At 44.1% G+C, this 114,561-nt stretch overlaps 2 protein-coding genes across 3 annotated transcripts; both read right to left on the bottom strand.

Annotated features, from left to right (window-relative positions):
* Nucleotides 1-8,065: 8,065 nt before the first annotated feature.
* Nucleotides 8,066-62,467, bottom strand: LOC143832035 (inter-alpha-trypsin inhibitor heavy chain H4-like). Its single transcript, XM_077325772.1, has 17 exons — nucleotides 61,960-62,467; nucleotides 53,332-53,574; nucleotides 49,754-49,851; nucleotides 46,179-46,307; nucleotides 36,719-36,879; nucleotides 35,163-35,222; nucleotides 32,630-32,792; nucleotides 32,416-32,526; nucleotides 32,184-32,312; nucleotides 31,594-31,710; nucleotides 29,507-29,675; nucleotides 26,218-26,343; nucleotides 22,554-22,735; nucleotides 17,600-17,782; nucleotides 15,006-15,145; nucleotides 12,539-12,679; nucleotides 8,066-9,735 (listed from the first exon to the last, which is right to left on the bottom strand). The coding sequence occupies exons 1-16, from the start codon at nucleotides 62,351-62,353 to the stop codon at nucleotides 12,553-12,555; spliced, it is 2,532 nt and encodes an 843-aa protein (XP_077181887.1). The 5' UTR covers nucleotides 62,354-62,467; the 3' UTR covers nucleotides 8,066-9,735; nucleotides 12,539-12,552.
* Nucleotides 62,468-73,407: 10,940 nt separating this feature from the next.
* Nucleotides 73,408-113,768, bottom strand: LOC143832034 (inter-alpha-trypsin inhibitor heavy chain H4-like). Of its 2 annotated transcripts, XM_077325770.1 has the most exons (23): nucleotides 113,646-113,768; nucleotides 108,127-108,287; nucleotides 107,258-107,362; nucleotides 105,755-105,917; nucleotides 105,541-105,651; nucleotides 105,309-105,437; nucleotides 103,916-104,032; nucleotides 102,504-102,672; nucleotides 99,734-99,859; nucleotides 97,050-97,231; nucleotides 96,734-96,916; nucleotides 93,391-93,530; nucleotides 91,987-92,132; nucleotides 90,733-90,759; nucleotides 90,608-90,643; nucleotides 90,162-90,188; nucleotides 90,024-90,071; nucleotides 89,146-89,166; nucleotides 83,558-83,674; nucleotides 80,396-80,567; nucleotides 80,122-80,276; nucleotides 75,366-75,453; nucleotides 73,408-73,677 (listed from the first exon to the last, which is right to left on the bottom strand). In XM_077325770.1, the coding sequence occupies exons 1-23, from the start codon at nucleotides 113,718-113,720 to the stop codon at nucleotides 73,602-73,604; spliced, it is 2,574 nt and encodes an 857-aa protein (XP_077181885.1). In that variant the 5' UTR covers nucleotides 113,721-113,768; the 3' UTR covers nucleotides 73,408-73,601. The 2 variants fall into 2 exon arrangements, with proteins under 2 accessions (XP_077181885.1, XP_077181886.1); XM_077325771.1 differs by lacking the exon at nucleotides 90,608-90,643.
* Nucleotides 113,769-114,561: the final 793 nt, after the last annotated feature.

The following is a 114,561-nucleotide window of genomic DNA, read 5'->3' as shown; positions in this document are numbered from 1 at the left end:
GAGAGTTCCCACTCAAACCAGTCCAACGCATATCCATGATTTACATCTCATCCTAGATAATGATATTTTGTCATAAATCTTGGGTGGAAGGCAACTCCTTGCTTATGGATACTTTCCCAACTAAAACATCTTCTAATCAACAGCACTGGACTAAAAGAGACAGAAACCTAGGATCCAGTTTCGGCAAGATACGAAATTTGTTTCTATATATATACATTACCAACACTATTTCAGAACCTATCGTAAAGGTAAAGGTATCCCCTGTGCAAGCACCAGGTCATACTCATCTTCTAATGTGATATTCTACATCACTTGCCACAATAGGCTTGGTGTTGGACAAAAATCTTAGCTGGACATATATCGGACATTACTGACAATATAATCTTCAGAAGCCACTGGAAAATATTTTAATCTTCCAGGACATTCTGCTATCCGCCTGCAGAAAAACTTTGAAAGGAGAATCCATTATAAAACTGCTGAATTAGGATTCAGTTCAGCAAATTCAGAAAATTAATACTATCTCTTCTCCAGGGTTGAACAAAGACTTGAGAATTCCTCCACTCAAGATGGAGAGGCAAGAGGACAAATATATAGAGCAAGGGAGTGAAACGGGCTATGATTACACATTAGCACAGGGTGGGAAGGCAGGAAACAGCTCGGCCATCCCAGTTGCAAGAGGAAGGGAGCAGCGCATGTGGAACCCTTTAAAGGCTTGTGCGTGCCCTGCATCCCAGGCACATCGCAAGCTGCATGGCGACGACCCACTCGTCGCTCTTCCAGCTTCCCCCCGCGCCATCAATGGCAGCTGCAGTGAGTACCCGGCTACTATTTACATTAATGGCACACTGATTAATCACAGAACACCGATTAAGCAACTGAATGATCAATAATAAATTACCTAATAAAATAGCTAAGGAGAAAATAATTCCCACTGCCCTATGGAAATAATTGATTGTACGTAGCCCTTCCAATTCTCCTTTTATATTTAAAACCTGACTCTATTAAAGAAAAATGAATTTTTAAAAGACCTAGTAATGAGTGAATTTCAACAAAGGGCAATTAATCCTTCCATGGTGCTGATGGAGATGCACATGGAAAAATACAAATAAAGAAGGTGAGTAGAGAAAAGGGAATTGTTGTGAGCCATCCGGGCTCAGTAAGAAAGGTGAATTATCAATAATGTGTGTGTGTGAGAGTCTGTGTGTATGCATATGTGTAAGTTCCTATGTGTACAAGTATACAAAGTTATATAAAGTCATTAAGTCTCCAAAACAAATTTCGCTCCCTTGCTCTATAAGAATACTCCTGGATCAAACTAATTCAGCAACCACATCAGCATCGTCTTTCATTCAGCGCCCAACCCATTGCCTCAGAAGGCTGCTTTCCTTTGATGTTGCCTCCTAGCAGTGATTTTGACACTTATTGTTATTCGGTGCAGTGAATCCCTTTAGTCACTGTGGCTCATAGTCACTGATGGTCCCCATACATGAGTTTATGAACCTCTGACATATCTACCTTTAAGCTTCCTTTTTTGTACTGTAAAGACTCTATTCTTTAGGGTTTCTTCATTGGGAATGTGTTCCTAACTCTTCATCACCTTAGTTGCCGTATCCTGTACTTTTTCTGGCTCTGCAGTATGGTTTGAGAAATGGTAACCCAAACTGTTTGCAGTGTTTCCACTGTCACTAGTTTCTACAGCAAAAACATAAATAATGGATTATTTTCTAGATGCGACTATTCATGAAAATGTAAGAAACATGTGGCACAATCAGATCAGGAAGCTGGGACAATTTTATACAAAAAATGGTGTGATTTATGGCTCTTTTAAAGCCAGTCCATTAGTAGGTGGCTGTAGATCTTGATTTTTTTTTATGTAACTGACTAATACAGAGAAAATCAGACAGCACATTGTTGAGCATTTCTCTGAACGACAAGATAGACCATCTGCAATGGGAGGAAGGGAGTGGGTGGCATATAGAGTTATGAACTCGGGGTTGAGATCTGGGTGATGGGGTGAGGAGGATGGGGTTTGTGGAGGGGAGGGGCCTTGGCAGTCCACCCTCCAAAGCATCCATTTTCTCCAGAAGAACTGATCTTTTTTGTCTGAAAACGAGATGTAATTCTGAGAGATCTCCAGTTGGGCAAAAATGTGCCCTTCTAAATACAATTGTCTTCATGCAAGCAAGTTAAAAAACGTTGGATTAAGCTATCATTTAGAGTCACAAACACAGCTGCTGCTGAGCAGAGGCCCGCTGATTGTGGCAGGTACAGGGACTGTGGGGCCAGAAGGAAGATATGTGGCGTTAGAACCAGCCATGGCAGTGATTTCTACACTGGCTTCCTGCCGGGGCCTACCATGGAGACTAGGCAGCCAACAGAGGGTTTCCCACTGAAGGAACAAGAGTCCACGGTCCCAATTGGTCTTAGGCAGTGGGGCTGGCATGGGAGGGGGGCTTGCCCCTTTAAAAGAGCTGCAGCATGTGCAGTTGCCCTCTTTCCTGCTTCAGTGGCTCCAACAGCAGTAAATCAACATGTGACTAGCCAGAGACTGTTTGAAAAGTGCAGATATTGGAAGAAGGTTCATGGCAGATAATGTCCCAACTACAACTGTATATCCTGAAGGTCCACTGATTTAACTGGTAGATTAGATCAGAGATAACTATTCACATGAAAGATCATAAGAGTTGGAAGGGGCCGTATAGGCTATCCTAGCCAATCCCCCGCTCAATACAGGATCAACCTAAAGCATCCTCAATAAGTATTTGTCCAGTTTCAACTTAAAGACTGCCAGTGAAGGGGAGTTCATCAACTCCTTAGACAGCTGATTCCACTGCTGAACTACTCTGTGAAATCCCCCCCATATCTAGCCGATACTGTTCTACATGTAGTTCAACTCTATTACTGCTATCCCTGCTGCCAACAAGAACTGTTCCCTGTCCTTCTCTAAATGACAACCTTTCAAATACTTAAAGATAGCAATCATATCCCCTCTCAACCTCTTGTCCAGGCTGAACATTCTCAAGTCCCTCACTCTTTCCCCCTTGGGCTTGGTCCCCAGGCCCTTGATCATCCTTTTTGCTCTCCTCTGAACCCTCTCAGTTTTGTCCTGACTGCATTCACCTTCTTTACTGCGACATCACTGTCTGCTCATATTTAGCTTATAGTTCATAAGTACCCCACAATCTCACACATACTGCTACCCAGAAGTGTATCCTTCATCTAGTATGCATACTTATTTTTGTTACCAAGATGTAGAACTCTGCATTTATCTTTGGTGAACTGCACCTTGTTCTCATTTGCCCACTTTTCCAGAACGTTCCGATCTCGTTGAATTCTTTCTCTGTCTCCCGGGGTGTTTGGTACTCCTCCCAATTTGGTGTCATCTGCAAATTTAATGAGGAGTCCCTCCATCCCTTCATCCAGATCACTAATAAAAATGTTGAAAAGTACTGGACTCAGTACTGAGCCCTGTGGTATCCCACTGCTCACCTCCCTCCAATCTGATGTAATACTATTGACAACTACTCTTTGGGTGAGGTTTTCTAACTAGTTCCCTTTCCATCTGAAAATCCAGTCAGCAGTCCTCCAGTTTACCCATCAGAACATCATGGTGAGCCTTGTCAAAAGCTTTACTGAAATCCAGATAAACAACATCAACTAGAGGGGTGTGTGGCTAAAGATGTCGTCCGGAGGGGATTGCAGTGCAATCACTGGAGTCTGACAGGGGCCAGTTGTGGAAGCAATTGGCAGAAAAGAGGAGGGGTACACAAAACCCACCTCACTTTTTCTACCCAGGAAGTCCTAGTGAACTCTTGGGGCCATCTCCAATCCTTTAGGGAGTTTATCTCCCCGGATTACAGGCTGTCAGCGTTTCAGGTCAAGAGGATGACCGCCATATTCTATTTTGGACTATTTTTCTTTCTTTCTCACTTAAAAGAAACTGCTTTAACCCTCCTCTACGATTTATTTACTGCAAGTGAACGCGCTGGACTGGGTGGAGGACAGCATCTGGCAGCCTCAACGAAAGCCATTAATCAACGCTTCAATAAATAACAGCAAGTAATCTCTCCATCCGAGTCGCTTTTCGCCTCTCTATTTCCCTCCCCCCCGCTCTGCCTGAGTAGCCACCTCGATTAGGGGCAGGCTAATTTTCTTAAGTAGAAGAAGAGGACTTAGATTAACTAGAATAGCTTTTACAGCAAATAAGAGCCGTGATTGGGCACAAGAACTCTGCTCCAGGACGAGTCTATTGGCTTCACTGACTTCAAAACGTCATCTACTAGTGCCAGGAAATCTTGATGTGCGACCAGCTCTTAAAGGACACCTTTTTTGGCTATACTAAATTCAACTTGCTGAAAGTGCTTTAGTTCTGAATTGCCCTGTTTTTAATTCCCGTGCTGTTTTTCTTCTGTTGTTTCTTTTTTTTGTTTTTTTCATCCTACACTGAAGAATGTCAGAGGACTAAACGGACTTTCGCTTTTGCCTAGGACTGTATAGGACCTCTTCTGGCTATTTGTAAAATTGTCTGAGATTGGTTGCTGACATAAGCCTAAAACATGTCTATGTTAAAAAGAATGGCCCATCTAATAGAGAAACAAACCCAAGATTTAAAAGCATTTACAGAAGGTTTGCTTAAGAATATTTTCAAGGAGATCCAAGACGGCAAGGAAGAAGTTTCTAACAGGAATGATGGATCAATAAGAGTGGTTGATGACAGCACTAAACAAGGTGGGAAATCATCAGCAGAAGAGAAATCTGAAATTTTGGAGATGGAAAAGGGGATGTCAGAGCCTCGCAGCCCAGATAAGGGCACCCTTCTTTAAAAGGCATACAGCCATTTCAAAACAACAGTACACAAGAATCAACCAAAAGATACATGGAGCTGTTTTGAAAGTAATTGATTTAAAGGAGCTTCTCAGGAAAAAAATTGTACTGATATCGGAGTCCAGGAGGTGCAACTGCCTCAAGATTCATCGGTGAATATTCCGCGGAAAAGAGTACAACTGCACTTTCTACGCCAAAGTCTAACTGGACAGAATATAAGTCTACGGGAACAAGATGCAGCAAGCCTCGATATGAGATCCCCTTAAGAAGACTGGGGAAAGGAAAGGAGAAGCAATGTTTGAAATCTTTTCTTGATTCTTCTTCTATACACTTTTAAGGCAATATAATTGTAAGTGCTGGAAATGTCATGATAAAATGAGGTTTTTTCCCCTTCCTTTCTTCTTTATTAGTGTATTGTTATAGGGCCAAAGTTCATACTGTTCTACAAAAAATGTTCAATGTTAAGCATTTAATTCAGACTTGAAAATATGGTGTTGAATATCTGTCAGGAAGGCTTTTTGTGTCAAGTATAAAATGTTTTATAGGTGGCATGTGGAAATGTGGAAAAGCTTATAAGTTTTGGGCAAAAGTTCATACCATTGTGTAGTTAATGTGGGGTTTTAGATTTCCTATATAAGCTAAATATGTATTATTAAGTATATCTCCACTAGACATGATCTACTAAACCTGTCAAAGAAGGAAAGCAGGTTGATCTGGCAGGACCTATTGGAGACAAATCCATGCTGACTTCCTTAGATCAACAAATAGTCCTTCAGACAACCAGTTTCCATATTATTAAAAAGGATATATTGTCTAGCCAGTTCTGATTGCATAGTATCATCTCTTTCTCTTTTTTTGCCTTAAACTCTTTGTGATATTCAAGACAAGAGACATCCAGAAGTGTTTTGCAATTGCCTGCCTCTGTCCCTGAGAACAGGGACCTTCCTAGAGTGGACTGAAAGAGGCCCAGCATATCTAAGGGACCACCTATCTGAGTATGTTTCCTGAAGGGCTTTACTCTTGGCCAATGCCAATAGGCTGGTGATCTTCTTCCCCAAAGAAATGTGTCTTGCTTTTACCAGGACCACAGACCTTTTGGTCTTGGCCCCAGCTTGCTGGAATGAGTTCTCAAGTTAGATCAGGGCTCTTTCAGAACTCCAGCAGTTCTGCAGGACCTGTAAAATGGAGCTCTTCCACTTTGTGCCTGGGTTTTAATGAAAAATGACTATTTCCTATCAACAAATAGAATTGAAAATATTTAGAATTTTCAAAATTTGAAAAATGGCTGATCCAAAGGGCCACAATTCTAATTGTTGATGCTAGTGCACCCATACAATGGAGGCTCAGGTCACAAGAGTAGCCCAAACTGTGTTTTTCCATCTATGCCAGGCAAGGCTACTAGTATCATATCTGTCCTTAGAACACCTGATCACAGTGATCCATGTGGTCATCTCTAGACTGGATATATGTAACTCGCCCTACATGGACCTTTCCTTGGCTTTGACCTGTAAGCTTCAGCTGGTGCAAAATTCAGCTGCTAGGGTCCTCACAAGAAGACAGCCCACATCCAGCTGGTGCTACAGCAGCTGCATTGATTACCAGTTGATTACTGTATCAGATATTAATCTTTAAGGGGCTGGTATACTTGAGGGACTGTCTGTCTTCCTATGCCCCCTGCAGCGGTCCACAACCTCTGGTCTGCAGACCGGTACCAGTCCGATCAGTTGGTACCGGGCCGTGGCTCCTCCTCATCCTCCTCCCTGGCTGCTGCCTCAGGGGCTGCCCTGCCACTCTGCTGCCAGCTCACCTTTGGTGCTCTCCATTGGCTGCCATGGCTGGGGCTCCCCCTTAGCGTGGCACTGCGCTGCTTCTGGCAGAGCCCCCAGCAGGTGGCGGGAAGTCAGGAGTGCCGGTGGGAAACCAAGTGGAGCAGGGGCTCAGGTGGCGGCAGCGACATCCCTCGGCAAAAGACTACCCCCCCCCAGGCCTCAGTAAAATTGTCAAGCGTTGACCAGTCCCCGGTGATAAAAAGGTTGGGGACCACTACAGGACTCTTCGCTCTATGGGTACAAATAGGTTGGTGATCATTAGTCCATGAGAAGTTCACCTGGCCATGGTCCCTGCCTGGTGGAATGAGCTCTCAGAAGAGCTGAGGGCCCTGCTGGAACTAACTCAGTTTCACGGGGTCTACAAGATGGAGCCAGGCTGATGAAAGATCTTGCCCCTCCCCCTCTGGTTCTCATTGTGACACCACCCCTGGGAGATTTGGGACTGGGACTTAGTACTGACTTGGTGGGTTGGGTATGGGATGAGGCTAGGATTCTGGGGTGTACAGACTGTATTTGTATATGATTGTATTGTATGTTTTATTGTTGTTGGCCACTGTCAGACAGCAGCATAAAACTACAACAAATAATAGCAAACATCATTAATAAATAGCTTAAATTAAATAATAGTGGCTATAACCCAGTTCAACAGTCAATCTGAATGCATGGTCCAAACTATCCAAAAGATGTTCAACTAATTTAATAGATGGTCCAGATCTTGAATTTGGCTTTATTCAGTCTGAGAAACCCTCCTAATACAAGTGGTGAATAGGCCCCTGGTATGCACAACATCCTGATGGGAAGATTTTTATACAGTGCAGCCAGTCACAGCAATAACACTGAAACCCAGATTACTGACTGATATTTGTTGGAAATTAAGAACCTCCAGTGTTGACAATGCTGTGCCTTTGCCCACTTCCAAGAGGGAGCGCATATGCAAATACAGTCCCTGTATCACTAACAGGGGCAACAGCTGAATCATATTCTTATACAGTGGGAACACCAAGCAGAAACTGAAAATCACAGAAATAATGGGCATCTGAGAAGACATGGTTCCCCAGGACCTGCAGAACTAGTTGCTCTGAATTCCCAGCTTTCATTTTATAGAAGTAAGTCTCTAAGGATCATTTTATGTGTAGATGTATTGCAGGGGAGAGGGACCGATTCCTTACTTTTTTTTAAAAAACGAAAGCTTGGGATTCAGAGACCCTGATGCATATTTTATGTATAAATATAATGCTACGCAGGATCTTTGTTGTCACTGTGCTGAATTACTAACTGCCAGAGCAACAGGAAAATGACACTTCGTGCTTGGAAGATACCATGTAAGAGTTAGGAGAAAAATTGCCTTCCTGTTGCAGCATTCTGAAACTATAGTGTAGCAAAGTTTATAATAGCAAATGAGACACATTGGATCCCAATCCAAATACTCTTTATTATGGTACTAGAGCAGTAATCAAATTACAAAATCCATAAAAGAATCATTGATAATTAAAATAGTATAAAATTTGAAACATTCCAGCTATAAGAATCAAATTATAATTTTAAAACTCAAAAGCATTCTCAAGCAATTTAGACTATCTCTACCTATGTTGCTTCATATCCACCTGGGTTCTTCCTTGCAGCCCCGCTCCTTTCCCCAGGACGAAGCCACGGCCTCAGCTGGAAGGGGGGCGGGAAAGGCTTCATTCTGGGGAAAGGAGCACGCCTTCTGTGTCTCTGCTCCTTTCTCCAGGACAAAGCTGCAGCTTCGGGGGAGGGGGGTGGGGGGGAAAGGCTTCCTGGGAGGAACCCTGGCCCTCAGGGGGGAGGGGGTGGGGGGCCCTCCCACCCCCAGCCGCCTGCCCACTAGCGCCCGCTGTATTGGGCCTACAGTGGGCCTCAAATCTAGTCATTAGATAAAGCAAACCTTTTGTGGAAAAAAGCAGTTTTAACCAGTACATTGATGTACACATCCATATTCTTGTCTGGACAGAGTACATTCCTGTTTCCACCTGGATTGCAGCGTTGGAAATGCTGGGTTGGTACTTGGAGCAGGGATCTTAAGAATCTAACCTGAATCTTTTCTAGGCTGGAAATATTGGCATTTATACACAGTGGGGCCCCATACATCATCTGTGCTAAAGGTTTTGCCTTAAACGGCTTAAGGGCTGCAGAAACATTATGCCCACCTTTGTGCCAGAAGAATTTCTGAATGGCACCTGAGCTCCTCTGGGCATTCAAGGAAATATATCATATATAGGAGTTTCTATGGCCATTAGATTGGAATGGTACTCCCAGATATTTTTTAAATCTGACCTGTTCTATGGGTGATGAGTTGAGATGCCATATATATGTTTTAGGCTTGTTTGTCCTTCTTCGGGTAGACACATTGGATGTAAATTCATCTTAACAAGGTTAGAGCATCGAAGCAGGTGAAATAAGAAGTCCTGGGAGCAAAAACACCTGCTGGTTGGACAACTTATTCACATGGATATACAGTCACTAGAACTTCCTCCTACAGAGAACCAAGATGATTCAGCTTCTAAGTCAAATGAATAGAAAGCAATGAAACATGATGGCAATCCAAGCAATCAAATGACCAAAGACAAGGATAATGATTGGTCTTCTAAAAAAATTGCCATATTTCTGATTTGTATTATTTGTTTATTAAGATATGCATAACCTGAACAAGAATAGAATGGTTAGAATGCTTTAAATCTATGTATTGAGATATATAAATTAACATTTAAATCAAATTAAATTAACATTTAAATTAAGCTATTTAAATTAACAACTAACTTTTGTAAAAACCACCTTATATTGTGTTTATATCACTTTTATTGCCCAATGTTTTCAAATTAATTCATCTAATTAAATTTTTAAATATTGTACTCTGAATTCTTCATGATATAGCATTAACATTTCAGTTATTAAAATATATTTATATATTTTAAAAAATTAGAGAGTGCTCCAGGTAATACATATGGGGATGTATGTTAAATAGGAACATTTGCTGGAAAATGTTATTCAGGGAGCTTATATCCAGCACCCAGCAGGTACAGTATCTTTGGATGCCTCAACCCTGTAATTTTTATTTTGTTGCCTAAAAGAAAAAGAAAAAGAAAATTAATCCAAAAAGCCAAATTCTACATTTCCAGTCTCTCTCTGCTTGTGTACATATATGCGATGAAGTCGCAAGTGACTTATGATAACCCCTGCAAGGGACCTTGAAAGGAAGTGAGGAGCAGGCATGGTTTCTCATTGTCTTCTGCTGCAGAACCTTCCTTGGTGATCTCCCATCCTAATATTGACCCTACCTATGGGATTCTCAGGCCTTCACTGGGATTGAGGAATTCCCCACAGAAGGCATTCCCCACCTCTCAGATGGCTGAGGGAATCGTACCAAAATGGAGGGGTTTGTCAGTAGCATAGCATCCTGATGTGTGGATGTCACTTCCAGTATGCAAAGCCAGCTTGGTGTAGTGGTTAGGAGGGTGGATTTCTAATCTGTTGAGCCAGGTTTGATTCCCTGCTCCTCCGCATGCAGCCAGCTGGGTGACCTTAGGCTTGCCTCAGCTCTGATAAAGCTGTTCTGGCCGAGCAGGAATAGCAGGGCTCTCTCAGCCTCACCCACCTCACAGGGTGTCTGTTGTGGGGAGAGGAAAGGGAAGGGGATTGTAAGCCACTTTGAGACTTCTTCAGGTAGAGAAAAACGGTATACAAGAACCAACTGTTCTTCTTCAAAAGAAATTATGTCAGCACATCTAACCTTTCCTCCCCCCGTCTCCCTCTGGAGGATTGAATGCTTCAGCAGCATCTAAGGCATCATAACTTAATGTACTCAGGTAAATATAATTATCAGAATGGGGAACGTTAAGATTACTAGGTGTCAGGCAGAAAGAGGGAAGTAAGATGAGGAGGAATACAAGAGTTGGTTCTCCAGTGAAAATGAAAGTTATAGTGGAAATGGATGAGAGCAAGTATTAATACAATAACACACACACAGTCATTTGAAAAGAAAATATAAAATCAGAAGGGAAGATATAAACATCTTCAGAAATAAAAATAAATACAAGTAATATCTGTTTGGGGAAGAAGTTCATATAGCTTGTTCTCCAGTACAGCTGAAAAATGTTTCAGAGTTGCATATATCCAAGGTGGATATATGCATCATTACACATTCAATATATTTCTACCCATTTATGTTCTATATATTTCTACCCAGTTCCTAACACATGGGAAAAAACTAATGGCAAGTTATTCACCATTCATCAAGAATGCTCATTTACATGGCAATGAAGCTGAGTATTAGTCCATTGTATTAACTGACTCTTCATGATATATTGTGTGAAACAGGATTTACTCTGAAGGAGGTGCATTAGGGATGGGCACAAACCAGGAAAAGCCAATTTGGATTGAGGGAGCCTCAAAAATTCAAACCTGAACTGAGTTTTTGCTTTGCTGAGCTGGTTCAGTAACCTCGGGATGCTGGGGATTGTCCCCCAGGGTCCCAGAGACTGCAGAATATTAGGGCATTTCCAGGAAACTGCTTTTCAGGGAGATGTAAGACAGGGGTCCAGGAGTCCACAGAATGGAACCTGGGTGAGCCAGAGGCTTCAAAGTCACCACAAACCTCCCTGGGATATCCCCCAATCTGCCTACAAGGTACGTGCGATTGGACACCAGACAAGGTGCTCCCATGAAACTGCTTTTGTGGAGATGTCAGCTGCAGTTTCAGGAGTGTACAGAACAGACTTTGCATGAGCTAGAGATGCCTCTCCGGAATGCCCACCCAAAATGCTTACATGAAGGTGTGAACTGAAGGGGCTTGGATTGGGACTCCATGACTGGCCCAAGTGACAGAGAAGTGGTGATGGGATAAGGAGGGCGCAGCAGAAGTAGCATGACACCCCAAGGCACCACAGGCAGACCTGGTCTTGCTCTTTAGTCACCTTGTCAGCTAACAGAGGAAGCTGACATGATGGCTCTGGATGGGAGTCCCCCAGAAACACTGACCATTGCCAGCCAGCTCCAAAACACTCCCCCACCTCTGGTCCAGTGAGCAGAACACATATAGTGAGGTGAGATATTGGTTGACTTTGCTTGTGTATGTACCAGTCGGTCACCTGGACCACGGTAGGCTCTCCCCCCTGGAGGATTTGACACTGCACGGCTTTTATGTTGCCAGCAGACAGCTGGGAAGGCCCTGGCAGCTTTGGAAGGGAGGCACATTTGGTACTCAACCTTATGGCAATGCACAGGTTTGTACCAAAACAGCAAACTCTGAAAGTAGCCAAGATGCAGTTGCTTGTCCATAAGCAGTCACCTTGACAGTGGGGTGTTTAGAAATGTAGCCCCCCCCCCATCACCACCACCACCATGACACTCAGAAAATGCTTCTTGGATGCTTTAGGATGGTTAGGGCTGATCCTGCGTTGAGCAGGGGGTTGGACTAGATGGCCTGTGTGGCCCCTTCCAACTCTATGATTCTATGATTCTATGAAAAGGACTTCTTATGGCTTGCTGCAAAAAAGGGCTTTTACCCTCCACCAAACTAATATGAAGATGAGAAGACATTTTGTGAGTTCTAATTAACCCTGGATGAAGATATATGAGTGGAGGGCAGGCCTGCTGCGAAATGGAGTCCAGACACACTCCGCCCACCATGGCTCTGCGCAAATCTATATGAGCCACTAAGTGTTAAGAATATGCAATGTAATTTACCTTCAACCAGTGTAGTTAATATAATTCTTATTTCTCATGAGAACTTTAACCTGCTCTGCCTTCCAACAATGTTATTTATTCTAGTCCTATTACCTGAACAAAATTCTGGAAAAAAATGTGTCTATCTCGAGTTCTTTACATTTTGATTACATTTGGCACTGAGACATTTTGTGCTAATTTACCTTCTTCGGTGGGTTTATTTGCCACCAGCTTCAGGCTTGGTGACCACCATGGAGGTGAGAGGGGTGACAAAGCTGAACTTCAAGGAAAGGTCCAAAGCTTGGTCTTTCAGCATTTTCTGCTGCTCTCCCTCAGCTGAAACACTTCAGTAGAGAAGGGGAAAATCATTACTGTTTACTTTTCCAGTGGTTCAGAGAAACAAAGTACACAATTCCAGATTCCATGACAGGTGTTTCTACTTCCCCTCATGGAAACAACTGTAAAGCAAAATGCAAACCAGAATGGTGTCTACATGAAAGAGCATGCTAGGGAAGTCAATACATCAAAAACTTCAGGGAGGATTGTGTGATTTTTCTTGTTTCATTATTTGAGCAACCTGTCTCCTGAAACCTGCCAACCTAAATGAAATGAAACAGAATTAATACTTCATTTAAAAGGAAAAGTAACTGGTATACTTTTAAGAAGCATACAGTATAGTTCAATCTGCTTCTAGGCTATATAACATATCAATGTTTTGCTCTAAAAAGTATAAGGTGCTCATAAAAATATTGTGTGTGGGTTCATTAATGAGATAGTCATAAATAACTAGGGAGATGACGGGGTCTCCAAATGGCAGATTATCACCAGTCTGCTGGTAGCAACTAACCCCCCAACAAGGGTTTTCTTCATTTGTTAAAAAACTTTGGCAGTTCACTATTGTTATATTGATATAATATGATTGGAATATGTGTAAAAGGTTTCATTCTTTTAAAGTATCTAGCCCCATGCGTTGCAGAGATATGCTATATGAAAATTGTCACAGATTAACTTTTAAAAGAATTAACATAGAAATTCAGAGAACCTGAATTTTATCTTTATACATAAAAACCCTATCATCCTTCTTATGATGTGTGCCTCTGATTGGCCCTCACTGGGGAAGCATTCCTCTCTCCCCCACTGAGGGCCAATCAGAGGCTTTTCCCCACTCCTGCCCTCTTCCTCCTCCATGCCACTTCCCGGCACTTACCAGGAGGTGGAAGAGCCAACACCAGATAAGCCAGGGAGCTGTGGGCAGCCATCCAAGCACCCTCTGCCCCACTCCACCCCAGGCATGCCATTCTTCCTGGCCTCCTGGCTGCCAGAACAGGAACAGAGCTGTGCGGCTGTGCTCTGCAGTGACCTCCCACTCTTTCCACCCTCTTGCTAGCAAGAGTGGGGAGATAGCTAAGCGGGCACACTCCGTATTGTCCCCACCACTCTCCTCACCCTCCTGCCAGTGAGAGCAGGGGCAGAGCGGAGGGGCTGCATATACAGCCCTGCACGATTGTTAGAGGAATTGAGCAAGAATGATTGAGCCAAAATTAATGAAACATGGAAAGCAGATTGTCTACATTTTGAAAGCTAGGACATCAGGCAGAAGACTAAATAAGCATTCCACATTTCAGGAATTCAAGACACAGGGATTCTTGAAATATTTAGGGCCATTCCGCACTCATCCAAAATACCACAATGGTTACAAATTGAAATCGCTACTGTTTTGCTGTTATGCACAATGTCGTTGACAATCTGCAACACTCCTGAAACCGATCCGCAAAAAGCGCTTCGTTGTAGCGCTTTCAGGGAAATCCCAAAAAGTGGATTCACCCTCTGGAAAGCGCTACACTCTTGCAACCAATCTGCAACACTAGCAGGAAAGTTCTCTGTGTTACCATTGTTGCGGTTTCTGCAAAGTCCCTCCCCTTAGCTCTCTTCTCTGATCTTCTGGCGAAGCGATCACCATTTTTTTTTCTCCGAGCGAGCGGAGATCAACGCACCGGCGAGCCTTCGTTTACCCAGCGAGGCTTCCCTGGCTGCAGAGCTGTTTTAAGTCACCAAGCACGAAACAACAAACAGCCCCGTTTGCTGGTTTATTTTCCCTTTATTTTTTACTGTATTTTCGGCCAAAAATCGCGCCCGTGCGGGGAGGAGGGGGGTTATTTTTTTTTTCACTCGGGGGGAGCGTGGCAATGATGAAACGGCAGCTCAAACACCACCTGCTAGCTAGATGGGTCTCTCTGTTGCAACGAATCAACACAGATTTGTTGCAACGTGTGTGTTTAAAAAAAAAAAAACCTTCCTTAAAGGGAAAGGGGATTTTTGGGATCATGATAACGGTCGTCCATTGGCTGCTTGACGGCCAGGGGCGGGAACGAAGCTCGGCAATATCGCTTCCTGGCATGCAATTTTTGCCGAGACCGGAAACCTGTGGGAAACGATAGAAACGCAACTGGATTCCACTACGAAGCCAGGTATGCATAACGACGAATTTAAAATGGCGTTTTTTCATCCCGCAACCAATTTGCCACTTAGATCCTGGTGCGGAATGGCCCTTAGAAAGAACACTGCTACATATGCGGATTCTACTATGTGCCTTCTGCATGTTTGGGATCACCTGTAAGTCTCTTTATTATTAGGTTATAACTTAGCAAATTCTTCGGTGTATTAGCTTACAATTTTTCTAGCAGTTGCTGGATACTTAAATTGGCCCATAATCTCTTGATGAAGTTTCCAAAAACGTATTTCTCATTCCGAAATATTTCTTCTTTTTCTTTTACTTTTACATTCTCTATAAGAGTCAAGTTGCTCCTTTGCTAAAAAGGTAAAAAGGTTTCAGTTATTTGAAATATGAATAAACTAGTAAGCAAGCCTGCTGTATGAGTAATACAGCGGGCGCTAGGCACTTACTGTTTTGTTGGGCTCCCTCAGGCGGCAGGGCCTCCCCCGGGCGGCGGTCTTTTGTTGGCGGCTCTGTCAGGCGGCGGCCTGACGCGGCAAGAGGCGCTTCGCACCTCTCACCACGTCAGCCGCCGGGCAGGGAGCCCCCGGCAGCCGCGCTCTGCTTCTCGCTGCGTCAAGCCGCCAGGCAGGGAGCCCCCGGCAGCCGCGCTCTGCACGGCTGCCTGGGGCTCCCTTACGGGCGGCCTGACGCATCGGAGGCGCTTTGTGCCTCTGACGCGTAAGGCCGGTGGCAAGGGGGCAACTGCGAGCCGCGCTGTGCGCGGCTCGCAGTTGCTGGGGCTGGGAATCAGAGGGACCAATTGGCAGGTTCTGCGCGCCTGCCGATTGGTCCCTCCGATTGTCTATCCGGAGGAAGGGTCCAATCCGGACCCTTCCTCATCACGGACACATCCCACCCTAGAACCCCTTAGCCTTTTATTTAGTCCGTGGCGTCCGCGGTGCCACGGGCGGTGTTAAGATGGAGTATATATTTTTATCCACAAACAAATCTTAAAGAATAGGACACTTTGAAAAAGTCTTGCAACATGTCATACTAATTTATTTTCTGTCTTTGCCATGAAACCAAAATATTTATCATAAACTGCAGTGAGTTCAGCAAGCTCTTGATATTTATCTATTTATCTTATCCATTTTCCAGATGATGTTAGGCAAGTAAGTGCAGGGGTGAAGTAATCAGAGCACCAAGTATATTAGACAAGACCCCACCTCTTCAATGACTTTGGCAACAAAAGGTGTTTACACAGAAATTCCATTTGTAATCAAACATTAAGGCAATAGAACAACTGCAAAAATGCAATCCAGACAGTTCTCCTGAGTCACACTTGTGATTCTTAACCATGAGATCTTTCAGGTTTAAAATATTCTTATATTCCAAACTAAATGGCCCATTTCAAGATGTTTCCAGTGTGGCCTCCAGTGGTGTATCTATAGTATGGTGGCCATGGCTCTTGCTCTGGAGGCCACTGTGCCCTGTCAAGCCCTCACAAGTGGTGGGAGCCATGAGTATCAGCCAGCCCCTACCTCTGACACCCACCATGGTGGGCAGCTGATGACTTGGCAGCATATGTGCCAGCCATGAGCAGCCTTTCCCCTGAATGCTGAACAGTATGGCTACTCATAGTGGTGCAATGACAATGGCTGTCTGGCACAAACTGCCGTGGCCTTTCCTCTGGTGCAGGCATAGGTATGGGCTGGTCCCAATGGCCATTGTTCCCCCATCCCTTCTTGCCAATCGTGAGGATAACCTGAGGGACTCACAGCCCAAGGTGGCCAGACCCTCTGCCATCATCCTTTATTGGATCCTTTATTGGACATCGGGGGCCAGGGCAGACCTAGGTTGCAGACAGGCATTTCTCTTCAGAGCCCCACCCCTGCTTGCATCAATGCCCACCCGATTGCTCCAGGAGCAAAATAAGGTATGTACACCTCTGGGGGCCTCTGACAAGGGCATTCAACTCATTCAGCTTTAGCCTCTGAAGTTCAGCTTTCCAAGAACTTCTTCACATTCCTCTAGTTCTCTAATTACTTTTTCTCCCTCTGCATTTCCATATTATATTGGCCTGGAGACCAGAAACTTTCTGTCCATCAAAAATCTTTAAATCACCTTCCTGCCCTTTTCCCTGAACTTCCTGGCCATTCCGAAAGGAGGTTCACAGGTATTGTTCTGATGCTACCCTGGCCTTTTAAAAGTAATTTCCTAGGAGAAATTGAACAAGCCTGTCAACTCTCCTCTGAAAGTTACTTATAAATAAAGCAAATAAAAAACATCAACTCCCAGCTATAACATTTTACAACACTGTAAATTTACATTTTAAGGATCTACCACACAAGCTGAACTTCTTGTGTGGAAAATGTTTAGAATGTCAATCAACTACGCTTCAAAGCATGTTGCTGATTTGTACAAAATTCATGTACAAAATTACTGGGGGGAAAAAGGGGGGGGGGACACAACATTCATTTTAAAGGGAAACATTGTTCTTCTCCAGCATTTCATGCCACAATGGTTCTTCAACTGATTTTTCAGTCAACAACCTATTGTAATAGTTTTCCTTTTAACAGAATCTGGAATCTAAGAGAATAATTTCTTTTCAAAATTTTCTGTAACACCTTATTTGTTTGAAACTGACTTTGTAACAAAATTCACATGCTAGTGGAGTGTCATTAGCATAAGAATTTAGACATCTTCAAAGGAGAAGTACAATTATTTGTGATTTTAAAAGCCTAATCCAAATCAGATGAAATAACTGTTGTTATTCAATAAAGGGCAGCACTTCATACAAAAGAGGTCATAATCCTTAAATACTTACAGTTTGAGCTTTAATTTCTACAGGGAAAACATCAAGGTTATTGCGGATCTTCCCAGCTACTACAATCTCAGATTTGTCAAAGAGCATTTTGAAATCATTCTGAGTGATTTCCTCTACTGTGTTGTCAGGATGGTTAATTTCAATATCCTTCAGGATCGGAGTAGATATCTCACGATAAAAGTTCTTCAATCAGACAGAGAGAAGAGGTTATTATGGCATTAAATCTCATTTACCAGTCAGGCTGAACCACTGTAGGTAGATCTGAATATATCCTGATGGCTTTACCCTGATTGTTTCTACACTATTGACATCATTAGGATTTGCATCTTTGGTCTGTTTCTGCATTGAAATCCGTTTCTTCAGGCACAGACTCAAATTGCCCCCTCCTTGCCCGTCAGCAAAACGATTTCATCTTTTTGGAGCTGTTTAGTGTAGAAATGCATGCATTCAGGCTTGTACCCATCCATATGAGTTGCTTGGGCACATCCCAAGGAGGAGTGATTAAGAAAGTGGGAAGAAGATGGAGGAGAAAGAAAAATAGATGGGAGAAAGAGGAATGAGAGGGGAATAATTCCCATGGAGATGGGGGGGGGGAACCTGGTTGGGAATTACCTGGAAATTGGGATGTGGGAGGGCAGAGTTTAGGAGAGAGACTTAAATGGATTTGGAGGTAGAGCCTGGGGAAAATAGGGAGTTCATTGAAGTACAGCACTATAGAGTTCACCCTCAAAAGCATCAATTTTCTCCAGGAGAACTGATGTCAGTAGGTGGAAGATGAGCTGTGATTCCAAGGGATCCCCAGGTCCTACCTGGAGGCTGGCATTCCTAGTTGTGGGTATAAACTTCTCATGAGGCTTCCTGGAAAACTGGCTGCATTTTCTAAATGCTGTAGAAGGAAAGTGGAGGGGTTCCCCAATGGCAACTTCACTCAAAGAGGGGGAAGGGGAGATACCCAGCCATTTGCATTTTCCCCACAAGCCATGATGTTTTCGCATAGACCTTATGTGAGAATCTAATCCTCAGAACTTCTTAAAAAGGGATAATCGTGTTACAATGCTGTTTCTAAGTTTTAAAAAAAGCTGTCTAGCACAGCAATATTATCTGTAACAGCAGGAGCTGTTACATATATTTCGCTAAGAGCTAAGTGGGCAGAGAGTGGGCGTGGCCTGTCAGAGGCAGGGCCCATCCACTCAGGACTTTGGCCCAATCACTGGGCCAAAGTTCGGACAGGGCCCACCCACCAAACACAGCCAGGGGCAATCTGTAGACATCACTGCCAGTCTGTTCCTGACCACCGCAGGTAGAGGAGGTCAGTAGGGCTTCCAAGGGGGATGAGGCTGCGCCAGCCCTTTTCGCCCCAAGGATGTCCTAATAGTCATGTCGAACTGTAACTTACCTCACTTTGCCTTAGAACAGTGGTCCCCAACCTTTCTGAGGTTGGGGACCGGCAGGGCATTGGGGCGCGGCCCGCGGCCCGCGCGGGCCACGCCCACGCATCGTGCCGCGCCCGCGAGCCGCGCCCGCACAAGCTTGCGGCCAGGGAAGTTTTTTACTGCGGGGGGGGGGGGGCGGGGAGAGGGAGAGGGAGCTGCGGCCCGGCGCCATGGCCTTCGCGGCCCGGCACCGGGCCGCAGCCTGCAGGTTGGGGGCCACTGCCTTAGAACACTGACAGAGCTGGCAGGAGGCTGCTGTGAAGGAGCCTCTGACAGTCCTGATGGAGGGGAGGGAGGAGTTTCCAAGAGCAACGCAGGGGAGTTTGAGGGCCTTCCTTTTGAGGGCGGGGAACTTTCCCCTTCTGCCAAATAGTTGGCTGACAGGGAGGCCACAGAAAAGCCCCTTCTCATTTAAAATACTGCTCTGGACGGCCATGCTGCTGGAGGGAAGAAACAGCTAAGCAAATCTCTGCAGATTTGAGACATACCACACAGGGTCGGTGTGCAGGTGAAACTGGAAGCTGTTGCAGAGGTTCTTTTGCCTCCTATTTCATCTGCACAACAAACCTGTGCAGTAGGCCTCAAGTGTTTCAACTCCACAACAACCTGCTTGGGAGGCCTTAAATGTTTCTTCTCCTCAACCCTGTCCAAACTCCATAGCAGCCCTTTTTGCCTGGGCAGCTGATCTTTATACTCTGCAGATGAGCTGTAATTCCAGGAGCTCTCCAGGCCCCACCTGGAGGTTGGCTACCCCTGGGTTGGAGATATTCCTGGAGGTTTGGAGGAGGGCCTTAAAATCGTACAATGCCACAGAGTCCAGTCTCCAAAGTAGCCATTTTTGCCTGCAGAACTGATCATTATAATCTAGAGATGAGCAGCGATCTACGCTGGATGGTAGAAGCTCATAGACTGTGGTTGGAGTGGAGAGGTTGCAGGTGTGTCCCTCCTGGCCTATGGGCTTTGGCCAGCCCTTACCAGCAACTGTTGTATTTTGGGGTGCAGAGAGACAGACAGACCAATATCAATCCTGTGAGTCTGGAAAGTTCAGGAAGATCTAAATAAAGAATATTTACAGCCTGAACTGTAAATAGTGAACAAGTAAATGGCTGGAGAGACATGGGAATTGAAGTGACTTTTTTCAGGCTTGTCCTGTCATGTGGACTGTCACTCCTCCATCGCAGGCTGGCACACCCGTTTCAACCCTTCCTGACACTCCTGCACAGCCCCTGGCACCAGAGAGAAGAAAGCCAGGTCAAGCCTTGCAAACCATAATGGGAGAGTAACTAAAATCCACTTCTTTCTCTCAAGCAGGACTTGGAGTTAGGCTTCCCCCAACCCACTTGCCTGCAAACCAAAGTGGAGTTTGTCAGCACACCTGGCAAGTACAGAGAGACAAAGGCATCCCAACCAAAACTCCCCTCCAGCCAGCCAAGCACATTGTCTTGTAAAGGGAACTGGCCACTCTCTTTCAACACCAAATCTAATCCAAGATTTGGTCTTTATCTTTTCCCTTACCACTATCCCCAGGCACAAGCAATCATCCAGGATTTTCCAGAAATGGGCCATCAGCCCTTCTAGACAGGAAATATTTCTTCATATTCCCAGCAGCTAGTTTCTTTGTCTCAGCAACCCAGCTAGTTCTTTGTCTCAGCAACCCAGTTCTTTACAGACACACATTTGGCGTAATAGTCCTGGTAAATAAAAACTCCTATAAACTCAAAGGCATAAGTGGCTGAGAATTTCAAGTGTAGTTAGATTTACAGGAAAGTAGACAGTGAGACTTTGGGGAAAACTAGGTGATCCACTTTTATAAGGCAATGACGGCCTTGCAGACAACAATACGGACTGCAGTTGCCAGAAGTAGGCCTCAGGCTTCAGAAGAGCAGACATCACCAGCCAAGCAACCAAGTGGATTCTGGGGCCATGTGCATTCCTTTTGAAGGGATTCATGTGAAGGGAGAGAGCTTTCTCTTCAGTCTAACTGCCTAGAGATGAGCTGTACTTCCAGGGGATTCTCAGACCCCACCTGGAGGCTGCATCCCTAAACCTAAGGGGGATACAGTGCTACACAGTCACCCCTCCAAAATAGCCATTTTTGCCTGTGGAGCAGGTCTGTATAGTCTGGAGATGAGCAGCAATTCCAGGCCCCACCTGGAGGTTGGCTGTCCCTGGTCTGAACATATTCCTTGAAGTCTGAAAGTGGGGCTTCAAAAGTGTGTAATGCCCCCGCAGCTACCTAGCACCCCCTGACCTATTTCAGGTCAAGAAGACATTGCAGAGAGGTAGTAAGGTTTCCAGATTGGTGTAGGTTCATCTTCTGAAATTCCACACTAACTAGGTGTGCATAAACCTGACTAAAGTCCAGACTGCTGTGCACAGAGGGACCTCCTCTTAGGGTTGCCATCTTACAAGTGAGGCTCTCTACCTCATGGGGAGTCTGCTATGGGGAGAGGAGGGTGATTGGAAACTGCTTTGAGACACCTGAGGCCTGCTGGGTGACTGCGGCCCATTCCCAGTTCTCTCAGACCTCTCACAGCCCCACATCCCTCACAGGTTGTTTATTGTGGGGAGACGAAGGGAAAAGGTGTTTGTAAACCACTTTGAGACTCTTTTGGGTAGTAAACAGCAGGGTACAAAAATCCAGCTCTTCTTCTTCTAAGGAGCAACCGTGAAAGAAGTATTTGGGTACATAACATTTTATCAACAGTAATAAAATGGAGACAGAAGAAGCAGGGTGGACACCTGTGTACTGTGACTACCCCATGTGTATTAGGGCAGGGTGACAAGTAGGGGAATGATGTTGAATGCAGAACTGGGAGGAATTGGTTGCCATGTAATTTCCCCCTAAGAAGAGTCTCCAGTCTGATTTTCCCTTCACATATCTTCACATGGCTCTGGAAAGCTCACCTGTAACCACTATGTCACAATTCCCAAAGGTCAGTCCTCTCCCACACTCAATGAACATTCCACACCACAGGTTCTTAACACCCGTCTCTCCACAGCCATGCCCTCATTTGTCTCCATGCCACCACAACCTCCCACACAACACACACATTCAATCTCATGCCCTTACAGACTGGACAACTCCTCCCCTTCCTCTTCCCACTGCCAAGCTCTAGTGCTCGATGTATTCCTGGATATAACGGGCTTTGCTCCTAGTAACATTATAACCCAGTTTTTTGGGTTTTTAAAAAAAATTACATTCAGGACACTTTGGGAGGAAGAGATGGAGGTGACCAAGGGCCAGAATGGTGATATTAAGGGGTACAATGAAAACTAAAGTGCAAGCAGGCGTCATTTTGCAAAACTGCAGTTTTTTAAAAGGGGGAAGGGATCAAACCATGATGGGAGGCTGCCTCGTCAGAATCCATGCGGAAAGCATATCACAAACTTTAGCCTGAGAAATGAGGGGAGGAAAGCCCAAATGCAGAAAGGCTAGAGTCAACTTGCAGCATCCAAAGGAAATCCAAAGCGAGGCTAAAACAAAGTATGTCTCTTAATGCAGAACTGGTCCCTGATACCTGGAGCTGGAGGGCTGCATCTGCATCCTCATATATACGCCGAGCAATTCCTCCATTGTCCAAAGCCATCTTCTCCAGAAATGTGTAGTTGACATCAGGACCAAAGCCAAGACAGTAGAGGAAGTATTTCTCACTATTAGCCTGCTTTATGTTTTTTTGAATGGTGTGGACATCTGTAACACCTGTCAAACAAAAAAGGCAAACATGCCCATGTTGTTGGACATGTTAACTACTGTATTTAAGTTTGCTGGATTTTTCAATGAATGAGAAGACCACACATTAATGCATAGGAACACTCACTGAAAAATGAAAAGTGTTACATTTTGATTTTGCAAGTCTTGATTATTTATAATCAGCCTTTTTAATTGAAACTGAAAGTGACTAACACAGTATATATTAATATGATGAACAAAATGGAACATCTAAGAAACAATGCCGTCAGGCTGCAGAAATCTGAAACAGAGCTAAAGCAAAGCATAAGAATTTAAACATGACAAAGTAAACAATGAAGAAATCACACAGGAACATGCTTACAGCAAAAAACAATATACGCGAAAGATGCTACTATAGTCAACTGTCCCTATGATGGAGTGACCATTTGAATTTATGACTTTTTATAATATTTCTTTTTCCAACTTTTGTATTTTTCTATCCTTTTGAATCTTTCCATTAAGCTTATAAGCACTATTCTATGCAATTATAAGTACATAAGCCATAAACCATTTGAAAAACCATTAATGTTAAGATTCTATAAGATTTCACAGTATTATTCTTTAAGACTTTACATTTCAGTATTTTCCTATATCAGTATGTATTTAGTCTAGCAGCTCAGTGTTCCAGGATTTCATAGACAGCCTGAAGACACCTATCTGTGGAAATCCTGCCTCTGATAAGGCCATCTTGACATAATGCTCAGACTCGTTACCACCGACTACCTTTACCCTACTCCCTCTCTCAACCCCAGAGTGGCACAATGGAAAATTTCCACCTGAACTGGACTAGTGTTCACTGGAAGATGTTATCAGTGATTGTGCCAGAACAGACAATTAAGATGTGACTTAATAGTGACTTAATTGGGTTGGGATTTCAAAGCTGTATAAAATTTTACGTATTGGAATTGATGGCACACACTAATTTGGGAAAGGCCCTGGTGTTAATTGGCAAAATGAAGTTGCGGGTTTAATCAATTCTTCTTGAAAGATTCTCTGCCTGGTCTGTGGGAATTCCAGTCCCTTCCATAGAGGGGCAAGATGATTAGCTATTCCTTTACTATTGCCTTTAGACCACATTCACAGATAAACCCTGGTTCAATAAGATTTTCTCTCGTTTTCCTATACTTTTTTCAGGTGTCTCCACTATGGCCTATTATGCACGGCCGCTGAAACAGCAGTTGGCGGTCGCGTGGAAAACGCGGAGGAAGAGGAAGCGAAACAAACCGCAAACGCACGGGACGGAACGCAACAGTGGCAAAACCCAGAGCAGCTGCTGGCTGCAGCCGACGAGGCGGCGATGCAGAGCAAACAGGAAGGGAAGTGAGCACAGTGCTGACCGAGGCTGGGCCGCCAAGCAGGACGCCCACAGCACGCGCAGGCGCAGGCCCTGCCTGCCGAACCGAAGGTCACGGAAGACGAGAGAGCAAGCACACCCAGAAGCCCTGTACCCCATGGACCTCCTCGATTATGCACGTGGCCACTCCGGAGCCACTTCTGGTTGCGCCCTGGTCGCCCGGGAAGCTCCACTTTCTTCTGCGTTTTGCTAATGCTGCTTTTTCGGTGGCATACATCGACTTTGCCCCCGGCTGCCACCTGCGGTGTGCATTATTGGTGATTTTAGCCGCCACCATCCCACCTCGAATGTGGACCTTCCCCTCCGTGTATAATAGGCCTATGAATGATCTATAAACTGAAGAGAGAAATTCAGGATATCTTCTTATGTGGTACTTGTACAATATATCCCAAGCATCTAGAATTGTATCCAAGATTGTAGGCTACATTTCCCCTATTTGGAATTTGAGGAAAAACCAGACTTAGATTAGAAGAACAACTTCAGTTCCCAAAGGACTGGAACTATCACAGTCAGCTTTTCCCACAATCCAAGAAAGGAAATAATTGACTTTGAAGCCCAAACTAGCAGATAGGTCAATTTAATTGGATCCCAAGAACACGACACATACATTGGAGGTTTCTCTCCCCTACTGGACCTTCACTCCAGCACAATGATAACAGGATTAGGCAAAGTATGTTTGTTCTCCACACTCTTTCCCTCCTCTCTCTGCCATCACTCCAGCATAAAAATCTCCAAATAACTCTGAAAATACCATTCCACAGAAGGAAACTACCCATTCCTATTTTATGCTGTCTGCCATCCCACTGAGCATAAGAGAGTTTCTGCTCCATACTTCCTCCCTGTTTGCCTTCAGGTGAAGAACAGTTAGGCTGCTAAGACTCTCTCCCCCATCGCTCTTTACAAAGTTGTTTCTCTTCTTAATAAAAAAAATAATTCTATTCTTTAAGCAGCCAGTGCTTTGGTACTCCTTTGCCTATATAAACTCTACCAACAAGCTGTTTGGTGACAATCGTCCAAGTATTTGTAGTTGTAAATGCCACATGTAAGTGGCCTCAGTTTCAGCTATGACTGAGGAGTGGCGGGGGGTGGGCAAGTGTATGTGCGTTGAGGTAACCACTTCCTCCTGTGTCATTTTCTTGACCTCAAACAACACTACGGAGGTATGATTTGCTCCATTGGATGAGACAGCCAGGCAACAAACAGGCAAACAGCAGCTTTACACAATGTTTGAGGTTGTACAAATGAGTTGAAGAGAAGATGACCAGAGCTCATCCAGAGTCTCACTTGTAAACCAGATGTATAGCACAGAGTCAAAGTTACAGGGCTTTGAACACTGTAAACATAGGACTGCACTGCATGGGTAGATGGTCAAACAATAGAATCAATGGACAGCAAATGAAAATCATGGGGACATGCTGAGAAAGGAAAAGATTTTAGTGCAGAGCATGTGTTATCCCCTACCTCTTAGTCACCTTTCCTTCTCAACTCCCCCTTTGATTTCCTGCTTTTTAATGGTCTTTTTTCTCATATGTATGGTGACTGAGTGTGTAGAAAACTTGTAAAAATGGTTTTAGGTACAGAATCTGAAATTACATGAACTGTGCACAGAAAGAGGAACAGGCATATGATAAGTTCTTTAAAACTGTATTGACTGACATGTAAAGGTAAAGGTAAAGGTAAAGGTAAAGGTAAAGGTAAAGGTAAAGGTAAAGGTAAAGGTAAAGGTAAAGGTATCCCCTGTGCAAGCACCAAGTCATGTCTGACCCTTGGGGTGATGCCCTCTAGCGTTTTCTTGGCAGACTCAATACAAGGTGGTTTGCCATTTCCTTCCCCAGTCATTACTGTTTTACACTCCCAGCAAGCTGGGTACTCATTTTACCGACCTCAGAAGGATGGAAGGCTGAGTCAACCTTGAGCCGGCTGCTGGGATCGAACTCCCAGCCTCATGATCAGAGCTTCATACAGCATGTTGGCTGCCTTACCACCCTGCGCCACAAGAGGCTCTTTTTGACTGACATGACTATATAATAAAAACCATAAGTATAAATAACCCCCTTCCACACGCACACCCTCTGTTGTCTTCCTGGTGTTAACTTACCAGTAGTGGGTTGACCGTCTGTCAGCAAAACTATCATTGAAATGCTTTGCTCTGGCAGTAACTCAGCAGCGGTGGCCTGATCCAGTGTATGTATGGCAGTCAGGACTGCATCATTGATATCTGTCGCTGTAACAGCAAGGAAGACCTGATGATACATTTGATATCACAGACCACAGAACTGGTTTCATTCCTCTGAGATTGTTCAAGGGAGGAGTCTTCAAATACATGGGGCAAGGTGGACAAATACATGGGAAGAGCTGACAGACTTTGTCAGCAGAAAGTCCATTCTAGCCATATGCAGAAACAAAACAAAAATCATGTAAACCAGGGCTGATTCCCCATGGAATTTCATTTCAGCAACTCCATTCATGTGCATATCTTTTCTTTTGGTTTCCATTTGATGTTATGCTCCATTCTTGCACAAATTGGGAACAGCCTGTTTTCTGCTATGCACTCAACATTAATCAAACCCAGAAAAAAAAGATCTTTCTTGGCATGGCATTATTGGGATGATGTTTTGAACAAAGGTTAATTGCTTTGCTGCCATTACTCACACCAACAAAATTGAGCAAATTTCTGCACATCAGTAAAAAATAGCATTACACCAGCTAAATGCTGTAGTGCTGAATCATATTGCGCCTCCCAACCCCTCCTCACCTTTTTCCTGTCCTGCTTTTGTCTGCCACCTTTTCGCAATTCTAACCTCCACAAATGCTGCTGGTAATGGCGGAAGAGAACAGTGAACTTTATACATGGCTCTCTTCTGCCTATCAATCAATCCAGGCAACCAGTCATCTTTCTCTATGTTTTAAAGGTCCTGTGATGTACTGGTTCAACATGTACTGGCTCAACTTTGGGGGGGGGGGGAAATCTTTTATTTCTAGCATTGCCTGCACTCTTGTCCACCTATTTGTTGCTCCATAATGTTAGCCATTTTAGAAAAGACATTCCCATCCTGGGAACAAGGGAGTGGGAGGCGGGTGTTAGGACGGGATAAGGCAGGTGCTTTTAGCATGCATGTGCCTCCATACCTTCCCACTACTGGTAGCTTGCTGGTTGCTCTCCTGTAGCCCATGCTAAATAGGTTGGGGAAATCCACTTTATGCAATTCTCCAACTAATGCTTTAAAATGGAGGATGTAGCAAGCAGTTTGCTGCCTAGATGCTGAATGTTGGTGATTTCATATGGAGGGGCTAGAATATAATGACTAAGTAAGGTAAGCATTTCACTACATTTAACAGATGCGGAAATGCCCTGAGATTTGAGGGAGTGAGCAAGAAGCAAGTGTTTTTGTCTGCTCTCCTGATTAGCATTTGGAAATGCCTGGAAGTGCTCTCTCCCCTCCCCCGAACCGGTGGGACGCCCATTAAATGAGGGATCAGCTGGGCTTTTTCTTCTGATCTCCTGCTGGGGAAATTTTATCTCACACTAAGGAAAGGATTTTGGAAGAGCAGAATCAGAAGCCAATTCCCAGGGGATCACTGGGTGAAACCCAGAACTCGGGAACTTCTGATCTCCCACTCTGAAAACTTTGAAGTGCTCCAGACTTTCTGAGATGCAGCAAAGTAACTGATCTATTTTGGTTTTGAATGGGGAGATCAGAAGTATTGCTTCTGTACTCACCCACTCCTACCCTATGTAGAAAGACGGAAGAGGCATTGTGTCTTTCTCCTGGTTCCTTCTAATGATGTCACTCACCTTGAGCCATCGGGGGGAGGTGAGTAATCATCATCATCATCATCATCATCATCATCATCATCTGTAAACCACTCCACGGTATTAAATAAAAGGCTAAGGGCTAAGGTCTAAGAGGGAGGAGAGTGGGCAGGTGCTGCCCGGGATAAAAACTCAGAGGAGTGAATCAGGAGCCGCAAAGCGGCTCCTGATTCGCTCCTCTGAGTGGCACTCCAGGGCCAAGTGGCACTCCAGGGCCAAGCGTGCCTCCCCATTGGCTACTTGGCCCGTCCTACGAACTCACCACTCCTCCCAGGCAGCCATCCTCAATGCTCGGTTCTCCAGACCGCAAGTCCTCTTTGTGGGGAAAAGAGCAGGGCCGCTGCGTCTTCGCTACTGCGGCCCTGCTCTTTTCCCACCGGCCTATGATGAGCTTCGCCCAAGCACGGGGATGGCCACGTGGGAGGAAGGTCGCCCCACGCCGCTGCATGCAGGAAAAGCAGCACAGTCACCGCTGCTTTCCCTCCGCCCAGCGACAGCCTTTGCCCCCCAAGGTACCACGCCGCTACCCCCTCTGCGCCTCCCCAGCCACCTCTCCGCTCACCGCGCCCGCGTGCTTCCCACCCTCAACGCACCCGTCCCGTCGGGAGGACCCTGAAGTGATCTCCAAGCCCCTACTTACCTTTCCCTGCTTTTCCTGCCTTCCTGGCCATTCCCTCCTTTCGCCGCCACAGCCACACCCAGGCCGCAAGAGCTGCGAGAGGCTCCTAGGCTGCAACAGCCTCCCACGCATGCACGTCGTTCTACCCCCACTTCGCCTCGCCACCCCCCCAGCCCCCAGCTCTGGCCGCACCGCTCTCCGTGGGCAGAGGACGCACCCACCAAACACGCCAAGCCCCAGAGCCGCCAGCGCCGACCCCAGAACACCAGGCCTGCATCCCTGCCGCCGAAACAGCAGGCCTACCACGCAGGTGCAGAGTTCTGCGCCTGTGTGGTTGCGCGCACTGTCCTGCTGCCGCTCCGCCACGGCCCCACCCCAAACCTACACCACCCCTCCAAGCGACGCCCGCTGCTGCTACAGCGGCTGAGCCAGCCCGCCGCCAGCACCGCTCGCGGACTTCTGCGACGGCCTGCTTGCACCCGACATGGCCTACCGCCTGCGCGGCCCCCTGAACCCTAGCCGCGCCACTGCTGACACCCGGAGACAACGCCGAAAACAGCCAGCAAGCGTGCCCCACGTAAGTACGACCGTCTACACAGGGCCAGGCCCCCAGAGGTATCAGCCCCGTCCATTCCCATGTTCCACCCATTTTTATAAATGGGCTTTACATCTAGTAATAATAATAATAATACTTTGGGAGATCTGAAATTCATTCCTACTTGCTTCTGACCTCCAACTATGCCTATTTTTCTGAGGGGTAGTGGTGGAATAGAACCCAGCTCAGAACTGATCACCCAAACAACTATGAGTCAACTTCTTCCCAACAGGCACCTCCCAACTTATTCAATAGTTGTTGAAATTGCTCCATGGAAGCCTGATCATGAGTGTTGTTGAACAGGAAATGTCAAGTGCTGAAGAGGTTTGCTGTGAGATGGAAGCATCCTTAAGTTTTACCTCCGTCAACTTCAATGGTCCTAACATATTGTTTAGCCAGCTCCACAATCCCTTTTGTAGCTGGCAACAAAGATGGTTTCCATGCAGCAACATTGCTACTAAAGATTATTAAATTAAAGTGGTCTTCAGGATTCAGATCTTCTAAGATTTTTTGTAAAGCCTCTCGGGTCTGTAAAAGAAATTTATGTGAAATAATATTCATGCACATAATATCCAAGCATATATTCAGAGTCAGTACACTAAGCCTAAAATAAAATGTACAACACTCATGCCTAACATGTAATATATGGAGTGTATCCAACAATTTATCAGTGGAAGGAGTAAAGATTTTTGCTGCATTCCATTTTCTCTCGGCGAATGGATCTCTGTTGTCAGGAGCTTAACTAATTTTGTGAGATCTACAGGTAGCCCTGTGCTTGAAGCAGGCTTATGGGTGACCAACTTTTTACATGATAGGTCCCAGAACATAATATGAACAGCTTCTGCAGTGTGAATCTCACGGTGGGTGAAATTCATGGCTCAGTACTATGATACAATTTTGTTCTGAGATAATTAACTGTTGTCCCTCCTGAAATATCTTTTCTGAAGTCCATTAAAAGAATTATGACAAATTATATTAACCCTCTATCCTACAATAAGCATACGCTCTGTCCATCAAATGACGAATGGAATACAGATGTGATATTTACTGCCAGTATTGAGGCGGAAATATGAGTTTTTCAGCTCAAGCAACTTTAACAAAAGATATTTAGGCAGAGTTCTAGTGTGTACCTACTGTCCCTATTGAAATGGTTCCCCCACTACCAGAATTACAACAGTGAGGACAATGTAGCCACCTTGAGCCATGAGGAATGGCAGGATGTAAATGCTTGAATTAATACATAAATGTAATCCTAGTGTTTCATGCCTGTCTGCCGCCATCACCTCCCACCCCGGGCAGGGCAAGGGGAGAGATAGCATACCTTTTTTTTGCCTCATGCATACAACATCTCATAGAATCATAGAGTTGGAAGGGACCTCATGGGTCATCTAGTCAAACCCACCTGCACTATGCAGGGCACTCACATCCCAATCATTCATCCACTGTAACCTGCCACCCCTTTGCCTTCACAGAATCAGCCTCTCCGTCAGATGGCTATCTAGCCTCTGTTTAAAAATTTCCAAAGATGGAGAACCCACCACCTCCCAAGGAAGCCTGTTCCACTGAGAAACCGCTCTAACTGTCAGGAACTTCTTCCGGATGTTTAGATGGAATTTCTTTTGAATTAATTTCATCCCATTCATTCTGATCTGTCCCTCTGGGGCAAGAGAGAACAATTCTGCTCCATCCTCCATATGGCACCCTTTTAAATATTTGAAGATGGTTATCAGATCCCCTCTCAGTCGTCTCCTCTCTAGGCTAAACAGATCAAGATCCCCCAACCTTTCTTCATAAGTCTTGGTCTCCAAATCCCTCACTATCTTTTTGCTGTCCTCTGGACACGCTCTAGTTTGTCAACATCCCTCTTCAACTGGGCTGCCCAAAACTGAACACAGTACTCCAAGTGAGGCCAAACTAGAGCAGAGTAAAATCTGACAAGCTTTTATTTAATAACAGTAATTAATAATGATATGAGCCTCTTGTGGCACAGAGTGGTAAGGCAGCCGTCTGAAAGCTTTGCCCATGAGGCCTGGAGTTCGATCCCAGCAGCCGGCTCAAGCAGGACAGATCCCAGCAGCCGGCTCTGATAACCATCTTCAAACTCAGCCTTCCATCCTTCCGAGGTCGGTAAAATGAGTACCCAGCTTGCTGGGGGGTAAACGGTAATGACTGGGGAAGGCACTGGCAAACCACCCCGTACTGAGTCTACCATGAAAACGCTAGAGGGCGTCACCCCAAGGGTCAGACATGACTCGGTGCTTGCACAGGGGATACCTTTACCTTTACCTTTACCTTAATTAATAATGTCCCTCTAAATTAATAATGCCCCCTAAATTAATAATGCCCCTCTGAACTGTGGAGTTCAAACTTCACTCTACAATTTTAAAATAATAATATTAATGCAGGGAATGAATTCCAGGAAATTGTCTACTTTGAGAAAAATTACCTGCTGAATTTTCCGGTCAAACATAGAAAAACTGTTATCTATGACAAAAACAATATTTTTTGGAAACACGAGTTTTTCATTGGGTGCAAAATAATGCACAAAATATCCATTAACAATCTGAAACAAAAAAGAGTTTTTTGTTATATGTACATGTACGTGTTTCAGCACAAGATTGAATTAAATAACTTAACCAAAATGATCTAAGAAGCATAATCCAGGGCACAGTTTTCAAGCCTGTTGGTAAACTGCTAGGCTGGCATGATTTAGAGAGAGGAACACATGAAGCCGCCTTAGGCTGAATCAGACCATTGGTCTTTCAAGGTCAGACCGGCAGCGGCAGAGGTCTTTCAGATCACCCACTACCTGGTCCTTCCAACTGGACATGCTGGTGAATGAACCTGCAATTCAACAAAATCGCTAAAAGAAAATCATGCAGTTATAACCTTTTCCAAAGGAGAAAAGCCCATTTTCACTAGTTGGCTAGACCCTTCAGTATGCTGAGTCTGGAATATTTGACAATACTGCATAAAACTGCCTTCTCTGCACTTAGCCAAAAGATGCCCATCACTCTGGGATTGTTCATGTTCTACCTGTATATCTCCTGCAGTGACGCTCCTTTTAACATCATAACAAATGAGAAAATCTCCATCTAGCAGAGTTTCTTCCAGGTCTGGACGTTTTCTTTGTTGTGCTATTGTTGGTTTAAATGTGATATGAGCCTGATAATCAGACAGAGAAACAAAAGTCTCAGTCAAGCTTACACAAAGGCCCACGGCTTCTGTATCATGGCAGTTTTCCAGCATTTTGGTCCATGCTGTATACCTTGGTCTCCCCCTGGACTTCTGTGAGGGCTTCATTTAGTTCATTGGTTAGAAAGGTGCTGTCAGTTTCCAGGAAACTTATGCCTTGGGGTTCAAAGATGTGGGTGTCAATCTGAGGAGAAGAAGAAAAGAAAACACGAGGGATACCATTCAGTGGCAACATAGTGCCAGAAGGTGGATTCCATTGGCGACAGAAGCATCTGCCAAGAACTGACCTGGAAGTGTTTCACAAGCTGTTTGGGATTAACCTTAATCAGCAGTTCGTATTTCCCTAGCTTCCGTTTTAGTAACTCTTCATAGACCAGCTCAAAGGTAACTTTCGCAGCTGCCGCAACATTGACTGAAACATGAAACTGATCTAGCTTCCTTCCAGTCGACCTGGAAACAAGAAAAATATCAATGGAAACCAAATATCCCAAAGTAAAGGAAATTGGGTAAGCAGGTTGCCTGGGCTTTTCCAGTCTAAGGGCTGAACCCACAACTCTTTTCTTCCATAACAAAAACTTCTGATTTTCAGCTCTCCCTTTTAGGCAACTTCTAGTCACTTCAAATACAAGGTTGTGTTATTGTTTTAAAAAATCTTACACAATAAATGGGAGAATGGGGGGTGGGGGGTGGAATTGAGCCAATTTGTGACTTCTTTTGGGTTTTGTCTATAGCACAAATTGTTATCCTATATATTATCTCTGTGTGTGTATATGCACATGAACATTTATTGGATCTGCCATTGATCTGATCAGGTGCAGTTGCAGGAAAGTTCTGTAGTTTAGATCTTCATTAAATAAGAATATGGTGTGTAGGAGGAGGGAACACCTTAGATGTTCTAGGGCCTGCCATTCTAATTCCTGAACTTTTAGAAGAGCTACAAAAGCCACTATTGTTCCCTGTTACTCAGATGATATTATATGATCCATTCCAGATTTAGGGTATACAATTAAGAGGGATTTTTAATCTGCCACTATTTGAATCAAAAATCTTGGAGCAAATCTATATTTTGAAATGTTTGACTTCTCTTTTTGATATAATTGTGGGATCCATTTGTTATCTGTGTTTTAATCTAGAATACCTTCCTGGTAATCTTCTCTGTATCATCTTTAAATAGGACAGGGTCCTATTAAATAAAAGAGTAAGGCCACCTGGGGAGGAGTTAGGGCGGGCCCTGTCCAGGATAAAAACTCAGAGGGCCCAATCAGGAGCCGCGAAGCTCCGAGTGTCCATCCAGGGCCAAGCAGCCAATGGGGAGGTGCGCGAAGTGCCTTCCTATTGGCCCCTCACCAGGACAGACCAAAATTCCATTCACCCAGCCCAGTCTGGCTGCCAGTCTGCTCCTGACCACCAAAGGGAGAGGAGGTCAGTAGGGCTGCCAAGGGGGATAAGAATAGAGGCTGTGCCAGCCCTTTTCGCCCCAAGACTGTCCTAACTGTCATGTCCAACTGTAAATTGCCTCAGAACCCTGACAGAGCTGGCAGGAGGCTGCAGAGTGCTCCCCCTCCCTCCCCCCCTCCCTTCAGGCCTGCTGTGAAGGAGCCTCTGACAGGCCCTGACTGAGGGGAGGGAGGCGTTTCCAAGAGCAATGCAGGGGAGCCTGAGGGCCTTCCTTTTGAGGGGGGGGACTTTCCCCTTTTGCCAAACAGTTGCCACAGAAAAGACCCTTCTCACTTAAAATACTGCTCTCGCCGGGGGTTAGACACAGCCAAGCCATGTGTCTTTCTTCTTTGCAACTCTCTGCAGGCCACACCTGTAAATTGGCTACCCCTGGGTTGGAAATATTCCTGGAGGTTTGGAGGTGGGACTTCAAAATCAGACAATGCCTAAGAGTCCAGCCTTCAAATGAGCCATTTTTGCCTGCAGTTGGTAGGGAGTGGTGCAGGAGTGTCCCTCCTGGGCAGTGGGCTATGGCCAGCCCTTATCAGCAACTGTTTGTATTCTGGGGCGCAGATAGGCAGACCAGCATCAGTCCTGTGAGTCTGGAAAGTGCAGGAAGATCTAAATAAATATTTACAGCCTGAAACTAAATAGAGAACAAGTAAATGTCTGGAGACACATCGTAACTGAAATAGTAACCGGCAAATAACCTTAGCCTGGCAAATAAAAAAAAAACAGTATTAAAAACCTTACTAAGGTCAAGACTGCTGTGCACAGACAGTCTTCCTCTTGGGGTTGCCAGCTTCCCTGTGAGGCACGCTTCCCCACCTCCCTCACGGGGAGTCTGCTATGGGGAGAGAAGGGGAAGACAATTGGAAAATGCTTTGAGACACCTGAGGCCTGCTGGGTCACTGCGGCCCATTCCCAGTTCTCTCAGATCTCTCACAACCCTACATACCTCACAGGTTGACTATTGTGGAGAGACAAATGGAAAAGGTGTTTGTAAACCACTTTGAGACTCCTTTGGGTAGTAAGCAATAGGGTACAAAAATCTGTTCTTCTAAGGAGCAACCATGAAAGAAGCATGTGGGCACATAACATTTTACCAACAGTGAAAATATGGGAGACAGAAGGAACAGGGTGGACACCTGTGTACTGTGACTACCCTATGTGTATTAGGGCAGAGGGGCATTTCGGTGAATGTGGCCTCATTCACACAAGAAGGGAAATGACGCAGAACTGGGGGGAATTGGTTGCCATGTAATCTTCCCCTAAGAAGAGTCTCCAGTCTGATTTTCCCTTCACATATCTGAGGACATGGCTCTGGAAAGCTCATCTGTAACCACTATGCCACAATTCCCTTGTGAAACCACAGCACCATACCTGTCTTGTGCAGTTTTCTTTTCCTTTATAGTTCCAGGATAAGTTTTTCCATTGATGGTCCTTCAAAAGAAACAAATATTATAAACAGTGAAAGCAAATTGTGGCTAGACTTTCCTTTGAATTTAGGCCCTTTAGGACAAGGGTCTGCACATTCCAAGGGGCAGCTGGAGATCTCCTGCTATTACAATTGATCTCCAGATGGCCAAAATCAGCAGTTCTCTTGGAGATAATAGCTGCTTTGGAGAGCAAACTTTAGGGCATTAGACCTTGCTCCCCTCCTCAAACCCACCCTCCCAGGCTCCACCCCCCTAAATCTCCAGGAATTTCCCAATCTGGACCTGGCAGCCCTATTTAGGACTTTGGTTGACTTGGATGCTGGCAAGGAGACTATGGTCATATCACATCCACAAAAAGGAAAATAAACTGGTTCCTCCTCCTGCATTTGTGTGAAGGGAAATGTTCTTCCCCACTGGTCCCACAGGATGAAGGCGGCATGAGGTCTGAACAGCAGTCTGCTGAAACGGGGCACATCATGCAGCTCAGACAAATATGGTAGACTAGTAATCAAGCCTGCTGTACCTAAAATACAGCGGGCGCTAGGCATGGGAGCCCCCGGCAGGCTGCCGGGGGCTCCCTTGGTCGGCGGCCTGATGCGGCGAGAGGCTCTGCGCGACAGCCGGGGGCTCCCTTGGTCGGCGGCCTGACGCGGCGAGAGGCTCTGCGCGGCTGCCGGGGGCTCCCTTGGTCGGCGGCCTGACGCGGCGAGAGGCTCTGCGCGACTGCCGGGGGCTCCCTTGGTCGGCGGCCTGATGTGGTGAGAGGCGCTTCGCGGGAGTCTCCGGCAGCCGCGCTTCGCGCCTCTCGCCGCATCAGGCCGCTGGCAAAGGAGCAACTGTGAGCCACGCTCCACGCGGCTCGCAGTTGCTTCCTTGTTGGCAGGGCGGGAATTGGCCGGGCCAATGGTCTGTCCAGAGGAAGGGGCCAATCGGCACCCTTCCTCATCCCGGACCGAGCCCACCCTAACTCCTCCCACAAAGCCTTTATGGCTTTATTTAGTCCGCGGTGCCTGCGGCACCATGGGCTGTGTTCAGATGTTAGGCTACTATGTCAGCCCAGTTGAGTCTCCTGCTGCCATTGCACACCCAATGTGGTTCTACTGGTTCTCAGCACCGACAGAAATAAGAAGCACTGGGAGCTACAACAACTGTAGTTACCTGAAAGAAGCAGAGCAAGCTGTGTTGTCTTGACAAAGAAGGAGAGGGGCAGCTGTTGAGCAGTGCAGGTACTACAGACTGTGGCAGCAGTAGGACTGCCAGCTCTGGAGATTTGGAGTGGGTGGTATTTGGAGCAGGGAGGGACTTCAGTGGAGTATAATGCTATGGAGCCCACCCTCCAAAGTAGCCATTTTCTCCAGGGAAACTGATCACTGCTGTCTGGAGATGAACTATAAATCCATGGGATCCCCAGGTCCCACTTGGAGGCTAGCATTCCTAGGAGGCCTGCAAGTCCTCTGCCTAAACCCAGAAGCATTTAAGAAACCTTAGAAACAAGCTTACATGCTAAAGTTTGTGATGAAGGCTGTATTGGGTAGCTCCACTTCAAAAAGTGCCTCCTGGGACACATTTGCTCTGTTGACAACTTTGGTTGTGATGACCGTGTGTGCAAATCGTGAAGTAACTTTGGTGTCCACATGCAGGCTGTAGATTTCAATGGCATTCTGAGGAAGAAGAAGAGTTTTGTGTCCCACATTTCTCTACTTTAAGAGGTTTCAAAGCAGTGTTCAATTGCCTTCCCTTCCTCTCCCAAACCAAACACTTTGTGAGGTAGGTAGGACTGACAGAGTTCTGTGCCTGGCCCAAGGTCACCCAGCAGGCATCATATGGAGGAGTGAAAAATACATCCCAGTTCTATAGAATAGAGTCTGCCACTCTTAACCACAACACCACACTGGAAAGAGTGGTCATGATTCTGTTCTTCATATCTCAGTTCAAGTACATAGCCATTTTGGTCTGAAGTAGCAGAATTTTTTTTTAGTTCAATTGCATCTTTGACCTCACTGATGAACACAAAGCTTACAACTTGGATAAAACCTTGTTGGTATTAAAGGTGCCACTGGACTCAAAACTTATATTTCAGTTCAGTTTATGTTAGTATGCAAATGGTGGCTTGACAGAGAAATCAGTTTCAACAGTCTACTTCAGATACAAGAACAAAGTGTCACAAAAACACCAAGTTATTCTTTAGAAAGCTGAAATGAATACATTATAAAACCTTTCTCCTCCTTCCTTTTGTAAATATACCAGCATTTTCTTTGTTGGTGATGTGCTTTCAGCTGAAGCTCTCCCACAATTAGTTGCTTCCCTGACTTTTTCTCTTTGTTGGGGTTCCTCCTGCACAGGCTCCAGTGAAGAGTAACATTGTTGGATGGTAACCAGGAAGCGGCTGGCACCAGTGGGAGAATGGAGAAGTGTGGCACAGGTGTGCTGTCACTCAGTGGCCTATTAGGCATGTATCAGTTTTCAACAGTCAGTTCACCAACCCTTTTAAAACGTCCTTTTAAAAAACATTTTAAAAACATTCCCATTTTAAAAACATTCCCATTCCCACGTGCATAAATGGGAAAACATTCCCATTTATGCACGTGCTGTGATACTGTGTTTGCCCCCCCCCCCAGCGCTTATGCACCTTAAAAAGTTTCTATGGTAACTCTGAGAGGGGGTGAGAGTTTGAGGAGGGAATTCCGTTGCTAGGTAACGCCATTCACATTCCAACTTACTTGTTTGCAATTAGCATTTCAATTCAAGCCAGTAACTTTAAGACAGAGAGCTTTGGTCTGTGGAAATCAAGCAACGAAGGACTGCTTTCTAGGGAAAATCACTCTTAAGTGGCTGCCAGAGAGCCACCCAGAGTTAAGGACAAGCTCCTTTCTTCTTAAGAAAAAGCCATGTGGAATACTCAGGCTATCCTTGGGCTATTACAGGCAATGGGAGACTGAATCAATGTTCACCTGATCACTGATACTGAGGGAGCTGAAATCAGCAGGAGGCACCTTGAGCCCCCCACCCTATGGTCACTGATCAGAGGTAGAGCTTTGTAGTTTCAGGAGTGTTCTGCTGCCACTTGAACAACTCTGCAGGGCCTGCAAAAGGGAGCTCCTCCACCAGGCATTTGGTTGAGGTCAGTCCGAACCACCGCTTCCCACTGGCCCTCAAGCCTCCCTCCAACAAGTATTACAGAGCTGCCCAAACCACTGGGCCTCAGTACGAGTTAATCAATGTTCTAGCATTCTACCATCCTACAATGTTTATTATTATCACTTATTGTTGTTATTGTTACTGTTATTACCACATTAATACAAACTAAGTTCATTGTATTGTTCCCGTTTCTTGTAAAACTTTGGGGATGGGGGTATATAAATAAACAAACATCACAGGGTCATATCCACTAATTTACATAACAATACGGCTCTGTTGCCAGGGCAAATGGCATGTTCATGTGATTGCTGACAAAGGAAGAGTTTCAGCGGTATACAAAGGACTGCAAGCTGAAAAGGGGAGGAGACAAAATGCTGACATTTATGCATCAAAAAACAATAGTTCTCAGTGCTGTAACACAAGAAAAGTCACCTTAAAGCTGATTTCAGAAGCCTCGCTGATGAAACATTGTCAGAATGGTGAGCAGCATTTACAATGCAAAAACAAAAACAACACAATGGGTTTCATGCTGCGAAAACAGTACCACATTAAGAATTGAAAAATAAAATATAATTTTTGGCAGTCTTTTTGCAAGTTTTCCATGATGCATAATACTCTAGTGTCATGATGTCATTTCTGAGGTGAATCTGGGAGTGATGTAAAGCTACTCTACCATAGAGTTTCTGCTGAACCATATAAGGGCATGATGTCACTTCCTGTTTTGCCCTGGAAATGACATCACACAGTCAATGTGATGGCAATTTCCTCCCTGCATTTTCCCACCTCCATCCTACTGAGTAGCAATGGGTCTCACAGGGTTGCCATTGGGAGGCCTCCTGGTATAGCTGGAGACCTGGCAACCTTGTTTTTCTGTCATACCTTTCTTCACTGGTGAGATGGAGATCCATCACCTTTTTTCTCCTGTGATATATCAACCTTGCTGGGCAATACCAAGTGATGTTTTCAGGATAACAGAGTTCTGCATTTTCTACCCTTTTTAAAAACCCTCCCAACCTCCCAAACAAATCTATATAAGCTTACTGGGATCTCCCCTGATTCCAACACAGAGAATTGGGAATTGTTTGTGCATGAGCAAAAGAGTAAGAGAAGTATGGAGCCAGTTTCTTGTCCCTCACACACACTAATCCCATAACCTGGAATATCCAGCAGGTAGCTTTCCTAAATAGTCACACAGCCAGCCTGTTAAAGAGGGGGGAAAGGATATTTAATAGCTAACCATGCCATTCTACTGTAAAACAACTCCTCCTCATGAAAAAATGCTGCTTATGGTCACTTGTTACAGCAGTATATCAACATAGCAGGTTTTTCAAGTAAATCGCAGGCTCAGTCAGGGAAAATGGCAGCAGATCAGGGCTGAATCTGCACGAAGCTTTTGTTTCAATCCCTGGTTGATTCAGTCCTTGCCGTCTCCCCTTGAATGCGATTTCTATTTTGATTTTTGGTGATTTAAAGTTTTCATCAGCAACAAGCATGATTGATCCGGAGTAACCCTACCTTTCCCCCACAATATCCTGGAGTGGATATAACCCTTGATATTTGAAAAATCGGCATGAGTAAAGGTGCAGCTCTCTGCTGATCCTGAACTAACTTGCTGCCGAACTGCTGTCAGTTCAAAGGCTTCCTCATTCCCAGGTTGCAAGGCTTCCCTTAAAGGGGAAGTCCTAACTTCTCTCCACAGAGATTTGACACTTGGATTTATTCCCCCTCCTCTGCTGTCTCCAACCTTTCCCCCCTCCCCCCAGTTCAAGAAAAGAAAGAAAGAGGATCCTACTGCGCTTGGCTCCCCCCCCCCCCACAAACACACCGTTCGGAGCTTTCCTAACCACATGCAAAACACGTTTCCGTTTCAATGGTGGGGGGGGGGGGAATAGAGGAAGACCTGAGTTCAAATTGATCTGAATTCAGCAGGATCCACAATGAAATAAAAAAAGTACATGCAAAATCAGCCCAGGATAAAAAGGAGGTGGAAGAAAATGGGGTGTGAAAGTGGTTGCATGTGGAAATGACCTTTAAAAGTGCAACAAAATGTACAGTTTCCAAAAAAACACTTCAAGTGTGTTCCTTTCGGAAAACATCACTGCAGAGGTGGTCTGGAAAAACACTGTGGGAGGAAAGCTGGCTGCAAACCAGCATAGCTATGACTTGCAGCTACATATGTAGTTAAGAAGCAGAGCTGCAGCACAAACCCCATCCAGAAATGCCCTTTGTCTTTCCTACTTATTGCAAGATAGTTTATGGCTACATGTAACATTTCTAGAGACATATAGATGCACTGGGAAACAATATGGCAATAAAATATCCAAAACAGAATTATATGGAGGCTTCTATCTTCAATAATTCTTTATTCTTAATAATTTCACACAAATCCTGACGCGTTTCTACTTATAGCTTTTTCAAGGGACAATGGTTTTTATATTTAAGGACCAACTTCAACTTTACAAAGAAATCTCTTGACAGAGTATAAAGTCATACTAACAATAGCTAAATGTAGCTTGTGGCACTCCAGACAAACTGGAGCAGAGGAGGGCAACAAAGATGGTGAGGGGTTTGGAGAGGAAAGGATGGGGGAGCTTGGTCTGTTTAGCCTGGAGAGGAGACGACTGAGAGGGGATCTGATAACCATCTTCAAGTATTTTAAAAGGTGCCATATGGAGGATGGAGCAGAGTTGTTCTCTCTTGCTCCAGAGGGACAGACCAGAATCAATGGTATGAAATTAATTCAAAAGAAATTCTGTCTAAATATCAGGAAGGAGTTCCTGACAGAGCGGTTTCTCAGTGGAACAGGCTTCCTTGGGAGGTGGTGGGTTCTCCATCTTTGGAAAATTTTAAACAGAGGCTAGATAGCCATCTGACAGAGAGGCTGATTCTGTGAAGGCTAAGGGGGTGGCAGGTGACAGTGGATGAGCAATAGGGTTGTGGGTGTCCTGCATAGTGCAGGGGGTTGGACTAGATGACCGATGAGGTCCCTTCCAACTCTATGATTCTATGATTCTTTGTGGCCTCTATCTTATGCTCTATTTGGAACTGAATCTTCATATAGCAGAAGATCCTGTATATGCTGGCCAGAAATTCATCCTGATACGAATAAGTCACTAATAGTTGGTTAATTAAACTCCGGCAATTGCGAGCTGCGCACAGCGCGGCGAGCCGTGGCTCCCTTACCAGCGGCCTGCCGGCTCGGGGGCCACACACTGCCCCGCTAGCGCCCGCTGTATTTCAGGTACAGCGGGCTTGATTACAAGTAGAATCATAGAATCATAGAATTATAGAGTTGGAAGGGGCCATACTGGCCATCTAGTCCAACCCCCTGCTCAATGCAGGATCAGCCCTAAGCATCCTAAAGCATCCAAGAAAAGTGTGTATCCAACCTTTGCTTGAAGACTGCCAGTGAGGGGGAGCTCACCACCTCCTTAGGCAGCCTATTCCACTGCTGAACTACTCTGACTGTGAAATTTTTTCCCTGATATCTAGCCTATATCGTTGTACTTGAAGTTTAAACCAATCACTGTGTGTCCTTTCCTCTGCAGCCAACGGAAACAGCATCCTGCCCTCTTCCAAGTGACAACTTTCAAATACTTAAAGAGGGCTATCATGTCCCCTCTCAACCTGCTTTTCTCCAGGCTGAACATTCCCAAGTCCCTCAGCCTATCTTCATAGGGCTTGGTCCCTTGGCCCCAGATCATCCTCGTCGCTCTCCTCTGTACCCTTTCAATTTTATCTACGTCCTTCTTGAAGTGCAGCCTCCATAACTGCACACAGTACTCCAGGTGTGGTCTGGCCAGTGCTGTATACAATGGGACTATGACATCTTGTGATTTTGAGGTGATGCCCCTGTTGATACAGCCCAAAATGGCATTCGCCTTTTTTACCACTGCATCACATTGCCTGCTCATGTTTAGTTTACAATCCACAAGTACCCCAAGGTCACGTTCACACACAATGTGAACGTATCCCCCATCCAGTAGGTATGCTTTTCATTTTTCTGACCCAGATGCAGAACTTTACACTTATCTTTATTAAATTGCATCTTGTTCTCATTTGCCCATTTTTTCCATTGTGTTCAGATCTCGTTGAACTCTGTCTCTATCTTCTGGAGTATTTGCCAGTCCTCCCAATTTGGTGTAATCTGCAAACTTGATGAGTAGTCCCTCTACCCCCTCATCTAGATCATTAATAAATATTTTAAAAAGTACCGAACCGAGCAGCGACCCCTGAGGTACCCCACTACTCACCTCCCTCCTGTCTGATGAAACAACATTGACAACAACTATTTGAGTGCGGTTCTCTAACCAATTCCCTATCCACCTATCTGAAAATCCAGATTGCAGTCCTTCAATTTATCCATCAGAACATCAAGGGGAACCTTATCAAAAGCTTTACTAAAATCCAAGTAAACGACATCAACCGAATTTCCACGATCCAGCAAACCTGTTACTTGGTCAAAAGAGGAAACCGGGTTGGTCTGGCAAGACCTGTTGGAGACAAATCCATGCTGACTTTCTTGGATCACCAAATTGTCCTCCAGATGTTTGTAGATCGCTCCCTTTAATATCTGCTCCATTAACTTACCCACAACAGAGGTCAGACTCACTGGTCTGTAGTTTCCCGGGTCATCCTTCCTCCCTTTTTTGAAGATCTCTCATTTTCAAACAAAATTCAAGTCAAATATCATCTTAAAGACCAACAAAATTTCCCATAGAATCCGAAGAACAGCTTTGACTCACAAAACCTTGGGATTTTCTCCAGAATTTCTGTTGACGGTGGCTTATGACCAGGCTAAGGAGGTTATTAAACAGTGAGTAGTGGATATAGAATGCCAACATGATTTGGCAAGTAACTCTGCCTTTATTGTTAGTGAAAACAATAGGTATCTCACAGCTTCCATGGCTTATTTAGCTAATCTTGAGATATGAAGATACTTTAGCTTGCTGTAATGTCCTTCCTTCAGCTGTACTTGAAGGGAGATACAAGAACATCCCTTATGCTGAAAGGAAGTGCCCCTGTGGCTCTGGCCAAATAGAAACAATGGAACATATCCTTCTTCACTGCCAGTATTATAATGATATATGTTCCATTTTTATAGCACCATGGTTACATAGAGTCCCAGGGCATTCAGGTCAATTTTATACCTCCTTACTGCTCACAGACACAAACTGTTCTATCACGTATAGTGCTGCCAGGTTCTGTGCTGCAGCCATGAAAAGTCGGCGGAAGATTAGATTAACATCTAACGGACTCAGAGCTGCGATCAGAATAATTCCCTGTATCTCCAATATGTATAACTAATTTATATTTAGCATTTTTATGGTCTAAACTGTTTTATATAATTTTATATTATGAGCAAATCTATGTTTTAGCTGTAATATGTTTTGTAACTGATTGAGTGATTGCTAATTCTGACTTTGCTGGTCTCTGACTGTAATAAAGACCTGTCTGTCTGTCACAACACCTTGCACCCTGGAAAAATTTGCTGGTCTTTAAGGACATGAATTTTGTTCTGCCACTTCATGCTAACATGGCTATCGACCTGAGATGTCTCTCCTTTTAAGCACTTTATTCTTTACAATTAGATTAAAAATGCAACAGCACCACCTGGTGTAATGAGTGGCATCAGTTACCACAAAAATATTAGTGCTGTTTGTTGCTCCATAATTATTGGGTCTGGGCTACATATTCACCATACCACAGCAAGAAAAGAAGCTGTAATATGGAACATACCACCTCAGACTACATATCCTGTGGGTTTGCCAGCATGAGGCTGGCAACTGCTGGGAGACCCACCAGTTGGAAGGGGGCCCTTGCTGGTGACATAGTGACTGTGCTAGCAACATGATGATATTACTTCTGGAGGAACAAGAAATGACTTCATCATGCCACCAGTGAAGATGTAGCACTCAACCACAACTCTTATGGTTAAACTAAAGATTTTTCAAGAGGTAGGATTCAGAGGACTGCAGCTTTTGTTGATTTAAAATATTAGCTCTACTGAAAGAAGGAGTCTGGTGACTGTCAGCTGTTTACTTGTGGATACACAGAGATGGCAGCAATAAGTATGGCCTTGCAATAATCACTGGATGCTCATTGCAGCTGTGGGGGGCATGGCCAGATGCTAATGTGGTCTGGCCACACAAGGGTCCTGCATGGGGTGGGGCTGGTCAGTGCATCTTGCCTCCAGTCTGGCTGGCCTAGTACCATGCGGGGAGCTCCACAGAGGGCCAAGACAGGCCCTCCCTATTTAAGAGACCACGCCCTTGTGGTTGGCCTCTTTCCCCTTAGCAGCCCAACGGCAAAAATTGAATGGTCTGCTAGCCTTCCCTGGTGGATCAGTGAGGCCTTGTTCCTGCCTGCCACTTCTTCTGTTGGATCGCCTGGTTGGTTGAGGGATTTTTCAGTCTCCTGTCCTGTTCAGCGGGACGGGTATTGGGCCAGAGCCTGTTCACATGGCAGACCTGCTCTCTCTCTTACAACTTCATCCTGACAGGGCAGCAAGGGCCTACCTGACTTTTGGGTTTTGCCATGGCTTTCATATATTTTCTACCAGCGCCAGGGTGACCACAAATTGAAGGGATCTCAGGTCCATAAGGGACATGCCCCAGGTTTTTTGACAGCAAAATACACAAGGAGTGGGTGAGGCTGGTCACACTGATGACCCTTTTACTTCCCCCTCATTCCAAAACTGAAGGTACCCCCCCCAGGTCTGCTGACAAAAAAGGCTCTGGGTCACTACAGCCTAATTCACTCCCTTTCCTACCCCAGTGGCTTGTCAGTCAATGACACTATTCCACCAGAGTTGTGCTCAGTGAAATATGCATTATTGGATCAGGCAGTGGCCATCAACAAGTCTGGTGGGCAATGAGTGCTGATGGCCAAGTGCAACATCCAGTCTACCTTCCCCTGCATGATCTGGCTAAACTTCAGGAACAGGGCATTGCCTCCAAGACCATGGCTGGCCTGGCATTTTACAGCAAGGCGGGTGGGACCCTGGTCCTTCGTTCCTACTTTAAGAGCATGAAAACGATTAAGCGCTAGCTTCTAAGCCAGCAAAAAAGGTCTTTCTGATACATCTAATGAACGAATATGCGTTGCTACTGGTGTTTTGGGGTTTTTAAAAAACAGTTTTTAAAGGGAAGCATGAACACAACAGTTAATTGGCTGATCTGTTTGATTGACAGCCAGGGGTGGGAGGAAGCGCGGAAAAATATCACCTCCTTTGTTGCGATTTCGGCAAGACCGGAAACTTGTGTGTTATGAGAACAGTGCTAGTGGGAGAGACTTCTTTTCGATAGAACCGGCTGTGTGCATTACCGAGACCTGCCGCTTTTTCTTGCAGCGCTTTTCAATAGCGCTCAGATTTAGCAACATTGCCCATTGTGCGGAATGACCATTATAGTTCCTTCTTTTCCATCTCTTGGCAGCATCAGTCATCTCTTGGAATGATTTACACAAAGTCAATAACTGGTCTCCACCCTCTCATAACAAGCTGAAGTCTCCCTCTTAAAGGATGGGAAGGAACACAGATGATTAGGCCATTCCAATATGGTCCAGAACCATATAGATAGCTGGCTTGCTGAACTGGTTCTCAGAGAGTGTTCTCAGAAAGTAGGAGCAGCTTTTGAACTATTTCCACATATTTATAAATCTTGGCACCATATTAAATGAATACAAAGAACTTAGACATTTGTCTACAAACACAATATAAACAAACAAGAACCAGCTGGTCTTCACACAACAGGAGTGAATTTACTCAACCACTAAAAGTGAGAAGAACATTCTAGGCCTTACCTCTGCCATATGCTCTTACCTTCTTTGGATTAAGTTTAGGCTTCAGGAGAGGATCTGATTTCAATTTTGCTTTATGGAACTGTGATAGGTACGTCATTACAGAGTATTCATCCACATCAGGGTGATTAATTTCTTCAGGAGTGATGATCTGACCAACATCAATTACAGTACAAATTAACCAGAAGTGGAAGTCACTGCACATATTCTCACACAGCTGAACTACATTGTTCAGTTTACAAAATGAACTATTCCCTTATGAGCAAGGGGGCTGTTACAGCACTACAGGTAGGAGCCTGTAAACTGAATGAAGTTGTTGAAGCAACCTCTCTGTAGCATCCAGTGTCACTGAGGCTTAGTAGATGCATTGTAAACAGAAAGTCTGAAGCACTTCCTGTCAAGGTACCTCAGACTGGAAACTTCCTTTTTAGCCTGACACTCTGAAAAAAATTGCTATCCATCAGAGTAGACAACATTGGTTAAAATTGACACAGGAGCTGCAACTTCAGAGGTCAGCAGAGGAAGCCACCCCTTCCCTCTTATGAAAATGTGAACTCAAGAGCTTGTGTACAGAAGAAAGCAGCTTCTGCCAGTTCTTTTTTTCCCCATCTCTGCATGTTTATGTTTATTGGGGGAAACACAGGTACAACACAAGCATTTCTTGCAGAGATCTTATTAGGCAGGGAAAATTGTCTTAAAGGAATTCTGTTCATTAATTATGACTGTTTTGCACAATGTATATATAACTATCATGTTTCCTGGTGTTGTAACCCCCCCCCCCTTCTCCCCATCCCCACATAGAGCCATTGACATTTGTACTCTAGGGCAGGGGTAGGGGTAGGGCAGGGGCGTTTGCTGGCAGGGGCTCATGGGAATTGTAGTCCATGAATGTCTGGGGGACCACAGGTTGACTACTACTGCTCTAGGGTAGATCAGAGAGGTTCCACAAACTTAAATGGTGGTGCGGGGGAATACATCAGTGGAGAAGGTCTAGCTGAAGTTGAAAGAAAGGAGTCCAGAGTGCCACTTTGGGTATGGACTACTGAATTGCAGGAGGGAGATGAATTTAATAAAATGTAATTCCCACTGTACATGCATGTCCATGGACCAGGCTTTCTCAAGCCTGGGGTTCCTTGACAGCCCTGGAAGGGTTTCCCAAATGGGTGAGTGTTAATTTTTATTTATATATTTTAAAATATGTTAAATATTTATCAGGTGATATGACTATATATGGTCTTGTCAACCCATCTACCCCCTTCCAAAATGGCCAATGGGCTTGGAGGGGATGGGAATGGGAGAGGGCTTGTGTGTACACAGCTTTGCTTCCCAATCATATTCTGCATAATCACATCACTTCTGGGTTTTTGTGATGACTGAAGAATGGTATAAGAAAAGGTGTAACAAAAATTGAGAAATGCTGCCATATACACACACATGCCACTTGTCTAATTCCAATGGAGCATAACAAACATTCCACTGATGATCAAATGCAGAATTGTTGGTATTATAAAAACATAACAAAATGGCTACAGTTATTATGCTTTATAATTCACATCTTATCTAAACAGTAATCAAATTCATATGAAAGAGTCACAGTCTGAGTTTCTGCTGAGATTCAAGAAGTTCTATGTTAATAATATTTTTATTTTTGTTGTATATATAGTGCTTACAGAAAGAAAGAGAAAAAGAAACAACCAGCTGAGCTAGTAATTATTGATACATGTAAAGGTATAGTCTGTTATTATCTTAAAGAAAAGAGAAAAAAAGAAAAGAAAGAAAATAGCCAAATAATTAATAGTTATAAGGGTACAATCTATTATTTTCCCAAAGGATATATAGTCAGTTCCCATTATATATCGGCTTTAACCTAAAGGTTACTGCTGCCTTTCCTAAGACCCATTATGCACGGGGGGAATAACGCACATTCGGGGTGGAATGGTGGCGACTAAAATCACCGATAACGCACCGTGCCGGCTGCAACCGGCCGCAGCTTCGGTGCATGCCGCCGAAAAAGCCGCGTTTGCGAAACACGGAAGAAAGCGCAGCTTCCGGGTGACCGGGGCGCAACCAGAAGCGGCGCTGGGATCGCCGTGTGCATAATCGGTTACTCTGGGTTTTGCCACCGTCGCACCCCGCCCCGTGCATAACTGGTGTGCGTCGCGTCTTCCCCCTCCGCGTTTTCCATGTGACCCGAAATCACCGTTTCGGCAGCCGTGCATAATGGGCCTAAGAGAGACCAAGTAATGCTCCACTGTTCATCACATTCTTCAGGTGGTCGCAAAAGGTGAAATTGTGTTCTTTTCCACGATGTATCTGCTGGCAGGTCCAAAAAATGTTAGTATTTCTATCTTATCAGGTCGCACAGGGATATCTCCTGATGGCTTCCTGCGTGCTGTCGCCTTTGAATAGACTCTATTTTGTTAATCCAAATCACTTCCGGCTCTAAATAGACTTCCAGGTTTTCGGTGCTTTCTTTCCTTAAATCTGTTTCCCAAGTTCTTCCAAGGTGCTTTTAGCCATGTGAAAGTTCATATTGGTAAAATCAGTCCTTATGCCCCAAACCCATATTTCATTTGGGCCATTACTATGTATTCAGTCTTCACGTGATTCCTTTGGCAGCCTTCACATAAGAGGGAACATGCCAAATTAGCCACCCAGAATAGGATAAAAATGTAAGCTGTGCAGGGAGGGGTGTGGAAGGATTTACATCTGGCCTGTAAACAGCTATAAGCCCTGTTCTGTAGGGATTTTGGGGAAAGCAATAGATTGTATATACAATGATGCCTATTGTATTAAGTAATATTTAACTTGCAGGTGTTCTAGTATTTATCAGCTGCTACTTTTATGTTTTTGCAGTTCAATGTCTTAATTGGTGGGTTTAATTTCTTGAATTTATTGGTTTGTATCCTTGAAGATCTGCAAATGGAGTGCATCTTGTGAAGCAGGACTTCATTACCTCCCCCTCCTGCTGCAGCTCACTGAGCCCCCCTGAAAGGGGATCAGCATCTCCCCTTTCAGAAAGAGTATCATGGCAAAATGGAAGAAGTCAGCAGAAATAGATGGTAGGGTACAATTTTGTACAATGAACTCTAACATCACATTTATAATAGAAAGCCAAGATGCATACTTTCTAAACATAAACAAGAATGCTATCCTAGGGAGACTGTTTTTGGCAGTACTCATGAAGATTAATGCACACTGTGGCCTAAGCAGAGAGAGATCATCAGTATAGCACCAGCACACTACTGGTAGCAAGAATTCATGCAAGTAAAACTAGATGTGCTGTTCTTGTTACAAGTGGCCCACAACAAGCAATATACTATGTTCTATCAACTTGCCATGACAGCCTCACTGCCCAACTGACCCAGCAAACATCATGTGCCATGAGTTTCAAACTCCAGTAGATGAATTTAGCTTTGCTTTCAATGAGCTAGACTGAAAGGAGCAGGGAATTAACTGTGTGGTCCTAGAATCAACACAAAGCTTTAATTTTGCAGTTCTACAGCCAGCACAGAGAGGATGCTTTGAGCTTCAAACCACCACAAAGCTTAGGATAAAGTATAATGCAGAAGTCTATTTTTGTCTACTTTTGCTTACCTGAGGCACACCCAGCCAGTCATCTGCTTGTTGCATGGCTCGACGAACATTAGCAACAGACTTCTTAGGGTCCCAGGCTTCCCAGTCTGGGCAGAGACCTAAGGGAGGAATTCTTAGACTTAAGACACAACATGTCACTTTTGGCCAAGGCGAGCGCTAATTGGGCTTTCTGCCCTTACCGTTCAGAAAAAAGTAATACAGAAGTATGCCTCCACTGCAGTGAAGTGAAAGACCAACAGCCACAGCAAATTTTCAGTTGGATACTTTCTAGTTCAGAATTTCTTCCTTCCTGAAAGATAGATGTTCTAAAGGTGGCTGAATTGTGCTGACTACAAGCAGAACATTGAACAGATGCATCTAGAGATCCCTCTCATCAAAACTTTTAGCTACTTACTAGATGACATCAACTGCTGGGCTCCAGTTCTCAGTTCTGCCCCCAAAATATAATAATAATAATAATAATAATAATAATAATAATAATAATAATAATAATAATAATAATAATAATAATAATAATAATAATAATAATAATAATAATAATAATAATAACAACAACAACAACAACAACAACAACAACAATCATCATCATCATCATCAATTAATTTGTATACTGCCCCTCCCCGTATAGGCTTGGTGATTCACAACGATAATATAATGTATCCTGGCAAAAGATATACTGTGCCCCAAGAAGCATAGCAATTTGTTTCCTAATTAAGTTTAGACTTAAAAATGGGAAGGACCAAACACTGGCACATCCCTTCCTGCCCACCCACTCTGCCTAAGTTCATAAAATCAGCATTTCTGTCAGATGACTATCTAGACTCTACTTAAAAACTTCCAAAGGAGGAGAACTCACCACCTCCCGATTATGCCTGTTCTACTGAGGAACTGCTTTAACTATCATGAACTTCTTCCGGATGTTTAGCCAAAACCCTTTTTGAATTAATTTCTTTGAATTAATTTCTTTCTGCCCCTTTGGGGCAACAGAAAACCATTCTGCTCCATCTTCTATATGACAGCTCTTCAACTATTTGAATATGGTTATCATATTACCTCTTAGTCATCTTCTCTCCATGCTAAACAGACCAGATACCTCAACCTTTCCTTGTATGTCTTGCTCTCCAAACCCCTCAGAATCTTCATAGCCCTCCTCTGGACATGCTCCAGTTTCTCTACATCTTTTTTCAATTGTGGTGCCCAAATATGAACACAGTACTCCAAATGAGGTCTTACCAGAGTGGAGTAAAGCGTTAACATAACATTGTGTGATCTGGACACTATACTTCTTTAATACAACCCCAAATCCCATTTGCCTTTTTAGCCACCAAGTGATAGTGCTGACTGATATTCAGCATATGGTCTACTAAGGCCCTCAGATCCTTTTCACATGCACTACCGCCAAGACATGTTTCACCCATCCTATAGTGATGCACTTGATTTTTCCTATTTAAATGAAGAACTTTACATTATCACTGTTGAAATTCATTTTATTGATTTTAGCCCAGTGTTCTGACCTATCAAGATCATCCTATATTCTGTCTTCCCGTTTAATGTCATCTGCAAATTTAATAAGCACTCCCTCTATTCCTTCAGCCAAATCATTGATAAGTATGTTGAACACAGGGCCCAGGACAGATCCCTGAGGCACTCCACAAGTCACTGCTCTCCAAGAAGATGGTGAACCATTTGCACTTTTGGATGCACCTTTGGGTGCAATCTGTCAACCTAACAGTAAAAGGATCTATATGGCATTTTACCAATTTGTCAATAAGAACTTCATGTGGAACCTTATCAAAAGCCTTACTTAAATCAAGGTAAACTATGTCCACAGCATTCTCCTGATCTAGCAAGGTAGTAACTTTCTCAAAACAAAGAGATAAGGTTAGTCTGACATGCCATGTCAACTCTTAGTAATTATAGCCATTTGCTCTAGTTGCTGAAGGACCAACTATTTGATAATTTGTTCTAAAATTTTGCCAGTAACCAGTCAGTAGTTACTCAGATCCTTCTTTTTTTTCCCTTCTTGAAGATGGGGACAACATTTGCCTGCCTCCAATCTTCTGGCACTTCACCTGTTCTCCAAGAATTGTCAAAAATAATGGACAAAGGCTCAGAAATTACATCTGAAGGTTCTTTTAGTACCCTTGGAAGCAGTTCCTCTGGCCCAGAGGATTTGGTTTCATTTAGAGAAACTAGGGGGCTTTATGCACCGGGATCTTTGTTGCAAATTGGTCACTGAATGAAAAATCGCCATTTAAAATAGTGGAATTCGTCGTTATGCATACCTGCCTTTGTAGTGGAATCCAGTTGCGTTTTGTAGCGTTTCCCACAGCTTCCGGTCTCGGCAGAAATCGCTAGAAAGGAAGCGCTATTGCCGAGCTCGTCCCACCCCTGGCCGTCAAGCAGCCAATGGGCAGCCGTTACCATGCTCCCAAACAGCCCCTTTCCCTTTAAGAAAGGTTTTTTTTAAAAAAACAGACCCATTGTAACGAATCTGTGTAGATTCGTTGCAACGGAGAGACCCATCCAGCTGCCTAATGTGAGCTGTCGTTTGATCGTATGATCGTTGCCACGCTGCCTCGAGTGAAAAAAAAAATCCCCCCCCCTCTCACGGGCTCGGAGAAAAAAAAATGGCGATCGCTTCGCCGGAAGTTTGGAGGACAGGCTCAGGAGGAGGGACTTTGAAGAAACCGCAACAATGTTAACGCACAGGTCTTTTTCGCTAGTGTTGCAGATTGGTTGCAAGATTGGTTGCAAGAGTGTAGCGCTTTCCGGAGGGTGAATCCACTTTTTGGGATTCCCCTGAAAGCGCTACAAGGAAGCGCTTTTTGCAGATTGGTTTCAGGTGTGTGGCAGATTGTCTACGACGTTGTGCGTTATGGCAAATCAATAGCGTTTCCAATTGGCAACCATTGTGCGATTTTGAAGGCGTGCAAAAAGCCCCTAGGTGTTTATGGACTACCCATACAGTAATCCTAGGCCACAACTTCCATCTCTCATCACATTAAATGATTTTGCCATATTGAGCACAATTCCCCTTGTAAAAGAAGTATGAGAAGTAGGAATTGACCAGTTCAGCCTTCTCTTCATCACCTATTAATATGTCACTTCCTTAACCCTGTAATGGTTCTACAATGTCACTATTCTTTTTCTTATTTTGATTATAATTAAGAACCATTTTTTGTTGTTTTTAGCATTTTTGCTAACCTAAGTTCATACTGAGCTTTAGTTTTTCTAACACTCTCCCTACAAGCCTTTGTTATTTGTTTATTATTATTATTATTATTATTATTATTATTATTATTATTATTATTAAACTTTATATTCCTTCTTATATTCCTTCTTAATTATAAGGTCCTCCTTCCATTTCCTAAGTGAATCTTTTTTATTACTCAGGTATTTTGAAACTGTTTATGGAGCCATCCCGGGGTTTTTTTTAGGTTCCTCCCAGTTTTCTTCAGCCTGCTTGTGAATGTAGGGGCAGCTTCCCTACCACTAGCTTTCAATGCAAAGCCACCAACTGACCAGACTATTAGTGCAGCTAAGACAGAATAGAAATATTGACATAGAAGACTCACCTGGAGCATAGCTATTGACAAGGGCACCCAATGCTTTGCCATTCTGCCAGTTTTTGTTAAAATTAGTTATTGGTAGAGAGGGGATTTTGTTCTGAATCCAGCCTCGTAATCTCTGCTCTGGAGTCTGTTTCTTGGCATTGCAATCATCTTCATACACACATTTAGAGATTGAATAATGGAGGATAAGAGTCCAAATTAGCCCTAGGATTAGTTTTAAGTTACCATCAACAATAGCTGTACTATCTGAAAAAGAAACACAATCAAGAGGTTAATAGTATGAAAAAATGCTTTCAGTAAACTGAAGATGTACGTTATACATATGAAGCTACCTTATACTGAATCAGACCTTTTGTCTGTTTTAGCAAAGAATTATATGCTTTGGGATTTACTGTTTCTTTCTCCTAGTGTTTCTTCTTTTATCTGAGGGGGCAGCATTGTTTGCCTTTTCTTCTTGGGGTTGTGTTTCTTTTAAAAGTTGCTTTTTACAATTCTTTCCTTCAGTTCTTTTACAGTTCTTTATTTCAGTGTTTGGTTCTGGGTACTGTAGCTGTAGTTAGAGTAGTCCATTCTCTTAGTTTGGTAGCTGTTGTACTTGTAGTAGGTTGCCAAATTTGGGTACTGTTGTTCTGCTCTGGTTTGCACGCTTTGGGGCACTGTTTGGATCTCTTGCCAGAGCTGTTCTCACAGAACAGTTCTGTCAAAGCTCTCTCAGGGTGTCTGGCATGAAGAGAGGAAGGGAAGGCGATTTTAAACTACTTTGAGATTCCTTTGGTTAGTGAAAAGCAGGGTATAAAAACCAGCAGCTATTCCTCCTCTTGACTTTTATGTATTTGGTGGTGGTGGTGGGGAGGCTGGAAGGGAGAGCCAGTGATGATAGAGCATTTCCCACCCTCAGCTTATATGCGAGTCAATACGTTTGCCCCGATTTTGTGGTAAAATTAGGTGCCTCGGCTTATATGCGGGTCGGCATATAAGCGAGTATATACAGTTATTTTGGTCCCTCTCTCTATTGTTTTAATTATGAAGGATAAAAGCAACAGGGTAAAAAATGCCTCAGGAGACATTCCAACTCAGATCCACCAGGAACTTCTACTCCAAGAAGCAATTACAAATAGATGATTTGCTCCTGGATGACTTGGTGAGTGACCCTTTTATTAAGTCTGCAGGTTCAGTGAAAGACTCCAATTCTTCAGAACAGCTCTTTTTATTTATCAACTACTGAGCAGAGAAAAACAGGCAAACTCATGGACTTTTATACCTTTCAGGCAGCCCGCTGCTGCCTCTGATTGGCCCTAAGCAGAACAATCTGGTTGGACCTTAGCAGGTTCCTTTGATTGGTTAGTTCCTTGGCTGGCAGAAGCCCTCGTTTGCATCAGTGGCCAAATACCCACAGAGATAACACTTTGCTTGCATTCAAAACCACATCTGACCTTTCAGAAGTGGTGGAGAAGGACTTTACTCAAATGTTTCCTTCCCCCCTCCTTCACCCACTTGGTGGTGAATCTGTTGAGATAGCAGCCAAGGCAACAGAGGAGTCCACAGCAACCAATTCAATGGTTGAAATCTTTAGCTTAGTTGATTGGAATGAGTGTGTGTGTGTGTGTGTGTGTGTGTGTGTGGGGTGGTAGTGGTGGTGGTGGGACTCTTTCCAGAACAGACCTATTAAAATTTGTGGGTGATCACTGCTTACTAACAGTGGAGACTGTTGTGGAAATCTCCCAACAGCTTAGAAAAATTGATTGACTTAACAGCTTTTTAACAGTGTAAACAGTGAAGCCAAAGTAATATATCAGGAGGCAGTAAAAATGGTGCACACCCTCACAACAGAGGTTATAGATAAGGAGTCTTTACTGTCAACAAAGTCATTAACCTCTTTACAAACTTCAACTTTCACTTTTAAACAACAAACTTATAAAGACCCAGAATAACAAGGGAATGTTGCAAATAGCAAATATCCCCTCAAACCAAGGCTTATTGAATAACAATATGTTGACTCTAAGCATTTTGACAGCCTTCCTGGCAATATACATTTCCAATTTTTAAACACCCCATCTTTAGTAGTATGCTATTCAGAATGAAGAAGCTCCTCACTGGTGCTGCTTCACTGGGCAAGGATTCTAATGGGGAAATACAAGTTAAAAAGGCATCCAATATAGCAACAGGTCCTGCACCAGAAACTGACTTACATGTTGATGATACAGTAAGTGACAATATTCACTCAAAGAGGGCAGCAGCCCCTGAGAGCTATAAGGAGTTCACTCATAAACTACCTCACAGGCCTCCTTATATAGAACAGGTAGAAGGCAAAAGAGCTCATAGTCAAACTGAAGGACATCATGACACCTTTAAAAAGGTTTCTGTGCGTATCTGAAAGCAATAGCATAGGAGAAAGCTTGAACATCCACTCCCACCATATTGTATCAACCTGCTGGTCTTAAAGGTGCCACTGGCCTCAAATTGTGTTCCGTTGCCCAAGCTATCCACTGCCTCAGAGGCTGGAAGGACTATGAACAATGGGGGAAATGGTGGCCGAATGAAACCAGATGAACTTTGGCTCTCTTATTGCTAGAGATTTATCTTCTATAGTTTAAGAATAACTTTATTTTCACTTTCGCTTTCACTTTCCAGTGTATAATTATGATAAACAGGGAGGCTTATCAGAAATCTGGGAAGAACGCCAAATTGAAGCCTGGGAAACAAGCTAAACAGCTGTGTTTCCTGGTAAGTCTCACCTTATTTTGGCTATAGTTTATTGTTAGGTGATTTATTTTCGCGATTGGACATATTTCCCAATGAAAGCAATCTGAGTAGATATAGGAAAGGTTGTAGGTCAATATAGAAACTTTGAATCAGGAGTTCAGTTGTTAAATCTGGATAGCTCATCCTCCATATTCTAACATATTCTCAGTCTCTTTTTTGGAGCTACACAGCCATAGAAAGGCCTTCACTCTCGCAAGATCCAGTGCCCTTCCTTCTGCAGTGTCAGAAGGACAGTACAGAAAAGTCCCTTTTGATGAAAGGGTCTGCCCTTGCAGAACTGATGAGGTCAAAAATATAGATCATGTCCTCCTTGCTGCCAGTTATATTCTGGCATTTGTAGCAAAATTTATTCATTTATTATATTTATATACTGCCCACCACAAAGGCTCGTGGTGGTTTACATCAAACAGGAATGATACAAGTAACTCAGTTTATAACAATACAATAATAACAATGGAAAACATTATGGAATGATAGAACACTGGGGTGAACAAGTCAATGAGTTCTGATGGCCCAGTGGGATGGGCAAGTCTGCAGTGATGGTTGTAGGGGGGAGGCTGGGGGGAGGGTGATGTGGTGGTTTGGATGACCTCAACCAAATGCCTGGTGAAGGAGCTCCCTTTTGCAGGCTCTGCACAATTGTTCAAGTTCTGTCAGGGCCCTGATCTCCTCTGGGAGCTCATTCCAACAGGTGGGAGCCAGGACAATAAAAGCTGTCACCCTGGTTGAAGTCAAGCAGGCTTCCTTGGGGCAAAGGATCACCAGGCAGGGAAATGGTGGAGTATAAGGCTCTTTGAGAAGTGTAGGCAGAGAGGTGATCCCTCAGGTACACTGCGCCCAGACCACATGTGTGGCCTTAAAGGTGATAACCAAAACCTTAAACCTGATCTGGAATTCAACCAGGAGCCAGCGCAACTGCTAGAGGTTGGGCTGAATGTGGGACCTCCGAGGTGTTGCTGTGATGCCCCTGGCAGCTGCATTCTAGACCATTTGTAGTTTCCGGATCAAGGAGAAGGGCAGGCCAGCATAGTTGCAGCAGTCCAGTCTAGAGGTGACCATCACATGGATCACAGTGGCTAGGTATTCTGGGGCCAAGTAGTTTGTCTTGGCAAAGGTGGTAAAATGCCAGCTGTGTTACCGTGATCTGAGCCTCCATTGTGAGGGAGGCATCGAGAATCACCCCCAGGTTCCTGGAGGAGTGGGCCATTGATAGCCACACTCCATCCAGGTTGGGTAGGTGCGCTTCCTCACTGGGACCTTTCCTGCCCAGCCAGAGGAAGGGCTGAGCTTCAGATGACTCTGCTTGAGCCATCTCATCACTGCTTCCAGGCAGCTGGCTAATATTTCAGGGGAAGAGTCAGGGTGGTCATCCATTAGGAGGAAGAGCTGGGTGTCATTGGGATATTGGTGGCAACCCTGCCCAAACTTCTGCACCAGTTGAGCAAGAGGGTGCATAAAGATATTGAAGAAGATTGGAGAGAGAACGGCCCCTTTAGGGACTCTGCGAGTCATTTGCTGATGGCTTGATGAGCTCTCTCCTAAGGCTACCCTCTGTCCATGGTCCTGGACAAAGAAGATCAGTCACTGAAGGGCTGTCCCTCTGATCCTGGCATTGGCGAGGCGGTGAGCTAGAAGCTCATGGTCAATCATGTCAAACACTGCTGAAAGGTCTACTAAAATAAGCAGGGCCCACCCACCCCAAGCTCCTTTGCTACTGCTGGAGCTTGGAAAATACCAGGTTGTTAGTGGAAGATGGCTACCCGAGATTTACAGTAACAATAGTTACTATTGAATTCAGGGTTAATGTAAATGTCATATAACTTTAAGTTTTATTCTATGGCTTTATTATACTAAATAGTAAAGCCAACTTGGTGTAGTGGTTAATAGTGGCGGCTACTAATCTGGCAAGTCAGGTTTGATTCCCCGCTCCTCCTCATCCAGCCAACAGTGCTGTCCTGACCAAGCAGTTCTGTCAGAGCTCTCACAGCCTCACCTATATCACAGGCTGCCTGTTGTGGGGAAAGGAAGGGAAGGCGATTGTAAGCTGCCTTGAGACTTGGTAGGGCAGTGAAAAGAGGGGTATAAAAGCCAAATCTTCTACATTTTTAACACTATAATTTAAACTTCTAACTGTTGGATTATTATGATTTGCTGGTCTTTGACTGTATAATAAATTCTGTTCTGTACCCAGAATTAAACTTTGTTGGTCTTAAAGGTGCCATTGGCCTCAAATTTTGCTCTGTTGCCTTAGACCAGTGTTTCTCAACTAGAGGTCTGTGGACCCCCAGGGGTCTCCCAGGTGGGGGTTGGAAGGGGTCCCTGGCATTTCCCCTGCTGCCTTAGCTAGGCTTGGGAACTGGCTATATCCCTTGGTCTCCCTTCTCCTCAAGAATGAGTGGTTAGTCTGCTGATGGTTTTCCTGGCTAGGAGGGGGTAGAACCTGCATACTTATTCCCAACTTAAACCGCCTACTGTCTTTTCCCCCACCCTTTGCCATCTGCAGATGAGCAGTAATTCCAAGGGATCCCCAGGTCCCACCTGAGGGTAGCATCCCTAACTGAGAGCTACAACACCTGGATCCAGTGCAAGGTCCATGCACAGCCTGCATAAGGATTCCTTTCTTCCCAGGTTTCCCTTTGCCAACCTCCTGGTGTTGCCTGGGGATCTCCCTAGAACATGTCCAAATCACATGTCCAGATTTTCCCAGAAGAGAATTGCTGCTTTGCATGCTGGGCTTTATGACAGCCGAGATGACTGCTTTGATATTTAGCATATTGATATTTAGCATTTTGCACACACAAAAATGAAACTAACTTATTTAACAAGCATTTTATTTTATTAGTGATTTTTTAAATTAATGATGCTACACACACTGGCACTTTCCCATCACAGGAATTGGGGTTCCTCTGTCACTGTCACCAGAATTGACATATCTATTAGACCCACCCCACTCCTGCCTACATTTGACCTTCACACATTTCTAGAGATGCCAACCTCTGGGAGGGGAGGGGGACTGGCAATCTCAAAGAAGTACAAAGTGATCTCTTATGTTTTATGAACAGAACAATATCAGCACTCTGGGCTGGCTGTTTGGTCTTCTTCAGGGAAAAGGTCCCTGTGATGGATTCTAGAGGATGTGGTCGAAGCCTGAGCAAGGGGGCTGGACCTCTCTGGGTAGGATAAGGTGTCCTCCCTCTACCAGAAGCCTAGATCACAGCCACAGCTTCCTCCTCCTCACCTTCCTACAGTGTAACTTTGCAGAAGCCAGCCCTGATCCTGACTGGGAATATTCACCAGATGGGCTGCCAGCTAACCATAACAACATGATAGAGGCCATGTTGGATCAGTCCAGCCCTCTGTGTCACACAGTCACCAAATGCCAGGGATTGTCAAGGGGTCCCCCAGCAAGGCCAGAACTCCAGAAGCACTCCCACTGTTGCGCCCCAGGTACCAAGAATAAGATCATCACTGCCCCAGTCATTAGAACAAAACAAGTATCATGCTGGATCAGGCCAGTGGCTCATTCAGTCCACTAGTCTGTGTCATGCAGTGGCCAAATCTCAAAGGCCATCAAGAGCTCTTGCACCACACAGGAAAGGCCGTGTGAATTACAAGTCCCCAAAGTCCCTATGGCAGAAGCCAACCAATGGGGAAGTGCTTCTGGAGTTCTGGACCTGCTGGTGGGCCTCCTGGTGGCTCCTGCGTTTTGCCCATCCTGGGTTTTGGCCCCCCATCCCCAGCTGGCATCTCTAAAAATGTGTGAAAGTCAAGTGTAGGTGGGGGTGGGTCTAATGGATATGTCAATTATGGTGACACAAGTGATAACACCACTTCCTGCGATGTGGGAGTGGTCTGTTGATGTCACATCCAGGGGGAGAGTCTGGGTGATGCCACTTCCACTGGTACATGACTTCCAGGGGTGTGACCAGCTGACATCACTTCCAGGGATCCTCAAAGCCTGAAGAATACTTCAGGGGGTCCTCCATGGTCAAAAGGTTGAAAAACATTGCCTTAGACCAACACAGCTACTCACTGCATCAAAGACTGGAAGGGTTATCAACAGCGGGGAAAAGATGATGGCCAGACGAAACTAGATGAAACTTGGCTCTCTGATTGATAGAGATTTATCTACTATAGCTTAAAGCAGTGGTCCCCAACCTGCGGCCTGCGGCCCGGTGCAAGGCCATGAAGGCCTTGGTGCTGGGCCGCGGCTCCTTCTTCCCTCCACCCCCAAAGCAAGAAGCTCGCCAAGCCGCGAGCAAATCGGCCGCCAAAGCGGCCGATTAGCTTGCGGCCCGGCAAGCTTCTTGTTTAGGGAGGGGAGGGAAGAGAAGCTTGCTGAGCCGCAAGCTAATCAGCCTCTTTGGTGGCCGATTTGCTGGCGGCCCAGAGGGGCCGGGAGGGGGAGCAGTGGCCATTGGCATGGTGGCGGCGCAAACGCGCATGCGCGGACTGCCGCGCACGCGCGTTTGCGCCCCTGCCGGGCGCAAACATGCGTGCACGGCAGTCCATGCATGCGCGTTTGCGCTCGGGCTGCCGCGTGTGCGCGAGCCCCCAGGCCGCCCTCTCCCCCCACTCCAGAGCAGCGGTCCGCGGCAGCCGAAAGGTTGCAGACCGCTGGCTTAAAGAATAACTTTATTTTCACTTTCTCTTTCTTGTGTATAATTAAGATAAACATTAGGCTTGCCAGAAATCTGGGAAGTGAGCCAATCAGCCAAGTCTGAGAAGAAAGCCAAACTGAAGCCTGGAAAGCAAGCTTAGCCTTACAGTATTAAAGACTGAAGTCTACACTCAGGTGAATGCTAGCTAGAAATATTGACAGAAGTCTGACAATTGCCACCCACATTCCTTATACTCAATTTCTATCCAATGCACACAGCCCAATATGACCTCATGTATTTAACAAATCTACATGTTCTTCCTAATACAACAAGCAAGGTGGCCTGCTCCTCTGATAGATGTCTTGTGAGTTGCTCTACAAGCTACCAGCATGGCCCCTGTAGCTCTTTAAGTGTAGCTCCAGGCATGCATCCCTCTGGCTAACTGCCCTGAGCCCTATGGGAGGGTGGTTTAAAACTCTAATAAATAAATAAAAAACAGAATCAGAGGCTGGACTTTTAACAGTGTAGAGCCTTCGCCAACCTTCAACAAGCCCTGCAGCCAAAAGGAAAGGGCTCTGCCTGCTGAAAGGGAGGCATCTCAGGAAATCAGCCATCCCTTCATTCCCCCCATGATTTGACTTGGAACCAGGTACTGCCTAGGCACCTCCATAGGATCTCCCTTGTGTCAGACTCACCTGAATAGCTCAAAAATGGTGACAGTGATGGCTGGAAATATATTGGCTATGCGGCTCCCTGCACCAAATGTCTTAGCCCCAGCCATTTGTTATGTACCACCCTGGGGCTCTCCAGCACCCCTAAAAGCGGCTCAGCCGGCCATGTTCAATCAAACTAAACCCACAAAGTAAACCGAAAACGCCGGGAACCAACTGCCACTTTCTCGCCAAAGCATAGTTTAGGTAAAGAGGTGGCTACACTTAAGAGCAGGTGAAAGACAAATGAGAGTCCTCGAGGGAGCAAGCGTCCCCCGGGGTGTGCGTGTGCTAGAGCAGGGATAGTCAACCTGTGGTCCTCCAGATGTTCATGGACTACAATTCCCTTGAGCCCCAGAGGTTCGTGGGAATTGTAGTCCATGAACATCTGGAGGACCACAGGTCGACTACCCCTGCGCTAGAGGAAAGCCGTCTAAATACTATCCGGCTGGAGGAGCGCCTAAGTTTGGGAAAGGGAGGCGCGTCGGGGCTTCCCTCCCGCCTCCCCCCCCCCCCCGCTCCGGGAGAGGAGAGGAGAGGGCGCGGCGCTCACCCACCGATGGAGACCAGCTTGATGCCCTCCTGGGCCAGGAACTCGAGCGCCACCGAGACGTTGTCCAGCCGCATCTGCGGGAAGGTGATGGCCCGGTGGTACCTGCGGGACACGCGCTTGTGGCTGAGCACCTCCAGCAGGGCGATGAGCCGCAGCCCGTCGCTCAGGTCGTCCCGCAAGCTGTCGATGCGCTGGTTGGCGCCGCGGAGCTGCTCGTTGCACCAGCGGGTGAAAGCGTTCTGCTGGATGCGCTTCCAGGGCGCATCCGCCGCCAGGTCCTTCTCGGCCGCCAGCAGGGCGCCGCCGTCCAGCTCGTCGCCGTCGCCGTCGCCGTCGCTCTGGCCCAGGACACCAAAGCGCTCCTGGGCGCGCCTCGACGCCTCATGCGGGCCGCTCATGCCGAGACGCCGGGTCCCAAGCCGGGCAATGTGCGGGGCAAGAGAAGGACGCCGCCTGTTTCGGACGCCAGCAGAACTCCGCGCACCCACCCAGCAGCTTCACACCCGCGCCTACTTGCAGGCAACTCTGGCCGGCGCCCCTGCCCCTACAGGGAGTAAATACCCGGGAAAGGCGGAGCCCGCCAGGCAGCCCAACCCAGGCGGTGAAAGTGCTGCTCCTGGCTTTCAGCCCCTCTCCTGGATTTTATTTCGCTTCCATCCAACTAATTTAGTTGTCCTCCATCCCGCACACACAGGGTTGCCAAAAGTGCGGTGCACCATCATAATTTAATGCCCCAAGGCACAAGTAGGAATTATAACATAAAAAGAGCACTCCAGACTAGGCAACTTGGTTTATTTAGGGATACTTGTGATACCAAAATCTGTGGGGTGCCCTTGATAAGACTCCTGGGCCTGAGGACCTTGACCAATCCCTTAATGTGATGGTTGATTCCTATGGTTTGTTTGTTTCTGCAGTAAGGACCTAGGAGAGGATGATAAAATAGGGCCTTTGTCAGGACAGGGTGAGCAGTATAAGGAATTCTGCAGCACTGGCTGTTAGAAGCCATTGAAATTGGGGAGAAAGGCCCGCCTAAAATCCCTTTATCCAGGGCTGTTTTAACACATAGATATGTTGGGCAGTTGCCCTGTGGGCCCACAAACACAGGGGTCCAACTAGGTGGCAAGGGAAAACAACATGAACTTCTCCCCCCACTCCTCAGCTTGTCAGTCACCGCAAGCCACGAATTCCAGCACAGCAGTTGTTTCGGGGACTCAAACTTCTGTTCCCCTAAATTAATTCTTTTAAAGGTGCTTCCACGTTGCTATGCAGTAACACTACAACACAGAAGCATTTTTTTTTGAAAAAATTAACACTTCCATGTTGCTATGGAGAAAAAACTTGCACAATACAGCACCCCCCTCACCCTTTTGGGATTCTTGGTGTTTTGGACTCTATTTATGTTTTGGTAGATTTGTGAGAGGCTGGAAATAGTAACTGGACCATGATGAGTGATTGTGTCTGAACGGTAAGGCTTAAAAATAAAGAGCATGGATGCCTAGCTGATCAGGAGAGGGCTGTTTCATCATACACACACAACTTTCCCTGTTAAAAACCAAATGGCAGAAAACACAAACGGGAATGTGTCTTGGCTGACTCATCTCCAAATCAACAAGGACAATGCATAACATTTTTTACTTTAACTTGGGGAACATAGCTTTGTAGTCCCACAGCAGTGTAGGTTGCACTATTAAAAGAAAAAAAATCTCAGAGCAAGAAATGGAGAGGGAAGGGTGGGTACAAGGGCAGGCAAAATGTTTCAGGGCCCGTTGGATGTTGGCGACATCATATGGAGGGGCCGGAATATAGTGACTTCTGTTGGCAAACATTACACTGCATTTAATGGGTGTGGAGATGTCCTCAGAGATTGGCAAGCCTTTACAGACAGTGGTTTCAAAGATTTCAGCTAGTCGTGGGATGTAATTCAATATTGAAGTAAGGCTCTAAGTTGAATATATAGGGATGACATGGCAGGCTGAGAAAATCATGGCATCTCGGTATTTTAGCATTCACGGGCCAGGTGTGAGGCATTGGCTATTAGACTCTTTGAACCACAGCAAAGTGAAATCCATTAAGAATACTCTGTAAAGAAACACTTGTGGCTGGAAAAGGATCACATTGTTGCTGTCTGGGATTTACTGGAGTGCCCCACCTAGACTGAGTTGGTGAGCTTCTGAATGGGGACTTCCAATGGCTACAGCTCTTTAAGTTGTTTCTCTTATCTGTATTGCATGCCTGGGCAGTTTCAGCCCATTTATAACCTCACAGTCTTCTCAAGCATTTCACACCTCTCTGCTTTTTTCTTCCTCCAGTTTCTGTTGAGTTTTACTTTTCCTTTTGCAACCAGAACTGCCCTGAGACATTGTACTAGCAGCTAACAATCAAGATGGTATTTTGCTGTGACATGCCATGATGAATATGTTGAGTAAATACTCATGGCTTACTCCCTAGAGCAGGCTATGTCAAGCAGTGTTTGCTGAAAACCTAGGGATTCTTGATGGCCCTCGAAGGGTTTTCTGAATTGGTATGAGTTAATTAATTTTTAATATATATTAAAAAAATTGTTAAACATTTATCAGCTGATGTGACCATATATGGTCATGTCAACCCCCCCTCCCAAAATGGCTATTGATGTGCCTGGAGGGGGTGGGAAGGGGGGGAGATGGGTGTGTACACAGCTATGCTGAATCCCAACCATATTCTACATGTTCTGGGGGCTCTTAACACTAACAAAAAGTTGAGAAAGGCTGCCCCAGAGGAAGTAATCTACTGAGAAGTGTTGGAAGGACTGGAGCAGGGTTAAAACATGGCTCAGCTTGCTAGAAAGTCACATTAGCAGAATCTTTCTGAGTTACAGTAAGTTGGTTTTTGCTGAATCCTTTGAAAGTTTCCCTGGTTCATTTGTTGCATTTGGCTGTTAATAGGATAATAAGAAGAAGAGTTGGTTCTTATATGCCACTTTTCCCTACCCGAAGGAGGCTCAAAGCGGCTTATAGTCACCTTCCTATTCCTCTCCCCACAACAGACACCCTGTGGGGTGGGTGAGGCTAAGAGAGCGCTGATATCACTGCCCAGTCAGAACAGTTTTATCAGTGCCGTGGCGAGCCCAAGGTCACCCAGCTGGTTGCATGTGGGGGAGTGCAGAATCGAACCTGGCATGCCAGATTAGAAGTCTGCACTCCTAACCACTACACCAAACACAAAGGTATGCTATGCAAATAGGTATGCAAAGAGACAGGAGTTTGCAAACATTCTCATGAGCCAGGGGCTCTAATATCTCCTCCGGCACCTAAGTAAGATGGATGGCTATTTTGCCCCTGTTTCCTTGTATAATGTCCCCACTTTAAATTGTTTTGCAGTTTTATCCACTATCACCGCAACTTTTCAGCACTATGCTCTGTGTGAGGATCATAGTGGAGATCCGACCTCTGTGTCTCAAGAAAATATTATTTTGAATATTAACCTCCCAAACAGTGGTAACTCAGTTGGTCATCAAAATTAACAACAGGGGCTCTACAAAGCTAAGAGGTGTTGAGTGCACAACAGCTGCAGTCTTCTTCAGGGAGCTATACCAAGCAGTCATATGGATTTCAGTTAATCCCAACCTAGCAGAGTGGGTGATGGCTATCAGCTAGTTTTATAGCCTTCTATGATCTGCTTGCATTTTTTTGATTCAATGGATATATTCTTCCTTGGAATACAAATTTCCACACTGTACAGAAACTGAGAACCAAAACGGCTGAGTAACTAAAACATGTAATAAAATACTATTGATTACATGGTGCTCAATAATTTAGGATTAAAAAAATGTCCAAAATATGAATAAAAGCTCAAGGTTTAGTTGCTTGTACAACAACTACAGAACTTCCTCAGGACCATTGTATAACTGTATATTCCTGATATTGTTCCAATTGAATAATAGCTTCAATAAAGGTGCGGAGTTTCTCGTGGAGTCAGCTCTTTATTAGAACACATAGCCCACCACCCAAACTTATATACAGTCCCAGGTTCCTGCCAGAGCCTGTAATTGCTCCTTGCAAGACCCCTGGTTTAAACTAATTGGACTGTTCAAATGATCAAGTGCCTGGATGGATCTGCATGCTAACCAATAACTTTAAATGTTCCTGCTGTTTGGATCATGGTTCCCACTCTGTGGTTCTGCTTTGCTGTATTCACAACACTTCCAAAAATCCATTGTATCTTGTAAACAGGATCCAGTGGTGGGAACCAAAGGTTTTAGGGAAAGTTCTAAATACAAATCCAGGGTTTTCCAAAAGAGATCTCCACCCGGGAAAAATATGATTTATCATTTAATTGTCTGTGTCTCTCTTTAGTATATTCATCTCTATTCCACACAACTATGGCATCACTCTTATCTGCTGAATGAAAGATGACATCAGTACGCTGACAAAGATGTTTAAGAGTATTTATCTTCATATTACTTAATTTGTGTCAAACTGGTATCTCAACTTGTTAAAATTTATTTATTTCCTCCAGGACTAATTTTTGAGAAATCAGGACTCTAGGGTTATTAGTTAAATGTGTTAAATGTGGACTTTGGCTTTAAAGTGTCATGACCAGTCATTAAATTCAAAGTTTCCCTATTTCCTTTTAGATAGTCCGCTAATCATATGACTCTAAACAAGTCCACATTTAGCCCTTTACTGGTACTAAGAAGCGTGCCCCCTGATTCCACTCTGGACTTTGGTTCTGACTTAGATAAGACAAGCACATTCTCATAGAACTGCCTTTCATTCAACATGACTGCCATATAACAACTTTAATCGCTCTATAATGAGGACCGAAGGGGACTTCTTAGGGTTGGGTCAAGATCACAAAAGAGATACGGTGCTTCAGAAACCAGATCCTACAAGAATTTTTCCCCCACAACCCACTATGTAGCACAACTTCCAGTTGGGAGGGGGGGGGACTTGTACTTTTTACCACTTATTAATTCATAGAATTTATGGCATTTTAATGCTGCTGTGAATTAGTATAGGATGTCTCACTAAAGTAGTGATTGGTTCCAGAAATCCCTTTTGCATCCCAAGCCACACACAAGAAAAGTTTAACATAACAAATAGGATGAGAATGAATGATGAGGTGAATGTGATGGCAATTGTGACATAAGATGACTATGTCTAACTGGGGAAGAATAAAAACACAAGCTTTTCAGAAGCAAAATATTTGACCTGAATAGGCATGAAGAACTTGAAAGAGGTTTTTAAAACCTTCATTTTGGCCAGTTCAGTGCAGAAAAAAATCAATAACTAACCCCAGAACTGAATGAGCAACTGCTTGATTTGTAACCTAAAACCTTCCCAATCGAGCTATTTACTCTAGTGGAAATCAGGGCAGAAAAACAGCATATAAAACTTTCCTTGATTTTTTTTAAAACCAGAGATCCTAGTCTTGTGCTGCCTAGAAAGACATTCTGTTTCTTAAGAAATGAAATTGACAATATGGGAGGGGAAGGGGAGGAAAGGAGAGGTAGCCTGAAACCCTTATGAGCTCCAAGCATTTCACATCAATGTGCTCTGCACGACAATGTTGTAAAGAACATGGGGGGGGGGAGGAGAGGGCAGCCTGAAATCCTTACAAGACCCCAGAGTTTCTCTGTGCTCTGCTGTGCAAGGCAAATGTCAGGAGAAATGCAGGGGGAGGAGAAGGATGAAGGAAATTTAGGAACCACATGGAATGCTTTTCTGGAGAAAATCATAGCAATAGCCATCTTAAAAATCCCAGAAAAAAACAATAACTGAATGCATGCTGAACACGGAAGGGTGGAAACCCAATGTTGAAGAAAGAACAACACCTACAGACTCAGAAAGCAGGTATTGAATGCAGAAGTGAAAAAAAATAATTAGACAGGAATTCACTGCGAAAAAAGGAAACTACCAGTGCAGAAAAGACCCTAGAAAGGAAGGTGAGGATTATGATATTTTTAGATCTATGCCTAGATATGGTTAAAAAAATAAGAGAAAACTCTTTGGTGGTACAAAATCTGATAACACTAGAGCAGGCTGTCTCAACCAGCATTTCATGAAAGCCTGGGGTTCTACAATGGCTCCAGAAGGATTTTGCCAGCTAGGTTGGGAGGAAATTAATTGAAAATATATATTTTTGAATAAAAGAATTATCAGGTGATATTATAATATTATATGATAATATGGTGATATATGGTTATGATCATGCACCTACCACCTCCCAAAATGGCCAGTGCTGGGCCTGGAGAGGGTGGGAAGGGGAGGGGCACTGGCAATACAAATCCTTGCTGACTAAGGCCTGTGGTAGTGACTGGAGTCGAGAGCGGTAAGTACTCTCTGCATTTGACTGGCAATGTGTGGTCATTGTGTTGACATTGTTATCCTTCCTTATTATATGCGCCCTCTCGCACAACTGGTACGGAGGTTTGGGCTGGGTTGTCATCAATATGCCGATGACACCCAGCTCTTCCTCCTGATGGATGGCCACCCTGACTCCCCCCCAGAAGCATTAGCCAGCTGCCTGGAAGCAGTGACGAGATGGCTGAAGCAGAGTCGTCTGAAGCTCAATCCTTCAAAGACGGAGGTCCTGTGGCTGGGTAGGAAGGGCCCATGCGAGGAAGCGTGCCTGCCTGCCCTGGATGGAGTAAAGCTCTCTACGGCTCAATCCGCCAGGAACCTAGGCGTGATTCTGGATACTTCCCTTACAATGGAAGCCCAGATCACAAAGGTAGCGCGGCTGGCATTTTACCATCTCCGCCAAGCCAAACTACTAGCGCCCTACCTGGCCCCGGAACACCTAGCCACAGTGATCCATGCGACGGTCACCTCTAGACTGGACTTCTGTAACTCGCTCTACGCAGGCCTGCCCTTAGCCTTGACCCGGAAACTACAGCTGGTCCAAAATGCAGCGGCCAGGATCCTCACAGCAACACTGTGGAGGTCCCACATCCGGCCCATTCTCCACCAACTGCAGTGGTTACCAGTTGAATTCCGGATCAGACTAAAGGTTCTGGTAATTACCTTCAAGGCCATACGCGGTCAGGGCCCAGTGTACCTGAGGGACCGCCTCCCTGCCTATGCCCCCCAAAGAGCTCTGCACTCCACTGCCACCAACCAGCTAAGGATCCCTGGCCCTAAAGAAGTCCGCCTGGTCTCGACCAGGGCCAGAGCATTCTCTGTTCTGGCCCCCACCTGGTGGAATGAGCTCCCGGAGGAGATCAGGGCCCTGACGGAGCTTAAACAGTTCCGCAGGGCCTGCAAAAAGGAGCTCCTCCGCCAGGCATTTGGTTGAGACCAGGCACAACCAACAGCGAATGAAGGGCCCCCGCTCCCCCGCTCCCCCCCTCCCCCATCTCCCCCTTCCTCCCAGAACTCCACCAGAGCGCTCTGGACCTGTTGTGGTATTGCACCGTTCCATCGTTATATTATTTTATTATATTGTTATACTGTTACATTATTCTGTTATATGGTTACAACCACTGTTATTAATTACTGTATGTTTTAACGAAGACTGTTTCATGTATCGTTGATTAGTTTTAATGTAAACCGCCCTGAGCCTTCGGGGAGGGCGGTATATAAATCTAAATAAATAAATAAATAAATAAATAAATAAATAAATAAATAAATAAATAAATAAATGTTATGTATATTTTTATTTGCTTGTTAGACAAATATGAACTGTCAGCATGGCTCTATGTACTAATTTCATAGTTAAATAATATATTCTTGTTGAAAAATACATTATAAGCTACATTATTTAGCTAGGTAGCTGGGTTTACATGGACTTTATGGGTTTTGTATACCACCTGATGGTTAACAACACTAGACGCAAGTGAAGTTTGCAAAAAACTTGCCTTTTTGGGTACAATTGTCTTCATCCAAGCTGATGGGCGCTGAATGAGTTAACATAACACACAGATACTCACTGCCAGTCTTAGGTACATGAGTGAAACTCTCAAACCTGCAGGGATTAAGATATGTGGATATCCTTGTGTACTTTTCTGGGCAACCAGAGAGGTCAAAGGCTGTGATAAGAGTGTGCAATGAAGTCTAGCTATGCAAAGAGTGTCTAAGCAAAATGTACTGAATAAAGCCTGGAGTCTGGAGAAGCCCCAGGGAGAGAGAGACAGGCAGAAGATTCCTTTTCCTCCAGATGCCTGTGCTGTGTACATCCTTTCATCCCTATACAAGCAAGTTAAAAAACAACATAATGTTGACTGGATATATTTTTGACATCCCATGGGGCTCAGATCATAGATTGTATTTGGGAACTAGTGAGATATGGCGACATCTGCAAGACAATGTTGTCTATTTTGTCTATTTTATGTAAGGGGTGTTTTATGGGGTCTTATTATATTTGTTACTGTTTTTATCTTGTGTAAACCACTGCAAGTCCACTGGAAGAGTGGTGGTATATAAATAGATAAATAGATAAATAGCCCAAGGTGAGCCTCTTGCATATTGTATACTGGGTCAGTGTCCTGATGTGCTGATTATTGAACTCTAACTTTGGGAAGCCAATCAAAGACCTAGATTCTACAGAAAATGTCACAGCTGTAAGCCAACTCTTGACTAGTAAGAGACAGTTGTTTGAATAGTGTACGTATTGTAAGAAAGTTCATGGCAAATCTACAGCTGTAAGTGCTGAAGGCCCATTGTTTTAAATGGTAGATTAGAGCAGGAATAACAATTTACATGAAAGATAATCAGGTTGCATGTTATAAATAAAGGATACTCTGAGGAACGACTGAAGATGGCGCCATAAAAAAGCTGGACTTCTGTTCAGCTCTTAAGCCATGCCGAGGGTCAGGAGCTTCTGCACCTGGCTGACCTGAGCAGATACGCAAATCTGCTCGCCGGTCGCCCCAGGAACCGGGAACGGCATCCTGAGGGTCCTACAGATCCGTGGGGAGGTAGGGGGACCGAACTCCCCGGATTAATAGCGGCGTGTGTTCAAGGTCACGATGACGCCCTTGTCGCAAACAACTTTACAAGCTTGAAACGACCAGCTGACCTCACATTCTTCCCAGACCATCTTTTACCAGATTGACAGAAGCGCTGACAGAAGCTGGAGTCTGCAACAGTAAGAATTGAAAGCTTTCTGGCTTTTCTCTTTCTTCTCCCACAAGCTCTTCCCCCCCCTCAACCAATTCACAAGTGAATTCCCTCTTTCGTCGAGTGAGAGACTCCCAGCTAATTATACCCACTAACCAAACAAAGAGAGAGCTTTGAAGATTTGTTGGTGAAAGTTCAGTGGGGGAATTTGACTTGATACGGAGATCGACAAACTGATAATTTGGGATTGCTCGTGCTCCCGCGAGACCTCACGAGACTTTCTGTTTATAGTTTGTGACCGCCTAGAACTATGGAAGAATTAACTAAGGCACAGCTTTTCCATTTGTTATGCGAAGGAAACTCAAAGATACTGAAAGCAGTCAATAAGCTGGAAAAGGAAATCCGTGGGACTAAGGGGGAGCTTTTGGACAGAGCCCATGGTCCGGAGAGACCAGCTGATGACGTAGCTCAGCTAACAATAAATCAAACGAAACTTCAATGTCTGGAAGTTAATCAACTGGAGAGAGAGAGAGCCAGAGATGTAAAAACCCAAAGTACCTTTGAAGAACCTGGGAAAACAGATTCAAGGAAGAAAAGCACCGAAAACCTGGAAGTCTATTCAGAGCAGGAAATGATTTGGATCAGCAAAATAAAAAGAGTCTATTCAAAAGCGACAGCAACCAGGAAGCTATCAGGAGATATTCCTGCGCGACCAGAGGAAGAGATCCAGATTGATAAAGTATTCAGAGTCTACTCAAAGGCGACTGCAAGCAAGAATCAAGTAAGAGATTTCTTTGGCCCTGACAGAAGGACAATCAGAAATACTCTACTATGGAAAAAAACACAATTTCATTTTCTGCGACCACCTGAAGGATGGGTTGAACAATGGAGTATTCTCCTGGCTTCCTGTGGGAAAGACAGCAGCAGTAACTTTTAGGACAGGACCAATATATGAAGGGAACGGACTTTATATCATTTAAGATAATAATAGAATATATCCTTATAATAGATTATACTCTCATATGTATCAACAACTACTTTGCTAAGAAAGATGGTAATAACTCCTAGATCAGGATTAATATGCGATGGGAATTGAATTGAATATGTATGTCAATATATATGCTAAAAGAGGATGACAAACCATACTTCATAGGCATTAACAAGATGGCAGTAGTAACTCTTGGGTCAGAGCCAATTTATGAAGGGGACTGACCTAATATCATTTAAGATAATAACAGAATGTATTCTTATAACAGATCATACTCTCATATGTATTAACAATCACTTGGCTAAGAAAAATGGTCAAAACTTCTAGATTAGGAATAATAAAAGAGGTGGCAAACTATATCAGCTGGTCGCTTTTTCTTCTCAATTTCTCTGTAAATGCTTTATATAATAATAAATAATAAAATTATATTAAAAAAATAAAGGATACTCTGTCTAGCCATTTCTTTTTTTTTAAAATAATTTTGTTTATTATTATATAAAGCAACGGCAAAATTATTTTCTGATGTGTGAAATGACCCCAAGATGATTAGGGGGTTGAAGCATCTTCCCTATAAAGAAAGGCTGAAGAGGCTTGGGTTTTTCAGTTTAGAAAAGAGACAACGAAAGGGGGGGACATGATCGAGGCTTATAAAATTATGCATGGAGTGGAAAGAGTTGACAAAGATAATTTTTTATGTCTCCTCCAAAATAGTAGAACTCAAGGGCCTCCAATGAACTGGCAGTAGGTTCAGGACAGACATGGTGGGTCCTCAGTGGAGTATAATGCTATGGAGTTCACCCTCCAAAGCAGCTATTTTCTCCAGATGAACTGATTTCCTTAGGCTGGAGATGAGCTATAATTCCAGGCGACACCTAGGCCCCATCTGGGGACTGACATTCCTATTTGGAAGATACCATGTCAGAGGTGTTGTACTGAGTTAGGAGAAAAATTGCTTTCCTGTTGCAGCATCCTGAGACTATAGTGTAACAACATTTGTGATATCAAATGTGACACATTGGAAGGAAATTCATCTCAACAACAGTATAACATAGAAGCAGATGAGATATGACATTTGCAGTGGGAGAAGAAGGAAGAAACAGGGGCTGGTTGGACAACTTATTCACATAGATATATAGTCAATAGAACTTCCTGCTTCAGAGCACTGAGATGGTTCAGCTTCTGTGACAAATGAATAGAAAGGGATGAAACATGATGACAATCGAAGCACTCAAATGACTAAAGGCAGGGAAAATGGTAGATTTTTTTAATTACCATATCTCTGATTTGTTTTATTATTTGTTAATTAAAACATTTATACCTTGCAAAACAATATAAGAACTTCAGAAGGCTTTCCATATATTTAAAGCTGATTATCTATTTAAATAAACAAGCATAATAAAAACAACTTTTGTAAAAGCTACCCATATTATATCATGTTTTATATCACTTTTATTGCCCAGTATTTTCAAATTAATCTCATTACAGCTTAAAATATCGTGCTCTGAATTCTTCATGAAATAATTTCAATGTACCAGCATAATAATATATATAATTAGGCAGTGCTCCAGTTAATACACACAGAAAGGTATGTTAAACGCAACTTTTGCTGGGAAATGTGATTCACGGTCTTATATGCAGCGTCCAACAGGAAACAGTATCTATGGATGACTCTACCCTGTAATCTTTCCTTGCCTGCCTAAAAATAAAAGAAAAAGGATATTAATCCTAAAAGCAAAATTCTACATTTCCAGTCTCTCTCTCCTTGTATTCATATGTGCCATGAAGTCACAACTAACTTATGGCAACCTTCACAAGGAACTTTGAAGGAAAGTGAGGAGCAGACATGGCTTCCCATTATCTTCTGCTGCAGAGCCTTCCTTGGTGGCCTCCCATCCAAATATTGACCCTGCTTATGGGGTTCCCAGGCTGTCACTGGACCTGAGGAATCTCCCACCTACAGCAGGCATTCCCCCCACTCAGCTGGCTGGAGGAGGAATGGTGCTAAAAGGGGGCGGGATGTGTGGAAGTAAGCAGCATACTGATGTGCAGGCGTCACTTCCATTATAAAAAGGAAGTTATGTCATCACATCTCTTTTCCACCCTACCTCCCTCTGGAGCACTGAATGCTCCTTCACCAGCATCTCAGGCACCATGACTTAATGTACTCTGGTAAATATTATCACATAGAAGAACATTAAGATCACTAGGTGCAGGGCAGAACGAGGGGAGGAAGATGAGAAGGAATACAAGAGTTGGTCCCCCATTCAAAAACAGTGAGAATGAAAGCAGACATAATGGGAATGGATGGAAGCAATTATGAACCCAATAACACACATACACACAATCATTTGAAATGACATAATTAAATCAAAAGAGAGGATATAAACATCTTGGGAAATAAAAATAAATATAAATATATTTAGAAATAAAAATAAACATAAGTAATATCTGTTGAAGGTGGAAGGATTCATATAGCTTTTCTTCCACTACAGCTGGAAAATGTTTCATGGTTGCATATATCCAAAGCTGACAAGTTTCTCATTTTACATATTCAATATTTTTACACAGTTATGTTTCGCTATATACTCCCAGTTCTTTTCACATGGGAAAGAACCAATGTAAGGCATCTCTCAGCAGGAGATCCATAGGCTCAGCTATATGGTGCACAAGAGCCTCTTGTGGCGCAGAGTGGTAAGGCAGCAGACATGCAGTCTGAAGCTATGCCCATGAGGCTGGGAGTTCAATCCCAGCAGCCGGCTCAAGGTTGATTCAGCCTTCCATCCTTCCGAGGTCGGTAAAATGAGTGCCCAGCTTGCTGGGGGGTAAACGGTAATGACTGGGGAAGGCACTGGCAAACCACCCCGTATTGAGTCTGCCATGAAAACGCTAGTGGGCATCACTCCATGGGTCAGACATGACCCAGTGCTTGCACAGGGAATACCTTTAACTTTACCTATATGGTGCACACTGATGAAGCTGAGTATTAGTCCTTTGCATGGTGTATTCTGAGACTTCATTACATAGTGTGTGAAACAGGAAGTGTGCATAGTATTGCAGCTGTCATTACTGTTTTATTCTGCTGGACTGAGTCATGCATGCCAAGTCTAATGCTTTGCAAAATAAGTTTGCAGAATCGAGGTCTTATTATTGATTGACTGGCATTGCACAGCATCAGTGTTAAAGCTGGGTTGTTATCCTTAGCTTTGCTACCTGCTTCTCTTGAGGTGGGATGAAGATTAGAAGGAATCTGAGCCTGATGCATGGTGCCAGGGAAGATAGAGTAATCTGGATTTTTTTAGCTCAGAGAAAATAATGAATTTTGAATGTATGTCACAGTCTGGAGAATTCTCTGAAAAATATAAAATACTTTATTGTATCTTTTACCTGTTGGTGGGATAATTTCGTCCTTGGACAACAATTGGTCTCCAGTCTCCAAAACCAGTCTCAAAATGTGTATTGAAGTAGAACTCACCTGGTGAAAAGAAAAAAATCATGTATTTCAAAAGTAGTTGCCACAATCCAACATCAGGATAGATTCAAGTGGGTAGCCGTGTTGGTCTGAAGTAGCACAACTGAGGAAGTGTGCATGCACTTTGTTGGTTATAAAGGTGCTATTGGACTCAAATTTGGTAATCCAACATCAGGTTATAGTTGCCAGATTCTGGATATAGTGGTATGGAAATAAAGATGAATGTCAAGATAAGTAATCATCTTGACATCCATTATTTATTTGTACTTTATGGTATCTTTGTGTATAAGAATATATGGCTCTCACAGGTAGACAGGACACAGAAAACAAATACTACAGCTACACCTCAGTTAATTTAAGACAGGGGTAGTCAAACTGCGGCCCTCCAGATGTCCATGGACTACAATTCCCAGGAGCCCCCTGCCAGCATTCACTGATTTAAGAGTTACAGGACTTTCATTCACATGCCAAAACCACAGTGTGAATTAGATTATGGTTTCAGAGTAAATGAATGTGACAGAAAGTTCCAATTCTGCCTTACTCAGAATGGAACCAATAGTAGAGGATGGGATGTTGGGGGAAATGATAGTTAAGTCTAAACAGGGAGAGAGCTGTGTGGGAGGAGATGAGTTGGTGTCTGAGAGAACCTGCACGAGTTAGAACCTGCCTATAAGAAAGACAGTTTGTAACTGAGAGGACTGGAAGAATGAAGATAGTTAGGGATAAGAAGTTCAAGTGTTAAGAACAGGCCCTGTTTGGAGGCCCATATGAGGTGGGGAGGAAACCAAGGTGTTGTGGGAGCCATCTTCAGTTGGTGTCCATTGCCCAGGAGCCTCTACAGTGATGCAAGACCTTGAACCTTCATTATGCTAACTGGCCAATCAGGCATTTGCCTCATCAGGCCAGTGGCAGAGCCCAAGTGGGCTCTCATTCTTCTCATTCTCCCAGCCAGAATATAAAGGGCCCAAGTTCCTGCTTCACTGTGGAGTGCAGTCATCCATCCAGCTTCCCCTTCCCACCCCTCTCTCCGGCATTCTTGTTATGGGTTTGTTCCTGTACTAGGCTGTTGATTTTTGTTTGGTACAGTGTTGCATTATTTATTTATTTTGCATTGTTACAGCTGTGCTCTGGGAATATCAACATTGAGTCAAAGCCATTTTTTTGTGGGGGAACAACTTATGTGCCCGTTTAACAACAACAGCAAAATAATTTATTTCTACCCAACCCTCCCTTGTTTGGTTCAGGGCAGTTTTAAAAAACAATTTTAAAAACAATCCTAAAAACTTAATAGAAACATTTAAACCACCTCCTAAGGTTGGGCAGAGCTTGGAAGGGCTTAGACTGGTAGATGGGTTCTCAGGCATGGAGGCCAGTGTCCGGGCACCACTTCTGGGTCAGCAGGCCAATTCACGGGTGCCCAGCAAAGCGTGGATTGGGCTGACCCCTACGGCACCCGCTCCCAGGAGCCGGCTGCAAGGCGCGCCCCCAGTCTCGTGACCAGACACTCGAAAGCCGCGGTGGGCATCTGACCTGCGGCACCCTGACTAGGCCACCGCTTCCAACACCCACTGCCGTGGCCACCTGCTGCGAACCTTGCCCATGCCACCAGTGCTGCAGGATGGTCGGCGAAGGAGGCCAGCAGTCCTGTGCTGCCCTGCCTGGCCATACAGGAGCCCGGGACCAGCACAGCCAGCCAAGCCCACTACTCTGGCCACCCCCTATTCCAGCCGCCTGCAGCCGCCTTGCCCACTCTGACATCACACCATGCAGGTAAGGTGATGCCGCAGCTGCTGTGCCCTCCTCCCCCCCCCCCCCGCTAGTCCTCATTGCATCCCTGGGTGCAACGGGCTTTATGGCTAGTAATAGATAAAAACATCATAACAATCTAAAATAAGATAAAACATTCTAACCAATAAAAACCCGAACACCAGTTAATCAATAACATAGTTCTAATTATAACAATGACAGTATATTAACAGTACCCCATAACGCATTGCTGAACCTGGTTTCCAAAAGACGCAACCTACCAACGCTACTGATGTCAAAAAGGAGGGGGACAGAGTATTAAAAGGGGAAAGACATAGTCTAATACATAGTTCTGACTCCAGTGGGAGCGGAGCAGCCCGATCTTATCATCAAGTCCTTCCACCCAGCATGGCAGAATAGCTCCATTTTGTAGGCCCTGCAGAACCCTGTGAGCTCCAACAGGGCCCACAGCTCACCTGGGAGCTCATTCCACCAGGTAGGGGCCAGGACCAAAAAGGCCCTGGCCCTGGTTGAGGACAGGCATCCTTCCCCAGGCCCTGGGACCATCAGCAGATTCATACCCGCTGAAAAAAGTGCCTGGTGGTGGTGGGGGGGGGCATAAGGACATAAGCAGTCCCACAGGTAGTTAGTACCCAAGCTGTGTAAAGCCTTAAAGGTCAAAACCAATACCTTGAACTTGATCTGGAAGCAGACTGGCAACCAATGCAGCTTTCTCAACAATGGGTGGACATGGGCCCTCAAAGATGACCTAGTGAGGACCCGTACAGCTGCATTCTGCACCAGCTGCAATTTCTGGATCAAAGACAAGGATAGACCCACATAGAGCAAGTTACAGAAACTTAACCTGGAGGTGACCGTTGCATGGATCACAGTGGCCTAGTGTTCCGAGGAAAGGTAGAGCGCTAATAACCATGCTTGGCGCAGGTGAAAAAACACCGCCCGGGCTACCTTGATGCCCTGAGCCTCCATGGATAGGGAAGCATCAAAAATCACCCCCAAATTCTGGCCATTAGTGCCGATGTTGATTGTACTCTGTCCAGGCAGGGAAGCTGCACTTCCTGTGCCTGCCTCTTCTACCCAACCACAGGACCTCTGTTTTGGAGGGGTTGAGTTTCAGGAGATGCTTCCTAATCCATCCAGCCACTAGTTGCAAGCAACCCGTGAATGTTTCTGGGGGAAGATCCAGCCAGCTGTCTATCAAGAGATAGAGCTGGGTGTTATCCGAATACTGATGACACCCCAGCCCACAACTCCAAACCAACTGAGCCAGAGGGCACATATAGATGTTAAAAAGGGTAGGAGAGAGTATCACCCCCTGAGGTACATAGAGGCATAAACATTTCTTCTACTTTTGGGAGATCCCATTGAAGGATTTGAGGATGAGGACTTGAAGGAAACATGCCCAGCGTGGGGGCTGTCAAGAGATTTTCACTCTCAAATGCCAAGAGATAACGGCATAGCAGCTTGCACCCATGTGGAAGCCTGTGTCCTGCCATCCCAGTGTATCTTCTAGCAAGCAGGCTGGGGCGTGGTATGTCCATCAGCATCTCGCATCAGGGGTGATGGGTATTCATTGTCTGGCAGCCAGATTGCCCAATGCTTGGATCTACTGCCCTATGCTGCACCATGGTTCTTTCAGCTATAACCAATACAGTTGTGGTCATTTGAGCTCCAACAATGTGGGTTAACTACTCTGTTTAATCAGTTGGCTTTTGTCTGGCAAAGCAGTCCCAATCCCTCCTCCCAAGCATTAATTTCTATAATATTAGATTGGTCCCATTTCACAGGTGTTCATAATTGGTGACTAGCTCATCTCTTCAAGGACAGCATCTTACCTAAGAAAATTGGTTATCTGGGGTATCTGCTAACTCTAGATGGAAGAGGCAGGGGATAAACTGGAAGAATGAAATAATCTGGAGAGTTCTGTCAAAGAACGGTCCTAATTGGTCCCAAGAAGCCATCTGACTCTAATGGCCTAAAATTGTATCTGCCTTGGTATTTGAACCATGGGGTTAGCTGGTTTGGATTTTCTGTGACTGACTTCTATGGTTTTGCTGCAGCATTATAATTTGGACATTTGAATAATGGCCTGCAGATCCAAGAACATAAGGATGTACCACCTGATCCAGATTTCTGAGTTTCAGGTGGAAAGCTATATTTTTGTATTGCTTGTTTTAGACTGATCTGCTGTATTTAATCAATTCAGACTAACAAATTATTCTAAATTCTTTCTAATAAATATAAAATATATTTCTTGAAGAACACATCTGATTATTAGCACACTCTTGACCCACAGGGTTTAGTTTGGGCCTCTGTGATACCCTCTTGCCCTCTCTCTTTTGGCAAAAGAACTGCAGATACTGTATCTGTGTATGTACAGTACTCAAATGTTGTTTACAATTTTAATAAAAGTTAACTTTTTGTTCATCCCTGTTGACTCTGAATGGTCTCAGAAGAAGTAACTACAAACAGGTGTCAGATAGATAGAAACATATACACATTGGCACTGTGCTGGTCTGTTGGTTTCTTTGAGAAATGGAGTGGGGACCCAGTGTGGACAAGGATCAAAATTCTTGTAATAATACACAGGACATGAGGAATGGTAAACGTGATGCCTAACCTACCTGCACGTCTGAGTCTGAGAGAGGTAGTGGTGGGGCAGGAGTTCACACTGTGTTTCACTCTGACATCCTGCTTGTTGTACACAGTTCTTGGAGAGATAGCCTGAGCAGCCATTTGTCTGTAATTTTCAGAACATTTTCCTATTTCCAAACTTCTTCAAGTAACCATGATCATAACCTATGTTCTTTATACACCAGAATAGCATCACATAGTTGTTGGGAAATTTTGACTAACTATAGATAACTATAACATATTCTATTACAAAACTCAGTTTATACATACCAAGATGTCCAGTTACTTGGTCAGAAAAATTTTCACTGCCTATGAAGTATAATCCAAGGAAACGTTCAGGAAACTTCACATAGGCTATTTTGATTGTGATATTATCTGCTCCTGATATTGAAACACTCTTTTCTTCTTCAATGATAACCTTCAGCCTATATAAATAGTCATAATAATATTTTATAAATCACTTAATATATCTGAACCCTGTCCAAAAATATAGGGACAGACTCAGGGCTACTATCTTGAAATGAAACACAGAAGACAAACTTACCCCTGGACTGTGAAAGACACAGTTGTGGTCCATGGGAGCACGGTTGCATTCCCATTATGATCCAGCAGAATATGATCCTTAGATACATTAAGTTTTACACCAGCCTTCTGGTAAACTACTTCAAAATGCTTAAATTGCAGTTTTTCTCCTATCTGTCCAGTCACTTCAATCCCTAACAATGTATGAGTCAAAGAACAAAAAATTAGAAATAATGTGAATATCATAAAGTGTTTTCAAGGTATAATGCAGATGTTAAAAAATAACAGAAGCCCAATTACAACATGAATAACAAATAATGGCTGTTGCGGGGGTGGGGTGGGGTGGAGAGAATTGATCATCAACCTCATCTGCCAAGGCTAGGTTGTCTTGGATAGATGCTTTGAGATAGTGGAGCCCCCCCCCCCCCAAACACCTCCAAGCTAGAAAACAAACACCCAGGAAGACACAGTGACTTGGTAGACTTAAAATTTTAAGAAGACTTCAGGAGAAACTTCCTGGAAACCTCAGGAAAGGCTTCTTTGCTCTGTTTTGGTTTATGTTTGCATATTACAGATATGAAGATAATATATATTATAATATATATTGAATAAATTTGAACAATTGCAAACAAAAGATGGGGACAACATTCGCCATGGAAGCAATTAAAATGTAGGTTGGTGAATGGCTGAGAAGAAGAGAATGGGGCAGGGAACTGTTCCACCACACAATGGGGCCTCAGTTTTCCTAAACAGAGGCTGCTGGGGGGTAGGAGGAGCTTAAGACAGAGGGACATATAAAGGTAGGTTGGCTATTTTGTGGGAAGGAAATAGGGTTGCTAACTCCAGATTAGGAAATCCTTGGAGATATAGTGATGGGGGCCTATGGAGGGACCTCGAAAGAAGTTAATGCTATAGGCTCTTCCCTCCAGAGGTTCAATTTCCTACATGGAACTATGGCTGCCAACCTCCAGGTGAAGTCTAAAAATCACAGAGAATTACAAGTGTTCTACAGATGACAGAGATCAGTTGCCCTGGAGAAAGTGAGGGCCGTTCCGCATTCGTCCAAAATAGCACAATGGTTACTAATTGAAATTGCTACAGTTTTGCCGTTATGCACAACGTTGTTGACAATCTGCAACACCCCTGAAACCGATCCGCAAAAAGCGCTTAGTTGTAGCGCCTTCAGGGAAATCCCAAAAAGTAGATTCACCCTCCGGAAAGCGCTACACTCCTGCAACCAATCTGCAACACTAGCGGGAAAGTTCTGTGCGTTACCATTGTTGCGGTTTCTGCAAAGTCCCTCCCCCTGGCTCTCTCCTCTGATCTTCCGGCGAAGCGATCGCCATTTTTCTTTCTCCGAGCGAGCGGAGATCAACACACCGGCAAGCCTTCGTTTACCCAATGAGGCTTCCCCGGCTGCAGTTCCTCTGTTTAAAGTCACCAAGCACAAGCATCGCAGAGGCCCGTTTGCTGGTTTATTTTCACTTTATTTTTCACACTGTTTTCGGCTGAAAATCGCGCCCGTGAGGGGGGGGGATTTTTTTTTTCACTCGGGGGGGGGGAGCGTGGCAACGATGAAACGGCAGCTCAAACATCACCTGCTAGCTGGATGGGTCTCTCCGTTGCAACGAATCAACACATATTCATTGCAACGTTGTTGTTTTTTTAAACCTTCCTTAAAGGGAAAGGGGCTGTTTGGGAGCATGATAACGGCCACCCATTGGCTGCTTGACGGCCAGGGGCGGGACACAGCTCAGCAATAGCGCTTCCTTTCTAGCGATTTTTGCCAAGACCGGAACTCTGTGGGAAATGATACAAATGCAACTGGATTCCACTACAAAGGCAGGTATGCATAACGACAAATTCCACTATTTAAAATGGCGATTTTTTGTTCAGCAAACAATTTGCTACATGGATCCCGGTGCGGAATGGCCCTGAATTTATTGTCAGACATTACATGAGTTTACTTACACGAGTGTACTGTAGGACATTATCACTAACAGACCTTGGGTAGGATTGGGTTTGGCCAAGGAGAGGTCATCACTGAGATAAAATACCATACAATCCAACCTTTAAAGCAGCCATTTTCTCCAGAAGAACTGATTTCTATAGTTAGTTGTAATATCAGGGGATCTCCAGTCCCTACCTGGAGGCTTGCCTACCTGGAGGCTGGCAAGCCTACTTGGACCACAACACAGGGTTATCCTTGTGATAAAATAGAAGAGGGAAGAGCCTAGGGCAGTGGTTCCCAAACTTATCTGGCCTACCGCTCCCTTTCCAGAAAAAATATTACTCAGCCCCCTGGAAATTAATTTTTTACAATTTTTAATAGTTATTCATCTCCCCCAAATGCACCTGTGGCCCATCGCCGCCCCCCTGGATCGCTGCAGCATCCACCAGGGGGCAGTAGCACCCACTTTGGGAATCACTGGCCTAGGGTTACCAGATGTCCCCTTTCTAGAGAACATGTCCTCTTTTTTTGTGTCCATCTTCTTTTATTTATTTTTCTAAATTATAGACCACCCCTCTCCACAAGCAGGCTTGGAGTGTGGTTTACATCAATAGATGTTAATATTCATAAACAGATTAAAAATATCCTAAAATTAAGAACTATCAAAGTTCCATCCCCACCCCACACACCCCAGCCACCTTCAGTCTGGCCTACAGGAATTGGCTGTTGGCCAGGTACATGTGCTCAGGCTCTTTTGGACTTTTAAAAAAAACTGTCTTCAATTAGGGTTGGAAGGTTAGGAATATTCCTAGTTAGTAGTAATTATCAAAAATTAAATAGTAGGGCCATTTAAAATGAGATTTGTCATAATAATCACTTGTTTATTGTACTGTCGGAAAATATGTCCTCTTACTTGCTTTTCAAAACATGGTAACCTTAGGACGGCCCCTTTGAATCCCCACGGAGGGGAAAAAGCAAGATATAAATAAATGAATAGTAAAAACAGCAACAATATAACAGAAGCAACTGTGAATTTTAGCTTAAGCCCAGTGGTGATGAATTGCTGACAACTTCCTACTGAAAGGCATTGAAGCTTGTGAGGAATGATGTCACATACAAAATGCTTCCAAAGGGTTTTCAGCCAATGAAACCCACAAAATGTCAGATGGAAACAGCAGAACGATCTGACATGGAAGGTAAAAAGTTGTAAACTGTTTATGTTGTAAGACATACCTTTATCTGGATCTGATAGCAGGGACCGAAGCGGAGGATCGACATTTAAACAAACAATGTTGTCTTCACCAGGCAATTGCAGGATGAAATGTGGATATCGTTCATCTGAGAGAGGGACTGGAAGAATTTTTCAAAAGTGTCACTAGAATATAGAAATTGTTCCCCTGCCCCTCCAGGATGATCTTGTCTTAATTACTGTAGCTGAGAACACAATTTAAAATAATTCAACTCCATTTGGACAACTGTTGTGTCAGTTGATATAAAGCATCTCCCTAGCAGAACAAAGCAGATACAGATTATAATAAGAAACAATTTTCTAGTGAAAAATTAAGCACAACCAATGAGTTCAAACCACATATGATAGAAAGATCCATGTGCATTTATCTCCATATCCCCCATTCAAATATAAAATATAGAATGTGGGAGTAACAGAAATGTAGTGTAAAGATGGGAGGAGATAAACACAGAGCCTTTCTTCCCACTTTATCTTGTTGTATTTAACGCTTTAAGCAGTGTTCCCCAATGGTGCCCACCAATATGTTTCCTGATGCCCACTTTCCTCTTCTTGAAAATCCCTATTACTCAAAGCAAAATCCAATCCTGATTTTCCTTAACTCTCCTCATGAGGGAGAAACAGCTGTCCCAAGATGCCTGGCTTGAAAATTCCTAGATTGCTTTCTCCTGGCAGCCATTTTGTGATTAGTAGGGCCTCTTGTGGCACAGAGTGGTAAGGCAGCAGACATGCAGTCTGAAAGCTCTGCCCATGAGGCTCGGAGTTCAATCCCAGCAGCTGGCTCAAGGTTGACTCAACCTTCCATCTTTCCGAGGTTGGTAAAATGAGTACCCAGCTTGCTGGGGGGTAAACGGTAATGACTGGGGAAGGCACTGGCAAACCACCCCATATTGAGTCTGCCAAGAAAACACTAGAGGGGATCACCCCAAGGGTCAGACATGACTCGGTGCTTGCACAGGGGATACCTTTACCTTTACAGATGTAAAGGTCCAAAAATAAAGAAATCCAAGGACCCCTTGCCCCCTTCCCCCCCCCTCAAAGCAAGTTTATTTTCAATTTCTCCCCAAAATTGTTATTTTCCCTAGGAAAAAAACATGGGAAAATGTTTTTATTCCATTCCTTCAAAATTTCCGGAAATATTACATCTGTAATCTTGAAACCCATGGGAGCCCTTTTTCAGAATGCCCTGAGGGGGTCTACATGGTCAAAAACAGAAAAAAAACCCATGGGGAAATGTTTTTATTCCATTCCTTCAAAATTTCCAGAAATATTACATCTGTAATCTTGAAAGCCATGGGAGCCCTTTTTCACAGTGCCCTGAGGAGTCTACAGGGTCAACAAGGCTGGTGAACCCTGGCTAGGGCTGCCAGGTCTACTGTTCCAGGAGGAAGTCCCCCAGTCAGGATGCCCCAGATCTCCACCAACCCAGAAGAACTCCGCCAACCCACGCTTTTCAACGTGGCAACCTGATGTTACTTGGAAGTGATGTCAGCACATCAGGGTTGTCAGTGCAAGTCTGGGTTTTGGGCAAAACTCTATGGTTTGAAGCAAATTCTACAATAGAGTTTTATCCAAAAGCCAGAGTGTCAGATGCCCAACATCTCCAACGTGCTAACATCACTTCCAGGTAATGTCAACATGTCTGAAAGCTTCTGGAAAGTGCCCTCATCCCCCCACCAGCAGCATGGATGGATCTGGCAACCTTAACCCCAGCCTGAATAATTTATTTCTGCCGAGCAACTCAGTGTTGCAGGAGAGAAGGGCAGCTATATGAATGCTACTAATCCAAGCAGCATTTAGAAGGCACATTCAGCTTAGGCACGGTCTCATTCAGTGGATACCATTTTTAAGACCACCCTAACTCGACAACATAATACATAACATTGTTAAGATAAATTCTTAATTTCTTTTTACACAGTTCCCCCCTGAAATCCAACAGTCCATTTCTTTCCCTCTTTTTAGGAATCTGAAGTCTGTTTAGAAACAGTTCCCTTTTGATTAAAGAATAGTTTAGAGAGAGGAGATGCAGGATAGGAGGTTCTGCACAATTTTAACACTGCATTCAGTTGATAGAGTCAGGCAAAGCCTCCTCAGACTATCCTGTGCTATTGCTAGAGCACCATTCTGGGGTGTGTAACTTAAAGCAGCTGTAAAGGATGAAGTTAGAAAAGGGTGCATTAATTTCCCTTTGAAGAGATAAGAGTAATCTTTTCAAAAAAGGTGGGAAAGAGGAATCTATGGCTATATCTAAAAATGTGAAGGAATATGTCAGCATTGATGTGAGGGGATTTAAGGAATGAGAAAGCATTAGAAACTATATGGGAGAGATGCAAAGAGCACTTTTTTGGGAATGGATCAGCCCCTCACTATATCATGGTAAGGAACTTTCCTACCAGCATAATATGATTCACAGAAAAATATGCCCTTTTAAAATCTACCAAGTTCCAACAGAGCATAGTGTTTTCCAAAGAGCAGCAGAAGGGTTAGGAATAGCATTTTCAAGACAAAATAATTATTATGCTTTTCTGCATGATCTTGTAATCTCTATTTAAGATGAGTATACCTGGTAATTGAACAAAACCATGCCTTCTAATTGATGTTTTTACAGTCAGTCTTGAAATTGGATAAGGAAGCATCAGACCTATGAGAGATCTTCACTGGTATTATTTTTCATACAGTAAAAATCCACAATATTTTTTTGCAATACTACAATTTCTTGAAGTCTGGACTCGGCGGAAACAGGTTCTGCTAGTATGTAGGAGAAGGGGAATGTGCTGACTGACCGAGCTCCTGTGTTGTCATAAATATCCTTTCCCCACAGTAATAGTTCATCTTCAAAATCAGTTATAAGAACTATTTAACTATGGACAGGATCTGTATAGCCTTTAAAATGTATTATTGTACAATCATACATTTTAACAGAGGTGCAGTTCACCTTAAGTATCTTTTACTAAGATGATTTTGCAACACTATATTATGTAGATGCCTTTTAAAATAAATGCCAGTTCTCATCACAAGGAAGCTATCATCAATATCTCTGCTTCTCAACATTGCCAAACCTGTGGATGCTTAAATCCAGAGACTTAAGCCATGAAGAAACAAGACAGATCATTCAACAATCCGCAAAAGGGTCCTAGATTTGCAGACATATGTGAAGACTTATTAAAAAAAACAAAAACAACGCCATTGGAGGAGGGTTAAAATCTGAAGCAGAAGTAGTAGCTGTAGCACTAAGAACAGATGACTTCAATGGCAGTTACTATGAACCACAACGGTATTGCCAGTTGAAACCTAGTTTTTTTTCAGTAAAAGGCAAGGGGAAGGACTCATTGCAGCCAGGCAACTTGCTACCATGCCTCACCTGGGCCCAACTGACTCTACTGTTCAACAACGGTCACCCCTCAAAAGGCAGTGTGCTGTAATTGTTAAAACTTCAAACTAGGATCTGGGAATCTCAGGCTCAAGTCTTCACTTTGCTGTGACTTTGGGTCAGCCACGTTCTCTCAGCCAACCTATCTCACAGGGTTGTTATTATAAAGATAAATATAAAACAGAGAAAAGGAGAGTGATATAAACTGCTTTCAGTCCTTATTGTAGAGAAGAATATAAATGAAGTAAATATATGATAAATATAGCTGAAGACTAAAAGGCAGATATAAGGTAAGTTAATGGATGGTAAGGAGAGCAGGGAAAGAAGAAACTGTGGAGGGTTAAATGAGGTGACTCCCACAATTCCCTGTTGGTCAGTTGCTTGTAGCTTCTGTTTTGGGTATATTGCTAGTGTATTTATAGACTAACTTCAAAGCCCGTTCCCAAGAATGGGCCTTGAAAGGGTCCCCCTCCCCTGGCCAGGCAGCTTAAGGTGGCTTTGGGCCGCAGTTCGCAGACAGATCAAGTGGTGTGGGCGGGGGCTGGCCAGCTCATTGGCAGGCCCAGGACAGAGCTCCTTAGCAGGCCCAGCCTAGCAGGCCAAAAGGCCCTCATTAACAGGCCCTGTCTAGCAGGCCAGGAGGTGCCCATTAGCAGGCCCTGCCTAGCAGGCCAAGAGTCCCTTGTTAGCAGGCCCTCCACCATGACCCTTTGCCCAGCTTTGCTGGCTGTACCCTGATTGGCCCTATTCCAACATGGACAGCCAGACATGTTCCACCCCCCAGGCTGTTTTACAAATATATAAAGGAACCATGGATAAGGATGGCTTTTCAACTTTAAAAGTTTTCAAATTAAAACCTGTACTGATTAACAAACTGAAGATTCCCCAAAGAACAGAAGAAGAGTTTGGAAGGAATAGAATTTCTCAGATGAATAGTTGATTGGAGCCCTGTAAACTTTGGAGACCAAGAAGATTTTGGTGTATGAGCCTTCACGAATCAAAGCTCCCTTTAAAAGACTTTCAATACTCCAAAATTGGTCTCTGGGGTCTCTTTTAGGTATCAGGAAAAGTCCATGCTGATTGTTTGACCCTGGATTGATTTTTCCCTCACCTAGGGCCTATTTGTTTTGGTTTTTAGGAGTTTCTTTTCACAGTTTATTTGCAATAGCAAGTGTGCTGCAGTTTTTAAAAAAACTCTCCTGAAATGTTACTGTTGTGAATCACTATTGTTGCCATTTCATAGATTTTATTAGCTTTTATTGTGATTTGCCTTGATGAGCACATATTAGGGCAGAAACTAAATGTTTATAGACAAATGAATAAATACAAGTGCTGTAATCCTTTTATGAGACAAGGAAATTAAAATAATGCCTAAATCAGGATCATGTTAAGAATAAGAGTGTCAAATCCACTTTGTGGCATTTTTAGAAGAATTAACAGATGAACAGCGAGATTTGAGTTCATTTAATCTAAAGCGTCTAGAAGGAAGCAAACTGCCATGTATGCAGACATGAGCCTAAACAGTCTTTGCACAACATAACCCCTGACTTCTGAAACTGAGTTTGCTAACATCAAACCACAGCCTACATTTACAAGAACATAAGAGGTGAAGACTGTTGACCAAGCCTGGTTAGAACTGGGAATTCAAGGAGTTTAACCACAGTATAGAAGGTCATCAGAAGGAAATGCATACTGAGGAAATACATATCAGAATCTCTTTCCCACTATTTTAAATAAATGTATTACCGCCCAAATATTAAGAAATGGAGTTAAGTAACAATAGGCAAGTTGGAAAGATTGTAACCCAGAGTACCATAGGCAAAAGGAGAAATGGGAGGTACTTTTAATGGTTGGTATAGGGTATAAATGAAATGTGTGATTTTGTGCTTATCGAGCTGTTGGCTACGCTGACATGCCCCCATTTTGAATGACAAAAGAGAATTTGGTGTCTGACTCTCTGTCTCCAGTTTTATGATCTTAGTTGAATACTCCAGCTAGGGATGTGACTGTATGACCAGGGTCATTCTTAACAACCATATTGAAACATTTCTCTGGAATCTTCTAGTGTGACAACAGCCATTTGACTCCTATTCATTGAAATCAAAGGAAGACACAGCATAACTGTATGAAAGTTTGTTAGACTAATTTTCTTACACCTGAAAAGTAAATAGCTATTATAATAAATTGGTCAACTTAATTACATACCTCTTTGCAGCAAGAAACTACCTAGACAAAGAATAACAATAGAATTAATATCATGGAGTCCATCAAAATTTGTGTGAAACTTAACTGGGGGAACTAGTAACTTTCTTTTTGTTGAAATCCTTGGTCAAAATATTTGTGACCAGTGAAGTATGAGTCATTTCAGAAAGTCATTGGATATCATAGTTTTGTAATCATGTCATGGATTTTTCTGCCTGGAAAGGAAAACTTCAGACATTATTACAATACTGTGATGTTCAAAAAACAGATTTGCCTTGATGAACTCACGTTAGGAAAGAAAGCAAATTGTTCTGTCCCACAGCCTGAGCTGAATGGCTTTCGACAGAGAGTGTCCAATGCAAATCGGACTTATTATAAATCATGTTTATTAAGTTTCTCATAGCATAGGACTTACATCATTGCAGGAGTTCTTCTAATTGGAGTGATTCATTGGAGTTTGGTCTGGTGGAAAAGAGTGGGGGTTCCATTCACTGTGGATGGCTAAAAACTAACAGAGGAGTTTGGAAAGAAAGGGGAAGGGGCGTTTTCCCACTTTGGCAGTTAGCCAGGAAATTGGGCTTCTCTTCCAATCACATTTAGGGAACAAGGGAAAGAGCTATTTGACGACAATTCCCAGTATCCTATTTCTTAAAGCAACAGGGGAAAATATCTCCTACCTCTCAGTATTCTAACTAAAGGCTACCTGGCTGGACAGAACACAAATGTTTATAGAAAAATGAATAAATACATGCATATAAGTGCTGTAATTCTTTTATGAGACAAATTAAATAAAATAATACCCGACGCAGGTGTGTACTAAAACTTTATACTATAGCCTTAGTGTCAGGTTGATTTTGACACTTTGACAGGATCCAACTTACCGCTAGGAATACGAAAAAGACCAGGAGAACCAGGAAGACCCTGCATACCTGTAAGAAAATCTGATTGTGAGGCTGATTTTTTTAAACAGCTGAAGAATAAATAGTTGTAATAGTAAATTGGTCAAGATGATTACATACCAGTTCGAGACCCAAAAATCCTATTACCTAGACAAAGAATAACAGCAGAATGAATATTACAGAGTCTATCAAAGTATAGTGGTCTAGGCAAAAGTAAACTGGGGGAAATGGTATCTTTAATTTTGTCGATACCTGTGGTCAAAATGTTTTGTTTAAAAGCTATGACCAATGAAAGTCATTGGATATCATAGTTTTGTAATAATTTACCTCATGGATTTTTCAGAATGGAGAGGAAAACCTCAGACATTATTACAATACTGTGATGTTCAACAAATTGTAGTTGACCTTGATGAACACATATTGGGAAAGAAATCAAAATGTTTACAGAAAAATGAATAAATACATGCATATAAGTACTGTAATTTTTTAATGAGACAAAGTAATTAAGTGAGGCGTGTACTGAAACTTTATGCTGTAGCCTTCTGGTCTGATGGGGTCAAACTTACCCTTATGTAATGAAATCAGAGTAGGATAAAAATGGCCTGCAAGAAAATCTAGTTGTTAGATAAACTTTCTTAACAGCTGAAGTGTTAATAACTATAACAGTAAATTGGTCAAGATGATTACATACCTCTTTTACCTTCAACATTCTCATTATCTAGACAAAGAATAACAATAGAATGAATATCACAGAGTCCATCAAAATGTAGTGACTTAGGCAAAAGTTAACTGGGGGAAATGGTATTTTTCATTTTATTGACACTTGTGATCAGAATGTTTAAAGCTATGATCAATGAAGTGTGAGTTATTTCAAAAAGTCAGTGGACATCATAGTTGTGTAATAAATTACCTAATGGATTTGTCTGCCTGCATACAAAAACTTCATATAATATTATTATAGTACTAGCCTGAAAGCCCATTGCAATGGGCTCTAGCAGAGGGGCCCAATTGAGGGGGCCACTGCTGTCCTACCTGGAGTCCTAGTTTGCAGCTGGGGTGAGACGTCAGGAGGTGGGCGGGATGGGCGGGCTGGGCCTCAGCTCTACAGCCGCGTGTCGTGCTAGCAGCTGGAGTGAGGGCAAGGTTGCTGGGTGTCGTGGCGCACTGCAGCTGAGTCTGTTGCCCTGGTGGAGGCTGGGACGATGTCTGCAGAGGCCATGCAGCTGTCATGATCAATTGTTACACAGCCCTTGGTACCTTTAAATGCTTCTCTGTTGTTAGCTCCTCCCACTTATATTACTTGGTCAGGCTGCAGGGAGTCTACACTTTGCCAGGGCAGCAGAGGGGATTTAAAGAGCCAGCACAGGCTTTCCCCATTGGGAACACCCCTTGCCAGCTCCCTGCACTCTGCAAGGGCAGGGTTGGGGAATTTAAAGAGCTGGCACCCCATTGGGTGATCCCCTTGCCAGCTCCTTCCCCTCTACACCAGCAGTGGGCAGCATGCGAAGGCCACATAACAGGTGATCCTGACAGTTCCATGGGGCTATCACATTAAGTTTCTCTCATGGAAACAAACCCCATGGGGCTGTCATGATTGGTTGTAACATGGGGGCCAGTCCCTTTAAATGTTCCCTGCTAGTCTGCCAAGGCTGGCAGGGAGTATTCAAATGTAGTTGGGTCTCTGTCTTACAACTGTCATGATGAACTGTAATGTGACAACACCCTTTAAATATTCCTCCACCTTCACAGGCAGTTTTTACTGTGAAGGTATGGGGAGGGTATGCATCTTGAACACTCCAAAACTTTGGAGGCCTTGGAATGTTTAACACATCATTGGAAGTATGCTCACTTCATTATATTGTATAGATAAGACAGTGCACTAATTATCTAACTCTAAAAATCTAAGAGTTAGATTTTGGCATTGAGATATTTTGTGCTGATTTACCTGCTTCGGTGGGTTTATTTGCCACCTCTTCAGCATCAGGCTTGGTGACCACCATGGAGGTGAGAGGGGTGACAAAGCTGAACTTCAAGGAAAGGTTCAAAGCTTGGTCTTTCAGCATTTTCTGCTGCTCTCCCTCAGCTGAAACACTAAAGTAGGAAAGGGAAAAATCAACACTGTTTACTTCTCTAGTGGTTATGCTGAACGTATTGCTTCACAAGTCCAGATTCCATGACAGATGTTTCTACTTCCCCTCATGGAAACAAACTGTAAAGCAAATGATAACGAAAATTGTATCTGCTTAAAAGAGCAGGTTAAATATGCCAATACATTAAAAATTACTTCAGGGAGAATCCCCGATAATTCTCGCCGCCGCCACCAATGCTGGCCGTTAAAGCTCAGGGCTACAGAAGGCCTGCGTTAAGCAAACACTGGAACTTCTACAGCTTCCTGGGTACACCGGGGACCAGCAAGGGCTGAGGTGGACTGGTGCTGTGCATAATTGCCAGCACCAGGTCTTTCGGCCCGCCCAGCCCCGACCTGCGGTGTCCCTTTAGGGACACCGCACGCCCCTGCGGGCTCCGTGGAGCTGCAGAGCTGGCAGGGGCAACCCCCTGCCCCCACCAGTGCATGTGGAGGGGGCCTGGCCCCCCATTCCCTCTGGCCCCTCCCCACTGCTTTGCTTATTGTCCCACCCCTCCCCCGCCGCTTTGCTTATCTTGGCTGGCAGCGATCCGGCCCTCCTGGCCCTGGCGTAAAGTGCCCATGCTACACCGGGGCAGCCCAGCATGCCCCGCCCCTGTGCGTACACAGGGAACTCCTCTTCTTCCATACCCTGCATTTCACTACTCAACAGGGTCACAAAGCAGCTTGCGATCACCTACGCTTCCTCTCCCCAGACAACCTGTGAGGTAGGTGAGGCTCAGAGAGCTCTAAAAGAACTTTGAGTGGAACAAGGTCACCAGCTGGCTACATGTGGTTAGAGTCTACTGCTTTTCAGCCACTACTTCATGCTGGCTCTCAATGTCAGCATAACACTAGCAATCTTGCATTAACGTCTCCATCTTCTGCTACACAACACATTATACAGCCCTGAAGCAACTATGATGTTTATTAACGCAACCAAAGCTGATTTTCTACATTTTGAAAGCTAGGACAGCAAGGAGAAGATTAAATAGTCCACACACAAAGAATTCAAGGCACGGGGATTCTTGAAACATTTAGAAAGAACACTGTTACATCTGAGGATTGTACTATGTACCTTTTGCATGTTTGGGATCTCTTGTAAGTCTCTATTAAACTGAACAAAATCTTTATTTTATTTATTTTTAAATGTATACCCTGTCTTTCCCTAGATGGTAAAATGATTTTTAACAGTTTAGCAAATTCTTCCATGTATTAACTTACGATTTTTCTAGTAGTTGCTGGATAGTTAAGTAGGCCCATAATCTCTCGATGAAGTTTCCAAAGATGTATTTCTGATTCTGAAATATTTCTTCTTTTTCAGTTACATTGACTTGTTCTTTAAGAGTCAAGTTGTTCATTTGCTAAGAAGGGGGAAAGGTTTCAGTTATTTGAAATTTGAATCCAAGGAGTGCATATGTTTTCATGTATTTTTATCCACAAACAAAACTTAAAGGAAAGGACACTTTCAAATGACTTGCCACATGCCAAACTCATTTATTTTCTGAATTTGCAATAGAAACCAATATAGTTATCATACACTTAAACAAGACCTCACCCCTTCAATGACATTGGCAACAAAAGATGTTTACACAGAGGGCCACAGAAATTCTATTTCGAATCAAGCATTAAGGCAATAGAACAACTGCCAAAAATGCAATCCAGACAGTTCTCCTGAGCCACACTTGTGATCCTTAACCATGAGACCCTTCAGTTTTAAAACATTCTCATAGTCCTCCTAACTAGACAGCCCCTTTCATACTGTTTCCAGTGTGGCCTCTGATACAAGCACTCTGCTCATTCAGCTTTATCCTCTGAGATCAACTCCATCAGGATTTCTTCATTTCCCCCTGGAAACCAATACGCCCCAGGGACACCCTTCACTGTGCAAAGAGGAAAGTGGCTGCAATCCTCCATTTTTAATTCTGGTTCACTATAAGCAAGTCAGGTCAGGCCAACATGTAGCTCCCAAAAATGCTTTGTGTGACAGACATAAGCTGAAAAAGCAGGCTGTATGTGAAGTCAAGTTTCCAGCAAGAAATCTCCTGGCTGTCACAGGAGTGATGAAATTATCTACACAAAGAGGACTGGATAGTATGTTTCCTCCCAACCCAAGCACAACAGAAACAAAGGAACAGGACCAGTGGGTGATCTAATGAACTATTATGTGTTGTTTCACTCTAACATCTCTTTCTGGTGAAGTAATATTTCCAGCAGCTTCCTCCTCTCTTTAATAACTGGCACATCAAAATCCCATTAACAGGGTCCTCCACATCGCCCATCCCAGCCAGAATGCAGATGTAATCTACTCCCAAGGACTTGTCCGGAGTCTTTCATCAATTCTGGGGGCCATTCCGCACTCATCCAAAATAGCACAATGGTTACAAATTGAAATCGCTACAGTTTTGCCATTATGCACAACGTCGTTGACAATATGCAACACTCCTGAAACCGATCCGCAAAAAGCGCTTCGTTGTAGCGCTTTCAGGGAAATCTCAAAAGGTGGATTCACCCTCCGGAAAGCGCTACACTCTTGCAACCAATCAGCAACACTAGCGAAAAAGTTCTGTTCGTTACCATTGTTGCGGTTTCTGCAAAGTCCCTCCCCCTAGCTCTCTCCTCTGATCTTCCGGCGAAGCGATCGCCATTTTTTTTTCTCCGAGTGAGCGGAGATAAACGCACCGGCGAGCCTTCGTTTACCCAGCGAGGCTTCCCTGGCTGCAGAGCTGTTTTAAGTCACTAAGCACGAAACAACACACAGCCCCGTTTGCTGGTTTATTTTCCCTTTATTTTTTACTGTATTTTTGGCCGAAAATTGCGCCCGTGCTGGCCGGGGGGGGGGTATTTTTTTTTCACTCGGGGGGAGCGTGGCAACGATGAAACGGCAGCTCAAACACCACCTGCTACCTAGATGGGTCTCTCAGTTGCAACGAATCAACGCAGATTCGTTGCAATGGTGTGTGTGTGTTTTTTTAAACCTTCCTTAAAGGGAAAGGGGCTTTTTTGGTGCATGATAACAGCCACCCATTGGCTGCTTGACCTCCAGGGGTGGGATGAGCTCGGCAATATCGCTTCCTGGCTAGTGATTTTTGCAGAGACCGGAAACCTGTGGGAAACGATAGAAACGCAACTAGATTCCACTACAAAGCCAGGTATGCATAACGACGAATTCCACTATTTAAAATGGCATTTTTTCATCCCGCAACCAATTTGCCACATAGATCCTGGTGCGGAATGGCCCTGGAAGTTCACCTAATGTCCCATTAGACAGAGTTTCTTTATCCAATTCTGATGCACCCATTAACGAACCTCTGTTTCTTTGACATTGCTTCATTGATCACATCTGGACTTTGTTTTAGGGATTCTGTGCCCTGCCTCTAGCCCCCAAAGGTACAAAAATGGCTATAAAAAGAAAACAGAGACAAGCCATTTCTGTTCTTGTGTTTGGCTCTACCTTGTGTGAAACCCAGCTTGCTAGCTGGTTGGCCTCTTCTGGAACTCCTCCCTCAGTGCACTGGGCGATAAGTACACCCTTCATTGACCCCAAATCTAAACTTTATCATACCCAATCATCCCTTTACTTTCATTAATTAAATTGTATGTATATTGTTAGGGTCCATTTTTATTTGTTTTCAATGAAAATCTTTAAAATTAATTTTTAGAACTGCCTCTGTCTATGATTTCTGACCAGATACTCTCTTCATATACATTGGAGGAGTATCTTGCTTAATATCACCTCTTGCATTGCTTATTTTCCTTCTAGAATTGCTAATTTCCCCATCATGAATTCACATATCAGAACTGTTTTATGAAACCATCCTATTCTTCAGTCTGGCTCTTTAATTAGCTTTTCTCCCTATCCATCTCCTTATTATAAGGAAATTAGTTTGGAGGCCAGAAACCTTCTGTCCATCAACAAATCTTTAGATCACCTTCCTGCCCCTTTCCTGAACTTCTAACAGGTTAGCAGGCATTGTTCTGATGCTACCCTGGCCTTGTTGAAGATACTTCCAAGGAGGAATTGAGCAAGTGTATAAACTTTCCTCTGAAAGTTACTTGTAAGACAAACAAACAAAAAGCTTCATGCATCCTCCAACTACAACATTTGTGGAAGCAATCAAGCACTGGAAATTTACATTTTAAACATCTGCCACACAAGCTGAATCTTTTGTGGAAAATATTTAGAATGTCAGTAGACTATGCTTCAAAGCATATTGCTGTTTTTGTTCTTTATGTACATAATTACTGAAAAAAAGAGGGAGGCACGCAGAAGTTAATTAATTTTAAGAGGGAAAGTTGTTCTCCAGCATTTCAGAACACACGTTTTTTCAATAAACAACCCACTGTAATTGTGTCTCTTTTAATGATACTGGAGTATCATTAGCACATAGGATTGTTATTAGTATGTATTTAAACAGTTTCTTCAAAACTCCTAAGAATGTAATGATATTTCAAAGGAGAAGCACAATTATTTTAAAAGCCTAACCTGAATCAGATGAAATAATAGTCAGTAGTCAACAATTGACAACACTTCATGCAAAAGAAGCCATAATTCCTAAATACTTACTGTTTGAGCTTTAATTTCTACAGGGAAAACATCCAATTCATTGCCGATCTTCCCAGCTACTACAATCTCAGAACCATTAAAGAGCAATTTGAAATTATTCCGTGTGATTTCCTCTACTGCATTGTCAAGATAGTTCATTTCAATCTCCTTCAGGATGGGAGTAGCTACCTCATGATAAAAGCTCTTCAATCAAACAGAAAGAAGTTACCATGGCATTAAATCTCAGTCATGCTGAACAACTAGACATTATGGGTAGACATTATTATATCATGATAGGTTTATCCTGATATATGAATTGCTAGATGTATGGTCCTACCTGGAGCTGGAGGGCTGCATCTGCATCCTCATATATACGCCGAGCAATTCCTCCATTGTCCAAAGCCATCTTCTCCAGGAATGTGTAGCTGACATCAAAACCAAAGCCAAGACAGTAGAGGAAGTATTTCTCATTATTAGCCTGCTTTATGTTTTTTTGAATGGTGTGGACATCTGTAACACCTGTCAAACAGAAAAGGCAAACATGCCCATGTTGTTGGGTACACTGGGTACATTGGGTACAGTGGAGTTCACCCTCCAAAGCAGCCATTTTCTCCAGGGGAACTGATCTTTTAAGTCTGAAGTTGAGCTATAATTCCAGGGGATCCCCAGGTCCCATCTGAGGACTAGCATCGCTACACCACCTGGCAGGAGTGACAGAGATGGCAGGACTGCAAGGAGGCAACTCATCAACAATAAAGCACCAGGCTGGCATGCTGTTTTCCACCTGTGGAACCAGGTCAGTGCCTAAATGCTCACAATGCGACACAGAATCAAGGCTAGATTAAGCCTTGGCCAGACAAGGCTAGGAGTAAGTGAGGCCTCTAGTTCTCCAAGATATTTAAACCCTGGGCTGAACAGAGAGCCCTGCTGGTGCAACCAGTTCATAAGGATAGCATGCCTCTGTGCTACTGAGACTTTTTAAGATCTCGCCTCCAGCTTGCTCTACGCAGGCCTGCCCTTAGCCTTGACCTGGAAACTACAACTGGTCCAAAACGCAGCAGCCAGGATTCTCACAGCAACATCATGGAGATCCCACATCCGGCCCATCCTACATCATTTGTAATGGTTGCCAGTTGAATTCCGGATCAGGCTAAAGGTTCTGGTAATTACCTTCAAGGCCATACGTGGTCAGGGCCCAGTGTACTTGAGGGACTGCCTCCCTGCCTATGCCCCCAAAAGAGCTTTACGCTCCGCCGCCATCAACCACCATCAAAATAAAGGGCATGGACGCTAAGCTAATAGGGAGAGGGCTGCTTCATCACATGCCCCCCTTCTTTTCCCATTCATACCCCACCGCTAGAAAACACAAAGAGGAATGTCTGTTGCTGCCCAATCCCAATATTACTGTGCACACTGAAGAGAACATTTATTTGAACTGACAGCACATTGCTTTGCGGCCCTGTAGCAACGTGGACGCGCCATTAAAAAAAAAACGATCTGGAAGTGGAGAGGAGAGTGACACATATTTCTTCTTTCAGACAGTCCTGCCCCTGTTTGCGCCTTGTTGTGCACTGTGGCAAGAAATGGGGAAGCGAATACTACTACTTTCCCACATCGCACAGCAAAGAGGACAAAAACTTGCGCCATCCAATGGAGAGCTATGGGTTGTTGCTGACGTAATGTGGAAACAGCATTAAAACCCACAAACTAGGGGAGGCCGGGCAGGGCCAAATTCCTCATGCAGAAATGGTCAGGAACATACTGTGAGAGGAAAAGATTTTACTGCAGAATAAGTGTTATCCCCTACCTCTTAGTCACCTGTCCTTCTCAACCCCCCCCCCCTTGGATTTCCTGCTTTTTTAATGGTCTTTTTTCTCATATGTATGGCAACTGAAAGTGTAGAAGACTTCTAAAAATGGCTTTAATTGAGAACATTTTAATCAAAAGTCTGAAATTATTTTATTTATTTATTTATTTATTTATTTATTTATTTATATATATTTATTACATTTATATGCCACTCTCTCCTACGGCTCAGAATGGTTTAAATTGCAACTTGTGGTGCAGTACAGGGAATGTCATCACTTTGAACATACAAATTGGGAACACAATACTTTTGAACAAACAGTTGAGGACATGTAAGCCTATAATGGTAGAGTACATAAAAATAACATTCAGAATTCAACAGTTTGCTGTGACACACTGATTTTATAATTCTCTGTCTGATATTTCTGTGCTGTGGCTTGGCGATGTAGTGAGATGTAGTTGGTGGTGGGAAGGAAATCTGGGCTCTGGTAGGTGGGATTGTTTCATTGGCCTTGTCAGAAAGCCTAGTGGAAGAGCTCCATTTTGCAGGCCCCGTGGAACTGTTTTAGTTCCAGCAGGGCCCTGATCTCTTTTGGGAGCCCATTCCACCAGGTGGGGGCCAGGATGGAAAAAGCCCTGGCCCTGGTCAAGGCCACACAAGCCTCCCTTGAGACAGGGATCACCAGCTTGTTGGTATCTGCAGAGCATAGTGCTCTTTGGGTGGCATAGAAGGAGATGTTTTTCCTCAGGTACTCAGGGCCCAGACTGCATATGGCCTTGAATGTGATTACCAGAAACTTAAGCATAATCTGGTATTTAGCTGGTAACCAGGGCAGCTTTTGGAGTGTGGGCCAGTGTGGGCCCTCCAATATGTTCTTGTAAGAACCCTGGCTGCAACATTCTGGACCAATTGTCGTTTCCAGGTCAGGGATAAGGGTAGGCCCACATAGAGTTGCAGAAATCTAGCCTAGAAGTGACTGTCGCTTGGATTATTGTGGCTAGGTGTCCTGGGTCCAGGTAGGGCACTAGTAGCTTAGCTTGGCACAGGTGGAACAACGCTAACAGAGTTACACAAACGGTGCACAGAAGGAAGGGGAGGCATATGATAAGTTCTTTAAAACTATATTGACTGACATGACTATATAATAAAAACATAAATACAAATAATCTCCCTCTACACACATACCCTCTGTTGTCTTGCTATTTTTAACTTACCAGTAGTAGGTTCACCATCTGTCAGCAAAATTATCATTGAAATGCTTTGCTCTGGCAGTAACTCAGCAGCGGTGGCCTCATTCAGTGTATGTATGGCAGTCAGGACAGCATCATTGATATCTGTCGCTGTAACAGCAGGGAAGACCTGATGATACATTTGATATCACAGACCACAGAACTGGTTTCATTCCCCTGGGATCTTTCAAGGAAGGAGTCTTCAAGTACGGGGGGCAAAGTGGGGCAAAATACATGGGAAGAGCTGACAGACTTTGTCAGCAGGGAGTCCATTCTAGCCATATGCAGAAACAAAACAAAAAGCATGTAAACCAGGGCTGATTTCCCAATGTAAGTTTACTCTATTTCAGCAACTCCATTCATGTGCATTTCTTTTCTTTTGGTTTCCACTTGATGTCATCCTCTATTCTTGCACAAATTGGGAACAGCCTGCTTTCTGCTAAGCACTCCACATTCATCAAACCCAGAAAAAAAGATCCTTCTTAGCATGGCATTATTGGGATGATGTTTTGAACAAAAGGAAACATCCCCCTTCTCTGCATTTTCAGTGAATTGCTTTGTTGTCATTGCTCACACCAACAAAATTGAGATTTGAGGGAATGAGGGAGTAGCAAGTGTTTTTGTCTGCTCCCCTGATTAACATTTGAAAATGCCCAGAAGTGCTCTCTCCCCTCCCCCCAAGCAGTGGGAGACCCATTAGATGAGGGGTCAACTAGGCATTTTTTTCTGATCTCCTGCTGGGGAAATTTTATTCTGCACCAAGCCAAGTTTTTTTTTGAGGACCAGAATCAGGAGCCAACTCTCAGCTGATCACTGGCTAAAGCTCAGAACTTGGGGACTTCTAGACCATTTCTGCATGGAGGTGGACAATACATGCCACCTCATGCTTGCAAATGTGTACATTTGGCCACTTCTTGATGGGAGATACCTCCCATATTATCTTACTGTCTTGTTGTGGCTTTTCCCTTCCTGACAAGGTGGTGGAGACAACCTTTAGCCCCCCCCCCCCAACTCCTTGGGTTGTCAATCAACACAAGCCATCAATCCCCTCACAGCAGTGGTTTTGAGTACTCACCCCTCCACCCCCAAGTCCTGAAATTAACTTAAAAAAACACTTCTGCATTGCTATGGGATCATGCCACAACAATAAATAATTTTTCAAGATTTCTTTTCAGGATTCTTTGTATAATGGTCTCAATTTATGTTTGGGTAGATTTCTGGTCAGGGTAATTGGACCCTGATGATTATGTGTTCACAATGACCCATTATGCACGGGGGGGAATAACGCACATTCGGGGTGGAATGGCGGCGACTAAAATCACCAATAACGCACGGTGCCAGCTGCAACTAGCCGCAGCTTCGGTGCATGTCGCCGAAAAAGCCGCGTCAGTGAAATGCGGAAGAAAGTGCAGCTTCCGGGTGACCAGGGTGCAACCAGAAGTGGCGCTGGGATTGCCGCGTGCATAATCGGTTACTCTGAGTTTTGCCGCCGTTGTGCCCCACCCCGTGCATAACCGGTGTGCGTCACGTCTTCCCCCTCCGCGTTTTCCATGTGACCCGAAATCGCAGTTTCGGCGGCCGTGCATAATGGGCCAATTAAAAAAAATACAGAATATGGATGCCATACTAATAGGGAGAGGTCTGCTTCATCACAAGGTCCCCCTTTCCCTACCACCAGAAAACAAAAACATGAATGTGTTTTAGGTAGGATTGCTGCCCACTCACAATATTACTGTGTACACTGAAGAGAACATGACAATATATTTTATTTCCATTGATACACAGCCACATCATCTTGCAGTCCCATAGCAATGTGGACTGAGCCATTAAAAAAACTTAGCGATCCAGAAATGGAGAGGGGAGGGCAGGTGTGAGGGTGGGCAAAACACTAGCAAGACTGTGGTGCAGTTCTTCTTTCAGACAGGCCCTTGTTTGTACCTCACTGTGCACCGCAACAAGAAAGGGGAAATGGATTCTCCCACATTCCCTCATCGCAGAGCAATGGGGATGAAAACTTGAACCAACCAATGGTGAGCTGCTAGTTGCTGCAAACATCATGAGGAAGCAACATTAAATCCTGAAAACAATGAGAGGCTGGGCAGAGGCATATTTATTCCTCATGTGGAAATGGTCCTAATCTTCCATCCTGGAAACTTTGCAGTGCCCCAGACTTTCTGAGATGCAGCAAAGTTAGCAGAGTGGGTAGTGGGGATGGTGATCAAAAGCTCAGCTGATTTGCCTTTTATTCTTCCCATCCATGCCATCAGCTTCAGCTGTCAAGACAAGGAGGATATTTCACAGCTTCTTGTCTCCCCATCCCAAGCTGTTGGCTTTGGCTGCAGAGAAATGGAAATGACTGATCTATTTTGGTTTTGAATGGGGAGATCAGAAGTATTGCTTCTGTACTTACCCATTCCCGCCCCATGCAGAAAGAAGGAAAAGGCATTATGTCTTTCTCCTTTTCCTTCTGCATTGGGAGATCAGAAGTTCATTCCTGTTTACTTCTGATCTCCAACTATGGCTATTACTCTGAGGAGTAATACTCTGAGGAGTAATATTACTCTCTGGTAGATTAGAACCCAGCTCATAACAGATCACCAAACAACTATGAGCCATCTTCTTCCCAATAGGCACCTGTAAACTTGTTCAATAGTTTTCAGGGAAGCTGAACAGCCTGATCATGAGTGTTGTTGAACAAGAAATATCAAGTACTAAATTGGTTTGCTTTGAAATTTCAAGCATCCTTAAGTTTTACCTCCTTGGGCTTGAATGGTCCCAACGTATTGTTTAGCCAGCTCCACATTCTCTTCTGTAGCTGGCAGTAAAGATGGCTTCCATGCAATGACTTTCCTACTAAAGGTTATTAAATTAAAGTGGTCTTCAGGATTCAGATCATCTAAGATTTCTTGTAAGGCCTCCTGGGTCTGAAAAAGAAATTTATGTGAAATAATATCCATGCACGTAATATCCAAGCATATATTCAGTCAGAAGACTAAGCCTAAAATAAAATCTGTAACACTCATGCCTAACATGTAATATATGGAGTATATTCAACAATCCAACAATTTATCAGTGGAAGGAGTAAAGATTTCATTTTTTCTAGGAAAATGGATCTCTGTTGTCAGGAGATTAACTATAATTCTGGGAGCTCTCCAGGCTCCACCTGGAGGTTGGCAGCCCTGTGTATAAAGCAGGCTTATGGGCGATGAATTTTGTATATAATAGATCACTGAATGTAATATGAACAGCCTCTGCAGTGTGTATCTCACAGTGGGTCAAATTCATGGCTTACTATTATGGATATAATTTTGTTGTGAGATAATTAACTGTTGTCCATCCTGAAATGTCTTTTCTGAAAATGTCTTTTCTTTTCTAATGGATAATTGGACATAGGAAGGATCGATCTGGCAATCCAGGCCAGTCTAGTACTGGCCTCTGTCCCTAGGAGGGTCCGATCTTAGCCCCCAGGCCACCGAACCTGATCTGGAAACAAACTGGTAACCAGTGCAGTTGCTTCTGCAGAGGCTGAACATGGGTCCTCCAAGATGATTTAGTGAGGACCCATGTGGCTGTGTTCTGTACCAGCTGTAACTCCCGGGTCAGGGACAAGGGTAGGCCCATGTAGAGCGAGTTACAGAAGTCTAACCTAGAAGTGACCATTGCATGGATCACAGTGGCCAGGTGTTCCAAGGGCAGGTAGGGCGCTAGTAGCCGTGCTTGGCGTAGATGAAAAAACGCTGCCCGGGCTACCTTGGTGACCTGGGGCTCCATGGAAAGTGAGGCATCCAGAATCACTCCCAAATTCTTGGCTCCGGGCACAGATGACAATTGCACCCTGTCTAGTCAGGGAAGATGCACTTTCTATTCCTGCTCCCATCAGCCCAGCCAAAGGACCTCCATCTTGGAGGGGTTGAGTTTCAGGCGGCTCCTCCTGATCCAGCCAGCCACTGCTTCCAAACATTTGGCAAATATTTCTGGGGGAAGATCCAGTCAGCCATCCATACAATATCTGACAAGCTTTTAATTAATAATAGTAATTAATAATGGCCCTAAAAAGTTATTATCACTCTCTGTGGAGTTTAGAGTTCACTCAATAGTTTTCAAATGATAAAAAGTATTAATACAGTGAATAAACTCCAGAAAATTGCCTATTTTGAGAAAAATTACCTGCTGAATTTTCTTGCCAATCATAGATCCACTTTTATCTATGACAAAAACAATATTTTTGGGAAACACGGGTATTTCACTAGGTGCAAAATAATGCACAAAATATCCATTAACAATCTGAAACAAAAAAAGAGTTTGTTATATGTACATGTACGTGTTTCAGCACAAGATTGAATTAAATAACTTAACCAAAATAATCTAAGAAGCATAATCCAGGGCACAGTTTTCAAGCCTGTTGGTAAACTGCTAGGCTGGCATGATTTAGAGAGAGGAACACATGAAGCCGCCTTAGGCTGAATCAGACCATTGGTCTTGCAAGGTCAGACAGGCAGCGGCAGAGGTCTTTCAGATCACCCACTACCTGGTCCTTCCAACTGGACATGCTGGTGAATCAACCTGGAACCTTCTCCATGCAAAGCAGGTGCTCTGTGACTGAGCTTTGGCCCATCATCATGCCCGTGTAATTTGGTTTTATGCTGGTTTATCAGGAATTAGGCCAGTGTGTGACCCCACTAACTTTGTGCCCGAGCGGTATGTGTTGCTTGTATGACCTTATCAGCGTGTGCATAAAATGCAGTCAAGTCTCTGCTGACTCACAGCAACCCCATAGGGTTTCAAAAGCAAGTGATTAAGCTGGACTTTCTCAACCAGGGTTTCATGAAAACCTGAGATTTTAACAGCCTTGGAAAGGCTTCCTGAATGGGTGGAAGTTAATTAATTTTTTGTATATTTTAAAAAGTTGTTAAACATTTATCAGGTGATATGCCTGTACATGGTCATGTTGAACCAGCACCCCCTTCCCAAAATGGCCAGTGATGGGTCTGGAGGGGTTGGGAAGGGAAGGGGCTCCAGGTGGTTGTGCATACAGCTATGCTTCCCAACGATATTCTTCATGATTGCACTACTTCTGGGTTTTCTTGAAGCCTGAAGAATGTTTCAGAGTTTTCTCAATGGTAAAAAAGTTGAGAAAGGCTGGATTAAGTAGAGGTCTACAAAGCCTCCCATTGTGGTCTCCCATTAAAGTTCCATCCCAACTTAGCTTCTGAGATCTGACTCAGTCAAGCTATACTGTACCATTCCATGTCCCAAGCAACCATACCAGTACATGTGATGAAACTGGTGGTGCTGAGGGCTTGCCAGAAGAGAGCACTTGGTGTTCTAAATCCTCTTCAGCCTCTATCCCACCCACTGAAGTACTTGGATAACTAGATGGTCAATTTAAAAAATCTCTAAAAGAAAATCATGCAGTTATAACCTTTTCCAAAGGAGAAAAGCCCATTTTCACTAGTTGGCTAGACCCTTCAGTCTGGAATATTTGACAATACTGCATAAAACTGCCTTCTTTGCACTTAGCCAAAAGATGCCCATCACTCTGGGATTGTTCATGTTCTACCTGTATATCTCCTGCAGTGACGCTCCTTTTAACATCATAACGAATGAGAAAATCTCCATCTAGCAGAGTTTCTTCCAGGTCTGGACGTTTTCTTTGTTGTGCTATTGTTGGTTTAAATGTGATATGAGCCTGATAATCAGACAGAGAAACAAAAGTCTGAGTCAAGCTTACACAAAGGCCTACAGCTTCTGTATCATGGCAGTTTTCCAGCATTTTGGTCCATGCTGTATACCTTGGTCTCCCCCTGGACTTTTGTGAGGGCTTCATTTAGTTCATTGGTTAGAAAGGTGCTGTCAGTTTCCAGGAAACTTATGCCTTGGGGTTCAAAGATGTGGGTGTCAATCTGAGGAGAAGAAGAAAAGAAAACATGAGGGATACCATTCAGTTGCAACATAGTGCCAGAAGGTGGATTCCATTGGCGACAGAAGCATCTGCCAAGAACTGACCTGGAAGTGTTTCACAAGCTGTTTGGGCTTAACCTTAATCAGCAGTTCGTATTTCCCTAGCTTCCGTTTTAGTAACTCTTCATAGATCAGCTCAAAGGTAACTTTCGCAGCTGCCGCAACATTGACTGAAACATGAAACTGTTCTAGCTTCCTTCCACTTGACCTGGAAACAAGAAAAATATCAATGGAAACCAAATATCCCAAAGTAAGAGAAATTGGGTAAGCAGGTTATCTGGGCTTTTCCAGTCTAAGGGCTGAACCCACAACTCTTTTCTTCCATAACAAAAACTTCTGATTTTCAGCTCTCCCTTTTAGGCAACTTCTAGTCATTTCAAATACAAGGTTGTATTTTTTTTTAAACAGCTTACCGGATAAATGGGAGAATGCAAAACAAAAACTGGGCTAGTCCATGAGTCCATTGGGATTTTATCTGTAGCACACAGCATATAGCATCTCTCTTTCTATCTCATTAGAGAGGAATCAGGTGCTGTGGTGGGAAAGTCCTGTACCCTAGAGCCTCAGTAGATATTCCAGGGCCTGCCAGTCTACTTCTTGCACTTTAAGGCAAGTCACAGAAGCTATAGTTCCTTGTTACTCAGATGACATTCTGTCTATTCCAGCTGCAGGGGACACAGTCAAGAGGGATTTTTAATTTGCTATTAGTTGTCTCAAAACCCATGTACCTGCAATTCTGTTTGTTAAACATTCTATGGAGTATGAAGAGAATGGATTTGGAGGAATATGCAAAATCCACTGTACATATACACAAAGAAGTGAACGGAAAATCCTGCACAGGCGGTAAAGGGGACAACTAGCTAGAAGAGCAAAGTTAGGGACCTCCCCTGATTTCAAACAGTTCCCCTTCTTGCCTCTGATTGGTTTATTCAGGTTTCCCCCTGTTCTTCTGAGAACAGTTAGTTCTCTTCTTCTCTCCCAGCTAGTACAGATGGCTTCTATCTATCCTCTTTCCTTGAAATCTGTTTTGTTCTTAAGTGGCGTGTGTTTACCCTTTCTGTATATTTAGCCTTTGCCAACAAGGTTAAGGATGGTTTAACACAATGGTTCTCAACCTGGGGGTCAGGACCCCTTTGGGGGTCTAACAACCCTTTCACAAGGGTAATGGCAGGGCAAGCAGCTTGGCCAGGGGGGCGGTGCCATCCACACAACAGCCATGCGGGGTAGATTGAGATAGAGCATTTGTTTGTCTGGAGCAGTGAAAAAGAGTGAGATTGGCATGGTGGGACACGAGGCAGAACTGAACTGAGAAACCCCAGGGGAAAAAACAATTTATATACAGTCATGAACAATGGATCTTCACGCCATTGGTCAGTTTCGGTTTAATTTCTGTGAAAGAACACTTGCATAATTTTATAGCTGGGGGTCACCACAACATGAGGAGCTGTATTAAAGGGTTGCAGCATTAGGAAGGTTGAGAACCACTGGTTTAACCTATGGGAAATATAAACTTAAACCAAAAGAGTCAGTAAAGTGTTCGCAGCTCACCGGACCAATCCAGCACTTTGCCCTCGTGAAACAGCAGCATCGTACTGATCTTGTGCAGCTTTCTTTTCCTTTACTGTTCCAGGGTACGTTTTTCCATCAATGGTCCTTCAAAAGAAACAAATATTATAAACAGTGAAAGCAAATTGTGGCCCGACTTTCCTTTGAATTTAGGCCCTTTAGGACAAGGGTCTCCACATTCCAAGGGGCAGCTGGAGATCTCCTGCTATTACAATTGATCTCCAGATGACCAAAATCAGCAGTTCTCTTGGAGAAAATGGCTGCCTTGGAAAGTGAACTTTAGGGCATTAGACCTTGCTCCCCTCCTCAAACCCACCCTCCCAGGCTCCACCCCGCTAAATCCCAGGAATTTTCCAATCTGGACCTGGCAGCCCTATTTAGGACTTTGGTTGGCTTTAGGTTGGAGACTGGCAAGGAGACTCTGGTCATATCAGGCTTTGAAGACATCCACAGAAAGGAAAATAAACTGGTTCCTCCTCCAGTGTGAAGGGAAATGTTCTTCCCCCCTGATCCCACAGGATGAAGGAGGCATGAGGTCTGAAGAGCAGCCTGCTGAAACGGGGGACATCATGCAGCTCAGACCAATATGGTAGATGTTAGGCTACTATGTCAGCCCAGTTGAGTCTCCTGCTGCCATTGCACACGCAATGTGGTTCTACTGGTTCTCAGCACTCACAGCAATGAGGAGGTGCAGTAGGAACTACAGCTACCTGAAAGAAGCAGTGACAAGCTCTGCTATCATATCAAAGAAGGGAGGGGCAGCTGTGGAGCAGAGCAGGTGCTGGAGACCATGGCAGCAGCAGAGGATCTGAAACTCAGAAGCTTTTAAGAAGCCTTAGAAATGTGCTTACATGCTGAAGTTTGTGATGAAGGCTGTCTTGGGTAGCTCCACTTCAAAAAGTGCCTCCTGGGACACATTCGCTCTGTTTGCAACCTTGCTGGTAATGACTGTGTGTGCAAATCGTGAAGTAACTTTGCTGTCCACACGCAGACTATAGATTTCAATGGCATTCTGGGAAAGAAGAAGAGTTTGGTTTTATATCCCACTTTTCTCTACTTTAAAAGGTTTCAAAGCAGCATACAATTGCTTTCCCTTCCTCTCCCCAAACCAGACACTTCATGAGGTAGGTGAAGCTAGTAGGGATTCCAGTTCCCAGGTGGGACCTGGAGATCCCCTGGTATTATAGCTCATCTCCAAATTAAAGAGATCAGTTCCCCTGGCGAAAATGACTGCTTTGGAAGGTGGACTCCATAGCATTATACTCCACTGAGGGTCCTCCCAGCACCAAATCCCGCCTACTCCCAGCTACACCCCCAAAGTCTCCAGGTATTTCCCCACCCAGAGCTGACAACCCTAGGGCTGAGAAATTTCTGAGAGAACTGTGCCTGGCCCAAAGTCACATCTTGTGGAAGAATGGAGGATCAAACCGGTTCTCCAGATTGAATTCTGCTGCTCTTAACTACTACACCACACTGGAAAGTGTGGTAAAGACTCTGTTAGTAGTATCTCCATTCGGTTTATGTTAGTGTGCAACTAGTGGCTTGACAGAGAAATCAGTTTCAAATACAAGAACCAACTGTCATGAAAATGGTTCACTAGAATGGCTGAAATCATGTGAGGAGGATAAAATAGAATTCCTGACCTTTAACCCAAAGGCCTGTGTGTGTGTGTGTGTGTGGGGGGGGGGTGATTTCCAATAGCCAGAAATCAGGGACTCAGAAGACAAGACAGGGTGGAGTATGTGAGGAAGAGAAGCAAGGATAAGGGTCCTGCTCCCTCATCCTGCTTTAATAGGGGTCCCAGTAAGTTTACCGTATTTGCCGGCGTATAAGATGACTGGGCATATAAGACAACCCCTCAATATTTCCACTCAAATATATAGAGTTTGTTACATTACATTACCTGTCATTGTCACCATTGTACGGCTGCAGCGCAACCGCAGCGCCTCCGGCCAGCCCCTGCATCTCCCTGTGACCGGCACTAGTGCGCAAATGAGCATGTGTGAGCTCTGCGTAGACAAGGGGTGGGCCGGAGTGCTGCTGCTTCCCACCAAGCAGAACGGGTCAGTCACGCCGAAAAGGCTGGCACCCCTGTCTCGCTGCTGATGCTCGCCACAGCCATGCTGATGACCCGCTGCGGCCGCGCTGGATACCGCGTGATACTGGATGGAATGTAGAATGAGGTGGGCAGCCATCGGGAGGCCACTATGGGCAACTATGTCTATCCCAACTGAATTGCACCCGCCGTATAGGACGACCCCCCCCCACTTGGAGGCATGTTTTTCAGGGGGGAAAAGTAGTCTTTTACGCCAGCAAATACAGTATATAGATTTGCTTTTGGTTGGGTCCTGAGGTATGTTTAAAAATGCAGCATCAAGTCTAGAGAAGGTGGGACTCTGTTGTTCTGGGAACACCACTTTGTATTATCCTGTTAGGTGGATATATCACATGCGAAAAGTCAGTGGATCTCCACCTCACCAGTGAAAAAAGGTATGACAGAAAAGCAGAGTTTCAGGTCTCCTTTCTACTGTAAGACACACACCCCTTAAAAAAACCCCACTTGGGTTATGGTCACTTGCTACAGCGGTATAGCCACATGATAGCAGATCAGGGAAAAAAGAGGAAATAGGGTATGAAAGTGGTTGCTTGCAGACATGACTTTTAAAACAGCAACAAACTGTACAGATTCCACACACACACACAAACACAAACACTTCAGGTGTGTTTCTTTCAGAAAATATCAACACAGAGGCAGTCTGGCAAAACACGGGGCAGGGGGGAGAAGGGTGAGTAAGCTGACAGAATACCCGAACAGCTAGGGCTTGCAGCTAGTGCGGTGTGTAACATTAGAGAGAGGTGGGGAAACAGAGCTGCAGCACAAACTCCATGCAGAAATGTCCTTGGTGTGTCCTACTTATTGCAAGACTGTTTCTGGCTACATGTCACTTTTTGCAGGGCAAACATCCTGCATGGAAGGTCTCCTCTGCTTGCCAAAACAGCCAGTGACCCTGGACTATTCATTGCTTAATCTCACACTTTTAGGTGGGATTCAAGTGAGTAGCTGTGTTGGTTTGCAATAGCACAACAAAATCAGAGTCCAGTGGCATCTTTAAGACCAACAAAGATTTATTCAAGGCATGAGCTTTCGAGTGCAAGCACTCTTCCTCAGACTATGTTAATACTGTTAAATTAGTAAACTGTGTCACAACATTTTGCTTTATATTCCCACTGTCATGATGGTAGTTCTTAGGCATCGGCTCCTTTGGGTGTGGGCTCTCAATACTTCAACAGATATTTGTCAGAAGTATTTCATTAAGACTTGGTGTTAAAATAATAATAGTTAAATATTATAACAGCAAACAAGCTTTTGTCAGAGAGCTGTTTGAAAAATGATCACCTGCTGCTTGGAAGGGACAGAAAACCTTTCCAAAGAACTGAGAAATCATTTTTTAATTTTAATTTAAACAGTGATTTCCCTTGGAATTTCCAGTGCCGTGGCGACTCTTGTATGAAAACATGTGGGAGATATTTTGCTGTATCGTATGGTAATTTTCCGCCTTTCCTTTCACACTGTCTTCTGGAAATAGTGCTGGGCTGGCCACAATAGCAGAGTTTTTGCAGTGGGAGATAAATCGGCATGTCCCACCCATCCACTGTTAGAAATGGTCTTGCACTGGTGGAGAACCAGATTCAAATGGGTAGTCGTGTTGGTCTGAAGTAGCACAATAAAATCAGAGGCCAGTAGAACATTTAAGACCAACAAAGATTTATTCAGTGCGTGAGCTTTCGAGTTCATGAAGAGTGCTTGCGCTAGAAAGCTCATGCCCTGTATAAATCTTTGTTGATCTTAAAGGTGTTACTGGACTCTGATTTTATGGTGGAGAACCAGCACAGGATCCAATGCTGTTTTGACATTTTCAGAAGTCTCGAGGCTCAATTGCAGGACAAAATGGAAAAAAATGAAATTAAAGAAAGCTTTAGTAATTTTAGGATTACATTCTTTAAAAGTATTTAGGATTTAGCAAAAGTTCACGTTAGAAGAACTGTCACAGAATTTTCATGGCTGAGTAGAATATAAGTGAGGCAAACTGATCGGACAGATCTCACCAGAAGGTAGGAAAGAGTTTATTGTACCCCAATACATTTCAGATTAAATTTAACACCTTTCTTCAGGGACAACTCAATACATTCACTTCTGTCAGAATATAAGATAACTTTCTGGTGCTCCCAAAATCTAGTATAGATATCACTGTCTGGCTTCAAGGTTACCTTCAGTGCTAAATGAAATATTTACTAAGTAGAAATATTGTTCATGGCCAGTTCCAGGCTTTGAGGGAGACTGGGCAGAGACTATCCATCTCCCGCCCCTACTGATCCCTTCCTTCCTACCAACAGAAATCCACCCTCCTGAGTTTGTGCTCTTCTTTCACTCATTTGTGAGCTTTCACACTGATTTTTTGTTATTTCCACAGTCATACTAGGTGATGTGGTCAGATAGGAACACAACCGCAATGCCCAACAAAAGTGCCACATTGTATACCAAGTGCAAGTTCTTCCCTGACTACAAGTGGTTGGGGGGATTTGTAGTAGTGGGCTCTCTGCCCAAACCCTGGACTCTGAAAGCTGCCCCACCTCATGATACAGTGACACTGTCTCTGACATTGACCATAAATTATCTTTCCACATAGATAATGTGTGGCATACAAAAATGAAGAGAAGATCCTGCAGGGGGCAGCAGAAGTCAATTAGATAGGACTGAGGTAAACACCTTCTCTACTGGAGTGTCATTCTTGTCTCTCCAGATTGCTACTCTCAGGGCAATATTCTGCTCCTTCTCAAAAGTTGCACACTCCCCATTGCTCTCTCTCTCCTCCTCTCTCTCTCTCATTCTCTCCTCTGTGCTATCAAGTATATACACTAAATACACTACCTACACTTTAATCAAGTTGTACACTCTTTGCTGTGTTAATTACTCTGCCAACAGGAGTTATGGGTCTAGATCAGTGGTTCCCAATACACAGGAATTTAAGAAATCAGAAAGTGAATGTAAAAGATCAGAAATTAGCCAAACAACTATATAAATCAGCGGTCCGCAACCTTTCGGCTGCTGCGGACCGCTGCTCCGGAGTGGGGCGAGAGGGCGGCCCGGGGGCCCGCTCACGCGCGGGAGCCCCAGCGCAAACGCACGTGCGCGGACTGCCGCGCACGCGCGTTTGCGCCGCCACTATGCCGGTGGCCGCGGCTCCCCCCCCGGCCCCTCCGGGCCGCCAGCAAGCTTCTCTTCCCCCCCCTCCCGAAACAAGAAGCTTGCTGGGCCGCGAGCTAATCGGCTGCTTTGGCGGCCGATTTGCTCGCGGCCCGGCGAGCTTCTCGCTTCAGGGGGGGAGGGAAGAAGGAGCCGTGGCCCGGCGCCAAGGCCTTTGCGGCCCGGCAGCGGGCTGCGGCCCGCGGGTTGGGGACCACTGATATAAATAACACAGGAGATATGATTTGCCACTCTCCAATTAAAGTTAAGGAGCAGCTGATAAAGAAATGTTTTGTATTATCATCGGGAGCCACGAAAGGTGATATATGATATATTGAACCTGGCACTACATTACATATCTGTGCTCATAAAGAATATTTGAACACTAGGTGATCAAAAAATGAGAAATTAAGTGTTGCATGTGTATACCCCATGTGGGCTGAAGGCATGGGCAATGGGACAAAAAATGCAAGCTTCCTAGCACTGAAGTCCAACAGGTACTCATTACAAACTGCTTGTATGTCTCAAAGGTCATAAATAATCTTATCTCTGCAAGAGCATTGGTTAGGAAAGGAATGACAGCATCTTTTGGAAAGAGATGTTTGTATTAGGCAGAGAGGCAAATTGATTGGGATTGAGATTGTGAACCAGGATTGGTTCTCTCTTGAAATTTATATGCAAATCACAAAAATTGCTCCAGGCTGTGGCACCAGTCATTGGGACATAGGGACAATTATGTAATTAATCAACTCAAGAGCCAGAATTGAACTAGAGGCATGCAAATGAGCAAGTGGCAATACCACAAGTATTCCAAAAACTAATGTATCAGTTGTAGCTTAAGAATATGAAAAAGCTCCTCAATAAATTTGTAAGTTCAATTTCTATAAAATGACATATTCTGCCCCCCCCCCCCAACATACATACTTGATGTCTTAAATCTATTGGCTGCATGGACTAGCTTACAGTGCCATTCTAACCTTACTGTCCTAGAGCCATTTAATAGATCTGAGCAGGTTTCTGAATCTTGAATCTGAGTCTTACATCAAAAAAATGTGATACGTATTTAACATCTAGATATTGCTGTTCCTATATTCATAATGGGAACCAAGAAAAGACTGCAAATACCTGTTGTCCAGCAGGATCTGCTAAAACTATCTGTGAAGAAAAGATCAGCCACAGAGTAAAAATCTGCCTTTCCATTTTGGGAATGACACAGTCACAGAAAAAAAGTGCTATTTTATTGGCAGGAGTTAATAAATAACTATGGTCTGAGGAAAATGTGGATGAGTAAGTCTTATATTTGCACAATTTACATCTAGTCATTTCCTGTTTACTTTTGAGTGCTATTGAACAAGTGAATGATCAAATAATTATTGTTTGTCTTCATCCTACACAAAGCTGTAAAATGTACAGAAATTCTCAAACCAAGGGGAAAAACTTCCCCTCCCAATTTTTGAGGAATAAAAATTGGAAATTTTCGAAATACTGAAATACATTTAATACTTGCTATCCAATCAAAGCAAGAGCCTCTTGTGGCGCAGAGTGGTAAGGCAGCGACATGCTAACTGAAGCTCTGACCATGAGGTTGGGAGTTCAATCCCAGCAGCCGGCTCAAGACTGACTCAGCCTTCCATCCTTCTGAGGTCGGTAAAATGAGTACCCAGCTTGCTGGGGGGTAAACGGTAATGACTGGGGAAGGCACTGGCAAACCACCCCGTATTGAATCTGCCAAGAAAACCCCAAGGGTCACACATGACCTGCTGCTTACACAGGGGATACCTTTACCTTTACCTTTATCCAATCAAATCTAAACTAATGTTACTGATTTAACAACATTAAATGCATCATATCTAATTTTCTTAGCATATAAAACTGCTATATTTGAAATATTCATCGAATATAAATGCCTTAATTTTCTACAAGCAAAACTGCACATATACCCAATACTTAAGAGCAAACCACAAGCTGATGCAACATATGTTACCTTAATTTTTGTTATCTGAAAGGCAGGAAAAATAGACGTTAAACAGAAAACACAAAC

The sequence above is a fragment of the Paroedura picta genome, chromosome 3 (genome assembly GCF_049243985.1).
Source record: "Paroedura picta isolate Pp20150507F chromosome 3, Ppicta_v3.0, whole genome shotgun sequence".
Taxonomy (NCBI): domain Eukaryota; kingdom Metazoa; phylum Chordata; class Lepidosauria; order Squamata; family Gekkonidae; genus Paroedura; species Paroedura picta.
This window is presented reverse-complemented; position numbering and strand designations above follow the sequence as displayed.

What these genes read in the sequence shown, in the direction of transcription:
- LOC143832035 (XM_077325772.1), bottom strand. Translation starts at nt 62,353, where the DNA reads ATGAGCGGCCCGCATGAGGCGTCGAGGCGCGCCCAGGAGCGCTTTGGT. An exon ending in CATCAAGCTGGTCTCCATCG is followed by an intron (nt 53,575 to 61,959) that starts GTGGGTGAGCGC and finishes TTTCTTTTTCAG; the next exon opens with ATAGTACAGCTATTGTTGAT. An exon ending in AAGTCCAGGGGGAGACCAAG is followed by an intron (nt 32,313 to 32,415) that starts GTATACAGCATG and finishes TCTGATTATCAG; the next exon opens with GCTCATATCACATTTAAACC.
- LOC143832034 (XM_077325770.1), bottom strand. Translation starts at nt 113,720, where the DNA reads ATGGAAAGGCAGATTTTTACTCTGTGGCTGATCTTTTCTTCACAGATA. An exon ending in AGATGGTGAACCTACTACTG is followed by an intron (nt 97,232 to 99,733) that starts GTAAGTTAAAAA and finishes TCTGTTTGACAG; the next exon opens with GTGTTACAGATGTCCACACC. An exon ending in CCAAGTAACTGGACATCTTG is followed by an intron (nt 75,454 to 80,121) that starts GTATGTATAAAC and finishes TCTTTTCACCAG; the next exon opens with GTGAGTTCTACTTCAATACA.